The sequence below is a fragment of the Salminus brasiliensis genome, chromosome 1, assembly GCF_030463535.1.
Source record: "Salminus brasiliensis chromosome 1, fSalBra1.hap2, whole genome shotgun sequence".
Lineage (NCBI taxonomy): Eukaryota > Metazoa > Chordata > Actinopteri > Characiformes > Bryconidae > Salminus > Salminus brasiliensis.
Window position 1 is genome coordinate 27912738 of NC_132878.1, and position 123023 is coordinate 28035760.

General features: G+C 40.7%; 2 protein-coding genes across 4 annotated transcripts in view; one reads left to right on the forward strand and one right to left on the reverse strand.

Annotated features, from left to right (window-relative positions):
- The first annotated feature begins 494 nt into the window (after positions 1-494).
- stard8 (StAR related lipid transfer domain containing 8) lies at positions 495-86128 on the forward strand. 3 transcript variants are annotated; one of them, XM_072676632.1, is made up of 15 exons: positions 495-609; positions 4725-4758; positions 37880-37951; positions 46974-47055; positions 61442-61505; positions 61856-63132; positions 66118-66291; positions 69741-69900; positions 70032-70230; positions 70480-70690; positions 74645-74756; positions 75047-75268; positions 79130-79347; positions 80577-80753; positions 82379-86128. In XM_072676632.1, exons 1-15 carry the CDS (start codon positions 565-567, stop codon positions 82494-82496), a joined length of 3165 nt encoding a protein of 1054 aa, XP_072532733.1. In that variant the 5' UTR covers positions 495-564; the 3' UTR covers positions 82497-86128. The 3 variants fall into 3 exon arrangements, with proteins under 3 accessions (XP_072532733.1, XP_072532732.1, XP_072532731.1); XM_072676631.1 differs by lacking the exons at positions 495-609; positions 4725-4758 and adding an exon at positions 9131-9341; XM_072676630.1 differs by lacking the exons at positions 495-609; positions 4725-4758 and adding an exon at positions 22363-22713.
- Positions 86129-96462: 10334 nt separating this feature from the next.
- The window catches only part of rxfp2l (relaxin family peptide receptor 2, like), an 81173-nt gene continuing 54612 nt past the window's right edge, over positions 96463-123023 (reverse strand). Inside the window, exons 14-18 of the mRNA XM_072694429.1 lie at positions 120774-120845; positions 117995-118224; positions 110618-111028; positions 108983-109195; positions 96463-98057 (exon numbers count right to left, since the gene is read on the reverse strand). Coding sequence (XP_072550530.1) covers positions 97918-98057; positions 108983-109195; positions 110618-111028; positions 117995-118224; positions 120774-120845 — 1066 coding nt within the window. The 3' untranslated portion in view covers positions 96463-97917. The remainder of the gene's footprint in view (positions 98058-108982; positions 109196-110617; positions 111029-117994; positions 118225-120773; positions 120846-123023) is intronic.

Here is a 123023-nt window from a genome sequence, read left to right on the forward strand (position 1 = left end):
CGCAGCCTAATATGCGTACCCTTAACAGATGCTACTGTAACCAGATAATCAATGCTACTCACTTCACCAGTTTTAATTTAATGGCTGATTATGTATTTTCAATTAAGCAGTTCATAAAACTAACACGTGGTGGTCCATGGACTTGTCCCCCACAGAAAGGGGTCCCTTTCTGCAGAAGGTTTGCGTCACAGAGCTAAAGGTTAAGCACAGAAGTAGCATCTTCAGAGCAAGCCTTAGATTTTAATTGCAGTTTTATGAAACAGCATGTCTACAATTTGTGAGTTCACTTCAGCTTATCTATCAACAGAGTGTGTGTGAGTTTGTGTGTGTGTTTGGTATGCAGTGAGCTCCGGCCCCCTTGGCTGCTGCCCCAGGCTGGAATAAGGCCTGGTCTGCTCCTACAGCTCCACCTCCTTTTCTAGCAAAGGAGCGCAGCTTTCAAACACACGCGCACTTCACTTATTCAGCAGCTCAGAAACACACACAAACACACACACGCACACACCTTCATGACCCTTGGATATGACCTTGTGACCCCTGGCCGTGACCAGGGCACTGTTGGAGATGGGACTGTTCGGCTGTCTGAGTGGATTTTTCAGAAGAGCAAAGGTAAACGAGAGAGCGAGACAGAGTTAGAGAGAACCCAGTGGTGCCTCGGCAGCATTTTTATTCTCTGAGCTTGTGTGTGTGTGTGTGTGCTTAAGAAGAGAAGTGAGTGACAGGTGGATAAGCAATTGTTTTGAAATGGTGTTTCTGTGACTGACACTTTAAAAATGCACAGGGTGAGAGAGAGGCTATACTGAACTATAACTATACCTACCGTGTGTGTGTGTGAGAGAGAGACTTGTATATTGTATTGACACGGTCATGCTGATAAAGCTTAATTGGAATTGAATTGTGTGTGTGTGTGAGAGAGAGAGAACGACCGTTATTTTTCTGACTCTGTCTGTGAGGTGTGTGACAGCCTGAGTGTGTGTGTATAAGTGTATATGTGCTTATGTGTAAGGCTTGCTGTGTGTGTGTGTTAGAGAATCTGTGGGAAAGTTTGTGTGTGTGTGTGTGTGTGAGTGAAGCGGACATTCCTCTGGCCTGCAGTGGGTGTAGGAATGGTTTGAATGTCATCCCGCTCGGGCCAAAACTCTGTTACCACGACAACCCCCTTTTTAAAAGTTGCTTTGGACCGAGCTTCCTGTGCCTCAGCCAATCAGCTGCTCCGGAAAAGTCATGATGTCATAAATTGCATAGAGAGAGCGTTCATTCAGAGGCCAGAATGATGGAAACACACAGTTGAGTGTCTCCACAGCTTCAAAAGTCACAGCTAAAATATTCGGGAGAATGCTAACAGGGGATCCTGAGCTCCCTGTGAATATCGGGACAGAGTGGGGTTTGGTGTGAAATGGCAAATATTGGCATTTTGTTTACTATCCAAAACCACCAGTGAACTTAGTGTCTACACATGTCTTCTATTGAGATTCATGTGTGATGACAATGATGGTAGAATAGCAGTAATTCATTAAAAAAATGTTCTTTTTGGGGACTATCTTTTTGGGGGGTATTTTTGTACCCCCTGCATGTATCCCTCCACCATGTGAATGATAGGCAAGTTTGGGAGGATTACTTTCAAATGGAATCACCTGTGTGTAACTGTGACATAGTCCAAAGGATTACTTTATCAAAGTAATGTATAATGTAATCTGTAATGTAATTACTTTCTGTACTTTTTGGATTACTTGTCTTTTAAAAGCCACATTTTCACATAAAGGCAAAAAAAGTATGTATAAATTGACATGAATCCTTCCTGTGTGTCTACACCACGTCCCAAACCATCTCAATATAATCTTGTATGCTCATGAAGCAAGTCTACTATATGGCATTACTGCAGGAGTAAACAAACAAACAAACAAATAAATATTAAATTGTGAAAGTTAACATAAAAAGATTGTAAAAAGTGAAAACTACATTTTGGATTCTTCATATTGGTCCATTCATCATGAAATGTTCAACCATCCGACTGAAACTAACAGCCTAGACCAGCATGAATTTCACATTCATTGAAAATGGTCTGAACTGGTTTATACTGGTCTTTTGCTGGTCTGGTTTGTTGGTGCGTGCTTGTTTTTCTAGCAGGGCTGGGTAAAGGCCTGCTTGCTTTTTTTAGATTATGTAAGAAACTAAGAAATGTTAAAAAGGAGTGTTTGAGAAGGTTTAATTATGTCAGTAAGGATATGTAAAAATGAGCTTCCAGGTTATTGTGATTAATACTATTAGTGCACTGTTAAAAGTACTTTAAAAGGACGTTTGGAGATTCTCCAGTTTAAAGCTCTGGAGGAACCCTTGAAGGAACTTTTTTCTTCAAAAATACATTTTCTAGAAGATCCCATAATGCACCTTAGGAGGTTCCTCCTCAGTTTCAAATGGAAGACATTTACATTTACATTTACATTTATGGCATTTAGCAGACGCTCTTATCCAGAGCGACTTACAAAGTGCTTTGCTATTTACCCAAGAAAACCTCAGCTAGTTAGAATAGACTAATACAAAAGATACCTCCAAGCTTAGACATTACTAAACACAATACAATAAGGCAACCATAGAACTATTCGTCCAAGTACTCTCTGAAGAGGTGGGTCTTCAGTCTGCGTTTGAAGACAGCGAGCGACTCGGCCGTTCGGACATCCAGGGGCAGCTCGTTCCACCACTTTGGTGCCAGGACAGAAAAAAGCCTGGACGCTTGTCTTCCGCGGATTTTGAGGGATGGTGGGTCGAGCCGAGCCGTACTTGAAGCTCGAAGGGCTCTTGGTGCGGATCGGCTTTTGACCATTGCCATCAGATACGGAGGGGCTGGTCCGTTCTTGGCTTTGTAGGCCAGCGTCAGGGTTTTAAATCTGATGCGGGCAGCTACAGGAAGCCAGTGGAGAGAACGCAGCAGTGGAGTGACATGGCTGAATTTAGGGACATTGAAGACGACCCGTGCCGCTGCATTCTGGATGAGTTGCAGGGGCCTGATGGTGCGCAGAGGGAGACCAGCCAGAAGAGAGTTGCAGTAGTCAAGTCTGGAAGTGACGAGAGACTGAACAAGCACCTGGGTGGAAGACTCTCCAAAGGTTCCTCAGAGCCTTTCGCAGGCATAAGAGCTTTCTTCCAGATGATTTTCTTGTGCTGCCGGTCAGCTGTGAAGAAGATAAACATTTGCTCTGAGTGAATAAAAGTAATCTTTTGTTGTTGTTGTTTGAAATATACAACACAAACAAACAGGCCGAACCCCCTGCTGGGCTCAGGCCACGCTTTCTACATCATAAACACTTTCATATCTTCTTTCTGAACTTTCCTCTGTCTTATCTCCTCTCTCTCCCTCCATCTCTTACTCTCTCTCGCGCTCTCTCTACACACACACACACACACTTCTCTTTATTGCCTTCCCTTTATCTCTTCCTCTTCTCTTTTGACTTCCTCTGCTTCTATCTCTCTTCTGTCTTGTTTCAGGTTTTTGTCATATCATGATAATCAAGACATTAATATTCAGTATATGCACCCATTCAGCCTACAGCAGTTTATCCTCTACTATTCAGCCTACAGCAATTTAGCCTCTACTATTCAGCCTACAGCAGTTTAGCCTCTACTATTCAGCCTACAGCAGTTTAACCTCTACCATTCAGCCTACAGCAGTTTAACCCCACCTCTACCATTCAGCCTACAGCAGTTTAGCCTCTACTATTCAGCCTACAGCAGTTTAACCTCTACCATTCAGCCTACAGCAGTTTAACCTCTACCATTCAGCCTACAGCAGTTTATCCTCTACCATTCAGCCTACAGCAGTTTAACTTCTACCATTCAGTCTACAGCAGTTTAACCTCTACCATTCAGCCTACAGCAGTTTAACTTCTACCATTCAGTCTACAGCAGTTTAACCTCTACCATTCAGCCTACAGCAGTTTAGCCTCTACTATTCAGCCTACAGCAGTTTAACCTCTACCATTCAGCCTACAGCAGTTTAGCCTCTACCATTCAGTCTACAGCAGTTTAGCCTCTACTATTCAGCCTACAGCAGTTTAACCTCTACCATTCAGCCTACAGCAGTTTAACCTCTACCATTCAGCCTACAGCAGTTTAACTTCTACCATTCAGTCTACAGCAGTTTAACCTCTACCATTCAGCCTACAGCAGTTTAACTTCTACCATTGAGCCTACAGCAGTTTAACTTCTACCATTCAGTCTACAGCAGTTTAACCTCTACCATTCAGCCTACAGCAGTTTAACTTCTACTATTCAGTCTACAGCAGTTTAACCTCTACCATTCAGCCTACAGCAGTTTAACTTCTACTATTCAGTATACAACAGTTTATCCTCTACTATTCAGCCTACAGCTGTTTAGCCTCCACCTTTTCAGTCTACAACAGTTAAGTCATGCCAGTTTAGCCTACATCAAATCAGCTCCATTTGTTTAGCTTGCAGTGCAAGGTAGCCAATCAAATCTGAGCTCATTTCCATATTTCTTTAGTGCATGATAACAGTTGTTTTCAGTTGTCAAAGACAAAGAGTTAATCCCAGCCTGGTGAGCGGATGCTGATGCTGATCATTAATGCAGGCCTAAAGACTGGAAGGCTGTTAAAGAGCGACCAAGGGACAGAAACAGAGCAACTCCTCCACTGCTGTTCATAATTAATCTAAATAAATAAATAAATGAAGCTGAACGTTAATAATCTGATGTCATTTTCCGCTTTTAGACGCTGACCGTGACCTGTAGGTCCAGGCGCCCAGGTAGGACCAACTATGTCTCACACATTATGCTTATTAATGAGTCATTAATCCTGATAAACACAGCAGGCTGTTAAAGTATGATTTTTAATAAGACTCATAATATCCTGAAACATTAGAGCACTCCTGTATACACACACAATATACTCCCTTCTGGTCCATCCTAAAACATGAATGGCAGTTATTGCAACCATGTGTTGTTATTAATTATTATAATTATTATTGTTATTATCATTATTATTGTTATTATTTTTATACAATGAATACTAAAAGGTATCCATCCAGTTTCTACACTTCTACAAACTGTGTATTTGGAAGGCTGCTGGTGTCTCTTTTCTGTGCTGAAAAGTAACTACACCCACTTTTAGGGTGGTAAACCCACAGCTTATCAATGTTGTCCGTCAGAGCTGGCTAGCTGTCAGTTGGATATGTTGTGGTTATGCTGATCCTCTGAATCAAAGAGCCGTAGCTACTCTCTCATCCATGTTTACACACCATTACTGAAGCCCTGCCTTTAGATTCATCTGCTAAAAACTCCCAGAATGGAGGAACTGAGACGACTTCATCGCTTTGAGTAAAACTTTAAAAAAATACATATAAAAAACGCTGCCACCAAAGGCATAAACCTCATGGGCATTTGTGCTCAAAACAACAAGCTAAACGTGCCGCTCCCACAAAAAACATCTGGATCAGCACATTCTATTATGTGGTATCGGTGGCCCTGATACTGGCAACAAACCTGATAATAATGTACAGCAAAAGTACCATCTATAACCAAAAGTTATAACCAAAAGAGTTAACAACCCCACCTAAAGCCCAGTCTTCTTCATTTTCTTCTCATTTGAATTTACTACTGCAGCTTCAGAGGCCACCAATTAAGGTGGAAGAGAAAATTCATATGCGAGGTCTTATAAGCCTGCAGGATCTTAGAAGACTGTGAGATTTCTTTTTTTCTGGAGTCCACATGTTAAAGGTATTTACCTTAATGAATGTTATAGTGATTGTGAATATTGTTGGTGAAATGCAAAAACTGTATCTCCATTTTTGATTTTGACTTTGTGAATCTGACAGTTTACACTGTATCAATTTCATGGCGAATGCACCAATACAAATGCTCCAAAATGACGTGTAAATTTGATGCTTTGGAGATACAAGGTTTTGTGTGACAGCAGCAATATATTTTTCTACCCCAACATTTAACACAATGCAAGAGTGTTAAAAAGAACGCAACAGCCCAGACCTCGCCACTGGTATCTGTGTAAATACAGCTAAGCCAGCTATCCCATTGGCTGGAACTTCACAGGTGTACCTGAAGACCTACCCCAACACAATAAGAAGCTAAATCAGCCAACCGCATTTCCAGTGTGTGGGACCAGGTGTGTCTGAAAAGGGTCACTATTTCTTCAGGAGGTTCTAGATAACCCCTGCTGAGAGTGCACTACAACCTCCCAGTCCACATTGAGTGGGTTCTACAACCTTCCAGCCTCTACTGAGAGTGCACTACAACCTCACAATGCTCACCGAGAGTGCACTACAACCTCACAGACTCCACTGAGAGTGCGCTACAACCTCACAACATCCACTGAGAGTGCACTACAACCTCACAACCCTCACTGAGAGTGCACTAGACCCTCACAGCCAGCAGGCAGTGTCTCCATCTTCCGAACAACAAACGGTGCAGTATTCTGAGAGTTAGTTTTACATTATTTCCTATTTTAATTTCATATTTCTGATGGATAATATCTCTGTAAAGCCCTCTGGTCTATCGGGATTATATCTGGTTGAGGCCAAGCCACGTAAAAGAGCAAGTGTGAACACACCCAAGACTCCCAAGATTTAAACCAGATCCAAATCCGATCACTCAAATCACTTCAGGAGGTGGTCTGAGACACACATCTGTCCCAGACAGCAATCAGTAATTCCGAATGGGATGTAAGTCAGATGTGGGAGAAACAGGCAGCATAAAGACCTGAGACACTCTGACAAGGTCCTGATCTTCATGACCAGATCACTAGGTCAGAGCATCTCTGGCTTCTGGCGGTCTCTAGGTCGGCAGTAGTGAGTACCTACCGATCAGACGAGAAGGGGCAGACCGCTAACCAGTGATGGGCCTGAAGCCTAAGGTTCATTGATCTTGTCTTGGCTGAACTGACAGAAGGGTTACCGTGGCCCAAGTCTCAAAAATATTTAATGATGGTTATGGAAGGTATGTGTCACAACATATAGTGCAGCTCCCCTGCTGCGTATGGGGCTGAGTAGTTGCAGACCAATCAGAGTGCCTGTTATGACCCCTGTCCACTGTCAAAAGCTTCCACAATAGACGCACAATAGAGTGCCAGAACTGGACCTTAGAGAGATGGAAGAAAGTGGCCTGGTCTGATGAGTCTTGGGGGCGGCTGGATGTATGTGTGTGCGCTCTTTACCTGTGGTAGGCGCTGTGACAGCAGTTTGATCCGGGGTGACTCCACCTCTCCACTTACAGGGCTTAAAAGATCTGCTGGAACATCTTGGTGCCAGAGACCACCTTCAGAGGCCTTGCAGAGGGAGCTGTTTTGGCAGCACTGGGAGGAACAGCATTATGTGATTAGGATATAATAAAAATTGCTGTATATTATCCTCACCTTAAACAGAAAAAACAAATAACAAAGAATAACAGTGTGTGAATTCTCACTGTCAATGTAAGAGGTTTTGCAGAGTGTTTGTGTGTGTGATGGGGGGGTTCGTGGAGTTCACTCCTGCTGCGCTGGGAAGCTGATATCTCAGAGATCACATGACAGGGAAGTGAGGATTTGAGCTATTTTTAATTAACCGTTTTATTTATATCCAGTGTAATTACTCGCTATGGCCTGCAAGAGGCGTCTCCACGCTGCCTGTTAGCCCATCTCTGATTTCCCTTAGTATATGTGTGTGTGTGTGTGTGTGTGTGTGGGTGGGGTGGGGGGGTGGGGGGGTGCTGCTCTGAATAGGAGCGTCTGCCAGACGCCGTGAATGTAAATGTGGTCTCACACTTCACTCCTGAATCTCTCAGGAAATAAGCACACATCATTTTACAGCTGGACGTGTGTGTGTGTGTGTGTGTGTGTGTGTGTGTGTGTGTGTGTGTGTATGTGTGAGGAGCGTGTGCAGAAGCAGGCCGGCTCTGCTGGGTCTTTGACACTGACTTTAACACTGCAGTCATTCTGAGCTTGTTTTGGGGAAAGGCTGAATTTCCAGTCCAGCCCAACTGGAGCTCATATGTTCTTATCAGTCAGTCAGTAGCCTGCACACATCTCTATATTCTCTCCTCACGTCACTTCACTTTCTCTTTCTTTAGTTCCTCTTTTTTTATATTTTTATACCCTTCTTTTTTCTTCCCTTTTTACATTACTTTTTTGCTTTAATTTTCTTCTGTATTTAAAATTTTTTTTATATTTTCTTTTCTTTTCTACCATTTTAACCTTCATTATTATTACTGCATCGTTTCCTTTTCTTTCTTTCTTTCTTTCTTTCTTTCTTTCTTTATTTCTTAAAATTTTCTTGTTTTTTTGTTGTCATTCTTTCTTTCATATTTTTTATATTCTTCATTGCTTTTTTATCCTCCATTCCATTTCTTTGTTTTTTCTTTCTTTCTTATTTTTTATTTTCTATTATTTCCTTTTCCTCTCTATATTTATTTAAATAAAAAATATGTTTATTTATTTCAATGTTTATATTTAGCATCCTTTAATTTTGTTCTTTCTTACATTTTCGTTCTTTATTTTTATGTTTATCTTCTATTTGTTTTCTTTCATTATTTTTTATAAATATTTTTTATGTTTATTTTTTCTTTAATTTCTTTTTTCTTTTTCTTTCTTTATTTTTCATCTTCCCTGATTTTCTTTTGTTTTCTTTTTCAGATTCCTTTCTTTTCCTTTTTCTTTTTTCTTATTTTCTTTTATCTTTTTCTTTTTCATTCTTACACTCTCTATGTTTATTTCGTAGTTTCTTTATTTCCCTCTTTCTATCTACCTAATTTTTACATCCTTTCTTCTTCTTTTCCCCTGTTTTCTAGTCATTGGAACATTGATGTGAGGATTTGATTGTAGTAGTAGTTTGTATGTCTGATCTCTCCGTGTCTGATCTAAAACAAAAACACTTTATGACTACGGTCTGACATAGCCAACTGCTTGAGGAACTGTGCCTGACCCTAGATCAGAGCACCTAATCGTGACCAGCTGTCCGCCTACAAATCCCATACGGCTCTCACTACGTTTCCCATGATGCACAGAGCAGGAGAGCAGCCGGAGCTCAGCGTGTCTCAGGAAGAGCCGAGAAAAGTTGGAGGAGTTTAAAAAATGAGAGACAAGCAGAAGAAAAAGCAGAACTGCAGGTGAAGAAGGGAGAAGGGAGATGAGAGAGGAGTGCAGGCGGAGGGAGGAGAACTGCGGGACCGGAGAGAAGGAGGAGGGAGGAGGAGAGGAGCAGAAAACAGCGGAGGTTTTCATTCAGCGGTGGGGGAAGAATGGAAAAAGCGAGTGAGAGTGAAAAGAGGAGTGTGGTAGCGCAGCTGAGGGCATGCAGAGCTTTAGCAGTGCTGAGGAGAAAACACACGCACAAGCACACTGCAGGTGAGTGGACACGTGGACGCAGCTTTACAGCCAGCTTTTCTGCTGTTATGGGGGGGGCACAAACTTTTTGACACTTACTGTGTTCAAGAATAAAGACACACATCACCGTTTCAGCCTTTTACCCAGACACATGTTCTGTACTGTACTGTAACTGTACTATAGTGAAAGTATGATACTGTATCACAGTCTAACTCAATTAAAAGAGCGGATACTGTACTATAGTGAAAGTATGATACTGTATCACAATCTAACTCAATTAAAAGAGTAGAAACTGTACTATAGTGAAAGTATGATACTGTATCACAATCTAACTCAATTAAAAGAGCGGATACTGTACTATAGTGAAAGTATGAGTATTGTATCACAGTCTAACTCAACTAAAAGCAGAAACTGTACTATAGTGAAAGTATGATACTGTATCACAATCTAACTCAATTAAAAGAGCGGATACTGTACTATAGTGAAAGTATGATACTGTATCACAGTCTAACTCAATTAAAAGAGCAGAAACTACTATAGTGAAAGTATGAATACTGTATCACAGTCTAACTCAATTAAAAGAGCAGAAACTGTACTATAGTAAAAGTATGGATACTGTATCACAGTCTAACTCAATTAAAAGAGCGGATACTGTACTATAGTGAAAGTATGAGTCCTGTATCACAGTCTAACTCAATTAAAAGAGCAGAAACTGTACTATAGTGAAAGTATGGATACTGTATCACAGTCTAACTCAACTAAAAGAGCAGAAACTGTACTATAGTGAAGGTATGATACTGTATCACAGTCTAACTCAACTAAAAGAGCAGACACTGTACTATAGTGAAAGTATGATACTGTATCACAGTCTAACTCAATTAACAGAGCAGAAACTGTACTATAGTGAAAGTATGGATACTGTATCACAGTCTAACTCAACTAAAAGAGCAGAAACTGTACTATAGTGAAAGTATGATACTGTATCACAGTCTAACTCAATTAAAAGAGCAGAAACTGTACTATAGTGAAAGTATGGATACTGTATCTCAGTCTAACTCAATTAAAAGAGCAGATACTGTACTATAGTGAAAGTATGATACTGTATCACAATCTAACTCAATTAAAAGAGCGGATACTGTACTATAGTGAAAGTATGATACTGTATCACAGTCTAACTCAATTAAAAGAGCAGAAACTACTATAGTGAAAGTATGAATACTGTATCACAGTCTAACTCAATTAAAAGAGCGGATACTGTACTATAGTGAAAGTATGAGTCCTGTATCACAGTCTAACTCAATTAAAAGAGCAGAAACTGTACTATAGTGAAAGTATGGATACTGTATCACAGTCTAACTCAACTAAAAGAGCAGAAACTGTACTATAGTGAAGGTATGATACTGTATCACAGTCTAACTCAACTAAAAGAGCAGACACTGTACTATAGTGAAAGTATGATACTGTATCACAGTCTAACTCAATTAACAGAGCAGAAACTGTACTATAGTGAAAGTATGGATACTGTATCACAGTCTAACTCAACTAAAAGAGCAGAAACTGTACTATAGTGAAAGTATGATACTGTATCACAGTCTAACTCAATTAAAAGAGCAGAAACTGTACTATAGTGAAAGTATGGATACTGTATCTCAGTCTAACTCAATTAAAAGAGCAGATACTGTACTATAGTGAAAGTATGATACTGTATCACAGTCTAACTCAATTAAAAGAGCAGAAACTGTACTATAGTGAAAGTATGATACTGTATCACAACCTAACTCAATTAAAAGAGCAGAAACTGAACTATAGTGAAAGTATGATACTGTATCACAATCTAACTCAATTATAAGAGCAGAAACCGTACTATAGTGAAAGTATGAGTACTGTATCACAATCTAACTCAATTAAAAGAGCAGAAACTGAACTATAGTGAAAGTATGATTCTGTATCACAGTCTAACTCCATTAAAAGAGCAGAAACTGTACTATAGTGAAAGTATGAGTACTGTATCACAGTCTAACTCAATTAAAAGAGCAGAAACTGTACTATAGTGAAAGTATGATACTGTATCACAGTCTAACTCAATTAAAAGAGCAGAAACTACTATAGTGAAAGTATGAGCACTATATCACAATCTATCTCAATTAAAAGAGCAGAAACTGTACTATAGTGAAAGTATGAGAACTATACCACAGTCTAACTCAATTAGAGCAGAAACTGTGTACTGTATCATTTTCACAATCTGTATTGAACATGAATGTACTTGAATTGAAGTCAGGAATTATCTATATTTAAATGGTTAATCAGTACCTCTCCCATACCTGACTAATGCGCTTGTGGTGCTGAATATAGTCAAGTCCTTTTCACAGCAATATTCCAATGACTGCGGGTAAAGCCTTCCCAGCTGAGTTGAGGCAGTTACTGCACCCAAAAGGAGTGTTTGTGTGAAACTTTCTAAAGTTTCTAATAAAAAAAAAAAACAAACAAAAAAAGCTTACTAAGTCAAAGTTGTTCACAGTGGTGATGATTGTACCAGATTTCTGTAGAGCTTAATGAATACACTGCATGATGTATCAGACCCTATTTACCTTTTGGGTCTAGGCTTTTGGGTCTAAAATGTATTTCTACAATCACATTTTCATTAAAATGGTTTAAGATATATTCAGGACTTTGTGTGGAAAAATAGTCCAGAAAGAAAACATATTTTATCATTGTCAGATGATAATCAGAGTTGGAAGGTTTCTCTACGCTGAACCACAAATTCTCACCAAACCCTACTCTGAATAGCTTTGCTTGCATGCAGTTCATCTCACGTAAATATTGGTCTGATGTGAGGAACAAATGGGCCGTGCTGTTGGTTTACTTGCTGTTGTTTGTATGGACGACATACTGAACCTCATCCCTTTTCTATGGCAGCTGCACCAGCTGAACTGGTTAATTACGGAGAGTGTGACCTTTTCATGAAAGCTGCAATGTTCTTTCAAGATCTTAAAGCAGTAGTTTAAAACACCAAATCTGGTTTGCCCTACTTTTTCCCCCTTAACTCAGCCAAGAGAGGAAGTTTGCTTCTTTAGGTTTTACACTGGAACTTCAAGGCTAATGTAGCTAACAAGTAATGAAAGCCTATATCAAACCAGTTAGCACTGGTGCTGTGTAACACTGCATAACCAGATTCATATTTGTGTAAAATCCTGTAATCCCCACCATGTCGGTCCCTATGCTTTTTCCACTTTCAGTGGCTTTATCTTTAAGCTTGTCCAGAACTGCATGTGTAAAGTGTGTCCTTTAGATGTGGCTCAGAGTATGAATTACACTTTATGACTTACTGTCTTATTTGCTAGCTTCTTATTTAGATTTTCCATTCCATCTTAATTGGGACTCTAGAATGTAACTGCTGCACCAGTTAAGGTAGAAAGGTAATTCAGGTACTAGAATGCAATGCTGCGTCATTTAAGGTAGAATTTAATGTAGACTTGCTTATGTGGTGTCAGACACTGTATGAAACACTGTTGTTTATAAACATGGACTAAAATATGAATCAGGAGTGTGTAGTACAGTGTCAGAAACCGCATAAGGAAGTCTGTTAGAAATTGTACTGGTCAGCATCACTAGGGATGCACCAATATGGGAATTGTGGACCAATATCCATCTTGTTGATGTGCCTATCCGTAGATGGTGATAGGCAAATCTTTGTAGGAATTGGGACTAAACTGAACGGGTTCAGCATTGCAGAGAAATATAACTATTATACTCTTATTAGAATGGCGTTTCAAGCGCAGTAAAATGAATGAAATGCAGATATTTTAGTGCAGTAGGTCAACGTCACCTAATCATTCTGCTTCAGATATCAGCCAAATCTAAACATCTGTCTAATACTGATAAGATTTCTGATATTGTTGTGCATCCCCAGTGGCTTTCACTCCTGAGTCCATACAGTCAATGTAAAGTAATCTAGAGAAACAGCCCATTATGAATTCGTCGCTGTTGTGCATTTGCATATATCCACCCATTTAGACTACAAAACATTAGCCCTGCCCATTCACACTGAATCTGTAAGACCAGGCTGCGTTTTGAATGAGGCACAATACAGAGCGGCCAATCAGTGCAGAGCTTATTTAAGTATATCAGTATATGTCAGTATAAGTCTTTTCACACTCATTCTTCAAAAATGTAGGTATACAGAAGGCCTGCACCATACAGACACAACAGTGGCAGACAAAGGTACGAAAGGAAGATGATTGTTGTCCCAGCCGAGACAACACATACACACACACACACACACATACCTGGCATTGGGAAGTGTTGTTGCCGTTATGTTTAATTCAGGAGCTGTCAAATTTTCTGCCACGTTTTAGTGTCCAGCTCAACCAGCAGGATCTACTGTCACACACTAAAGGTCAGAAAACACACACTCACACATGCTGTTAGTCAAGGCTGACATGGTACACTCTAGGAAAGAGAGCAAGTAGTGTATGGTGGAGAAAGCCATCATTTTCATTTTTACACAACTATTTTCCAACCTATCTTAGTCCTTTAAATATACATACAGAAGCGTAATGCAGTACCACAGCTGTAGCTGTAGCTGTATTTCCAGATTCAAAACTGGACATAGGCATGGACTTAACCGAGGATTAAAGCAACACTATGTAACATTTTTACCTTAAAATAGCAGCTTTAAAATCATCCTGATGCTCCACTGACCTGTAATAGAATGAATAGCATCACTGTCTGTGCTACGTTTGGCTCGCCACACTGCTGACTGCAGTATGCTGGTCAGACTTGGTTATATACTGGAAAATGGTTGTGGAAAAATGAATTAGGACTGGTTTAGTACATAAAGCCAAGCAATAATTATAATAAGTGGACATCAAGAAAGTTGTTTAAGGAGAATGTCGAGAAAGGAAAACATGCATGATGAACGTTTTAAATGTATGTATTGATATATTTATTGGAGCCCCAGCAGAGATATGCTGCCCTGAGGTCAGAGGGTGGTCTGCATGGGCTAATGGAGTGGGGGGGCTGTGCTAGGAAGTGACAGGGGGACGTTTTAAACATTACACGGCGTGTCTCAGTCAGTAAATATGTGAATTAAAGCTGATGGGTGTGAGTTGTTGGGTGCTTTAGGGTCAGTTTGTGTAGAAATATGGTGTATTAGGTCAGTTGACCTACCTACCGATGACCTACTGTGTCTGATTTATTTATTTATTTTTTTGGGAAACATCCTTTCCAATATTTTATCTGATCTGGTACTCTGGCTTTTACACAACTAGCTATGCACAGTAGCAGATATTTTGGCCAAAGATGACCAAACTTTTGCATGGCACTCCATATGATGCTTCATTTGCAAACATCTGAAACATTGTAAAAGCATCATGTCTTTTATTTATAGATAATAACTAATTAAAATCAAATAAATAGCAATAAAGTAATGTATTTAATCATGAGAAAAACACATGACCAGCTTCAAAAGTGAATAAAAATACACAGACAGCTGTAGGGGAGGGTGTGTCTGGTCAGAATATAATTCTGGCTCCAGCCAACACTGCCCTTCTTGTCCAGCTGCCCATAAGCTGCCCGTCTTGTCACGTCCGTTAATGATATTAATAATAATGTCTGATTGCTGTCTGCAGTGAAAGCTATTTAGAGTCAGACAGACAGACAGGCAGGAAGTGGTCTGCAGATTGCCTTCAATTAGCATAAAAGGCGCATGTTTAATTGGTTGCTCTTCAGATGTCTGGCAGTGACAGTTCCCAGCCGCGTTTGAGTCTTTCTCCTCCGGCCGCGTCACTGGGATTCCGTCTCTGCACTCTGATTAGCCTAATAAGTTTGTCGGTGGGTTTGCATGCTGGCGACTCTAATTAGGGATTTGTTAAAGCTTGGCGCCTGTGTTCTCTGGAACTTGTGAAAATGTCTGAGGACATTTGTGCGCTTTAATTGCTCTGTCTCGGTCTGTCTGTGTGAAACAGTGGTGCTAGCTTTGTGTGTTACATGAAAAAATATATATATACTATATAAAGAGGGGTGTCTTGGCACTAGCAAAGCAAAGCTTGACAAAAAAAGAAAGAAAAAACCTGCAGCAGCCATGTCAGTATTCATAGATAACAGCATGTTAAAGGAACCATTAGACCAAGAAATCGAATGATGCAGCCAGTCAGCCAAGACATGTTTGGTATCTGCTGTGTGCTTTTTTTTTTAGCTTACAACCGGAGATGCTAGGATAATGTTGCTAGGCTTACTTATTTGTTTGTTTTTTTATTTATTTATTTAACATTTTCTCTAATCTAGCCAGTAGCTAGGGCCAATGCTACGAGGTTGAAGGTAAGAATGTGTTTCCTCAAAAATACTTGAGCTCCACATGCTCTCGGAGACGTCTGCTCATGGATGATGGTGGCATCACTGGGGATCGACAGACTGGACGCATAGACGGCTGCGCCAGTCTGGAAGTATTTGTTCTTAAGCATATCAATTTGCCCAGTGTAGATCTTGTAGATGTGTTTTAAGAGAAGAGTTGAAAGTGATTGATTGGTGACAGTCTCAGTCAGTTGTTTGTTAGCAGTCTTAGCCTAGCATCTGGCAGATACCAAACATGTCTTGGCTGATCGATTGCATCTGGGATCTGCAGTTCAGTGATCAGTCATGTTCATTACATTTTTCTCTGAACTGCTTATTTACTGCGTCAGTCTGCGCAGTCATTTCTGTTTGGCTGGTGTTTGACTGGTTTTGCTATTTAAAAATAGGAAAAGATGTTGGAAGGGGTTTGTAAGGCTTTAAAGATCATTTTGTGGTTGAAGGATGGGTGATGACTTTCAGAGGTGGATTTTAAAGGTTGAGCTCAATGGTTTTGTATCGGAACAAGGAAAAAGTTGGCATTTGACATTTAGTGCTGTGTTTATTATTTATAACACCTTTTTTATGTTGAAAAAAAAAAGATTCTGAAAACCCGTATGAAACTGATCAGTATCACAGTATTTTAAACCAAACCTACTTCATATCGTTTAGTCATTTAGTCATGGAGTCATTTGGAACGAATTATACAATTAAGGTTACTATAAAATCCATTTCTAGTTAATATGCTTTTTTTTGCTCGTTGCTGTAGGAAGGAATGGTGAGACGTCTCTGTCCTTGTCTACTGAGAAAAAGACACCAACTTTACTGTACTGTACTGATGTCTCAGCCTTTGCAGCAGAAATCGATTTGAAGAACAGAACATCCAATTTTAGAATTTATCTCAGCTTTGATAAACCCCTGAATCTGTGATTTCTTTTCTTTTTTTTAACATTTGTTTATTAACTTCAGTTAAATTACATAAATTTAGTTTACTATTAATAATGTTGTTCATGAATATGAGCACAAATAAAGAACTGTAATTCCTTTTTCACTCACTGAGCAGTGGGTTCTCAACAGGCTTTTTGAGACAAGATGCTGTCTCATTTTCCATCGGTCTCTCCAGCTTTTGCACTTTTTTTTATAAATGTAATGACAGATCTTCTCGATTTACCCAGAAGTCAGTGTGACATGGCCTGGCGGTCCCCATGGAGACCCAGCAAGGTTTTAGAGCTGTTCTGTTGTGAGCGATCATAAAAAAAAAAAAACGCGTCAGATCCCAGCAGAATCTCACTCTGCAGAAAAGTGCAGAAAGTGCCCAGTGCATCACCTTCCCCATGGAGCGAAATGATGAGAGAAAAAAAGAGAATGGAAGGAAAAGGTATGAGAACACCACTGGGGAATAATGCATATTAAACTAACTTTTATTTACTACATTTCTCTGCGTTCTCATTGGCAGCGAATACGTCCTTCTAGTGCATTTTTACATAATAGGTGTGTGATTTGTTTATATATAAATAAACATCTAGGCCTAATGCCAGGTGTGGACTAGAGGGCTATAAAGCCCCTCTGGCACTGAGCTGTGAAGCAGTGGAACTGTGTTCTCTGGAATGATGGTGCTTCATCCAGTACTAATGGGATGAGACGGGATGAATTAGGGTGGTGATCATTCAACATCCTGACATCGCTAATACTCTTTTTGCTGAATGCAATTAAATCCTCCCAGCATTGCTCTAAAATCTAGTATCTCAAGCTTGGCATTCATGTGGAGTTGGTCCCCCTTTTGCAACTATCAGAGTTTCCAAGCCTTTTTACAAGTTATACTATAGAATATATCTGATCTGATTCCGTTATTGAATTCATTAACCACATACCTGACCATCTGGCCTCGGGATTGACATAATCATTACTTTACTAAGGTTTAGGTGTAGGTTAGTAAGATATAGGATTAAGGCTACTGTTGGGTTTAGGTGTAGGTTAGTAAGATTTAGGATTAAGGCTACTGTTGGGTTTAGGTGTAGGTTAGTAAGATTTAGGATTAAGGTTACTGTTGGGTTTAGGTATAGGTTAGTAAGATTTAGGATTTAAGGTTACTGTTAGATTTAGGTGTAGGTTAGTAAGATTTAGGATTAAGGTTACTGTTAGATTTAGGTGTAGGTTTGTAAATTTTAGGATTAAGGCTACTGTTAGATTTAGGTGTAGGTTAGTAAGATTTAGGATTAAGGTTACTGTTGGGTTTAGGTATAGGTTAGTAAGATTTAGGATTAAGGTTACTGTTAGATTTAGGTGTAGGTTAGTAAGATTTAGGATTAAGGCTACTGTTAGATTTAGGTGTAGGTTTGTAAAATATAGGATTAAGGCTACTGTTAGATTTAGGTGTAGGTTTGTAAACTTTAGGATTAAGGTTACTGTTAGGTTTAGGTGTAGGTTTGTAAACTTTAGGATTAAGGTTACTGTTAGGTTTAGGTGTAGGTTAGTAAGATTTAGGATTAAGACTACTGTTGGGTTTTGTATAGGTTAGTAAGATTTAGGATTAAGGTTACTGTTGGGTTTAGGTGTAGGTTAGTACACTTTAGGATTATGGCTATTTTTAAGGTTTAGTTGTAGATGTGTAAACTTTAGGATTTAGGCTATTGTTAAGGTGTGGGTTTGTAAACTTTAGGATAAAGGCTACTGTTATGGTTTAGGCTGAGGTTTAGGTTTAGATATAACAAAAGCATGTGTGTGCGCCTGTTTTCGTGTTGTTTGATAAGAGCATGTTTGAACTTGTTAATGCTGAATATGAAACGCAATCACAGACTCCATTTTCGAAACAGCTGTGTGTGTGTGTGTGTGTGTGTGTGTGTGTGTGTGTGTTTCAGACATTAAACTAACAGCTGTTCTTGTAACTCTGGCTCTGTTTTTAGGGCTGTGTCGAGGCAGGCTTGGCGGGTGAGGAGGTGTTGTGTCTTTGTGTGTGTGTGGGTGCGCAAGTGTGTGTATGTTTGCGAGCCAGACGGTCAGGTGTGTGTTTTGTTTTTGTTCTCAGAGGAAATTCCACAGTGAGAGTGATGAAGAGAAGCGTTATCTAGAGAGTGAGAGAGAGAGAGAGAGAGAGAGAGATAGTTGGAGAAAAACAGAGAAAAAGAAGAGAAAAATTGCAAGTAAGGCCACTATGGTTTCCCACTCAAACCAGTTGTGGTCAGTAAGTGGTCAGCAGGTTGTGTGTGTGTATGTGTGAATATGGGAGTGTGTCTCAGGCAGAGTGTTCTGATTGGCTGAGAGTTGTGCTTCCCTAGAGGTCACGTCTCTCGCTCTCTCATCTCTCGTTGTTTCTGATGTCTATATAGAAGGTATGCTCAGATGTGGCCCGTTTGCAGCTCTGCTCTGATTGGCTAGGTTATAGTGAGGCACCCCAACAGCTCACACTGTATTAACATGTTTAGCCTCGAAGTTTAGCCTCGACGTTAGCATAGCCATCACCTGTTGTTGTTAGCATTGTAACAGTAACATTGTAATTTAAGGTTTGTAATTATTCGCAACGCAGGTATTACATGATGGTGCTGCTATCCGAGCGGTTGGCTTGGTTAGCACAATAGCCTCATCTGGAATGCTGTTAGGCTAGGGTTAGCTTTTAGCCTTGCACGGATACCAAAACACTTCCCACACTTTTGCTTCCTCAGAAAACAGCATCATATTTACAAAAAAGGACTGGTGCATTGTTACTGCGCCACCATCTTCACCAAGGGCAGTAACAGAATAAATAGTCAAGAGTCAAAACTGTTAGGTAATAGAGTTGGGGTTTTGGAATTGGCCCGTTTGTGAGATTTTCTTTTCGAGGAGGAAGAGCGTGGTTGAGATTGATGGTTTCTTGGTTCCAGGTACACTGAACTCTCATTAATCACCTATGCCAAAGAAAATACAGTTGTACATTCTAGGGAAGCTTTAAGATGTGTATATGTACACACACACACACACACACATCACAGAATTGTAAATGGGTGTGTAAAGCCACATCAGAGACGTTTTCCCCTCAACCAAAGTCAAACACCTTCTATGTAGACATCAGAGACAACGAGAGACCAAGAGGAAGCGGTTCTGAGAGTGAGTGTGCACAACTCTCAGCCAATCAGGACATTCTGTCTGAGACACGCTACCATATCCCCCCACACACACACATGCACACATATATGTGTATCTATGCGTCTGTCTGTGTTTAGCAGAACCTGGAGAGAGAACCAGACATCATAGCTGCTGATCAGTAGGAAGTGATGCGAGAGGCTACGCCCCTGCAGCCGTTTCTCTGATCTGTCGTTTCCTGCGGTGTCCCACTCGTCCGCTCCACTCCTTTCCTCCTTGTCTCTCTCTCCTACTCTGGGGGGAATACCCACAATCCCTCTCAAATTCTTGGGAAACAGGAAGTGACTAAACACAGCCTGAACTCTGATCCAATCGGAATAAGACAAACTGTCAGAGACAGGAAATACCACGTCTCTCTCTGTCTCTCACATTTATCTTCTCTTTTTCTCCTCCTTTTCTCTTATTTCTCTCATTTCTCTTCTTAATATTGTCCATTTATTTATCTCTCTCCTTTTCCCCTCTTCTATTTTTCTCTCTCCCATTTATCCTTTCTAACTTTCTCCTCTCTCTCTCTCTCTCTCTCTTTCTCTCTCTCTCTCTCTATCTCTTTCTCTCTCTCTCTCTCTCTCTCTCTATCTCTTTCTCTATCTCTCTATCTCTTTCTCTCTCTCTCTCTCTCTCTCTCTCTATCTCTTTCTATCTCTCTCTCTCTCTCTATCTCTTTCTCTCTCTCTCTCTCTATCTCTTTCTCTCTCTCTCTCTCTCTATCTCTTTCTCTCTCTCTCTCTCTATCTCTTTCTCTCTCTCTCTCTCTCTCTATCTCTTTCTCTCTCTCTCTCTCTCTTTCTCTCTCTCTCTCTATCTCTCTCTCTCTCTATCTCTTTCTCTCTCTCTCTCTCTCTCTATCTCTTTCTCTCTCTCTCTCTCTTATCTCTCTCTCTCTATCTCTTTCTCTCTCTCTCTCTCTCTCTCTTATCTCTCTCTCTCTATCTCTTTCTATCTCTCTCTCTCTCTTATCTCTCTCTCTCTCTCTTTATATCTCTCTCTGTCTCTCTCTCTCTATCTCTTTCTCTCTCTCTCTCTCTCTCTCTCTCTCTTATCTCTCTCTCTCTCTCTTTATATCTCTCTCTGTCTCTCTCTCTCTGCTTGTGTATGTGACTTACTCAGACAGATGAAAAGATTACTTGACTCTCCTCTAGAATAACTGATATCGTCTTATTTGGTCACGTAGTTCAGGAAAATAAAGCCTCCTTACCCCAAATGTAGCCGATCAGCCGAGACGCGTTTGGTGTCTGAAGTTTTGCCTCTTTGCTTTGAGCACTGGAGAGACTTCGCTGTATAGAAATTTCCCCAGCAGTGTTGAATAAACCTTTAAGCCCCGCACAGGTTATTTTTGGCCACGCTGGGCTGTTATTTGCAGTTCCTCTCATATTATTTGGAGCTTCGCACAAACCGAGATGCAAGCCACCTCACACTCTGTACACTCTGTGTAGAAAGTCGGCAAGAGCTAATTGACAGTGTGAAAAGCAGTGTAATGATGGCGGCTCTGCCTCCCCTCAGTAATGTAATCACATTTTTGGACGGCCAGCCAAACACGGTATTATTAATCCCAGCACTCCTGTTAGCAGATGTCCTGCAGAGTGGACAGTGGCCAATTTTCAATGACCAGACTCATGTCGCTCATCAGCTGGGATGGCGGCGTTGTGTGTACTGGGACCGGGCTGGTGTTCAGCTCCAGTGCTACCGACCACAGGCACTATACAGCTAACGCTAACGCCCAACACATCTCATTAAAGTGATGCACTGATACACTGCAAGTAATTAGCATCGCCATTTAGCATGGTGCTAACAACATGCTTAAATCATTAGTGTCCTCAAAGCGTGCGGAGTTCTTCAGTAGTCTTTAATAGATGTGCTTATGGGCTTTCTCGCACTGTATGACCTATTGTTGTCTATGAACACGGCCTAAAGTGTAGACCAGGCCTACCAGTGCTACTTTAGTTTTTGCGCTAGCTCTATGAAGCTAATGTCGCTAATAAATAAAAAGCATGCCAACTAAAACACTAGCAGCCATCTTAAAGGCTGGGTGCTGTGTTTGGGTTCATGTTTACAGATAAATGTGTCAAATAGTGACAGAAACCAAACACTGTCGCGCTGTTTTGAGCAATGCCGTTACCGCCATGCTAATTGGTGATGCTATTCACTATTCAGAAGCTTCAGTTACTTGTTAGCTACATTGGCCTTGTAGCTGTAGTGACCGAATGCTAATGGTGGCAGTTAGCCTGCTGACACGGCGACGGTCAGCTCACTTTAGCTTGACTGTATTTGAGTAGAATAGTCTCAACTCATTTAAACAATGACCAAAATAATAGTAGCTGATAATAATGATTAGTTATTATTAATACTAACAATTTTAACAAATCAGTCTCTTTTTGTTTCTTTCTCCTCTGTCTCTCACACACTTGTGGTTGGAGTGGTATGTGCTTCCTGGGGGTGGGGTCAGTGTGAAGTGGGTCATTTACTCTGAGGGGCCGAATGGGACGGGTGGGGGCAGGCAGGAAGGGTGAGATTTGCGCCCCCCCCCCCCCCCACCCCCCCGTTCCTTCAGGATAAGGCTGCTTCTGCTGTTCTGCTCCCACACCCAGTTATTAGCAAAAAAGCTTCTTTAGCACGGCTTTAGCCCTCTAATTGGTGCTGGGGGATCTATGCCCGTTTCTTCTGGACTTGTGGACTGTAGACGTGTGTGTGTGTGTGTAAATGTGTAATATTGTCTACTAAAGGGCTCCGGTTGGACCGAAGAAGATTCTGGTACAGTTGGATGAAGTTTGAGACTGTTGTGGACGTTGGAATTCAGTTTTCTCATGTGGGAATTTTGGGACACTTGGACTTTTAATGAGTGAGATGGAAACCTCATCTCCAAGGTGGCGGCGTGGTTACCGTGGCACTTCTGTACCACAGCGTCAGCATGGTATCTGTAAGGGCTCTTCACCACGGCAGTGTCGAGGTTTCGGTGAGTTTGAAGGATCTGACAACTTCTCTAACACTGAATTCTGGTGAGATGCTCGAGGGGGACAGCTGATCGTTGATCGTTTCTAACTTTTGTCTTTCTGTTGCCCTTTTTAATTTTTTTTTGTCTTTGAAAAGTTTCCAAAAATGACTCATTGAAAGGTTCTTTGGGGAACCGAAAGAGTTTTGTCACCTTTCACTGACAGAAAGGATGAATTGAAAGGTTGTTTAGAGATCCAAATATGGTCCCTCACATTTAATTTACAGAATTTGCCCATTGTAATAAAAAAAATGGCTCATTGAAAGGTTCTTTAGGAACCCAAAGTGGTTCTTCACATCTCATATGGGAGGAAAAACGGCTCATTAGAAGGTTAATAGCTAATTTATAGCTCAACACCACCACCATACATCCATCCAAGCCAAGAACCATTTAGGAGCCTGTCGTTTTATAAGTGTACAGTATATAAATTATGATGCTGATACCAATTTGGGGTTACTTTGAGCTGTACTGTGCCGGTATAAATAACTGAGTTCTGAAGGGGAGGATGCTCTTGCGTAGTCTCTAATTATTTAGCCTGTTTGGTGTTTCAGCAAAACTGTAATACAAGCAGAGCAGAGGTTTTGTAGGTGATTAGTTTGTTTATACAATGAGATCTTAACCAGCTTTTTGTAAATTCCCATGACTGAGTGGATTTGTTGTTTTTTAGGGCTGAAAACACACACGCACACACTGTTTAAATTTGTACAGGCATTAGCAACCTTACATCAGTGTGTTTGGGGTACCGTATTTGTAATGGGGCTTGCAGTGTTGGTGTTTTGGAGACTGTATGCTGGTTATGGTATTGCATTTAAGGCTGGAAATGTCTGTGCTTGGGGTAATGCATTTGGAAATATATTTGGAACGGGAGTGGACGTTTTGGTATTTGGAATGGTATTTGGGTTGGGACTGGAACTTGTATTGCGAATGGGACAAGAAATGATGGTGGTTAGGGTACTGTATTGTGGAAATGGTGGTGTTTGGAGTGCTGTATTTGGAATGGGGCTGAAAGTGGTGGTGAATGAGATTGTTGGAGGTGATGTTGGTGGTGGTGGTGGTGGTGCTGCTTTGCGGCAAGAGCAGAAACAATAGCAGCTTAAGATCCAGAATGAACAATGAGCTGTATTCAAAACACACACACACACACACACGTACACATGGAGAGATCGTTTTAGCAGTCAGAGTAGTGATTTCCTCTCTCACATTCAAAATCTGACAAAATCTCGAGTGCCGGTGAAATCGGTTCCCTGAAACTCCAAAATGTGAAAACTTGACATCAGTCTTTGGCAGAATTTCTTTTTGTTTTCATGTGACTCTGCACCCTCCAGACGTTTAAAAAAAGAAAGAGTGTATCTCACACACACAAGAACAATTTCTTAAACCCGAATTAAGCCTAGAATAAAAAGTATTTCCTGTAGCGATGCAGTTTTTCTTACCCCCTTATTGAAAGTGCGATAATGCTGAGTATCATCAACAATACGGGATCGGAAATGGTGGTATTTGGACTGCGACTGGAAATGGAGGTGGTTTAGGGTACTGTTTTTGTACTAGTACTGGAAGTACTGGTGATTGGGGTACTGAATTTGGACTAGGACTGGAAGGTATAGTGGTGTAGGGTACTATGTTTGGACTACGACTGAAAATGATGGTGCCTGAGATACTATCATTGGACTAAGACTGGAATGTATTTGGGGAACTGTTTTTGGACTAGAACTGGACGTAGTGGTAGTTGGGATGCTGTTTTTGGAGTAGGACTGGAAGTTGAGGTAGTTGGGGTACTGTTTTTGGAGTAGGACTGGAAGTTGAGGTAGTTGGGGTACTGTTTTTAGACCAGGACTGGAATCTGTGGTAGTTGGGGTACTGTTTTTGGAGTAGGACTGGAAATCGTGGTAGTTGGGGTACTGTTTTTGGAGTAGGTTTGAAAATCGTGGTAGTTGGGGTACTTTTTTTGGAGTAGGATTGAAAATTGAGGTAGTTTGGGTACTGTTTTTGGAGTAGGATTGAACATCGAGGTAGTTTGGGTACTGTTTTTGGAGTAGGACTGGAAATCGTGGTAGTTGTGGTACTGTTTTTGGTCCAGGACTGGAAGTCATGATAGTTGGGGAACTGTTTTTGGACTGGAACTGGACGTAGTGGTAGTTGGGATGCTGTTTTTGGAGTAGGACTTGAAGTTGAGGTAGTTGGAGTACTGTTTTTGGAGTAGGACTGGAATCTGTGGTAGTTGGGGTACTGTTTTTGGACCAGCACCGGAATCTGTGGTAGATGGGGTACTGTTTTTGGACCAGGACTGGAATCTGTGGTAGTTGGGGTACTGTTTTTGGACCAGGACTGGAATCTGTGGTAGATGGGGTACTGTTTTTGGACCAGGACTGGAATCTGTGGTAGTTGGGGTACTGTTTTTGGACCAGGACTGGAATCTGTGGTAGTTGGGGTACTGTTTTTGGACCAGGACTGGAATCTGTGGTAGATGGGGTACTGTTTTTGGACTAGAACTGGAAACTGTGGTAGTTGGGGAACTGTTTTTGGACTCGATCTCGAAGTCGTGGTGGTTGAGGTACTTGTGTGTAGGTCAGAAAATGGTCGTTTGTTGGGGTATAGTATTTAAAATGTTTTTTCTTTTGGTTGTTTTTGGTGTGTGTGGTTGCTATAGTATCCAAACATGGGAGGGTGTGGGTAGGTTATGGTGTAAGACCAAACTGCTGAATGACAAACTACTTCAGAGTGACGGAGTGGGGTCAGGGAGGGTGGGAAAAGGACATGGCCAATGCCGTCCATTTGTCTCTTCCTTTTTCCCTTTTCCTCTTGTTTTTCTGTTTCGCTCTGGTTCTTTCAGTTTAGTGACATTAGCCCATTTCACGATACACACACACACACACACACACGGCTCTACTCTAATGATGCAACACCTCCTACACACAGGCCTATACGAGAATGTTCTTTATGTATGTGTGCACATTACTATCTGCTAACAGCAGCCACCATTGACAGTGTTTCTCTGTGTGTGAGTGTGTGTCAGAGGTCCAGCAGCTGTGATGCAGTATAGTGTGTGTGTGTGTGTGTGTGTGTGTGTGTGTGTGTGTGTGTGTGTGTGTGTGTGTGTGTTGCTAATGTTAATGCATGTCTGTAAAAGTGGATGTTTGTTTAAATGGCAGTATCGGTAGTAGCAGGCTGTCTGGAACCTAATACGGTAATATAGTAGGTTTGGAAAGCCGACAGTTGTGTTTGTGTTGATAAGGTCTTACACTTGTAGTGTGTGTGTGTGTGAGTGAGACCAGTAAATTGCTCTGATATACAGTGCTGTAATCTACAACAGGACTGCACTGTTCTTTATGTAAATGGGAATTGAGAATGGAGATCATGACACTTTCAGTTCAACACTGCCGTTTTCTGCACAATGCAACCAACTAGCCAAAACATTATGACCACTCGCAGATGAGCATGAGGTTAACTATGTCATAACAGCGGTAGTAAGGGTCTGGAATATCGGTTAGATCGTTACTGAACAGTCGGATCTTGTAGTTGGCTTGTTGGATGTGGGAGAAATGTGAGCAGCATGATCTGAGCTACTTTGAGTTTGGGGTGTAATCCAATATTGACATCCGAGTATTGGGATATTATAGTTTTTAATACTGTATTGATAAAATATTGATTTTCCACTAATAGTTTACATGGGAAGATGGGTGTCGGACTGTGTGTTGTGTTTAATCTTCCACCAATAGAGAGCAGTGTCTTACTCTTATTCAGATCTCACTGTTGTGACTGCATACAAAGTTAACAGCGGTAGTACTGTATACCACTGTATACGGCCAAATAAGCCCAGGATGGGGGCGCTGTGGGAGCTCACTGATTGGTGATGTCACACTCTGAAAAACCAAGATCACCAGAGTTGCGAGTTTAGCCGGGTGTGGGTTCGATTGAACAGGAAAGCGAGCAAACCTGGATAAACCATTTTGCTCAGTGTGTCTGAAAACAGTGGACCATTCATTCAACTTTGCGCTCTCCGGTATGAGGCTTTATCCTCATGTGTGATTTTAACCCTGAGTTAGCTGGAGCATGGTTTGTGTGGTGGTGTTTAGCCTGCTAGCAAGCTTTTCTAAGCCTACATAGCCGGCTATGGGTCCAAACACTCTAGAACCTCTTATTTAGCTGGAACAGGGTCTGTGCTATGTCGCCCCCACCTGGCGATATTATTATTTACCATAGAAATGCTTTGATATTGTTTTGGCGGCATGAAAAAAGTGGATACCACCCACAGTATATCATATTATATTGAATCATAAGGCCTGTATCGTATCACCAAGTCCTTGCCAATACACAGCCCCTGCTTTAGTGAGTACCTACCGACAGCAATATGAGAAGAGCTAGACCTAGATCAGTAACAGGGTTTCAGGCGCCCAAGGTTCACTGATGTTCGTGAGTGATGAAGTCTATCCCGTCCGGGTCGAACCAACAGGAAGGGAACTGTGGCACAAGAGCGGAAGTGTTTTTAATGAAGGTTACAGGAGAAATGTCTCCCAACACATCGTGCAGCACCCCCTGCTGCGTGTGGTGCTGCATAGCCAGAGACTGGTCAGAGGACTCATGCTGATGGCGCCTATAGTAGACATGAAGGTGGCCTGGTCCGATGAGTCAGTAAACTGACCACCGTCTTTGCTGGGCAGCACCACAAACTGCCATGGTCGATTCCCACAAAAACCATCCCACAAATATAACGTTCTGGAAGTTTTAGCCTGTCTCTCTCTTTCTATTCTCTTTTCCCTTGCGTTCTTGTCACTTTCTCTCTCTTCTGTCTCTCTTTGCTCTTTCTTTGTCGTCTGTGTCTCTTCTGTGTTTCTTCTTCTGTCTCTCTCTGGCTGTTCAGGTCTGTGAAGCTGGTGAGTGGTGTGTGCGTATGTGTGCAAAGCCCATGCAGTGTGTGTCAGGGTCATGCTGGGACTGGAAATGAGATCATGAGAGAAAGGTAGAGATAAGAGGGGGAAAAAAAGGAAAAGAAACGAGAGACAGTTAAGAAGAGAGAAAAGGAGTAGAAGTGAGATGAGAGAATACAGAGGAAAGAAAGGGGGATTGGGACAGTTTTTAATCTGCAGTATTATGAACACCGCTCCAGACATGACCTCCAGATTCACTAGTGTGTATGTGTCCGAATACTTTACTGACCCTTCCCTTCTGCTGATCTAAAGTTCATGCTTTCAGTAAATCTACTTGCAGAGCTGACTAGCTCATGGTTCCACATGAGTACCAGTGCAGACAGAATCTTGGAGAGGACGTTTCAGTAAAGTATTCAGACGCACATAATATGGCCCATGCATGCGACGCTGGATGACCTACTGTATGTATCTGCACTACATATGTCCAAAAATATTCTGACGGCCCTTCTGAGCTACAATAGGGTGCACCCATTGCTGCACAGGCGGTAAACAGCATAAACCCTTACAAAAAAAGCACTGATCAATAGGACGAGACACTGACCAATAGGACGAGAGCAGTGGAAAGGATGGCGCTCCATCCTGTACCTTTATGAGATGGTGTGGCAAAACTAATCTGACCTCACTGAAGCTCTCAGGTCCTGAATGTAATAGAATCCCCCTTAAAGCTTCCCTAGAAGACTAGAAGCTTTTACTGCAGCAAAGGGGCAGGAGCTGCCTATTAACGCCCCTGAAACACTGGTGGAGCAGGCGTCCGTATACTTTCGGACAGCAATGTTACAGTTACAGTGTGTGGCAGTGTAATTGCAGTGCTCGTATTTCATCTGCATTGTTCAGCTCTATTTAGGTTTTGTGTGTGTGTGTGTGTGTGTGTGTGTGTGTGTGTGTGTGTGTGTGTGTGTGTGTGTGTGTGTGTGTGTCCTGCCATCTGGGTGGGAAATCCCACAGTGCCGCTGGGAGTTTTAGAATGCAGTGAAGGGGCGGAGCTTGGAAACAGGAAGTAAAGGAACCAGATTAGATCATTTGAAGTCAAACCACAGCTGGAAGTCTGTGTGTGTCTCTGTGTGTGTGTGGTTACACTCTTTTCCTCTAATCCTTTAACAGATCCCCTACACCGTGCATTTTTTCATTTTTTGGTACTTGGTTTTTGAATTCAGTGCTGTTCTGTTGATGCGACTGTGTTTGCAGTAGCTATGGGTTTAAATCTGAACCTGAGAAAAAGAGGAAGAGAAATTCTGCACTGGAATGAAGAGCTAATAATCAGTCTGGTACCATTTCCATTATCCCACCAGGGCCAGACATCAAAACGTAGTGGCGATTTTGGAGTGGACAGCAACCTCTCAGTCTTTAACAACTCAAAACTTGCTTTACTGTGGACAGTGTGTTCCAGCAGCCTCCAGTCCATGACAGGCCTGTGTCTTGGTGCTTCCTGGGTTCTCCCTGACCATCTGAATCAATTTTTTCTTAGTTCAGGGTGACCGTTTGAGTCTTCTTCCAGAACTTGGCAAAGTAGTTACACTTCTCTGTAACTTGTAGTTATTTACAGATGTTTGAAATGATGATCTTGGAATCTGAAGTTATTTAGGAATGGCTCTAAGACATCCTTTCTTAGATCTGCCTTGAGCTTCTCTGACTTTTATCACTGTGCTCTGCATTGGTCAATCTGACGAGTGCTGTCAAAATAACCCTTTTTATGTGAGCACAGAGAAGCTACCAGCTGTAGTCAATCATGATCACTAACAGGAAGTTGAAAAGCCTCTGCAAGTTAAGACATTTTAGATTTTTTAGCACCACTGAATTAATCATGTAAGTGCCTGCATGCATACATACATATATTTTTCATAGCGATGTACCGATCAGGTTATTTTGCGCCCTCATCTGAGTCTTTTAACGTGGAGTATCAGCTGATTCTGGTCTGTTCTACATGTACAAAATAATTTAAATACCCCGTATGCGGCCACACAGTTTGGATAAGATGAGCTGCTGATTAATATAGAAATAAAATCCCATTTTTTAAGTTGTGGTTTCTATAAAGAGACATTTTGGACTTGATTGAGTTTAGTAGAGACTTTTTCAGGTCTGATACCGATACATAAACTTTGCATATCTGTCTATATTCAATACCAGTCCGATACCATTGCTAAATTAATAAACCATACACCTCACCATGTAGGAGAGACTTAAGACATCAGCATTGACTTAAACATTACTTTATATAATAGAACAAATTAACACATAGATATAAATGTACTGAATTGCCATTTGTCGTTTATTTATTTGCACATTTAGTGGAGTCTCACGCCATCATATTAAAGTGAAAGGATCGGTTCCATGGATCGGCATAATTATCCAATACCCTATATATAATATTGGGACGGATATCCATTCCTAATATCTGATCGGTGCATCCCTAGTTTCTATACCGGGTGTGTATTCACATTAGCGTTATCCTTCACTGACCGACTCCGAGAAAGGCGTGCGGTTCTCCCGCTGGTAAAGCAGAGAGTTTCTGCCAAAGTTTTATATATTATGGTGTGTTATGTTCCAGTGTAAAATCGTTCCACACTGCAGACTCTAAGCTCTTTTCTTTACCTACTGAGAATGTCCTCCCTGCTACCAACTAGACAGTTATATCCGTTATATCTGTTATATCCAGTTATATCCAGTTATATCCGCCTTGAGGACACCAGATAGTGTGGCACCAAATTGTTGTTGGTTTTCTATTAAATATGTTGACATTCATGTCTATGATGCGTGTATGTAAACTTCTGACCAATAATATAGGCACCCGATTCATTTAAAGATGCCTGAATCCAGTGGATCAATAAAATGTTTATTTCTGCCAGTATCTCTCACTGGGCTTTTTTTTTTAGGAGGTCTTGTACAACTGTTTATGTGGCTAATAGCAGGAAACCTCGTTCTGTCTTCTCCAGTATTGTCCTCTTGTCATATAGAAGCTGTGATTGGTGTCTTCAAATGCAGACTGAAAGCCCATCTCGTTCAAGAGCACTAAAACTTGGCAACATTACAGGAGAAGGAAAAAACCTTATTAACTTTCAGTAGAAGTCAGTGTAGAAAGATTTTATTCCAAGTCATTTTCGAGCATTTCTATTGGTTCATCCATTGTGAAACTGTGACACAATATAAAGAGCTGTTGCCAGATTCAGGTGATATAAAAGTGCAAAACAGCAAAAATGAAGATACAAGATTTTTGCTTGAACATGACTATATACAATATGCCCCTGCAGATGTAGCTCTGGAGCCTGCGCACGCAGTCTGCTAAATGCCTTAAATGTAAATTGGCAGGACTATTCTCATTAAAAAGAATGCGTCTGATTGGCTGTGCAGCAGGGTGACCTTGCCGTTGCTTTTGCACTCTTAGCATTTGCTGTGATGCTGCTGTCTCAGGGAAAAGTTTCGCTGAAATCTCACTCATGTGTTGGACACTTTGAATAATATTCAGGCAGCATGTTCTCCATCTGCACACTGTCCTACACTACAGCACATTCTCCATATTTCTCATTCAGGTAAACCGTCCCTTATGCTTTATATGCAAAGGAGCATTTCTATAGTTCTTCATTTATTCATTTATTTATTTATGCAGAAACGCCCGGGGCAGAGTGGACAGAGTGATTCTGCAGTTCCACGCCTTGCAGCCTAATCTCAGACTGAAAAATGAGATTAACCTGTCTTGACTGCTACGGCCAGTTTCTTCTTTTAGCCGAAATGTAGTCTGCTATGTTGTCTGATGGTCTGTCTGTCTAGCTAGCTGTCTTTCTAACTACCTAGCAGTCTATCTGTATGTCCCTTCACCTGCTCTCGCTCGCCATGCCCATCTTCATCCATCCATTTGTGCATTAGGGCTGGGGGGGGGATAAATTCCTAGATGCATCCAGAAGCCGACAGGGACACTTCTGAATCGATTCACAAATGTCACAAATTGATGCTCTGAATGTTAATTGAGAACGTAATGTTGACAAAACGCAAAAGGGGATACTCAGAAGTGCAGTGCCGGACAGTCTGTGGCGTGTGCATATAACAGAGACCTAAGAGACCTCCGCATTACAAGCTAGAGCATGGAAGCAGTTCGGCTCTGGATTACAGCAACTACAACCGTGCATTTTTCATTGCTGCCAACCAGTGCACCATCGAGCGAGGGATGTCGCCCAACTCTGAAAGGAAGATTACAGACTTGATTACATGGATGACGTGGATTCGCGTCCCTTTTCAGTTTAGCGATCCCCCGACTCGGACTTCGGTTTTGGTCTGGTTGTAGTCATGGAATCAGATCTGGCTGAGCTGTTAGAGTGTAGCAAAGCGACAGCAGTTCACTAAGACTGATTAAGTGTTCGTTACTGATGACACTCCAACATGGCGGCTGCTGCTGAAATGCTATGCCCACCGCAGCCACACTGCAAAATCTTCCAGTAAATTAACTATGCATCATTACAAATACTTCATTTGAAAAGGTACTAAGTACAACACCCTGAAGAGAAAAGGATGCCTTAAGTTGCATTGATAATCGTTTTAGAATTGCATTGCAGCCTTTTAAATTATAATCGAGTTAAATCAGGAGGTTCCTAGAGATTCCCACCCCTACTGTGCATCTATCATACCCGTCCATCTTTCTGTCTGTTAGTCTGCTCATTTTTCTCTGCCTTCTGTTCATCCATATCTCGCTGTCTCACTCTCTCTCTCTCTCTCTCTCTCTCTCTCTCTCTCTCTCTCTCTCTCGGTCTGTCTGCTTGACCAACTACCTACCTGCCTGCCTGCTGTCTGTCTGATCAGCTTTTTAGACAGATTAAAATGAGCTTCTCTGTGCAGTGTGTGTGTGTGTGTATGTTTTAGTCAGGTGGGAGATGGCAGGTGGGAGACAGTTAAGTGATTTAAGTGAGTGTTCATTAAGTTCTTTGAAGTGTGTAATCTCTGGCGCTTTCGCGCTAATGTGATATAAATCTGGTCCTGAGCGGATGGAGACTGATGTAATTCAGAAATCATACCCCTCTCTGAAATGTAAATCATCCTGGCAGCCTGTCAGTCTCAGCTGGTTAGTGTTACCAGAACACGGTATCTCACTGGGGAAAGGGCCAATCCGCCCAAAAAAATGTTTGGGGATGCTGCTAGCTTTTCATTATTAATCTTTTTTAATAAACATGGAATCCAGTTATGTTAATTCCACTAATTCATCAAATGTGCCTTCTAATTAGTCTACTAACATACAGCGCATCCCTTTAATGCAGGGATTTTCCGCTCCATCTTAATTGGTGGTGAAGTTACAGGAAAGAAACTATAAGAAAGTGGAATATTGCAGGAAGCCACAACATGCTTGTGAAAGGGTTAAAGGGAATTTCTGTACTGTGAATGTAGTTGCACTAATAATGCATATTGAATTGCATAATAAATTTCTCATTATGCCATTTTGTTTTTGTTTTGGAATATAACCTGAATCTGGCAGTTGTTGTTTATACTATGTTAAGTTTCCACAGCCAATAGAAATGCTCCAAAATGACTTAGAATTTTTTTTTTGACAAAGGCTTCCATTGAAAGTAAAAGTTTTTTTACTTCCCCTGTAAAGTTGCCATGTTGGAGATTGCAAAACTAGGCTGTACATGTCTATAAAACAAGGCTGTACATGCCTCCATGATCCACACACTTTCTCCACTAATTTAAATGAGCTGCAAGTCAGAAATAATTGATTTAAACGCAGCACGCAGTTCTTTTCATCAGAGACGCAGGTTTTTTTTTTTTTTTGGCATATTACAATTTTAATTAAGGGAAAACACTACCAAGGGGTTGACAGATGAACAAAAAACAGGTGACCACAGTAACGAGAGGTCAGTTATTCAGTCATTAATAACATCATTGCATGTGCAAATGTACAGTTTTATAGATGGAATTAGTTTTTAATTGAATGAGGTTTCTCCATTGCAGTAGGCCTGCACATAATGTGTCTCTTAATCAGAAATGAACGTGAACCGTCTTGACGGTTTCCTGATGGTGAATAACCCGATAGGATTCATGCTGTTTAAAGCGGCGTGTATGCTAATTCGCAGGCCTCAATGCTAATTCACCAGGGTTTTCTGACGTGTTCACCATATGCGCCTGTCCATCAGATCCGCTAGCCGTCGGCAGTAATATTCTCTGCTCGGGTCCTTCGTTACTGCGTGCTTTAATGAGCTTTCTGGATGGTGAATAATTCTGTATCGTTATGTGTGCAAATGACCGGCGCTGTGCGTTAACGAGGACTCTGTGAGGTGATGGTGGGCGGCGTCTTTTTGCGTAGGTTTACGGGAGCGTGAATGCTGGAGGTTTGCTGCCTGATGTCTTTTACTTCTACACAATCCATCCAAATGTGCAAATGTACATATACGACTCGAATAAATACAAATCAAATTAAAATCATCTGTGGAATGAATACATTTATATGCTTCCGTTGGTACATGTCTCAGCCATAACATAAGCCAGGTCCAGAGTGGCTTAGCGGTCTAATGCACTGCTGCTATGGCCTAGGGGTCAGTAGTTCAAATCCTGAGCCATGCCGCTTTGCCATCAGCATCCGGAGGCTGATGGAGCACAATTGGCTGTGCTCTCTCCAGGTGGGTAGATGGGTCCCCTCATCACTCTAAAAGTGATGGCACAGGCATCTGTTAGCTGGTGTGGCAGAGCTATGGACCCAGTTCCTTCCTTCAAGCATGTCTGCTGCCTGGCAGTGCTGCAGCGTTGGAAAAGAGGTGGTGGCTGGCTGGCTTTGGATGTTATCCGAGGAGCTTTTTTCTTTTTACCCTCATAGTGATGAGAATATTGCTAGTGCTGGGGAAGTTATGAAGGAGAAACGTGCGGCAAATACATTTGTAGGTACTGACCACTGCGTACCAGGAACACGCCACAAGACCCGTCTGATTGTCACCTTGTGAGAGTGGCTTCCAACACATTAACTTTAAGAACTGACTGTTCACTTTACTTGTACTTTCAGTGGTTTAAATGTTGAGGCTGATTTGTGTATATAGCACATTTCTCACACTCAAGGTCACTTTTACAATGAATAAGAAAACAAACCGCCACGGTGAATGTCAGAGAGAACATTTTGTAATTGATGTGGGATGAGACGGGCAGCCGGTGTAGTTGATGAAGAATGGGAGTGATGTGTTTTAACAGCCTGGTCTAGGGTCAAAGCGCTACAGAACGGTGAGGTGAGACAACAATTATTTTACTCTGATTCGCTTTTTATTTGTTTGTTTGTTTGTTTATAACGTAGAGTACGAAGGTCAAAATAACAAACATACAACCATGTAGCTACAGGGAGGGAGAGTCTACATTACCTCAGCCAATCCAACGTGAGTTGAAAGACGTAGAGCCTTCCTAACGTTCTGTACGAAAGCACACCAGCATGACCGATCACTGACCGCACATGCAGTCCATCCACCAAGACATGTTTGGTATCCAACGTGTGCATCAGTAGTTTACAATGGGAGATGCAAGGCTAACGTGGCTGACAAACACTGGATAATATGGATAATAAAATAATTCGTCTCTCTGCCTTTTCTTTGGCAAATCGATGCGGTTTACAATGCAGTGTGACTTTTGTGTGATGACTTGGAAACAAAAACAAGCTTCTCCACACAGCCATTTTGAGTAAATTTTAGCCTAAATGTTTAAACAAGATCTATCCAGTCTTGCTATATCAGATTACTGCAGGAAATAAAGGAAGATTTAAGATGCATCACTTTGAGCGTGCTCTGTTTGCAGGATATTTACAGTAGGTCCGCGTAGTCCATAAGTCAAGACTGGCGAAAGGTCAGGTGCACTAATAACGATCATTACGTAAAGATTTCTAGTCAAGGAGAAGGAGAAAGGAAGGACAAAGCAGGCTGTAGGCCGGAGTGTAGGAACCAGCAAGTGAGGAACAAGGGGTGGGACCAATCAGTCAGGGCAGCATATTGACGGACACACGGAAAGACAGACACAGCAGATCTGTCGAACAATGCCTGAGGGTCGTAACAAATGTGCACATGTGTGTGTGTGTGTGTGTGTGTGTGTGTGTGTGCGTGCGTGTGCGTGTGCGTGTGTGCGTGCGTGTGTGCGTGCGTGTGCGCGTGTGTGTGAATGTACTGAAGTTCAGAAGGAAGTCTGATAAACTGGGAATTGCAGTAATTGATATGCACACCGATGAAGGCATGCACTAGAGTTTTAGCTCAGTTCAGAAATGGGTGAAGATGGGAGATGCCGCGGAGGCAAAGGAAAGAAGATTTGGAGAGAGATGAGATGTGTAATGAGGTTGTTAGAGGCTGAGGTTTCTACCAACCTGAACCAAAAAAAAAACTGGACGGTTTGGAGATTAGGAATTCCTCACTCGGTCAGATCTTGAGATCGGACATGCATGTCGTCAGCACCTCTGCCAAGGGAGAGTCAGTGGAGGCGTCATTAATTAACAAGGCCTGACACAAATATTCAAATTAGAGGGTTTATCAGGGTGTTTACAAGGGTGTGTATTGGAATGCCTTATCAGTCCCCTTTTTTATTGGGGGGTTTATGGGGGTGCGTATTGGAGTGTTTAATCAGGCTGTTTACCAGGGCTGTTCGTTAGGCCGTTCATCCGGGTGCTTACCAAGATTGTGTGTGTCTCAGACCGTTAACCGGGTCTGTTTATAAGGATCTTTTTGTCTAGCTGTTAAGCGTCCGAAAGAAGACCCTTTTATAAATTGATAAGATTGTAAGATTGTATGTAACCACATAGCAAGAACCTGGGATGCCAGAGCAACAGTGGTGGCTCAGTGGTCACTGTTGAGCCCTTGAGCAAGGCCCTTTACCCTCTCTGCTCCCTGGGCACTGGGGTTGTGTGTGTGTGTGTGTGTGTGTGTGTGTGTGTGTGTGTGTGTGTGTGTGTGTGTGTGTGTGTGTGTGTGTGTACGTGTACAGTGACAAATACTTGCACTTTTACCTTTTTTGCAAGCACTAGTAACCGTAATTGCCATTACTAAGCAACCACCTAAGACACCATATACCGCCTATCAACCGTATAGCAGCCTTATATGATACCATAGAAAATGCTCAGATCAGCCACATTAAACAGCATAGCAAAAGCACAGCAACCACCTAGGAAACAATGTGGCAACTACTTGGAACAGTACAACACCCTACCAACCACCTAGGGACTTCAATTGGTTTACAGAGTAATATGTGCAGTGATGTCATGTCTCATGTTTCTTTTGGCTCATGTTAAGGTATACATTGGTCTCTGAAACATCTGGCTATGTGTGAGGGATGCTTAACAGAAAAATGCATTTACAGATCAAAATGAAAATGTGTGGGTTTTTTTTTTCCTTTGGGAATTGTAATTGAGTATTCCTTTGAGTAATTTGTAATTGAGTATTTCAGTAAAACTTGAGTATAGAGCTATAGATAATGCATATTAGTATACATCTTGCAGAAGAACACCAAGTACACCAAGAGTACAGTAGCAAAAAAAACACAGTCATTGAAAGACTTCCCACCCCTGGCGGTACTCCAGTGGGATTCTAGCTGGAATTGAGGCTTTCTGATCCGCTTAATTGAAACAGATCCTCAGCCTGCTTTCATTTTTTTTCATTTTTTTAACGAATGAGGCATTGCTTTATCCTGTTACATAAGACATGCAGAAGCAATTAGCATGCATAGTTAATGGCCAGCACATGCAATTTTACCAGTGAGTGATCCTACTGATAACTCAATTATTTTATTACTGTTTTACACTGTAGTGTAGAAGCTCTATATCCACACACGCTACACACCGCTATCAGTTAACCTCAATTACGTCCCATTTTCCTGCCTTAATAATGTTAATTAACATTCCATGCAAGGAGAAGAGTTAACAAGCCCTTTAACCTGATGGCAGAGCCGTTAATAACCTCCTGATTCAGGCCTGGGTTGCGTTACTGTGTAAAAGCTCACAAATCCACCACTTTATTAAGGATATTAAACCAGTGTCTTATGATTAATTACCCTGTTTATTAAACCTCATTAGAAGAATAAAAAGCCAGATGCTGCTGATATTGGCAAATTAAAAGCTGGCTGATTAACATCATGTTGCTATTTATGGTGCGTGTGTGTGTGTTTTGTTGGAGCCTAATAACTTTTATTCACATCTTTTAATTAATGCAGTTGTGGCCCTGAAAAGAAGGCCCTGTCTGTCTGTGTCTCCGCCTTAATCTGTGTTTTTCTGTGTCTTCCAGAGGTGGAGGCGAAGGAGGCATGTGATTGGCTGAGAGCAGCGGGGTTTCCCCAGTATGTGCAGCTTTATGAAGGTAATCAATAATTTGAATCGATCACATGATTCCTCACTAATGAGCACGCCATAATTAACTGATCACTCACCGACCCTCAGCAGCTACCCCCCCCCCTTTACTCTCCTCAGCATTCTTACTGCCCTTTCACTGTCCTTTCATCTCTTGCTCGCTCGCTTACTCTATAACTGCCTTGCTCTCTCTCCCTCTGGGTCTACTTCTCTTTGTCCAGCTTTCAGTTCCTACCTCTCTGTCTGTGTCTTTGTCTCTCTCTGTCTTTCTGCATCTTTCTCTTTTACTTGCACTCTCTAATTTCTTGTCTCACTCACACTCCGATCATTTCTTTCTCTCTCTCTCTCTCTCTCCCTCTCTCTCTCTCTCTCTCTCTCTCTCTCTCTCTCTCTCTCTCTCTCTCTCCCTCTTTTGCACTCGGTCCGTCTCTCTCTCTCCCTCTTGCCCTCTCTCCCTCTCTCTTTCCCTTTTGGCCTCTCACTCTCCTTCTTGTCCTCTGTCTATCTCTCTCTCCCTCTTGCCCTCTCTCCATCTCTCTCCTGCCCCTCTCTCTCTCTCTCTCTCTCTCTCCCTCCCTCTCTCTCTCTGCTGTCGAGTTAATCTGCTGTTGCAGTGTTGTAGGCTTAGTGGGTTGGGAAATGGATAAACTCACTGCTTTGTGTTTGTGTGTGTGTCTGTGTATCTCTGTGTGTGTGTGTGTGTCTGTATGTGTGTAAGCTCATCTCTCTGACCGCTCTTAAAAGTGAAAAACCAAAAGATGTGGGGCTGATTTTATTTCTTTTTTTTAGTTCAGGTTGTTTAAGGTTTTGGAATTTGGCCCCCTGCGGTCCCCGAGCCGACCCCCCACAATAACAGCCTGCACAACTCATCACCCACTTGTCTCACTACTGCAACTGCAGGCTTTTTTTGTTTCTTGTTGTTTTGATATATAAAGACATGTGTTTAAAAAAAGGTGAGAAGACCGTAAAGTTCAGGAATGATGGTCTAAATGTGTCCTTTCATATATGGGCTTTGATATTTAGATAATATAAAGCTTTAGTTTATTTATAGCTGCACTCACCAAGCGCTTTATTAGGAACACTATACTGATACGGGGCAGATTGTCCTTTTGCCTCCGGAAAGCCTCAATTCTTTCACAAGATGTTGGAAACATTCCTTTAAGGTTTTGCTCCATGTTAACATAATTGCACCACACAGTTGCTGCTGAACATTGAAGAACACTGAACTCATTGTCATGTTCATGAAACCAGTTTAAGAGCCTTTTGCTTTGTAACATGGTGCATCATCATGCTGGAAGTAGCTGTTAGAAGGTGGGTAAACTGCGGACATGAAGGGATGAACATGGTCAGCAACAGTTCTCAAAAAGCCAGTGGCATTTAAGCAATGATTGTGCCCAAAGCCCAAAGTGTGACAAGAAAGCATTCCCCACCATTACCCCACCTCCACCTGCCTGGACTGTTGACACAAGGAAGGTTGGATCCATTTGTTGGTTGGTGCCATCTGTGTCTCAGCAGAAATGGAGGTTCATTAGACCAAGCAGCATTTTCCAGAGATTTTTCCCCATTCTGATGGTTGGTGGATGTTACCTGAAGTTGCCGGCCCATATCGTTTTCCTCATTTAGCCTGTTCTGTCCATTTTTCAGTGAACTTTCATAAGACCTCTGCAGCAGACGTCAACTATTAACAAGTCTCCGGTGGTCTCATATGTTCCATTCTTCTCTGTAAAGCAAAACTGGTTCATGCTGCAACGTCTGTTGATTTAGCTGATGTCCAGTGATCACTTAAAATACTCAGGTAATTACTTGGAGTTATATTTTGTATGTCTACAGCAGGGGTCAGTACAGAGTGACCCAGACACACCCACTAAACCTACAAATGAGCCAAATCAGATGTCTCTGAACAGAAAAAACTCCCCAAACTATGCTGAACTGAGGTCTTCCCGGACCAGAGTTAGACATTGGCTGTTTTTGCTCCTAGGTCTGCATAGATAATATGGCCCAGCCTTAGTTGTAGTATGAGGTAGTGCTTTATATTTTCATTATAATTCATTCTGCACTGTTTTTTACTTTCATTCCTGAAGGGCAGGGTGTAATAATATATGATCTGATATCTATCGATAACAGAACAGAGAACAGAGGCAGCAGACCGGGCGTCTCTCAGCTATTTTTAGTTATTTTAGGTGCTTTCACAGTTTATGTTACTTCTGTTTCTTTTCCTTTCTCGCAGCAGCTTCCCTCAGGGGACATTATGGACGTTGGTTGGAGCTCTGGTCAGTCTGAGCTCCAGCCGTGATCTTGTCTCTGTAATGTGCGCTGCTGTTCCTGAACAGCTCCTCTGAGAACTTTATAAGCGTTGCTGACTCACCGCCAGCCTCCTGCAGCTTTATTCTGTGCCATACCTGGGCTTTGTTTTGGAAAGGGGGCTCTAGGGGTCTAGGTATTACATTAAAGCTATAGTTTGGTGAAAATCATGTTTTCTACCCTTTAAACATGTCATATTGTGTCAGAAATCTCATAAGCAAGATTACAGAACAACAGCTCGTGATTTGAGGCAAGGTGGGACTTGCGTTCCACCCTGAACAATGCAGCAGTCACATTCGGGCACCTGAATGATTTGTCTTTTCCACCTTAAACGGTACAGCACCTAAATTTAGGCTACCTGAATAATTTTCCATTCCACCTAAAGTAGTGCAGCAGGTACGTTCTGGTACTTGGATATTTTTCCTTTCCACCATAGATGCTGCGGCATTTACATTCTTGGCCCTCTTAAATTGTGCACCAGTTATATTCAGGCAGCTGCATGAGTTTTTTCTTTCCACCTTAAATTTTGAATCATTCAGCCACCTGAATGATTTCTTTCCACCTTAAGTGGTGCAGCAGGTACATTCTGGAACTGTTTGTTTTTCATTTTTACATTTACATTTAAGGCATTTAGCAGACTCTCTTATCCAGAGCGACTTACAAAAGTGCTTTGCTATTAACCCAAGAAAAACCTCAGCTAGTTAGAATAGGCTAATAGTTCAAAGATAACCGTTTTACCGTTCCACCTTAAATTGCGCAGCAATTACTATCAGGCAGTTGCGTGATTTTTCTTTTCCAATGGCGAATGTGGCTTTAGGTACATTGTGTCACCTGATTGTTTTTTCTTATGCACTTTAAGTGCTGCAGCAGTTATATTATTATATTATATTATTATATATTGGGCCAATCAACCAGAATCATTTTCCATTCCATCTTAAATAGTAAGAACCAGAATGTAACTGCCTTAAGGTGGAACAGGAAATTTGAAAAAGAAGCTGACAAGTAGGAGAAGTTTTAATGCATGATTTAGGCTTGCAGTTAGCACTGTGCTAATAGGTGAAGTATACGCTTTAAACAAGTATAATCACTTGTTCCCCATCGTAGCACCAGTGCTCAAACTAAGAAAGCAAACTTCATATACCCAAATATGTTTGGGCTGATTGACTACATTTGGGGTACATTTTATTTATTTATTTTTTATTGTTTTTGTCAAGCTTTCACTTTGAATAATTGCTTTCTGTTCTGTCGCTGTCGTGAATAGCCTCAATCAGTGTTATTGATGTTAAGGACTCGTTTAGACCTCCCAGATGAACCAGTCTTGATTAGACTGCATAAATTAGAATATGAAATAACACAGTATGGCCAAAGGCATCGTTTGATGTGTTTTTTTCCCTTCTTCTTCTTCTCTTCTTTTAAGCACTTTGTAATAAGAGCATTAGTCTATTGCACAGATGAACAGAGCTCTGTTGTGATTCATGCAGCAGTGAGAAAGGGAAAAGTAGTCTGGTGAAGAGAACATGTAACACAATGCAGAATCAGCTGGAAACATCAGTGGGCACAAAGGCGAGGTCCACTATTGTTAAGTTTTGCAAGAACACTTGAGTGACATCCCATTCTTAATCCATTCACTCACTTATCCAAATCATTGAATTCAGGTGTTCCAATTAATTCCATGGCCACAGGTGTATAAAAGCGAGCACCTAGGCATGCAGATTGCTTCTACAAACATTTGTGAAAGAATGGGTCGTTCTCAGGAGCTCAGTGAATTCCAGTGTGGTACTGTGATGAGATGCCACCTGTGCAACAAGTCCAGCCGTGAAATTCCTACTACTAATTGCTACTAAATATTCCACAGTCAACTGTCAGTGGTATTATAACAAAGTGGAAGTGATTGGGAACGTCAGCCACTCAGTGGTAGACCACGTAAAATGAGTGGAGTCCGCGGATGCTGAGGCACATTGTCTGCAGAGTCAATTGCTGCAGACCTCCAAACTTCATGTGGCCTTCAGATTAGCTCAAGAACAGTGCATATAGAGCTTTGTGGAATGGGTTTCCATGGCCGAGCACCTGCATCCAAGCCTTACATCACCAAGCCCAATGCAAAGCGTTGGATGCAGTGATGTACAGCACGCCACCACTGGACTCTAGAGCCGGGGAGACGTGTTCTCTGGAGTGACTAATCACACTCCTCCGTCTGACAGTCTGGATTTGCAGTTTCCGGGAGAACAGTAATTGTCTGACTGCATTGTGCCAAGTGTAAAGTTTGGTGGAGGGGGGATTATGGTGCACAAGTGTACAAAGCAAGGTCCATAAAGATCTGGATGAGCAAGTTTCGTGCAGAAGTACTTGACTAGCCTGCGCAGCCTCCTGACCTCAATTCAATAGAACACCTTTGGGATGGATTAGAGGAGAGACTGCGATCCAGGCCTTCTCGTCCAACATCAGTGTCTGACCTTACAAATGCGCTTTTGGAAGAATGGTCAAAAATTCCCTTAAACACACTGCTAAACCTTGTGGAAAGCTTTCCCAGAAGAGTCGAAGCAGTTATAGCTGTAAAAGGTGGCCTGACATATTAACCCTTGCTGACTGGCTTTCACCATTTCTTCTCATTCTTTCTCAAAAAACAAAACAGGACTAGCTTGGACTTGGGCAAACCACACATCATAAGGGCAAGTTAAAGGTAGAGTGGGCATATTCGATGCTACACTGTGTGGCTTCATTGATGCCATCAACAGCCCACAATAAAGGTACATCTGAGCATTTTAAGCCCCAACAAGTCATAGTCAAGAGTCACTTTTTTTTTAAATTAATTAATTTATTTTTTTAAACAACATACTCTATGCAGCGCTGTTTACCTCCGCATTTCCAAAGAGATGATTCACTTGCCCTTTCGAGTTCTGCTGTAACAGCTATTTAAAATGATTTGTAGGGTGTTTATGACCTAATTGTTGGCCACTAAGAAACTAATATTAAACCATTCATAAACCTTTATAAGCAATGTTTTGTATTTGTACCATAGATTTAAATTCTTTCTGCCTTTAAATGGTGCATTTGTGGTTTGCAGTATTTAATTAGTATGATATTGCAGATTTTTTTTAAATGTTCATTATACTGAAGTAATGTGATTAAAGTACTTTTAAAAAGTAAATATTTCTATAGTTAAATTAGGAAATGCGAAGAAAAACTTTTAGTAGAACATCCAGTTGCACTGTGCAGTTCTGACCTGGAAATCACACAGTGCCGCTGCTGTAAAAGAGGGAAGAGGCTTTTGCTCTTGTTGGATGCGCTGTGTGTTTTTCTTTCTTTTTTCCCCTCCTCAATGAATGTGTGGATATTGGAGAAAACTGACATTTCTGTATAATTTTTTTCTACAAAATATATTGTGATATACAGGACATTTCACCAGATTTTGCCAGAAGTCAATGATCCGTCCAGTCTGTATCCAGGATTGGAGTGAAATAAATATAATCTATCTCTGGTCATGGAAAATAAGAACTGTACGAATTTTTTTTTGTATCAAGCAGCAAATAGCCTGAAGTCCTGTGTTGTGACTATTGCGCATGCCCACATTGCAGTGATGATGCTGAAACGATCCTTATCGTTAAGCGCTTACTGTTGTTTTTATATTCAAGCAAAGAAATGGTTAACTGTGAATGATATGGTGTATATTCCTATTCATGTAGTTTCTGACTCTAATTAACATCTATGACTGGTGAGCTTTGTTAGATCTTAATTACACATCACGTAAATTCAGCAACATTGGGGAGAATTGCAAATTTAGAATACAAAAACAAAAGAACAGTGATCCTTAATATAGAAAGGCTTGGGCTACATATCTGCTATGCATGCTTATAAACAGTTCAGCCAGAAGTGGAGTGTGTGCTGACCTTTTGACCTACCCCACAAGTGACAAAGTGTAGACCTGTCAATATAATTACACAATATATGAACATGACCTCAATCATTTTTGCTGACCTCCATATTGCCCGTTGTTTACCTAACAAGGAGAGCCCATTAACATGAACAAGCCGGTATGTTTTTTTTTGTTTTGTTTTTTTTTTTCCTCTCCATTTAGGATATTATACCTTTTTTTTTATATTCAATTTCAATGTCTGAATATACTGAAAAATCAGAAGTGCATTGCTATTTAAAAGGGTATAATTGCAGCTTCATTTGTCACAATTATCTCTGGGACAATATACAATAAAAAAAAAATAGTTGTGACCGACCTAGTTAACTGTAAAAGGCTGAGGGCTTTAATGAGGAGAAACCTGTAATGGGGTTCAGATGTTGAGAGAAAGTAGTTGGACCTAAAGGCTCTATGAAGGCTGTGTTCTCTGCTTCTCTGTTGGAGGTTCAGCAGTTGGACGTTAGGGCTCCATGAAGGCTGCAGGATGTAGAGGTGCTTCTCTTTCTGGTGCTTCATTAGTTGGACCTTTTTGATCGGAAGGGGTCCGTGGTTGGACCTTTGTGCTTGGAGGGGAAGGAGATAGAAACAAAGGCGGGAAATAGAACACCTCAGGAATGTCTAGAGGCAGTCGACCTCCACCTACACACACACACACACACACACACACACACACACACACACACACACACACACACACACACACACACATAGTGATGTAAGTATCTGAAATAGCAGTTTGACACCCCTGTTGGCTTTCGTACTGGAGATGATTGATGACATTACATGAGGTCCCTGTCGTCTTCTCCTCTAAATCAGCTGTCGAAAGCAAAATCTAATCACTGTTTATGGTAATTTGAGTGTGTGTGTGTGTGTGTGTGTGTGCGCGTGTATGTACGCAGGTGTTCTTGTACTACTATCTTTGTGAGTACCCAGTGTCCTCACATCGACAGGACATGAATTAATGATCTTAAGTAAAAATTAAAGCCCTATTCAGGTCAGATTATCTTTCCATGCCGAGGTGGGATTATGTAAATAGTACCGGTGTATTAGTGGTTTTAGTCCTGTCCGAATCCCCCATGTGAAGTCATTTTTACGGACCACACACTTCTCATTTCAGTAATGATTCCGGTACCTTTTCGCCCAGGTTAAATTAATCCTGTGTGAATTGACATGTTGCTAATTAATCCATCACATCCTGTGGAGAAGGAGTTCTCCGCTGCTTTTCTCAAGTATAGAGGTGCTAGAGTGTCAAAGTGAACGCCAGTGAAACCTGCAACATTGGGCACAAATCCAGCAGGTCGTGGGTGGGTGGGTGCTGCAACATTTAAAATCTTGAAGATTTTTCCAAACAACTTCTGAGCGGATCTGCTTTTTGCTGCTTTAGAGGGGGAGTTTAGTCTTTGGGCTTTCAGAAACTAAGTTACTTAACTGTCATATGGCTTATTTTCTATGTAATTGTGAAGCGAAAATTGAGGAGCCCTTCCCATTCATGTCATTTACACCGAGATTTCTTGTTTTGTGCTAATCAGTTCTTAACAATACTAACGTCTTGTGGTGAAATGAGGTTAAGGTTATGGTTTCAGGTTAAGGTTGGGTTCAGTATGGTTAAAGTTCGGGTTAGGATTAGGTTTAGGTGTCAATTACTGATGTTAAGGTTAGGGTTAGTGTTCAGGTTTGGGATTAGGGTAAAGTTTAGATGTAGGATACTGAGGTTACGTTTAAACTTCGATTTAGTTGTTTATTGGTGAGGTTAGTGTTAGTTTTTGGTGTTGATTTAGATTAGTGTTGAGGTTTTGTTTAGGATTAAGGTTGGGATTTGGGTTAGGTTTAGGTGTAGGATACTGATGTTGAGGTTGGATTTAGTATAGTTAGGATTAAGGTTGGGATTAGGGTTAGGTTTAGGTGTAGGATACTGATGTTGAGGTTGGATTTAGTATAGTTAGGATTAAGGTTGGGATTAGGGTTAGGTTTAGGTGTAGTTTGCTAATGTAAAAGTCGGGTTTAGTATGGTTAGGATTAAGGTTGGGATTAGGGTTAGGTTTGGGTGAAGGGTACTGAAGTTGATCTTGGGTTCAGTGTGGTTGGGATAAGGGGTAGATTTAGGTGTAGTGTACTGATGTTATGTTTAGTATGGTTAGGATTAAGGTTGGGATTAGGGTTAGATTTAGGTGTAGTTTACTGATGTGTTTAGTATGGTTAGGATTAAGGCTGGGATTAGGGTTAAGTTTAGGTGTAGTTTACTGATGTGTTTAGTATGGTTAGGATTAAGGTTGGGATTAGGGTTAAGTTTAGGTGTAGGATACTGATGTTGAGGTTGGATTTAGTGGGTTGGGGTTGAGTGTAGGTGTTGGTAACTGAGTTTTTTTTAGTTAGGTTAAGAATAGAGTTAAGATTAGGGTTAGTAGGGTTAAGCTTTAAATTGAACAGACTGAAATACATTACAACAACATTAAGACTAAAATCAGCGGTGGTCCTCATTACTATATAGTAAAACAAAAGTGTGTGTGTGTGTGTGTGTTGTCTATTTAAATGACCTCTGTTTTGCTTGGTTTCATTTTGAGTATGGTCAGTGTCACATGACCTGTTCCACGGGAACAATATCACACTTCTGCTCCCAGCTGTGTGTGTGTGTGTGTGTGTGTGTATTCAACAGCTGTCACAGGGTGTTTTTTACACAGGACACTGATGTTTGTCCTCCTATGTGTAAAAATACCTGCTTTACTCTGTGTAAGCAAACTGTTCTGCTGTCTTATTCCAGTAACTGTCAGTTGATCAATATGTTCAGCGGCTCACATGTTTTGGTTCTCTCCCTTTCTTTCAGCTGGTTTGTTTCCGATCGAGATCGCCTCAGTCAGAAGAGATCATGAATTTCTGGACCACGACTCCGTCCGAGCGCTATGCAGGTAGGAACGATCAGTGTTGCTCAAACTTTCTGCAGCTCACTGCACAAAACATTACATACACTTATAATTAATGAATTAAGTTGAAAACTCCGTCCAGATCATTTAATAGGTAGTTATAACACAAAAAAGGGCATTACACAGTTAGGAAATTACAACTAGACCTACATATTACTAGCGTATTACTGAACTCACATGCTCTCGTCCCTCCGCGATTGGCATGATTGATGAGTTTTGTGATTTATGAATATTTAACATTAGAAAGTCTGTAATTCCGTCATGTCTAGAATGGTCATTGCAGTCATTTTGACTGTTTGAAGGTTGTCACATCACCTTCACACAGGTATAATAGTGCATAGTGCCCCATGGTAGTGAAAACACAAGCACAAATATAGAATATATACACATTAACATATAGTATACACACATTATACATACAGTATCACACTGCTGAAAATGTGAGGGTTAAATATATAATCTGAAATATTTACATTACTATTTACATGTAGACCCTAGATAAGATGTGAATTCAAGTGTAGTGTGAGTTTAGAGAAGTCTTTGGTGGATGCGGTGTGACTAAGCAGAGGTCACCGTTTCAGAAAGTAAGTTTAAGGTGTCGAGAGTGTGTGTGTGTGTGGAGTGGAGGTGTGATGAGATGTTTTGTATATTGAGACTGGTAAGAGAGTTTTGGGACAGACTGGACTGTTTGTAGAATAGCAGACAAATAAATCCCTTTCTTATGGATAATTATGTGGTAATAAATGTGTGCAAGTATTGTTTTGTTGTATTTATTTATTGCACATAGGTAGAGAGGATGTGTGGCCAGGCTGCTTGAAGTCAGTGTGTGTGTGTGTGACTTTGGCCATCAGCATAGAGCGCCCCCCCCACACACACACACACAACAGTAGAACAAATAAGCATTAACTTGTGGATTACAGTGAAAGCGGTGCAGTCCTACGATAGATATTTGGGAGTTATTATCCCAAGATACTGTGGTGGGGGACCCTGCTGAGACTGGCTCAGCGGTCTAATGCACCGGCACTATGGCCTAGGGGCATGTTCGAATCCCGAGCTATGTCACTTTTCATCATCGGCCTTAGGCCGTGCTCTTTCCGGGTGGCTAGATGGCTCTCTCTCCCCTCATCACTCTTGAAGCGAAGTTTGCTGGCACAGGCGTCTGTTAGCTGGTTCAGTGGAGCTGGGGACCTGGCGCTTTTTTCTGAGCGACCAAGTGAAGTTGGCTGCCTGGTGATAGTGCAGGCAGTGGATGGCTTCAAATGTAACGGAAGAGAGGCGATAAGCCCTTACCCTCCTAGTGTCCAGAGCTAGGGGGATCTGTGAGTGGGTTAATTGGCAGGATCAAATTAGGAGGGGTAAAAAAGGAACAGTTTGACACAAAAAAAAGAAGCAAATGTAAACCTGGTGCTTTACTTCCCTCATTGTTCAGTTCTGCTGACATTCTGCTGCTTTTGGAAGCTTGGAAACAGGAAAAGGGGTCTATGCCTGCATTACAGCCACAAACATGGCAAGATTTAACCATGTCAGGTTATGTTATGTGATATTTGTTGCCATACGTATGAAGCATTGCAGTGAGGCACAGGTTTTACTTCTAAGCTTTGGCTGTACTCCTGAAAGTGCTAGCGCTCTCTACTGGGCTTAACAGAGATCTGAATAAGACAGTGAAAGTTCAGTCTGTTTGGTTCATATTTGCCTCTGCATAAACCAAGCTGCCTTTCCGCTGAGCTATCCACCGTGAAGCACCACCAGCCTGTATGTTTACGAGCATTCGGATTTGGTGTGCATCAGCTGTCTGAGTCTGATGCCTTTTTGCTTCAGTCAGTTCGAGCCTCATCAGGCCTCTGCGGTGTTGCTAGAACCTTTTTTTTCTCTCTGTCTCTTTCGTGACCACCTTTTCTGTTCCCGTCTGATCTTGTTGCTGCTGGTAAATCGGAAACTATTGGTCAGTTTTTACCTCAGCTATTTTCTTCGGGAAAATAGTTGCAACCTGCATTGCCAAGGTAACGACAAACTTCAAGCTTCTATAATGTCTGAATACTGTCTGAATGACCGCTGTGACCTTTTGAGGTAGAAATACTTGAGGTAGAACTTTCTTTTTGCTTGGTAATATTAGTCTAATAATGTCAGACTGAAAAATGCTCTGATGTAGTAAAAGTCAGAGATTGGGAAGACTGGGTATCTTGTCAAAGCAGTTACATTCCAAAAAACACATACACCTAGGAAATATACCTACAGGCATATTTTAATTGAACAGGTAACTGCTATTTTGAGCCTGATCCTTTTCAGATTTTTTTTATTTGTACCACTGTGTTCTAGCACCTACCATTCAGTATTCTTTAGGTGACATTAACACACATAATTCCTAGCCCTTAGCTTTGAGGTGTATTCCTAGAAGTTAACAGTGTTGAACTGTTTTTAGTCTTTAGTGGAACAAGAAAGTATCTGATGTGATTGTAGTGTTTTGCTTGCGCTTAAGCTGCTGCTCCTCTAGATGTTTGTCTACTTTCTGCTGTTTTTTTGTCCATGCCATCAAAACCATATGCGGAAATACACTCCTGCCATGTCTTAATACCCGATTTACAGCTGGTTAGACACAACACTATGACTATGAAACACTTACATTTTGTATCTGGATAGAATTTGGATTCTGGATTCTGTTTACACTTGTTATAAAAATGTGTTCCCAGTGTGACAAGATGAGACCTGATTTCACTTTCCCATAAGGTTGATTTCAATTTCACATAAAAAAGCTCACCAACACGTACATCTCTTCAGTTTTACTTCCTGTACACAACCATTTCTTATAAAAGTTGTTCTGCTCCGGGAGACTGTGAACAGTTGGTGGGGGTTTGGTTTACAGCGCAGTGGAACAATAGATGGACAAACCCGGCTCATCTACCGGCAAATTAGGGGGAGTGCCTGAGAGAGAGTTTGAGCAAGAGGGTGAAAGAAACCAAGATCCACTGTAATAAATACCTGTATTAATGTGTTTTTGACAGCCGTATTTCTGCTTGCCTGGCAGAATCCAATCATAGAAAACACATTCCGAACATGGTCCGATCAACAATGCGTGTAAACAGACCCTTAGTTTTAACAATGGGAATACAGCACAACTAAACTAAATAAATGAGTCCAAAATGTCTCCGCACATCTTTACCAAACCACACCTAAACTGTGTGTCTGTATATATCTAAAAAAAAAAACAACAACACAAGGATCGGACCAGAGATCGGTGGCCTTAATGTATCATCATTAGTTCAGGAGTTACCTGTTAACACCAACAGTGCTGGAAATGTGCTGGTAAACAACACTGCTTAGAGCTCACAGTGTGCATGTAGTCGCTTTATAGGTTAATGTAGGTCTAATGATCCTTTCTGACTAATAGTAAGTTATGAACAGATCTCCACTGAAGCTGACATGTAGAACACTGACTGATGGAGAACCCACAGTATGATCTAAGCTTTAACAGTGTGGCTGTATATGGGCTCACTATTTGGAAGGCAGCATGATATGAGCCCTTTAATGGTTATGTTGTTATTAATGGTTTAATGGTTGTATAGTGAAGATGAAAGTTACTGAAGCACAAACAGGCTAATTCCTCATACTGGAGAGCCTGAAAGTAAGCGTCCTTCAAATATGTGCGTGTTTGTGTGACGTGTTTGTTGTACACACTCCCGGAACCCTCCTGTGACTCGTAGGCTGGGTGTGTGTGTATTGATGTCCGAATGCTGACAGAATGCATCACCGTTGCTGTTCACTGGAGCTGAAGGAAAAATACGAGGCCGGTTTCTGTAATGTCACACCTGAGCGGCGTGTTGACTAAAGACCATGTGTTCAGCGTTTGTTCCCTCAACCTCTTTACTGGCCTGGCGTAATGGCTGAAGCTAATCAATCGAGTGCTACAAAAATAATAATTGGAAGAAGAGTAATGGGACATTTGTTTAGCGCTTTCATGGCTGCATGAAAACTACAACTACAAAAGGGCAGAACCCAGTTGTGCACTACATAATGAATAGGGGCTCAGTTTTGGACACAGATATAGTGTTTCAAAGAAGGCAAAAGCGTTAAAAAATATATATAGAGTAAATAAATACATAATGATACACTTTAAAAAGAATATAATTATAATTCAAAGAAAGTGGCCCATCCGAAGGAATGCTAAGTTAATGAATTTACTTAATAAAAGCATGTACAAAAGGTTTTTGTTGCATTAGGTGTCTGCAACAGGAGATTTGAAATAATGGCCATGTGGATCATATAAACATTATAGAGCACCCCCTACACTTCCTTTAGTGTATTACAGTCTGTCAGAATAAGTGTGTGGATCATATGAACATTATAGAGCATTATGGAGCACCTCCTACACTTCCTGTAGAGTATTACAGTCTGTCAGAATGAGTGTGTGGCTCATATGAACATTATAGAGCATTATAGAGCTCCCCCTACACTTCCTGTAGTGTATTACAGTCTGTCAGAATGAGTGTGTGGATCATGTGAACATTATAGAGCATTATAGAGCACCTCCTACACTTCCTGTAGTGCATTACAGTCTGTCAGAATGAGTGTGAGGATCATATGAACATTATAGAGCATTATAGAGCACCTCCTACACTTCCTGTAGTGCATTACAGTCTGTCAGAATGAGTGTGGATCATATGAACATTATAGTTTATAGGGACTTCCCTGGTAATTAAATTCATAATCATGTTAATATAAATAGCTGAACAGAAAACAAAAATATTTGTAGACATCTAAGGATTAATGACTAATCAAGCACCTCTTTAGATCTGCTATGACCTGTGTGTGTCCGTACACCTACACCCCCCCCCCCCTTATCAATAATCACCATGGCGACGCTCTAATTGCGCCCTGAGGATGCAACAAGCGTCACTGGCCCTTTTTCTTGTTCCAGTCTGGCATAACGAACGCAGAGTCAAACACACACCTGCTGTGATGGAGGGATAAACCTTGGAGAAGATAGATGGAATAATGAATGAATGAAGAAAATTACGACCCCTCCTTCCTGCCTCCCCTGAGAACACCTGGAAAACCTCAGGGAAGAGAAGAGAGAGAGAAATGCAGAATAGATGTGACGGGGAGATAAAAGAAAAGAAGAGGGAAGTGAGGAAGAAGAAAAAAGATGGAGGGAAGTAAGCGGAGAGACATTAGCGATGGAGAAAGAGGAGAAATCATTTTTGAACGGCGGTCACTAACTACACTCCACACATCCAAAGTGAATTGCATTCAGTGTACAGCACAATAACGTCCCTAAAGAGGAAAAGGGTGTGTGTGTGTGTGTGTGTGTGTGTGTGTGTGTGTGTGTGTGTGTGTGTGTGTGTCATTGTACTAATGTGTCAGGTCTATAATGAAACCCAATTAAGATAAATGAGAAGTGTGTATGTTTACCTCGGTCAGCGGTTATTTCTTTTTGTTCTCTTATTGAAAGCAAGACAGTTATTTGCTAATTACTAACACACACACACACACACACACACACACACACACACTCTGTGTAACAGCAGTTAGTTCACACTCTTTTGCCAATATAGCTGTGCTAACCGTTATAATAGTCAGTCATAATCATAATAAAAGCATCTTACTTCTAATACATACACTTCTTAAAAAAAACACACACACGTATAGCATATGAAATTGCTCATTAAGCTTTTCTGATTTTCCAGATATTGAGCAACTGTGAGATTCCACTTTGATTTAATAGTTGTTTAAATGTTTCAGTGCTTTTACTGTCAATAAAAATATGAACCTTGTCATAATATTACCTGACTTTAGGCAGTCCTTTGGTCCAAATGTCAAGTCAAGTCAAGTCAGATTTATTTGTATGGCGCTTTTTACAACTGTTGTCGTCACAAAGCAGCTTTACATAATTATTAATTAATAAAGAACAGAGACAGAGAAGAAAGAAGAAATAACATGAAGCGCCAAATGTGTGCTTTCAGCAGTGGTGAGTGTCCGGTTTCAAGAAATCATCTGGACATATGCTGTACATGTGATGGAGAAATGAACAGTGCATACAGGGGCTGTGGTCTCAATAGCTATTTAGTGTGTAAGGTGCCATGTGCCTGGGATTGAGGAGCAGCTTTGCTATTCAACTGTTTTGGGATCATATCTAATTATTTTAGCTAAGACTATGCTGCCATATACTTTTGTGTATGTAAGTTTCTCACCTTTTAGCTTTTAGCTAGAATATTCCCGTTTTATTCCCAATAATTCCTAGAAGGGTGGGTGTCTTAACACACACTCCCACTGATAGTGTGCACTGCCTATTTATGAGAAAGAAGTACAGTGTTTTTAATATGCACTCAAGGACTCTTTAAGAAGTATTGATTCAAATACACGATCACTCTCACTCTCACGCTCACGCACACACACACATACCCTGCTCTAGCATTTTAACCCCCCATCCATCCCAACCGCCTCTGACAGGCGACTCGACGAGCATCAAATATTTGTAAGCTGTGTGGTTCTGTTCAAGAGATGCTGCATAAAATATTCTGACAGGTCTGGAAGAAATACTAGGGCTGTCCCAATTTGAGCCAGAGGATTGCAATCGTGGCTAATCAAGGCAATTTAGAAATGCCAATTGCCCAACCCACTCATTAGGACTCATTCCATCACCTGCGATGCTCCCAGCACTAGAAGGATGAAGACTAGTACATGCTTCTTCCGATACGTGTCCGGTCAGCCCCCCCGGCTCATTTTTGTGAATTGCTGTTGATCACAGCAGCATCACTGGGCTGGCCCCCCAGCTCTAAAACATCAGCCAACAGCTAACTGTACTGGCACAGTATCGCACTAATAGTGATATGGGGAGAGGGCGACATTTACCCACCCAGAAAGAGCATGCCCAATTACGCTCGGTCAGGCTCCAGCTGCTGATGGCAAACAGCATGATCCGGGATTCGAACTGGCGAACCTCAAAGCCCAGTCCCATTCCGATCCTTTGTGTTTACTGTTGTTTTCTAGCAGAGCGCCCTCTGGTGTCTTCTAGGTGCCATTAATGAATATTATTCACAGTCTGTAGTGTTGAGGAGCATGTAACTTTTCTACTGTGGGACACGAGCACAAACGTCAGGTAATAACTGTGGTTCTAGAGCTTTGACTGGACTGCCCTTCAGCCACTTTGCCTCTAGATGTTTGTTTACTTTCTGCCATTGTTATTTACTTTGGTGAAGTGATCAGTGGCACTCTGTGCCTAAACTATGTGGCTGTATTACTTATAGAAAGTTTGGATTGAATCAGTATTGACTGACATTCAACATTAAGGTACTTCGATTGAGTGGAGCAGACAAACTGGACTGGGACGTCCCTAAGAAACAGCTCCGTGTGGGGGCGGTGTTTTTTTATTTCCCAGCGGTCACTGTGGTTTTATGACCGCAGCCTGTAGACGCTAGCGTGTGCGTCGAAACCCCCTCCTCCCCACCTAAGACAAGACAAGCCTCTGAAGTTTGCTTCTTTATTTTTAGCTGCGAGTCTAATGTCACTAACAAACTATGGAAGCTTATTGGCGGAGTCAGTTAGCTTGGTGGTAACGGCATGGCTGAATCATCCCACACACTCATATACATAAGCAGGAACTGTAAATCTCTCCATGGTTGCTAAATGTGCCAACTACCCTGCTAAAAAAAAACAGCTCCAAAATGACCTGGAATTTGATCTTTTTGCACTGACTGGCTTTTTCCTTCTCCTGTACACAAGGTTTTTGATGGTGTCCATGTTGTTGTTTTTTTGGCACATAGGACTGGAGCATTTCCCCTAGCTGCCATGCTAAATACTGATATGCTGGCATCACAATCAACCAACACAACATAAATAACACAAAATAACCAGCGTCAGACCAGCAAGAGGTCCATGCTGTGTTTTTCACCAGGATAAGCTAGCAATAGGCTAGCACCTTTTTGCTGACCGGGATAGTAGAGAGCCGATAGCGGCGCTAATGCTAGTTTAGGTCATAGGCTAAGAGCCTCTACATAGTCGAGGCTGACTGTTATTCCAACGCTCTACAACAAGTCTCTCATTCGGATTCTAGTTTTTCTTGTGTTAGTATTTGTGTGTAGTTTGTGTGTGTGTGTGTGTGGTCTGTTAGCCTGTGAGCTAATGACTAGCATAAGCACAACATCTCACTTCATACTACTGTCCCACTTTGTGCTCGTGCTAGCTTGACCTTGCCATTAGATTATTGAAGCACAGTGACCTCAGACCATCTTTTGCTGAAAACTGGTTTTGGATGGTCCAAGCTGGTCTTTAATGGTTAACGTGGTTGAAAATGGTCATCCAGACAAAAATATATCATGTACTGGTAAGCTAGCTGGTTAATCGGCTCTTGACTAGCATAATTTTGCTAGATTCTGGTCATGCTGGTCAACCGGCATGGTCAAGCTTGGTCGGACTAGTGGTTTAGCCTGATCAGGTTGATCATACTTGTGGACCAGATAAACCATCTAGCTCGAACGAAAACATACCCTATGCTGGTCTGTTAGGGCTAAGCTGATCAATCAGCAATCTGTGGAGTAGGTAAAGGGCCCACATAATGAAAACTGCATTTCTTTCACTTATTAAATAAAAAAAAAGTTTAAAGTAACTTTGATAACTTCAAATAATAATTTTGAAGTATTCAGCCTACCACAGTTTAGCCACACCCACCCATATTGCAGTTCTCTGTAGTATTTCAGCTGATGGTGCTTTTTCAGACAAGACACAAAAAAGGGGAAAAATGTAGGACATGGGGCCTTGAATGTTCACCATGGACCTGTGAAGTTTAAGAGAGGTCTGGGTAGTTGGATTAACTCAGGGTCTGGGCTGGATTTGTCTCTAGTAGAGCTGAATGACTTTTGGAAAATCTCCACTGTCTCACCCTGAGGTAAACCTACATGTTCCAAACCTCATGTTTAGTCCTACTTACATTCCCCCATCCAACCCCCCACCCCCCACCTAATGTCTCTGGCTCCTCTGAACTGCGAGCTTGTTAGGAAGGTGAGATATACATGATGGTCCAATCCGTGCTACAACCTGCACTTAAAATAGATCAGCTGTGCGTTTCTGGGTCACTGTTGCTCATTTGGTGAAGAGGATCTCCTTGTTTCTTAAAGACCTTCGGCCCATTTGTTCATATGCATTTATTTCACACACTTTCTCGGCATCACCTCCCCGCTACGACACTGCACCTCTCTTTATGGAAGCTTCAGTTCTTTGCTTTCTGTAGTGTGTGTGTGTGTGTGTGTGTGTGTGTGTGTGTGTGTGTGTGTGTGTGTGTGTGTGTGTGTGTGTGTGTAATTTACAATTAAAGATTAAAACCATGAAAATAATCCAATACAAATGTTTTCTCAGAAGCTGGACACACACACACACGCACACAGTCAGTCAAGGGTTGAGTCACACCGTAACAATCTCCAAGTAAACCTGATTAAACTAGAAATGGGCTATTTATGAACCCCTCTCTCTCTCTCATTAACTGTGCAGTGTATGGAGCTCGATCACTCCTATTACCCCTGCTGTTTGAGACATAAGCCTGTGTTTGATGTTAAATGTGAGTAATGTGTTTGTGTTCCTGATCGTTTACTGTTAATTAATCACAAACAGCATCAAAGAAGGCAGCCATGGTTACGGCCTTTTATGGTGTCGTATCTCGTATCTATATGTGCTTCTTTCTGCATACATCAGAGCAGCTGCTCTGTGTGCTATAGGCTGAGCTCCGTGTGTCCTTTCCCTTTCGCTCATCTTTTCTATCTGCTCCTCTTACCTCCCCTGTTGTTCACTCTCATTGACACTGACAGTCAAAAAGATCTAGATATGTAGATAACAATGTTTCTAAGGTCATAGAAAGCAAAAATACAAAGTTGTCCAATAATTTATATTGTCAATGTCACACAAAAAACACTAATGTGACTCTGGCAGATATTTTGTGAAAATGTCCTGATGAATGGACTAAAAATGGATGGCATAAAAAAAATCCAAATTTGCATGACGGCAACAATATGTAATATTTTTTTTCATACACAGACATACACACACAAGCATATATGTATAAACCCTCTAAACCTTCAATGGATGTCTGTGTAAAAGGATTTTGAGCCATTTCAGCCATTTCTATTGGTCCATTCATCATGAAATTGATGCATCATATTGAGGGATGTATTATTATATATGCTCATGTATTACTAATATTCTACACTCACCGGACTCCAGGAAGTAGCCTACTGTCGTTTGCTGCACAGTTGGAGGTCAGTGCAATGTGGCTCCGGGCAGAAAAAATAGCTGCATATATGTACATTTACATAAGCTTTTCCCTATTGTAAGAAATCCACGAGGAAAAGAGAGAAAAATGAAAAGGATGAAAATAATAAAGATGGGTCTGTCAGATCTGTGTAGCTGTCTGTATATTTGCATCAATTAAGGCTTAATCCCAGGACCAGCTGAAGCCTCCGACTGATGATCCGATGTTCTGTATTTAACGCCCCTTTATTTAATACCCCGACGCTCAAACAAGTTCTAATACCCGGCTTTCGCTTACACACCCAGATCTTTGATCGGTCACAGATCAGTGTTGTCATTACATACGCAGAGTAATCTAGATAGAGAGAGATAAAGAGGGAGAGAAAGAACTTAATAAATGGGATGCATTTATATTGAGACTAAACACATTAATTTAACGATCAATCGAACAACGGAGCTCAGTACTAGTCCAAACCCAGACACGTAGCAGACCTAGATAGACACACACATGCTAAACTAGTTAGCTTGTTGTCTCTTACAAACTAGGCCACAGCGGTGGAGTCGTTTTATTGATCCATTACAATATGTAACAATATGTAATATATATTTTTTTCATACACAGACATGCACACACAACAATATATGTATAAACCCTCTAATCCTTCAATGGATGTCTGTGTAAAAGGATTTTGAGCCATTTCAGCCATTTCTATTGGTCCATTCATCATGAAATTGATGCATCATATTAAGAGATGTATTATTATATATGCTCATGTATTACTATAAACAGTTCATGGGCTCAGTGTTAAAGGGAAGTTTAAAGGGTAGAGTTTAGAGGTTTAAGGTTGGTGGAAGTTTAAAGGGTAGAGTTTAGAGGTGGCATGGCTCGGGATTCGAACCCTGGGCCATAGTGGCAGTGCAATAGACACCCCCCCCCCATTCTAATTATTCAGCAGCGTTCACTATATTGATGCAAATGTTTTCTGTCCTTTCAGTGGCGAAGGTAGAAGAGATCAGACCCCAAACAGATTTTTGAAATATTTCTATATTTATTCTTCATTATTCAAGAAACTCTTTGATATTGTACTCAAACCTTTTTGATATTCTAATATTCTACACTCACCGGACTCCAGGAAGTAGCCTACTGTTGTTTGCTGCACAGTTGGAGGTCAGTGCAATGTGGCTCCGGGCAGAAAAAATAGCTGCATATATGTACATTTACATAAGCTTTTCCCTATTGTAAGAAATCCACGAGGAAAAGAGAGAAAAATGAAAAGGATGAAAATAATAAAGATGGGTCTGTCAGATCTGTGTAGCTGTCTGTATATTTGCATCAATTAAGGCTTAATCCCAGGACCAGCTGAAGCCTCCGACTGATGATCCGATGTTCTGTATTTAACGCCCCTTTATTTAATACCCCGACGCTCAAACAAGTTCTAATACCCGGCTTTCGCTTACACACCCAGATCTTTGATCGGTCACAGATCAGTGTTGTCATTACATACGCAGAGTAATCTAGATAGAGAGAGATAAAGAGGGAGAGAAAGAACTTTAATAAATGGGATGCATTTATATTGAGACTAAACACATTATTTTAACGATCAATCGAACAACGGAGCTCAGTACTAGTCCAAAACCAGACACGCAGCAGACCTAGATAGACACACACATGCACATTTAGACATAAAAGCTTTTTTTTCAGTTAGGTTTTTAGGCTGTAAATAAATCTGCTACACATGCTAAACTAGTTAGCTTGTTGTCTCTTACAAACTAGGCCACAGCTTACAAGCAGTCTAAATCCAGTGTTTAAATCCAGCCCTGAAGGTGGTAGCAAGCTGGCAGTGTGTTAAATTTCCACATGAAGTCACTGTAAACTTTCTAGCGAGTTCTGAATATTAGCAAAAAGTAGAGCTGCCTCAGGAAGAATGCTGACTGCAAGGACTGCGTTTCCCATGAGCCTTTTGTGGGCAGGGGCGTAAACAGGAGGGATTAAACACAATAATGTCTGACCTAATATCCTCACAACCGCAAGTCTAGAGGTTGAAAGGGGGACACGTCTTCTCCAACCCATTTCAATCGACGTCTGTGTCTAAAAAGTGTGCAAAGCCTTAATTCCAATGGTGGAGTCGTTTCATTGATCCATTACAATATGTAATATTTTTTTTTTCATACACAGACATACACACACAAGCATATATGTATAAACCCTCTAATCCTTCAATGGATGTCTGTGTAAAAGGATTTTGAGCCATTTCAGCCATTTCTATTGGTCCATTCCTCATGAAATTGATGCATCATATTGAGAGATGTATTACTATATATACTCATGTATTACTATAAACAGTTCATGGGCTCAGTGTTAAAGGGAAGTTTAAAGGGTAGAGTTTAGAGGTTTAAGGTTGGTGGAGGTTTAAAGTGAATCTTATAGAAATTGAGTTGAATGTAAATTAAGCTTAGTTTTTTTTTTTTTTTTGGGGGGGGTAACATTTTAGTTGTAGATGCCTCATAGATGCTCACCTTACATTTAACTAAATGGCTATTAAATGCAACTGCACTCCATGTTGAATGTTATTGACTGTTGAATGGAACCCTGAATCTACTCCTTATCCTAACTATAACCTTGCTCTTTTAGGGTTCGGTTTAGGCTTATATTCAAGGGTTAGGTTAGGGTTAGGATTTAGGGTAGTTCAAGGTTAGGGTTGGATGCAGGGTTACATTTAATAGACGTCCAACTTGGAGTTCAGTTGCATTTAGTAGATATTTAGTTGAATGTTAAATGTCAGGTGAGCATCTTCCAGGCATCTGCAATAGACCATCCAAGGGTAAGAACATGGCACGTGTGTCCTCTGATATATGTAAAGCCAGCCTCCGCCTCTTTTCAAACTTCCACTGGTGCGGCCTGCCAGGAAAGCACTCGGTCCTCAGCTCTTCTACACCAGCTAACAGATGCCTGTGCCGACCAACATCGATTTGAGGGTGTTTGAGGGAGAGAATGTGATGTACCAACTCACAGACTTCGGCTGTTGATGGCATGGCAAGTGGCATGGCTCGGGATTCGAACTCTGGGCCATAGTGGCAGTGCAATAGACACCCCCCCCCCCCCCCCCATTCTAATTATTCAGCAGCGTTCACTATATTGATGCAAATGTTTTCTGTCCTTTCAGTGGCGAAGGTAGAAGAGATCAGACCCCAAACAGATTTTTAAAATATTTCTATATTTAATCTTCATTATTCAAGAAACTCTTTGATATTATACTAAAACCTTTTTGATATTCTAATATTCTACACTCACCGGACTCCAGGAAGTAGCCTACTGTCGTTTGCTGCACAGTTGGAGGTCAGTGCAATGTGCCTCCGGGCAGAAAAAATAGCTGCATATATGTACATTTACATAAGCTTTTCCCTATTGTAAGAAATCCACGAGGAAAAGAGAGAAAAATGAAAAGGATGAAAATAATAAAGATGGGTCTGTCAGATCTGTGTAGCTGTCTGTATATTTGCATCAATTAAGGCTTAATCCCAGGACCAGCTGAAGCCTCCGACTGATGATCCGATGTTCTGTATTTAACGCCCCTTTATTTAATACCCCGACGCTCAAACAAGTTCTAATACCCGGCTTTCGCTTACACACCCAGATCTTTGATCGGTCACAGATCAGTGTTGTCATTACATACGCAGAGTAATCTAGATAGAGAGAGATAAAGAGGGAGAGAAAGAACTTAATAAATGGGATGCATTTATATTGAGACTAAACACATTATTTTAACAATCAATCGAACAACGGAGCTCAGTACTAGTCCAAAACCAGACACGCAGCAGACCTAGATAGACACACACATGCTAAACTAGTTAGCTTGTTGTCTCTTACAAACTAGGCCACAGCTTACACGTCTTCTCCAACCCATTTCAATCGACGTCTGTGTCTAAAAAGCGTGCAAAGCCTTAATTCCAATGGTGGAGTCGTTTCATTGATCCATTAATCATAGATAGAATTTGCAAATAATGTAAAAAATAATAATAATTAAAAAACAATTGGAAAAAACAACAGATGTGAGGTTTTTCCCCAGCCACAGCAGCATGTTTGGTAATAAATGCAAAAATAATTTAGATTTGTGTGTGTGTTTGTCTGTGTGCATTTCAGGAGGTTGACGACCTTGAACAAATGTGCTGCTATGAGCCTGGAGGTTCACTTTCGGTGCAAACAGGTTGGTGAATAGTGATTGGATGAGGCCTCTGTCAGTCACTCTTGTGGCGTGCCATCATTGAACTACTTTCATCTCTTGCTTTCTGTCTGCTTTATAGTCTCTTTGAATCTTTGTGCTTCACAAAAATAAATAAATAAACTTTGACTTTGACTAACTTTGCTTAATTTATTAGAAGTTTTATGATGAATTGTGTTGGTATTATTTCGTGTGGAGGGATTTCGGATCACATTTCTTTGCTCACTGACCTGCTTTATGTACTTCAAAGGAAACTGGGTAATCTATTCCAAAAAGTAATGATGTTGTAATTAGATTGGACTCTGTGTGTGTGTGTGCGTGTGTTTATCTACCAGAGCGAGGACTCTGAGGAGGATGATGCATGTGCCCTGAGTTCCCGTTGGGCTTTCCAGCGAGAGAGTAAAACCTGGTCCCGCCTTTGCACCGTTTCCCCCAGTGACGGAGTGGTGACCTTGCGGCCTTCGGCGAGCAGTGACAGTGTCCTTAGCGACTTCAGCCACCTGGACGTGACCTCACTGACCTCTGATCTCAGCCTCAGCAGCTTGAGCTTGGACAGCACCCGGGAGACCACCTCACCAGGGGTCGCTTCGGGCGAAAGCTCGGATTTGCCACAGGTTTCGTCCAGCCGCGATGGGAAAGATGACTGCGACAACTCGTCCTCATCTCCGCCTGTCAGGGAAAAGCCCAGACGTACCTCCAGACTCTTCCTACGGAGGATGGAGTCTCTACGACGGCGGAATCGCGAGAAAGAGGTGATCACTACAGGCGTTTCCACTGAAATGGACTTTCGAGACAGATCTGGGTTAGGTCTGCACTGCACTCCAGATGCTAGTTTGCCGGGACTGACGGCAAACAAGCGTGGCCTCACTAAGGATACCGCCTGGAAGACGCATACGATATGCCGCACCAACGTGAGCCAATCAGACGCACCGGTCAAACCTCAGAGGGCGTGTCTTTATCTGGAGGACTACCAGCTGGAGTGGGAAAAAACAAAACTGACCAATTACAGCAGTCTTCACGGGAAGGAAAGGCGGGTTGTCCACCTTCCCTCAGACCACAAACCTGGAACCTTCCCCAAGTCTCTGTCAATTGAAAGTCTTTGCCCCGCCCCCCTCTCTGAGTGCAGTGACCGGATCGACTGGCAGGTAGAGGACGGCGAGTTCTCGTTGGGCGGCGGCAGTAGCAGCCGTAGCGGATCGCAGGACTTTCTTTCCACTGGTTTCGGGAAGAGGCGAAATTCTGTGGGATCGATCGGGAGCGTTTACGACAACGTTCCGGAGGTTTCCAGCGAGGAGGCGTCTACCTTTGAGGAAGAAAGTGCATTCCAGCATCTGGATGCTATCCTACAGCAGGTCCATGGGCTCCAGCTCAATATTGACGAGTGGTCGCAATCGCTCGACCAGCAGGTACAAGATCCGTCCAACTCCGAGAGCGAGTCCACAGCTGAGACCACATTACCCAGCAGCCTCCAGTACGAGGATCGGTCAGTGTCCGACATGGGCACGACAGTTAGTGATTACGAGAGCGCGGGAAATTCGCTGAATGATGGAGATGGCGAAATGAGAGAAAGGAGAGATTCTGGAGTCGGAGCGTCTCTAACACGGCCTAGCAGGTGTGTATTTTGTCGCTGTTATGGCAAAACCATTCACAGGTGATTGAGATGTCTTTGTGCGCCACTGATATTACATTTACACACAAAATACATTTGAAACAAGGGTAAACTGTCCTTTACAGCAACTTTACAATAAAGATAACATCAGTATACATTAATAAAACCTACGGCAGCCCACTGTAGCTAAACTTTACCCTAATATATGTATAATCATTAAAATACCCAACAAATATTAGAAAGGCCCATATTCTATTTTCTGATGTCATAAGATGCAACTCATTTATGTCCGCCTGCTCAACCTACTCCAGTTTAACTTATTTACATATATCCGTCTTAAAGGCACAGGAACAGAAACAGACTGTTTCATTGGAAGGCATAAACAGTGTTGGAAAGTGGGTGTGTAAAAAATAATTATAATTGTTTTTGGGGCAAAAAACACATAAAACCCACAGAAATGTAAGATCTGCAATTTTACATTTATAAAAGTGAACCTATTTATAGAACTCATGCCTAAAATATCGCTTTTAATGACTCTTCCATTGTTAAGTTATGAAAATTTGCTCAATCTTTCATGTATTTGCAATCTTCCACAAATCACTTGTTCAACAGGAAGTTACAGTTTAAACATTACACACAATGTAATATTTATATATTTATTATAATATTTCATATTAAATTAACATTTATTATATATAATATTCTTTTAAGGGTTGATGCCTTAATTTAGTTGAAGCGAAGGTTGAAGCTGATATTTGGAAGGTTTTGCATCTTGCAGTGTGAAAAGGTACAGAAGAATGCTTGTGCAGGCTTGTAAAACTGACTGGAGTTTATTATTACTGGCTTATCTTGCTGTACTACAGCCTACACTCGCACACCATGGAACGGCTGCATGAGATGATAATTGATTGATTAATTCATTCATTAATTTTATCTTTTGTGTTCTGGAATGGCAGTTATTAGAGTTGGCAATAATGCAAGCTAAACAGCAATATTGCAAGAGCAACAATTTAGTCTGGAAGCATGTTTTCCATTTGTAAACGGGTTAGCTTATCTTTCTGACACAATTTAGCTTAGGGGTCTAACGCTCGAGTGAATGAACTTGACCAAATCAAATTAACTCAGTTCTTACTGTACAGAATGCTGGAGGGTGTTCTGTGGTTGGATTTGCTCAGTGGGCACCATTCAAGCACCATCCAGGCATTCTCTAGGCGTTCAAGTTATTTCTGCAAAAACATACAGATCTTTAGTTCATTGATATTCAATACAATGATTTGTATTTAAATTCTAGTAGTATTACAGTACTGGCCTATGTTTTAATGGCTACTAAAGGTTTAGACTTCATAGATTAGATTTTTTTTTGTGTGTTTTAGATTTTTTTTGTGTGTTATCTGGATAGATTCAGTTAAATGAGCTCTCCCATTGGTTTGGACTTCGCTGGTAGAACTGTCGGCATAACCACAAAACACAATTAGGAACTAAATCAGACAGTCGCTTTCTGATTTCCAGTGAGTGGCCAGTTTTATCTTAAAAAAAAAAAAAAGGTAGGCTGTGAATGTCTGCAGTTAGTTGTTAAATTGGAGAACAGTGGCAGTGGCTCAGTGGCAGAATTCTTTACTAAAAGAAAGCTGTTTCACTGCAACAGACAAGGTAAAATACATGATTATGTCTGTTAAAAGCAGCAGATCAAGCACTGAAAGTCTGTGTTTAATCTAGAATGGAGCATGTAGCTGTTTGCTTTGAGCGTACACAATAATTGAATCCCATAGAATGGTTAGCAGAAATAACTATATATTACAGATCTAAATCAATTTAATGAAATTTGACTTTGTGGTCTAAATTAAAGAACAAGCTTCAGTAGTCATGGTTTGCCACTGGTTTGCAGTAAGAATAAAAAAGACCCAATACCAAGCCCTGGGGTACACCACCAATCATTCTATCTAGCTTTGGGAAGAGTTTTAAGTGCTGTGCTCGCTCTTTGTGTAAGCCTCAGTGTTTTGTTTAAGTTTTTTCTACAAGTATTGTAGTTAAAATCTCCTCCTAGTCTCATTATTTCTCCTAGACACGCTCACGTCCTGTTTGAGACCAGTGTAAGCAATTTTCTCCTGTTTCTGAAATTTAGCTCCTGAGAAACAACTCTTGGGTTTTCTCACTGTGATCAAACTGAAGTCTCGCAGCTGGCTGAATCTCTTTCTGCTCAGACTGATCTCTCCTCAGTCTCAGCTGAATAAGACTCATATAAGACAAGAGTGTGACCTTCCTCATTTCTTCTAAAGTTCTCTTCTACATCTCCGAGATCTTTCAGCAGAGCAGAAGGAGATCTCATGCTTCTTTCATTTGTGTCCAAAACCCCTTACTGGTAAGCACTGATGTTGATCTCCTCTTTTCTCCCCACCCTCAAAGGTGAATGTGAAATTGTATGAGCTGAGAGATGCAAAATCACCTTTCTGAAAGCGAAAGAAGTATGTGGACGGTTGTGGTAGAGTAATGTTACAGGTTTTTGCACAAATATGACTCAGTTCTCGTGAGAGTTGTCTTGTCCTTCACCAAAATTACATAGTGTAGCGTGCGGAGCTCGAAGCTCATTAAGCTATTCTTCCTAATTTTAAGCCAGTGGAGCATCACAATGACTTTTAGTGTAAAACGTTACGGGGAAAAACTATATAAGAAAGCAGTAATGCAATATCCTCAATATCCATTTTTGTATTTTGGTCACACGGAATGGTTTCAGACACACAGTTTTACAGCACATATATGACCTTTGGACAAGTCATCCCCATTAAACGAAATGCAACATTTGCATTACAAAAATGGATATTGAGGATATTGCATTACTGCTTTCTTATATAGTTTTTCCCCCTCCACCTCTGCCCTTCCATTTATTCATTTAAGGTTCTGTTCTGTTCTCTCTCTCTCTGTCTCTCTCTCTCTCTCTCTCTCTCTCTCTCTTTGTCTCTCTCTCTCTCTCTCTCTCTCTCTCTCTGTCAGGAAGTTGCGATGGCACAGCTTTCAGAACTCCCACCGTCCAAGTGTTTCCTCAGCGTCTCAGGAGATTAACCGTCAGTCTGCAGCTCAACTGAACCTGCTCCAGAAGTACAGCCTGCTGAGGCTGACCGCTATACTGGAGAAACACTGCGACATGGGCAAGCATGGCTGGAGCTGGTAAGAACACATATGCACACCCATACACACCAGGTTCTCATCATCATCCGGCTATATGTCCAAATGTTTGTGGATACCCTTCTAATGAAAGTTTTCAGCTGCTTTAAAAGATGCACCTATTATTGATACAGATGTGCAAATGCACACACACACAGCTTGCCTAGTCCCTGTAGAGAAGTACTGCCAATAGAATTGGATTATCTGGAACCTATTAGCACCATACGTAATACCAGGCATTGGCTAGTGGGGTATAAAGCCCCCCCAGCATTGAGCTGTGGAGCAGTGGAACTGTGTTCTCTGGTTCTTTTGGGAGGAGTTGAGGAGTTGAGGGAAGAGGTGTTGATCATCCAACATCCTGACGGCTAATCCGTTTGTCGCTAAATACCATCAAATCCTCACAGCAGTGCTCCAAAATGTATTAGAAAGTCTTCCTAGCACAATAGAGATAGTAACTCTACCAATGTAGATTTTAATACCCTTGATATAAACCACTACCACTATATGGACAAAAGTATTGGGGCAATAAATGCACGTGTCCCAGTATTTTTGACCATATTGTGCTTATTTATCTTAATTGCTAAAGCATCACTGAAATATAGTGTCTTGCAGATGTTTGGGTACCTCTAGAAATTTTTGTTACTGTGAATAGTTCAGGGAGAAGGTGAACTGATTTCCATGATGTTGAGGATGAAACCTATGAGCCCCATGCAAAAGTTTGGGCATGCCCCATTTCTCTATACAAGGTGGGCCAAGCTCGGACTAGTGTACTTGGTAGTACAGACTTGGCAAGTTGACTTGCAAGTACAGTCTCCAGAGGATGAGCGGATGCTGCATGCTCGTTCCGCAATTTAGAACAGCAGCGTAGTACGAAATGCTTTCTGGCATATTTGGCTGTCCCAAGTCCACACAAGTCATCTCCTGATACATCCCTGATGACATGGCCAGAGCAAGAATGCAGATTGAGAATCGGCTAAGGTCTCAGGCCTTAATTAGCTTGTTATGGCTATGGTTCGGAAAGGCCAGGAGATGCACATTCCAAAGCTTCATAAGTACTCTCACTCCCCAAACCTTGTCCCAACAATAAGCAGCCATGGGCTCCTCTGCTGTCTGACCCTATTTGAAAATTCAAATAATTGATGTCTACTAAGCAGGAGAAGGCTAGAAGAAGATAGCAGAAGTGCTGTGTCAGGTAGACATTTCCATTAGTTTGTAATGTGGTTAAGAAATGGCTGTTAACAGGAACAGAGATGGTCAAGTTGATGTCTGGATGTGTGTGTCTGTGTGTAGGCATGTGTGTAGTGGCCAGGGTTGTAATAGATTCACTTCATTCAGTATCACTCACAAAGAATCCATTATCTCTTCTGTCAGTTCCTTCAGGAACACACACACGCACACACACACTCACTCAAAAGGATCGCACCAAACATGTCTTGACAGAAAATAGATTCAATTTCCATTTTTAACCTGCTTTCCTTTCTTACCCCTCCTGATCCTCCTCCTCTTATCTCTCTCTCTACCCTTTTTGTTCTCTCTCTCCCTCTCGTACCTGATTTGCTCTCTCTGCTTTAACTGCGAGCTTTGATTCGCTTCGTTTGAGGGTAATTTTGAGGCTTTTATTCAATTACAAATGAAAATAACAGTTTTTTTTTTTCAACTCTCTGATATCAAACTCTGTTTGTTGAGTAGTTTGGTTTTTCAGCTTCTCTCTCAGCTGTTTCTGCACTACAGACAACACATTTTTATAAAAACAATAAATAAATAAATAATAAATAAACCTGATTTTCTTCCCTAAATAAAGCTTGCATTTAATAGCATATTTTTTTGTTTAATTAGTTATTGGGCCTTTATATGTATACACAATATGAATACGCAATAACCATTGAGAGGAATCATGACTCAGAAATCACTCTAAAAACATAAGATAGAACCACTGAGACAGCCCAGCACTCCAAAACTGCCCAAGAGAATGAGGATAAAATGCTGAGTAGAACCAAGGCTCAGAAAGGCCTTAAGAGCATGAGAAAGAACCATTAAGAAGAACCAAGAAGAATAATAGTCCTGAGGGCATGAGGGAGAATCACTGAGAGGAAGCACAGCGCAGATCTGAAAATGAATTTTGAGGCCACGCCCACTTCTTAAAGCCTCTGCATCGTAAAACGCTGAGGATACAAACTTAAAATTCTGCACAGTGTCCTCTGAGCAGTGTTGTTGTTTCCTAAACTTTAAAGTGATTTTTGAAATGGTCAGAAAGGACTGTTTTGGTGATTTCACCCAGATTGACCCAGCACTGACAGCAGGAAGTAGCTGTCTTGTTTATTGTGGCTAAAAGTAGGATGTGTCCTCTGCTGCCGGACCTCCATTACTTCTTTACTGATAGCTTTTGTTTTTCACTGACCAGGTCATGTTTGATGGTTAGTACCTGTTCCTGAAAGAAAGTGTGTGTGTCTGTGTTTCTCAATTGGATTCTTTGCAGCTTCTATCAATTGAAAAACGATGGATGGGTAGGGTTTGTGGGTGGATAAGTAGGGTTTGTGGGTGGATGGATGGGTAGGGTTTGTGGATGGATGGATGGATGGATGGGGTAGGTGTAAGGTTGGGTAGGGTTCGTGAGTGGATGGATGGGTAGGGTTCGTGAGTGGATGGATGGGTAGGGTTCGTGGGTGGATGGATGGGTAGGGTTTGTGGGTGGATGGATGGGTAGGATGTGTTGGTGGATGGATGGTAGGATGTGTGGGTTAATGGGTGGGTAATGTTTGTGGGTGGATGGATGGGTAGGGTTTGTGGATGGATGAGTAGGAGTTTGTAGGTGGATGGGTAGGGTTTGTGGATGGATGGATGGATGGGGGTAGGGTTAGTGGATGGATGAGGAGGGGGTTGTAAGGTGGATGGGTAGGGTTTGTGGATGGATGGATGGGGGTAGGGTTTGTGGATGGATGAGGAGGGGGTTGTAAGGTGGATGGGTAGGGTTTGTGGATGGATGGATGGATGGGGGTAGGGTTTGTGGATGGATGAGGAGGGGGTTGTAAGGTGGATGGGTAGGGTTTGGGCAGGTGAGGTTTGTTGGTGACTAATTAGAGTACAACACTTCATTAACACCTATAATCACATTACACTACTGTGAATAAGTTCTGAAACTGAACAACTGAAGTTATTGTCACTGAACACTGGGCCACACAGAACAACAATCCTGACTGGCTTAAGTACATTTGAGATTATTATAGGAACAAATCTGCTTATTTGAAGTGGATTTGTCTTTAGGTCTGTGATTAAAAAATATCAGTCAATAAATGTGGAGCGTTTCTGGATGGCAAACTGACTGAATTATAAAGGATTTTAAAGCTCTGAAATGTCACTGTGTACTTCTGTGCTTTTTGCTCGTAGTATAGCTGTGCGGTGATCAGTTGAAACTGTCTGTATTAGTGACTATACTCTGCTTTGTGATTGGATAGGGCGGTGCCAAAGTTTATGAAGCGCTCCAAAGGTCCAGACTACAAAGACAAGCATGTGTTTGGGGTCCCGCCATTCATGAACGTCCAGCGCACGGGCCAGCCCCTTCCACAGAGCATTCAGCAGGCCATGAGGTACCTGCGCAGCCAGTGTCTGGAGAAGGTACAGTCACTCACACACACACACACACACACACACACACACACACACACACACACACACTCACCCCATCACCCAGTCTCAGAGTATGCATCTGATTAGACATGTTCCTCTCCCTCTCTGTCTCTTTGTAGGTGGGAATATTCCGGAAGTCTGGAGTTAAATCCCGTATCCAGGCCCTCAGGCAGCTCAATGAGAACTCCCCTGATCATGTGACCTATCAGGGCCAGTCAGCTTATGACGTGGCTGACCTGCTAAAGCAGTATTTCAGAGATCTACCTGAACCCGTACTGACGTCCAAACTCACAGAGACCTTTCTGCATATTTACCAGTGTGAGTAAACACACACACACACACACACACACACACACACACACACACACACACACACAGGGAATCTCTCTTGCTCTCTCTGTCTCTCTCTTTCTCTCTCTTTCTCTCTCTCTCTCTCTCTCTCTCTCTGTCTCTGTCTCTGTCTCTCTGTCTCTTTGTCTCTCTCTCTCTGTCTCTTTGTCTCTCTCTCTCTGTCTCTCTGTCTGTCTGTGTGTCTCACTCTCGCATGCTTTCTCTTTCTCTGTCTAGTTGTTCCTGAGTGTCAGAGGCTGCAGGCGGTTCAGGCGGCCGTGGTTATTCTGCCCGATGAGAACAGGGAGGTTCTGCAGACTCTGCTGTACTTCCTTAGCGACATTGCATCTGCACAGGAGAACCAGATGACTGCAGAAAATCTGGCTGTGTGTCTGGCTCCATCAATCCTGCATCTGAACACATCCAAACGAGACGGAACCTCGCCCAGGTGTGTGTGCACAAACTATTTATTATTTATTTATTTATTATTTAATTATTTAGCCATTTGAAAATGCCATCTGCTGTTTATATGCAACAAAACAGCAGAACAAAGCCTCATTACTCCGAAATGATAACTTTCAAGAAGACGAGGAAAAAATACACTTTCAGTGTAAGTCAAAGTGTGCGAAGTCATTGCATCATTTGGAGCATTTCTGTTGGTCTATTCATCTTGAAATTTGGACATTATGTAAAGAGTGTCTGGCATCTGGCAAGTATTTCAGCATAAAGACCTGAGCTACTAAGAAACTGAGGTCCAAATTGTTACAGTGAGACGACTGTGTTGGTGCATCTCTCAGACTGCACCGTTTCTGGGGATCTCTCGGCCTCTGTGTTCCTCGTAATGACTTTGTTCACACTCTTCAGAGTCATATCCAGCTTTGTGTTGTTGGTCTTAGCTGGGGCACAATAAAGGACTGAATGGTAGCTAACTTTGAGACCGTCTAAAATATTAGATCATTCTCAAGGTGACCACTATTATGATAACCTGAGCTGTGTTGTGCTAATTCAGCTAGATTAGCAGAACAAATGAACAGACCCTTGGAACAAGCACTGTTAGAAAAAGCAAAGCTAGTTACAAGTAATATCATAACATACAGTAACTCAGGAACAAACCATTCTCTGAAGATCTGTTCCCTGTGATTCTCCTGTTCAGGAGAAAAAAAAGAGAAAACAGCAGGGACAGTTCCCTGTGATCGCTGTGATACAGACTCTCCATGGTACTTTTTATGTTACTTCAGCATCACTGTCAACACCATATCCAGGCTACTTCATTGTTGGTAACCATAACCTTCACAGATGTCCACCTCTCAGTGGAAACAAGGGAAAATGAGCACTGGTGAAACTGAGCACTATAAGATGAGAAATGAGCAATATGAAAGCACGCTTGCTAACAAGCTAACCAGCCATGGGTCTACTGTTTATACATGTATTCTGCAAAACTGTGTACTGACATGAAAGACTAAAATGGTGATCAGACATGATTTCAGGTGAACTTGCCCTTTAAAGGATCTACTGGAACTTCTTGTTGCCAGAAACCACAGATACCACCTTCAGAGGTCTTGTAGAGGGAGCATTTTTGGCAGTGCAAGGAGGACCACCAGCATATTAGGCAGATGGTCATAATTGTTTGGCTCATCAGATTGTATATAGGGTGAGATGTCACTGCTCTTATTTTCCCTCTTGACCAAAAGATGGGGCCAGAATCTCATATTGTGACATTTAACTAAATATCTGTTGTCCAATTGAGTATCCAATACATATATATATATATATATATATATATATATATATATATATATACGGGTTTATATATATATATGTATGTTATCAGTAGGGTCGGTGCAGCCCCACCCTAGTTCTGGTAATGGACTATTCCATGTTGTTATGTAGGAACACAAATGTGTGTATTCAGACCTGTGTGTATTCTGTATGACTGTGTTATTGTTAACATGACACGATCTCAATTACCAATGCAGTTCAATCCAAAAAACTTATCTGGAAAGACAAAGCTTGCATGGTTAAATTCTAGTTAATGAGGTCATCTACACTGGGCCTCTTGCTCTGTGAGCGTAAAGCCAAACGATTAAAGAGTCAGATTTGTGAGACATGTTATGAGAATCCCTGAATAGAGCATCCATGGGCCTTGTTCCTGCCCCCAAATCACTAAACCCACTCTTAGATTGTTTGTTTGTTTTTTTGAAGTGGACATGTAAAATTAGGCCTTTGAGGTAAGGCGTCTCCCCCGGTACTCAGTTTTTATCAGTTAGACTCAAAGTTGTTCACTGGTTCCTTGATCATTCTTCATCAAAGAACCTTAAGCGGTTCCTCCAAAGTTTCAAACTGACAAACCTCTAATAGTTCCTCAAGGATCCTATACATTAAACAGTGTATGATAAGCATCTGCACTCACCAGTCAATGCTATTCATACTGGTTGGTATTGTTTAGTTTGCACTGATTGTAATAATAATAATAATGATAATAGATACAAATGAATGCATATCATTGTATGTGATTATTATAATGTGATTATACATGTTTTTATTTTACTATTACTTCTAGTATCTTAAGAGGTGTCAGTTTAATTTTAAAGTCTGATATTTTAGCTTTGTATTTTAATAAAAAACATGTATTAATTTTCATTAATACAGCATTGTATAGATTCCCAACTGATGCCAGATTTATTATGGGGGCTTCTTGCCCTTGGTGGAAACCCACTGTTGAGTTCAGGTTCTCTGTTATAAGATTAGTGCTGTAAAATCAGGGTTCTCACAGTGTGCAGGTTTACCATCGCCATAATAGTCATAATCGGTACTCTGCCTCACTCACAGTTTTACAGTTTATCTTCACTCTAAATAGATGCTCTTCTAAAGGGGGGCATTTTCTCCCTATTTCTGTGTGTGTGTGATGTGTGAAAGAAAAACTTTTTCAAAAGTAGCACTCCTGAGAGATGGATTGGGATGAGGGGAGAGAGAGTGTAAAGTCTGTGTGTGTGTGTGTGTGTGTGTGTGTGTGTGTGTGTGTGTGTGTGTGTGTGTGTGTGTGTGTGTGTGTGTGTGTGTGTGTGTGTGTGCGCGTGTGATTCATTGTGAAGCGATGTCTCTCTGGCTCAGAGGTCGTCTGTATTCATTAGCTTACAGTTTACCCACGAGACCATCCATCTGTATTTGCAGACCAAATACACACACTAACACACACACACACACTTATATGTGTAAACAGTTGTTTACTTGTTGACTGTGTTGTTTGGGAGCATGGAGAGAGGTGTTTGTTTGATGGATAATTCCTCCAAATCCAACTCAAATTTGAATAATTCTTGTTGGCAGCCTTGGAAACAGATTGTGTGCATAATCCACCACCAGTAATAGTGTATATTGTGGTGAAAACTTGTTTGCTGTGTGTGTTTAATGTATCTATAGTGAAATACATATTTATGGTACATTTTCTGTGTTTGCTCAGCTCAGAGTTTATAGCTCTTTATCCCAGCCCCACATAAACTCCTCAACGCTGCTCCTACAGTTCAGACACTCCTCAACGCTGCTCCTACAGTTCAGACACTCCTCAACGCTGCTCCTACAGTTCAGACACTCCTCAACGCTGCTCCTACAGTTTATAAACTCCTCAACGCTGCTCCTGCAGTTTATAAACTCCTCAACGCTGCTCCTGCAGTTTATAAACTCCTCAACGCTGCTCCTACAGTTCAGACCCTCCTCGACGCTGCTCCTACAGTTCAGACCCTCCTCGACGCTGCTCCTACAGTTCAGACCCTCCTCGACGCTGCTCCTACAGTTCAGACCCTCCTCGACGCTGCTCCTACAGTTTATAAACTCCTCGATGCTGCTCCTACAGTTCAGACACTCCTCAACGCTGCTCCTACAGTTCAGACACTCCTCAACGCTGCTCCTGCAGTTTATAAACTCCTTGACGCTGCTCCTACAGTTCAGACCCTCCTCGACGCTGCTCCTACAGTTCAGACCCTCCTCGACGCTGCTCCTACAGTTCAGACACTCCTCGACGCTGCTCCTACAGTTCAGACACTCCTCGACGCTGCTCCTACAGTTTAGACACTCGACGCTGCTCCTACAGTTCAGACACTCCTCAACGCTGCTCCTACAGTTCAGACACTCCTCAACGCTGCTCCTACAGTTCAGACACTCCTCAACGCTGCTCCTACAGTTCAGACACTCCTCGACGCTGCTCCTGCAGTTTAGAAACTCCTCAACGCTGCTCCTGCAGTTTAGAAACTCCTCAACGCTGCTCCTACAGTTTAGAAACTCCTCAACGCTGCTCCTACAGTTAAACTCTTCATCCCAATACTTGTAGTTTTTGCTACTTGTGTACTTGTTTTGCTGCTTTTGTTTTTTGTTTATTTACTTATTTGCTTTTGTTGTTTTATGCTCCTAGGTTAATCAACAGGAAGGGAGGAGCCAAACCTGACCACAAGGACCTGAGTGAGAACATGGCTGCCACACAGTGCCTCAGTCACATGATCACTGAGTGCAAGAAACTATTTCAGGTGCACACATTTAATATTTAGTATTTAAACACACAGTTAGTATTTAAACCAGCATGACTTTATAGCGAACATGTTTTTGGGTTATGTTTTGTGTATGTAGTAAAACCCGCGCACACCGCTCTCTCGCTCTCTCTTTCTCTCTCTCTCTCTCTCTCTCTCTCTCTCTCTCTCTCTCTCTCTCTCTCTCTCTCTCTCTCTCTCTCTCTGTGTGTGTGTGTGTGTGTGTGTGTGTGTGTGTGTGTGTGTGTGTGTGTGTGTGTGTGTGTGTGTGTGTGTGTGTGTGTGTGTAGATTCCTCATGAGATGATGCTGCAGTCACGTAACTCCTATGTTGCGGCGGATGCCCAGCCCCTCCCGCTGCACGGGTTCGGGGTGAATGCTCGAGGCGAGCGAGTGGATTATCGCGCATATCTGCAGGATAACGTTCAGTGTTTAATCAGAGAGGCAGCAGAGAAGAACAAAGGCTGGCACAATTTGAACGGCCCAGATAACACTGAGCTTTCTTATAAAAAGGTAAACACACATTCTCGGAGCTTGACAAGACAATATTGAACTCTGCAAGGTCATCCTTTCACAGATCCACACACCTGGTCTAATACATATATATGAGCAGTTTTTGTTATGCACTACGTGTCCGAAAGTATCCCTTTCAAAGGAGTTAATTCAGCTACCTTAAGGTGCCCTCATTGCTAACACAGACTTTTAGTCACACACAGCTGCTGTGGTGTTCATAGAAAAGCACTGAACAATAGAATGAGACATTCTGGAGTGGCTGAGAGCAAATGTGCGGAAGGTCGGTGTGTCTAAAAATGAAAGTGTGCTAATGCCGAACTAATGATCCAACAGCAGTACCTGACCATACTGATGTTCTCTGGGCTGAATGCTATCAAATCCTTCTCATAGCAAAGTTCCAACATCTAGTGTAAAACATTCCCAGTATAGTTGAGGCTTTTAGGACAAACTCCCTCTTAATGTCTTCAGTTTGGTCTATGGACATACGTGATAGTGACGTATGTCCATGATGGTGAGTATGTGTCTATATATATATATGTGTGTGTGTGTGTGTGTGTGTGTGAATTTATTTTTTAAATTTCTTGCAGCTGGTTTTTGATCTCAGAGATTTCACCTACGAATGTTCATTGCTTATGCAAAGCCTCATCACGCACCAGAAAACGTGGGGTTTTTTTTTTGGCATTTAACGCTAATTAAAGATCCATAAATATAAAGTGTGTCTCCACATGGAAACATCTCTTATCTAAAGTAACTCATGTTTAGGTTAATGATTCTGTTTTATGTGTGGTTATTAGCCTACTTTTAAATCCTGCAACATCTTTCTCCTGAAATAACCCAGCTCAAGTGCCCCAGCCTGGCATCCACCTGCCAACAGCCGCAGCAGGTGGCATTTCTGACCACTAACAGGTGACTGCGTGGCATTGGCAAACTGCCCAAAACCTGGTGGGGAAAACGGGAGGGCTGGACCGGTGGGGTGCCAATTTTCCAGTGCAAGCTGGGTCATGGCACAGATTGGGTCTGATTTTGTGGAGCTTCAGCGAGTCACCATCAGGCACTGTAGAACAGCCTGCAGCAAAACCGCTCATGCCATTGATGTTTAGCATGTAAATTAAAGCCATAGTTCAGCCAGAAATCCAATTTACCCCACCAAAATGTAGTCGATCAGGCGGGACATGTTTGGTGTCCTCAAACCACTGGGGTCTTATGTTCCGGTGAATGAAGTTGGCCCTCAACTGAAAGCCTTACTGAACTGGTTTGGGGGAATTCTATATGTAGGATTTTAATGTTTGGGATTTAAATCAAACCAGCTTGAATGCTTTAGTGTAGTGCCATGACACACAGACACATACTCCTCCCTGTGGTTGGGTTTGCAGTAAAGATCAAAGGACCTTTTACTGAGCCTTGGGGTACACCACCCATCGTTCTTCACTTAGAGACTAAACTGTAAGACACTGGCTGTCTATTGGAAGAGCTTTCAGGCAGTGGCCTTGTACTTCATGGAAAAGTCAATAAGTTTCTCTAGCAGGAAGCCTTCAAATATAATTTTAAAGGTGTAGTCTGGTGGGGGGAAAAATCCATCTAGTGCCCAAATGTAGCTGATCAGCCAAAACTGAAGTCTGTGTCTTTAGTTTTGCACTAAATCTTTAAGACAAATGTTGCTAATGGGTAGTGGAAACTTGTGCTCCATCTGTTAATCAGCCTTTGAGACAGTTGGATGTAAAATCCCACATTTCATTTTTTTTTTTTGTCCAGACTATACAAACCATTGCATATTTGTCTATATATTGTTTTTTTTTTTTTGCACAATAAGAATTTTCTATATTCTTTAGTTGTTAAATATTCCTCTTAAAAGTAAAAGCATAATTGTTTTTTTTTATATTTTTAAATGAGTCTTACATAAATTGTTGAATTTCAAATGATGATTGATTGGTACTAACAAAGATTGGTGTGCCAAAAAGAATTTAAAAATCCCCACACCACTACACCAAGTCCATCAGCCTGAACTGTTGACACAAGGCAGGTTGCGTCCGTAAATTCATGCTGTTGCCACCAGATTCCGCGGAAATCAAGAATCATCAGACCAAGCTATGTTTTTCCTGTCTTCAGCTGTCTAGTTTTGGTGAGCCCGCTGCAGCCTCAGCTTTTTGTTCTTGGCTGACAAAAGTGGAACCGTTGGTGTTGTCCAATCGCCTCACCAGTTGTACAGAGTGGTTATCTGCGTTTGAGCCTTTCTGTCAGCTTTCTGACTGCAGTCTCTGATCAACATTCTGAATATGCTCTAGAGACTGCTGCTAATGAACATGTAAAAGTGGGTTTCTGTCAGGCTGACCAAATTCAATACACAGAAGTGAATACACCAGTAAAAAGCACAACATAATAACGGAACTGCCACAGTCCTGATAATTGTGGTCAGCCTTGTGTATAGTCGATATCAGGTGTACATCTGTGGGTAGAGCGTCTGATCCTGAGAGACCAGAAACTTAAAAATCAATTGCCTGGTCTCATCTGTTAGCTTTGGAAAGTTCATTTAAAATCTCTTAATTGCCTTTTCTGTGGAGAAGCACAAAGAAAAGTGGAGAGGGGAGTCTCAGTTCAGTTCATTTGACTTTAATTTGTGTGTTCTTGTCCTACAAACTGGGGCAAACAAGCAAATAACGAATGTTGTGTGGCCTGATGTTGGAGGCTTGTTTTACTGTTGCAAATTTCTGTAATAAGATGCAGTCAGTGGCATTATTGTATGTGTGTGTGTGGTGAGTAACAGCATGCTGTCAGTGTGCTTTATAGAGATTTGCTTCATAAATCCGCAACATGCTGACTTGAATTCGGTTTGAATGCTCCAGCTAACTTAATAGTGATATTCATGAATCATGTTTATTTGTTATGTTACTTGGCAACCATAGCCCACTGTTTCCATCTGAAGTAAGGAGTCTGAAGTTTTCTACTGTTTAAGGGACTTTGATCGTTAGGCTGTCGTCATCAGAGGGCGGAAACAGTGGTTGACTGATTTGCATAATCAGATGAAGCAGACTGTTAGATCGTGCGTACCTATAGCAGAGTTAAACCAGAGGAGGGCGCTGAAGATGCTGAATGGATGGAGCAAGATGCTTGACCGTCTGAAGGAAAAACAGTTGACAATTTCCAACAAGACTAATGTTAACCATCACAAAGAAAATTGTCATTTTTAATGCAGGGTGATGTGATTCATTATTTACTAACCCTTTAAGGTCTAAAACCTTGAAGTAGTTGCCTTTATGTTGTTCGATTCAGCACAAAAGCACCTTTTCAGTGATACCAGTTACTCAACTCCAGTGTTGAAGATGAGTAAAGTGGGATACAACAAAAAAAGACAGAAAATCCCAATGATCACAATGCAGTCATTTATCAGCTTGTTCACAAGCTGGAAACCTGTTTAACTCTGAACAAGGTCAAGAACTTTACACTCCTACTTCTGCCCTTGTGTGAGAGCTCTTACTAGAGAATTGCTAGGATTAAGCAGCTTTCAGCAAATAAATAAATCTGTGTAGCTTTTATCCAAATGTTTGTGGACCCTTCCTGTAGCTATTTTAAGTATTTTAAGCACCCGTTGCTGACACAGATGTGCAAATGCACACGAACACACACACACCTTGTCTAGTCCATGTAAAGAAGTAGTGCCAATAGAATAGGACTCTCTGGAGCAGATAAACATGAATCTATTGGCACTATGCCTAATCCCAGGTGTGGGCTAGAGGGCTATAAAGCCCCCCAGCATTGCGCTGTGGAACAGTTGTTTTTAGTGAGGAGGCCTTGTCGCTAGGTATGTCGCTAAATATGTACACATCTTTTGTGTTGCCCTGACTGCTGTGATTGGCTGTTTTGCAGGTTGGGGATGGGCACCCGATTCGCCTGTGGCGTGTTTCTGCAGAGATGGAGGCTCCGCCCCCCGTGGTGCTGCAGCGTGTGCTGCGAGAGCGCCACCTGTGGGATGAGGATTTACTACACAGTCGCGTGATCGAGACCCTGGAGAACAACACTGAAGTTTTTCACTACATTACCGACAGCATGGCGCCTCACCCACGCAGAGACTTTGTAGTGCTGCGGTACGTACACTACTTTATTCAGTTTCACAAAGACATTTGAATACTACAGAGCACTGGTGCAATTCACTGGTCCACCTCTACTGTTTTTCATGAGAAGTTTTGTAAAGGTTGGGAAATCAGTGGTCAGTTGGTGTGTTTACTGTAAAACTCTATATAACATTAGAATAAACCCTAATAAACATAGTCAGTGGTCAGTGAGTGTGTTTAGTGTAAAACTCTATATAACATTAGAATAAACCCTAATAAACATAAAGTCAGTGTGTGTGTGTATGTGTGTGTGTGTGTGTGTATATATATATATATATATATATATATATATATATATATATATATATATATATATATATATATATATATAAACATTAAAAGTCAGTAGTCTGAATGTGTTGCTGGTCAGCAAAATAGGGTTTTGTTCATTTTCACGAGCAGCACACTTTATTTACTTCAATGAAAGACATTAAATAAACTAGTCGTTGGATAGAATACTGGCTCTCCTCGGGAAGACTGATTATTTTTATTGATTCTAAGAAATGCCTCATATGTTCTAATAAATTCCCTGATAAACACAATATTGCACAGTATTGTGTATTTACATATGTTTGGTAAATTGTCAATATAATGTTTCAAACTGCCTCATTACAAATTGTCATCACACACAGCGCCACATTGTTTTTGGTTGTTTTTTTTTTCATATTTTGTGGATTTAAGGAAATACATATACCTAATCGTGAGAAAGATGAAGACGGGCTGCATTTTGTTCTAAATGAATAATCACAGCACCTGACCCTTTTTTTTCTAAAGTGTGTGTTTGATCCAGATACAAATCCAAAACACATCTTATTAAGGCTTTCCTTTGATTCCTACATGACACAGCAGAGGCAGGTGTGTTTGTTTTATTGGAGAAAACATCTGATCTCTGATATGATGAGAAAACCACTCAGCATGGACTGGACAATGTCTGAAGTTTTTTTTTTTTTTTTTCAGGTTGCGCGCGCACACACACACACACACACACACACACACACAATCTCATACAAGTGATGCCTGTCGTTGGGCAGAAATAAATCTTGTATCACTGTTTTTGTCTTTCTTTTTTTTTTTTTTGCATAAACATTTTGTTTCCAGCTTTCCTACTTTACAGTGTGTGACAATTTCATGCCAAAGAAATAAACACACATGGGCCGAAATCTTTCTTTCTCCTGAGTAATTGGTGTGTTTGTTTGTTCCAGACGTTGGAGCACTGATCTGCAGCGAGGTGTGTGTATTCTTGTGGCCTCTTCTGTGGAGCATGACAACGTGCAATTGGAGGCAGGACTACGGGCAGTGCTTCTGACCTCACGCATCCTGATTGAGCCATGTGGAATGGGTCGGAGCCGGCTAACACACTACTGCCGAGCGGACCTACGGTAAAACATGCACCAACACCACCACCTCCCTCCACTACAGCTTGCACAATTACACCCACACACTAGCAGACCTACAGTAACACACACACACACACACACACACACACACACACTCATCCACGGTTTCTGTCTGCTTTTCTCAGTGTGTTTCTATCTAGCACCCATTCTTCCTTGCTGAAGGCTTTAAGATTCTTGGACCATCTTGCATGCATTACTCTTTTGAGGTCTATACTAGTTTTGTGGTGAGGTTTTCTGCTGAAGATTCTTCCGTTAGAGTCACATTTTTGCAAGTGTTTCTGTACAGTAGTCCAGTCCACCACCACTCCGGAGTCTGCTAAATCACTGACCTAAAAGTCATCTTTAAGACTTCTCCTGCGGTCATCAATTATTTGGATTTTCAGAGTGCATGGCAGCTGCTTAGAGGAGCCTGTGGCTGCTGATTGTTGGGAGAAAGTTTGGGGAATTAGAGTATTTTTTAAAGTTATTATTTACATCACCTAGCCTTTCCTATTGGTGACTGTGAACAAGCCACAGTCCGAACAAGCTAATTAAGGTTGTCTAAAGTTCTCTATAGATCCTACATGTATTTTTGAAATCTACAGTGGACTACCTCAAGAGACACAAGCTAAAGGCCACAGCCCTCACGGTCTCCCCTAAACATGACCGAAAATCTGTGAACAGACCTCAAAAGAGCAGTGCAGAAAAACTACACAAGACTCTCAGAAGCCTTTTGCAAGGAAGAATGGGCAAAAATCCCCCAAACAAGAACTGAAAAGTCTGGCTTCACAAGCTGCACGGCTTGCCAGAGGGGTGTTATTGAGCATTGACCATGTAGAGTGCCTGAACTTTTGCTTCAGGCTCTTTTTTTATTATTTATTTTAAAACTGTAAAAGGTAGAAAAAGTGGTATTGCTTTAAAATATTAAAGAAATGTTACATTTTTAACTTGGAAATCTTAAGTCTGTATATCTGTATGTATATTCTTTCAGTCTGTCGCCCTATATACACAGTCATATGAGTATATTATGACCATCCCTGGTTTGGAATGAGCTCAACACATTCTTTTAGCTCCCCTTACTGTGTAACAGTGTCCAAACACTGTGTAGTTCTGTCTTTCCAGACTGTAGTCTATCTGTTCTGTCCATTTACATTGTTCTTTATTGGTCAGTACCGCACAGGCCCAGGATCATTTGTATAGAGTGTCTAATAGAGTGAAGAGTGAATGAGCACAGTGTTTAAAAACTCCAGCAGCACTACTGTGTCTGATCCACTCAAACCAGCGCAACACACACTAACACACCACCACCATGTCAGTGTCACTGCAGTGCTAAGAATGACCCACCACCCAAATAATACCTGCTCTGTGGTCCTGTGGGTTCTTGCCCATTTAAAGAACATGGTGAAAGGAGGCTAACAAAGCATTCAGAGAAACAGATGGACTACTGTCAGTAATTAAAGAACTACACAGTGCTCCTGTCTGGTAAGAGGAGCTGATAGAATAGGCCAAATTCATTCCAAACCAGGGGTGGTCACAATACTCTGATATGACAGTGTATAATACACTGTAATTATGGACTATTGCAGATTTAGACCAAGCTTTTCTTGTGTTTTGTTTGTGTCCTACAGGGGGCGCTCTCCTGACTGGTATAATAAAGTGTTTGGTCACCTGTGTGCGGCTGAGGTTGCTCGGATACGCGGATCATTCCCTGTACTGTCAGCCCGGGGACCTGAGACAAAAATCTGAGACAGCGGAAAAACAAGAGGAACTGCAGTTTACAACTGGAGTAAATGTTACACAGCAGTATTACCCACCCGAAATTATCCATTACGTTTGACGTGATTGTTGACAAATGAAATTTACTGATCCAGAACATCTGGGCTAAGGGGCAAGTTGCGTAAATGAGATTTTCTGCCGATTGAGGCTGGTGCAATAGACCATTGATCATTCAGTAGTCAGCGCTGTCTAGCCTAGAGTTTAATCATGCATACCTTTTTGCGTCCTGAATGTCTCTGCATCTTCTGAATTATGATCTCATTAAAGAGGTGAAATATGGATGTTGCTACATACTATGCAGCGTGCTGAACTGGCATTGTAAACCTGACCTTACCAGCATACACCAGACAAACCAAAGAGCTCTATCTAATGAGATTAGTTAAGTGTCCTATGCTGCAGTTGAGTGTAGTGTAAATAGATGGTGGTGTGTTATTACAGTGTTCAGTAGCCAAATCAGTGTGCGTAAGGGTTAGCTTAGCTTGTAGCATGGATATAGCATTGTCCATATTTCACTTCCTTAAATAGCTGGTAGTTTAAAGGATCCGGAGATATTTAGGCGGGGGGTGTAAGTAAGACTAAACATAGGATTTTAATCAAAGTGTTTACCTCAGGGTGAGATGGCGGAGATTTTAGAGAGAAATCCCAATATGGACAGGACTACAGCGGTCGGTTGTGATGTCACAAGTGAGGATGACGCAGTGACGTCACTGTTGAGGATGGTGTCATATGATATGATGATGTCACAGCGGGCTAGTTGTGGCGTGATGATGTGACAATTGCGGAAATCCTGCGGCACTTGAGATTGCTGAGACTCCTGCCTCAACCAGCCACTCAGCATGCCCCTTTTAATATATGTATGAATATGTTAATGCTCAGAACAGTTGGAGTTCTAATGCATACAAAATATACATAAGGAGACACCTGGGACTGGCGCTGTCTTGCCAATTAACACAGGCTGTGTGTGTTTGTTCTTTCATTGGTTTCTGTTCTAGCACAGTTATGAGTCCAGCAATGAAACATCCGGAATATGCCTCAGACGCTTAGGTGTGTTTGAGGATGGATTGATGCAGTGAATCTGGCTTTATCTGCAGAGGGGAAATGTGCTGACATTGCAGCAGGTTCATTCATACACACACACCTGCTTCAGCACTGTGACTGCAGCAGATGTTCTGAGCGAGCGAGCGTGGGTTTGGGTTTGGGTGTGGGTGTGTCTGAGTGCTTGAACAGCGTGTTTAGACTACAGCATAGCTCAAACATACATGCTAATTTTGCTGGTAATGACTGTACAGTATTAGCCACCAATTAGTTTCTGATTAGTTGCTGACCATTCACTTCCATGTGTCATCAGCAACTTTGGCATGTTTGGCTCGTTCAAGGACATTGTGGGACGTCCGTCACTTTGAAAGGGAATCCATTGCACAGTTACCTCTCAATGCGCTCTCCTCTCTATGTGTGTGTGTGTTGCCATTTGGCCTTACAACTCAGGCGCTAGGTGCTATCTTAATAGAACTAATGAGTCCTTCTATAGAAACTGTTGCTCAGTTGGACAAGCTTTACAGAGTACTGGTAATAAATAATCTCCTCCAACCCTAATGAGAGACTGTATCAGTCTGGTTTGTGTTAGAGTCTCTCACTAGGGTTGAATATTAATAACACTCTAAATGTAGGTATTGTGATATAAACTGAGGTGTGTGTTACAGTCTCTCATTAGGGTTGAATATTAATAACAGTCTAAATGTAGGTATTGTGATATAAACTGAGGTGTGTGTTACAGTCTCTCATTAGTGTTGAATATTAATAACACTCTAAATGTAGGTATTGTGATATAAACTGAGGTGTGAGTTACAGTCTCTCATTAGGGTTGAATATTAATAACACTAAATGTAGGTATTGTGATATAAACTGAGGTGTGAGTTACAGTCTCTCATTAGGGTTGAATATTAATAACACTAAATGTAGGTATTGTGATATAAACTGAGGTGTGTGTTACGGTCTCTCATTAGGGTTGAATATTAATAACACTCTAAATGTAGGTATTGTGATATAAACTGAGGTGTGAGTTACAGTCTCTCATTAGGGTTGAATATTAATAACACTAAATGTAGGTATTGTGATATAAACTGAGGTGTGAGTTACAGTCTCTCATTAGGGTTGAATATTAATAACACTAAATGTAGGTATTGTGATATAAACTGAGGTGTGTGTTACGGTCTCTCATTAGGGTTGAATATTAATAACACTCTAAATGTAGGTATTGTGATATAAACTGAGGTGTGTGTTACGATCTCTATGGTATTTATTTGTTTATTTACTTATTTATTTTTTATCAGTGTCCTGTAAAGCTTGTCCAACCTAGTAACAGTAGCTATTCTCATTCTGATTATAAATGTGTTTCGATGGATCTGAAGCACACTTTTTTTTGTTTTTGTTTTGTTTTTTTAATATGCATGTGATATGCTTGATTGTGAAATACGCAAACCTGGCTTGTTAGTGTTCATTCCCAGGAGTTATTCTGTAAAATCCTCATCTGTTAATGTCGTATTTATCTGTGTTCTAATGTGTACAGTTTTACAGCTCAGTTAACTAGTGTTTTCTAGAAGAGCAGCAAATCAGTCGTTTCTCTGCACATTACAGGTTTTCTCCTCTCTTTTTTTCTCTTTTGTCTTTTTCTGCTTTCTCGTGTCTTCCTCCTTTCCTTCTCTCTCTCCTCTCTGTATCTGTCCTTTGTCCTTTCTCTACTTTTCTCTAGGCAGGTCTTTCCACTATTTCCTCCTATAGTTTCCTATAGTTATCTTTTTTTATTTAAATTTTTTTCCCTTTAAAACCCCTCCGCCCTCTCCCTCCCCCTGTTGTGCTCTGTATTACTCATGTGACATCATAGACTTCCTCTGTGCTCTTCAGGGCTTAAAGTGTGTGTGTGTGTGTGTGTGTGTGTGTGTGTGTGTGTGTGTGTGTTCTGTATTGTATGTGGGCATTATGTCTTATCAGTGTTTTGTATTATAAATGTGTAAAATACGGAGAAGCTTTAACAGAAGTTGTTTTTTTCCAATGTGATCCAATCTGTCAGTTGTGTGTGTTCTTTGTGCCTTTATATACGTATAATGTGTGTGTGTGTATGTTTGTGCGCGCGTCACTTTTGTATTTTTGTGCCTTTACACACATGTGCCTTAAATTGATGAATTGAATCTCGATGCAGTTTGTGTTTCTGTGCTGATCTGAATTCAGTTCTCCTGTCCAAACCTCTCAGCTCAGAAACACTGCTCTTCATGTTTCTGTGCTCCAGCCTTGACGTCTCACTTTAATTTATTTCTGTCATTGCTCCTCCCAGATATTAATTTCCCAGTTTCACAAAGTAATAAATGCTTAATGTATGAAATTCTATATGAAGTTGCTTAAAAAATAGCAAGGAAGTAATGTGTTGTGTGGTTAATCCCTGCTGAACAGTTTAACTGTTGTGAAGTTTCTTTCGCAAAGTAAGAGGTTTGTCTCTTTGTGTGTATCTTATTCCGTCTTGTCGCTGTTTGTTTTGGATCACCTCAGCGATGTGTGTGTGTGTGTGTGCTGAGGAAATGAATAAATCCCTTTTTCAGCAAAATCCAAAACAGAGGTGTTTTTTTCTGTCACCTTTACTTCACAGAATTCTTCCTGCTTTGTATTTCTCCCTCCTCCCCTGAGAAAATTACAGGCCACCTGCTGTGGGCCCAGTTTCTCAAAAGCTTGTTATTGCTAAGACCGTCTTAACCACTTTATTAGAAACACCTACCTTGTGACTCCACTCACTGGCCACTTTATCAGAAACACCTACCTTGTGCCTCCACTGACTGGCCACTTTATTAGAAACACCTACCTTGTGCTTCCACTCATTGGCCACTTTATTAGAAACACCTACCTTGTGCTTCCACTCACTGGCCACTTTATTAGAAACGCCTACCTTGTGCTTCCACTCATTGGCCACTTTATTAGAAACACCTACCTTGTGCTTTCACTCACTGGCCACATTATTAGAAACACCTACCTTGTGCTTCTACTCACTGGCCACTTTATTAGAAACGCCTACCTTGTGCTTCCACTCATTGGCCACATTATTAGAAACACCTAGCTTGTGCTTCTACTAACTGGCCTCATTATAAGAAACACCTAGCTTGTGCTTCCACTCACTGGCCACTTTATTAGAAACACCTACCTTGTGACTCCACTGACTGGCCACTTTATTAGAAACACCTAGCTTGTGCTTCCACTTACTGGCCACTTTATTAGAAACACCTACCTTGTGCTTCCACTCATTGGCCACTTTATTAGAAACACCTAGCTTGTGACTCCACTGACTGGCCACTTTATTAGAAACACCTAGCTTGTGACTCCACTGACTGGCCACTCTATTAGAAACACCTTGCTTGTGATTCCACTCACTGGTCACTTTATTAGAAACACCTAGCTTGTGCTTCCACTGACTGGCCACTTTATTAGAAACACCTACCTTGTGCTTCCACTCACTGGCCAAATTTATTAGAAACACCTACCTTGTGCTTCCACTCACTGGCCACTTTATTACAAATACCTAGCTTGTGCTTCCACTTATTGGCCACTTTATTAGAAACACCTACCTTGTGCTTCTACTCACTGGCCACATTATTAGAAACACCTACCTTGTGCTTCTACTCACCGGCCACATTATTAGAAACACCTAGCTTGTGCTTCTACTAACTGACAAAATTTATTAGAAACACATAGCTTGTGCTTCCACTCACTGGCCACATTATTAGAAACACCTACCTTGTGACTCCACTCACTGGCCACTTTAATAGAAACACCTAGCTTGTGATTCCACTTGCTGGCCACTTTATTAGAAACACCTAGCTTGTGATTCCACTTGCTGGCCACTTTATTAGAAACACCTACCTTGTACTTCTACTCACTGGCCACATTATTAGAAACAACTACCTTGTGCTTCTACTCACTGGCCACATTATTAGAAACACCTAGCTTGTGCTTCTACTAACTGACCAAATTTATTAGAAACACCTACCTTGTGCTTCCACTCACTGGCCACTTTATTAGAAACACCTACCTTGTGACTCCACTCACTGGCCACTTTATTAGAAACACCTAGCTTGTGATTCCACTCACTGGCCAAATTTATTAGAAACCACTACCTTGTGATTCCACTCACTGGCCACTTTATTAGAAACACCTAGCTTGTGATTCCACTCTGGCCAAATTTATTAGAAACACCTACCTTGTGCTTCCACTCACTGGCCACTTTATTAGAAACACCTAGCTTGTGCTTCCACTCACTGGCCTTCTCCACTCCTCCCCTGGGGAACTCTAAGTGCTCTGCGCCCAGTTTTGCAAAAGCTAGAGTGTTTAATGTAATGCTTGCTGGGAAAAAAAAAATAAAAAGTGATCTTTGTGCAGAGGACTTCTACACTTTTTAGTTTTAGTGTTGACTTTCTCTTTATATCCATTATAGAGAAAAACACCTTCACCAGGTAAAGAACAGATGGAGCATTTGTGTGGGTGTTGGAGATGTCATGGTTTATTAAGGAAGTCTTGAAGAAACCTGGTTTTAATATAGAACAAACAGTGTTTCTACATAAATACAACCATTGATTTTGTTCATATTCCATTAAGATTCTGGCAGGTTTAAGTCCATTGTCTATCAGAAAATGGCACAAATAAGAGTAAATGGATCGAAAACTCCTATCAAATTCAGATCATAAAATCTCTTATATGAACAGACGCTGTTGTGGGGTGGAGGGACAGTTTACAGTCTACTTTCCACACAGTTTCTCCACTCGTAAGTTAATCTCCCCATCAGAAATAACTCAATAAAATGATGGCATGATTTTATTGCTGGTGAAATGTCTAAGGGTTAATAATTATTCAGTGCATATATGGCAGTATTGTCCCTTGTAACTCCAGCTGCTTAGCCAGTAAAATACATTCTTTTATGCTTTAAATTGTTTGAGTGTTATCACTGAATGTCTTTTTAGAGTTAAGCCCTAAAAAACAGATCTGGATGGTTGCATTACTGTAATCTTGAGCTTTTCTTGAATTTTGGGTTCGAAAGCCTCTTAAAGCACTTTTGAAGTTAATTCAAAAATAGTTTTAAGTGACAGAGCAACCTCGAGCTAAGTGCTTGGCCCTGCAGACCTCACTGACCCTTGTTCGGAGGTGGATTGACTGCAGGACGGCTTTTTCCAAGGTTATTTTCAGGCACTTTGACCACCCGATCACATTTCAATTCCTGAAAGAGCCGAGGAAATGGCTTTGGGCTTTGAGGATTTATTTCAGTTCGAAAACCTCTTCCTTTCTCTTGAGGACGGCTGCTGTTGGAAAATGAGGCCACATGGAGAGAATAGCACTATTTTTATCATGCTAAGATCACTCTCAATTTCAGAAAAGCTGTCTTGAATATATTGTCCCTAAATGAAATCATCTAAATATCAATGTTTCATTTTTATTCAGTGCTGATTTCCTCAGGAGAAATCCCACTATTTAATCAAAACACTACAGTTATTCCTGTCATGTCCTGTGCTTCCCTTAAATAGGCAGTTTGATTATCAAACACATGAACACAGTATTCATGTGTCAGCTGATAAGGGTTTAAGTGTATTTGATCATTTTGCACATTTGCAGCTCCTTTATTACAACCCACAACTTGTGCTTCCCTGACTGGCCTATTTATTAGAAACACCTACCTCATGCTTCCACTGACTGGCCAGTTTATTAGAAACCCCCTACCTTCAGTCACTGACCATTTATCAGAAAACCCTGCCTTGTGTTTCCACTCATTGACCACTTTATTATAGAGGTGTTTTATTCCTGGCCACTTTATTAGAAAAACTTACCTTGTGCTTCCAATCACTGGCCACTTTATTAGAAACACTTCCCTTGTGCTTCCACTTGCTGTCCACTTTATTAGAAACACCTAACGTGCTTCCACTCACTGGCCACTTTATTAGAAACACTTACCTTGTGCTTCCACTTGCTGGCCACTTTATTAGAAACACCTAACTTGTGCTTCCACTCACTGGCCACATCATTAGAAACACCTACCTTGTGCTTCCACTCACTGGCCACTTTATTAGAAACACTTACCTTGTGCTTCCACTTGCTGGCCACTTTATTAGAAACACCTAACTTGTGCTTCCACTCACTGGCCACATTATTAGAAACACCTACCTTGTGCTTCCACTCACTGGCCACTTTATTAGAAACATCTACCTGGGCACGCACTCCTCACAAGCAGAGACTGGATTTATGACCAAACACACAATCCCAGACTCCTGGAGCTGTGTGGCACACACATTTTGACCAGTGAAAAATAAATAAATGGACTGGTGCCCTGTCCAGGGGATATTCAACCTTGCGCCCAATGATTCCAGATTGGCTCTGGACCTGGACCCACCACGACCCTGACTAGTGGATAAGAAGAAGGATAGATGGAACTGTACAGTCTGATGACTGTGGGGGGAAATGACCTACGGAAAGTGTACGGAGAGAGTGCAACCTGGAAAGAACTAAGTCTGCTGCTAAGTGTTTTTGGAAGCGTTTGCATGTTTGGAAGTACATGCATTTGTAAAGTCCCATTTTTTCATATGAACATAAAGAAGTCAAAACTAGGTTATTGCCAGACACTTAAATTACAGCATGGAGGTTATCCTTACTCTATTTTTCACTCCTGACAATGCAGAACTGGTTAAGTCCAGAAGATCCCATGTATCAGGAGGTTCTAAGAAGTAGAGTATTTTAAACTCTCACATTATTTGACCGCATGTTCATTGTCAACATAAGGTTCTAGATATTTGTTTATTCATAAGTTACAGAATTAATATCAACAAATGTGAACTAGAAACTATGTATCAGCAGTTACAGGCTGCAGGCCTGCACCAGCAATGTTTATATCATATCAAATCAAATCGAATCAATCACGTTTATTGTCATGTCACATAACACAGCTGTAAAGGTGAGTGAAAAACCTAGGTGCATTATGGTAGAAGAAAAGTACACAGATTAGAGAATTTCTAATACTAGTATTTACTTATTATACTATATATATATATATATATATATATATATATATATATATATATAGAGTCACCAATTGTGCAAGTTCTCCCACTTAAAAATATGAGAGAGGCCTGTAAAGGTGGACCTCAACTATGAGAGACAACATGAGAAAAATAAATACAGAAAATCACATTGTCTGATTTTTAAATCGCAAATAATTAAGCCAAACAGTTGTACCAAACAGTTCTACTTTGGTTTCATCTGACCATAAGACATTCTCCCAATACTCTTCCAGAACATCCAAATGCTCTCTAGCAAACTTCAGACATGCCAGGATATGTACTGGCTTAATTTTTATTTGCAAATAATGGTGGAAAATAAGTATTTGGTCAATAACAAAAGCTCATCTTAATGCTTTGTTATATATCCTTTGTTGGCAATGACAGAGGTCAAACGTTTTCTGTCAGTCTTCACAAGGTTGGCACACACTGTTGCTGGTATGTTGGCCCATTCCTCCATGCAGATCTCCTCTAGAGCAGTGATGTTTTGGGGCTGTCGGCGGACAACACAGACTTTCAACTCCCTCCAAAGGTTTTCTATGGGGTTGAGATCTGGAGACTGGCTAGTCCACTCCAGGACCTTGAAATGCTTCTTATGAAGCCACTCCTTTGTTGCCCAGGCAATGTGCTTGGGATCATTGTCATGCTGAAAGACCCAGCCACGTTTCATCTTCAATGCCCTTGCTGATGGAAGGAGGTTTGCACTCAAAATCTTACAATACATGGTCCCATTCATTCTTTCATGTACACGGACGAGTCGTCCTAGTCCCTTTGCAGAGAAACAGCCCCAAAGCATGATGTTGCCACCCCCATGCTTCACAGTTAGTATGGTGTTCTTTGGATGCAACTCAGTATTCACTCTCCAGTACCAAAGTACTTTGGTTTCATCTGACCATAAGACATTCTCCCAATACTCTTCCGGAACATCCCAATGCTCTCTAGCAAACTTCAGACGCGCCGGATATGTACTGGCTTAAGCAGGGGAACACATCTGGCACTGCAAGATCTGAGTCCCTGGCGGCGTAGTGTGTTACTGATGGTAGCCTTTGTAACGTTGGTCCCAGCTTTCTGCAGGTCATTCACTAGATCCCCCCGTGTGGTTCTGGGATTTTTGCTCACCGTTCTTGTGATCATTTTGACCCCACGGGCTGAGATCTTGCGTGGAGCCCCTGATCGAGGGAGATTAGCAGTGGTCTTGTAGGTCTCCCATTTTCTGATTATTGCTCCCACAGTAGATTTCTTTACACCAAGCTGTTTGCCTATTGCAGATTCAGTCTTCCCAGCCTGGTGCAGGTCTACAATTTTGTTTCTGGTGTCCTTCGACAGCTCTTTGGTCTTCACCATAGTGGAGTTTGGAGTGTGACTGTTTGAGGTTGTGGGCAGGTGTCTTTTATACTGTTAACGAGTTCAAACAGGTGCCATTAATACAGGTAATGAGTGAAGGACAGAGAAGCCATCTTAAAGAAGAAGTTACAGGTCTGTGACAGCCAGAAATCTTGCTTGTTTGTAGGTGACCAAATACTTATTTTCCACCATTATTTGCAAATAAATTCTTTAGAAATCAGACAATGTGATTTTCAGAATTTTCTTTTCTCATTTTGTCTCTTATAGTTGAGGTCTACCTATGATGTCAATTACAGGCCTCTCTCATTTTTTTAAGTGGGAAAACTTGCACAATTGGTGACTGACTAAATACTTTTTTCCCCACTGTATGTATATATATATATATATATATATATATATATATATATATATATATATATATACACTATACATTTTCCAAATATTTTCCAACATTTCCAATATTGCACTTTTTACACAATTTAAATGGACAGGTTTGATATAATCTGAAATAGTGAAGTGTCTAGGAAGTGTTCATGTACAATAAATAAGTACAAACAAGCCATTTAATAACTAGTGTTTCCTCTTTCTCTTGTCCTTCTGTTTGTGCTAGATAAAACATAAAAGAATCTCAGAACCTCAAATAACTTTGGTTTGTCCAAACTCTAGTATAGAATGCATTAAGGTTTTTAAGGGTGTGATGGTGCACAGTTTACAGAGGCGAGCAGTAGAGTGTATAGTTGAGGATTTGATGGTATTACATCCATGCAGTTTTATCCAGCATGCCTGACCTTGGCCTTCAAGTGTGTGTGTGTGTGTGTGGACAGCTTGAGGCAATTAAGGCTTGAGTACCTGCTAGGTCCTCGCAGGTTTTTGAAAAGGCAGTTAATTTTTCTGCTCTTCCTTTCCCCAGATGTGTAAAGTGCATCATAGGTCATCTCCATCAGCACTACACGGAGACTATAGTGACTCACCTGCAGGCTAAGATCCTCAGGGCCATACCGTAACTGTTCAAATCACATATACTTTATGACACACATTACAGTAGACCCATGTGGGCAGCAGATATGGTGGGTCAGAGACAAGGCTAGAAGTCTTGGACCCCTTCAGAAAAACTGATAAAGTAGCATAGTAATATTTCTCAAAATGACACCTACTATCCCTGCTGTGTTCCCGGGTTCTAGTTCTGGGCTATTAAATCATTTAAGGCTCTTTCTGCCCTTTAAAACTAATGATAAGGAGAGGGAGCTCCAGACACTGGAAACCATCATTTTCTTTCATGATCTTCATGAACTAGCATGAACTTCATGAAATGCATTTGGTAGTATGTAATGACGCTTTAGGAGGGAAATTCAACCAATAGTGCTTTAAAACTCATTTAGAACTCCACCTTGCTTTACAACGTAGAGTGTCTTCTAGCCTTAAACAGCCTTTTAGGGGTTAATGTTCTAAAACTGCAGTTCTAAAATACTTTGGGACTCCAGAATGAACTTTGGGGTATGGGTTCTAGATTGAAGCAGTCCTTTGAATTGGATTTCTATAAAGAACCATAATAAACCAATAGAAACATTCTATATCATTTTTATAGGCTTCTATAAAATTTGATCTGCATAAAATTGTAGAGTTTTTTAATAAGCTAAATGGTTCTCTGCATTGGTGGTAAGGTTGATTCATACCTACTGCGGACACACAATAGTGACATAATTGTGGGCCATTCAACAATTGAATCAACATGGCCAGTCCACGTGGTGACACCTTGATGCCTTGATGGCTACATTCCAAGCATGCATCCTACATTCCACTGCATACCCAAGTTGGCGTTTTATATATATATGCTGTGTTGATTTCAGAAACCTCTGCACCAGGTTCTTGTTTCTTTTTCTTTTAAAAAGTGTTGTCGCTTATTCTGTCCCAGAAAAATCAGTTCAGAGAAATCACCAAAAGCCCAATTTTTCAATGATATTTATTTCCATAATGAGTGTATGTGAACCACTGACCACAGCTGTAGTACCAAAAAGAGTTGCACTGTTTTGCACCATGAGTGAGTGAGTCCTTTTTAGTCCTATATCAAACTCGCTTTGCTGAGAGTGTAGAGTGAAACAGTTCTGTAGAAATAATAATAAAGAATAAAGAATAAAGAAGTTCTAGTGACATTCCACACTTTACAAACATGGGTTCTGCAATGGTTATTTACCAAAGGCAGTGTTTCTATATAGAACCATGAAAACTAAAAGATCCATTTGGATGCATAAATGATTTGTATTGTATTGGTTGAAAACTTTTTGTAAATGGTTCTGTATAGAACATTTTAAAGAATGGGCACAGCATTTCTTTAGGGCTCTGGCATGAAGCTGTCAGCGGTAATGTTGTAGACTGCGTCCTTTTTGTTCTAGGAGGGTAAAATCTATTACAGGCCACTGCCATCTGCTCCATGTTGGCTTAGACCCTCCAGCAGTGCAAGGGCCCTCCGTGTAATTGCAATATTGTAGAATTATGTGTGAAAAAATAATTACATTGATCGGGAAAGTGAAGGAAAGAGTAAGACTTCAGGTAATTATGACTCAAGTGCTTGTCTTGGTTCCCTTACAGGTCTTTGTGAACAAATTTTTTTCTGCTCTTACTTCCCTAGTGGGTGAATTTCATGACAGGCCATCTTCATCTGCCTTGCACTCAGCTCGTTCTGACCTGCTTGCAGGTTTGGAGCCTCTGGGCTGAACTGAAACTGCTAAAATAACTATAACATCAGATAGCTAATTACTGTAGACTGAAATACTGTAACTAGAAATCCTGAGACAGCTTATAGGTGTACGAAGTAGAATACAAAAATTGTTATTGATTAATGGCACCTCTAATCCCTGCCATATTCCAGGGATCTGTGGGCCCTTTAATTTAATGCCACTTCTATTCTAATGGTGGACCAGTGAAATATATTAAATAAAAAACAAAACAAATAAAACCCCTAAACCTAGAGCTCCAGTTTCAATGAAACTAAACCTTCTCTTCTTCTTAAGTTTCTTGAATGCACACTCATGAATCTCTTTGGCCTTTAGAACTCTATGATGACACATCCCTTTGATTTTGGAGAGATCTATAATGAAGACATCCTTATGTGGACTTTAGGACAGCTTTTTTGAGTTATGAAACTCAAAAAAGGGCTGAGGGTTCAATAACAAAATAGTCATTTCACTGCAGAAAGCTGCTCTTTAAAAAGAAAAAAGCTGTTTCTTTGAAGTTTTTTTAAGGGGTGTTTTGGAAAGTTCACAGAATGGGTTATTGCAGAATGATGTAGCAGTCTGTTATGGTGGAGGGCTCTAGAATGAACCAGATCTTTGAGATTGATCTAGACTGAATCAGACCATCAGTTGGGGAATTTCTACGGCCAAGGTCTCTAGAATTATGTAATCTGTTGGAGTGGAGGGCTTGAGAAAGACGCAATCCAAAAAAGAGCTCTACTTTGAAGCATGAAGGTGGAGTACTCTACCACAAAGGACTGTTGAGGTGGAGGACTCTAGAATAAAGCAATCTTCTTTGTGATAGAGGACTTTGGAATAAAGCAGTCCTTTGTGACGGAGGACTCTGGAATGAACTGTCCTTTGTGATGAAGGACTCTGGAATGAAGCAGTCCTTTGGGATGGAGGACTCTAGAATGAACTGTCCTTTGTGATAGAGGACTCTAGAATGAACTGTCCATTGTGATGGAGGACTCTGGAATGAAGCAGTCCTTTGTGACGGAGGACTCTGGGATGAAGCAGTCCTTTGTGATTGAGGACTCTAGAATAAAAGAAGTCCTTTGTGATTGAGGACTCTAGAATAAAGGAGTCCTTTGTGATGGAGGACTCTAGAATAAAGGAGTCCTTTGTGATGGAGGACTCTAGAATAAAGGAGTCCTTTGTGATTGAGGACTCTAGAATAAAGGAGTCCTTTGTGATTGAGGACTCTAGAATAAAGCAGTCATTTGTGGGGAGGTACTTTAGAATGATGCATACCTTTGGGAGGTATGGTGTTCTAAAACTATTCTATTGGTGTTCATGGTGGGTTCTAGAGAAAATCAGTTCTTTGGGGTGAAACACTCTGGAATTGAAGGTTTTTGTAGCGACGGACTCTAGAACGAAGCAGTTATTTGAGGTGGGGAAAGTTCTTTAATAAAAGAGCCCTTTTTGGAGGAGAGTTCAAGAATGAAGCATGTTCAGGGGATGCAGTCCTGGCCCAGAAATTAAGATTTCAGTAGATTTCTCAGTGGTACCTTCTGCCTGCTACATACATAAATTGTGATGCTCTAAAAGAGATCTGACCCACTGCTCATCCCTTCTCAAAGGAAATTTAAATCTAAGCCATGGAATAAGCGCATTAGGTTTTCTGCCTGTGCTGCGTGGAAACATATCAAACACAAGACACCGCTTTTAATGAAATAATAATTATACTTTAATTACATGGCTCATGTACATTTTTACATTCATATTGCATATTCACAACTGACAAAAAGGAACAGCATGAGAACATCAAATTTCATACATTAGTGACCACACTTCCACATCGGAACCCTCTGTGGTGTCTTACATGTACAAAGCAATACAGTTATACATGTCATTAAAGGAATACTCCAATCTCACTTATAACAGAAGCCAGTGGGTAGGTGCTGAAACTGAACTGGCTGAAACTCATTGGCTTCAGTTTTGAGTAAACAGGTTTTTTTTTTTTATTGGCCTCATTCGCCAACCATAGCTTACAGTTTTTACAAATATTCTGACATTCACTATTGTTTTCTTATTTGGGATTTGTTCAGTTTACAAGGACAATAGGATGCATCATTATAAAAGCATGGATGTGAACAATTCTGTGGTTAAAATATGAATCTGACCTAGACTTTTTGTTAGGACCTTTTTTTAAGAACAAAAAAATATATTTATTTTGGAAGATATTGGTGAATGAGGCCTATTGTTGTTATTATTATTATTATTGTTATTATTATTGTTGTTGTTGTTGTTGTTGTTGATGGTGGTGGTGTTATTACAGATGCAGCAGATAGGGTTTAGGTGGAGTATTTCTGTAACAGTTAAACGGTTAAAGAAAACATTCACTCTGTCACACAAACACGCATTCTTTGTATTCTGAGTTCATTGAGTTTATGGCTATGGTTGTTTCTGTGTGTGTGTGTGTGTGTGTGTAATTGCTTTGGACATGTTTGCAAGCATTGTTTTTTTTGTTTTTTTACACCATCATTCGTTTGATGCAAATCCCAGAGAATCCTGCAGTTGTAGATCAATTCAGGTTCTGTTACCTCCAGTAGGGGTCCGCATCATCAAAATGTTCTGTGTGTGTGTGGTTTGTTTTGTTTTCATTTAAGGCATAATAATAATGTGACTGCATAAGCCAACAATACACTGTAGCTGCTCAGGTGCTGGGTGTGTATATACGTGTGTGTGTGTGTGTGTTTCGGCCATTTAGGTGTTCTCTGAGTGATTAGTCACACTGTGTGAGTGCGGAGGGTGTGGGGGGAGGACTTGAGTGGTAATGTCCAGGTGTAAGTAAATCACATTGTTTATTAGGGTGTGTGTGTGTGTAGTTTTGGCCACTGACGTGTTATTACAATAGCATAGTGTAAAATGTTATTGTACAGGAAGTGTTCAGGTCATGACGTCCACCCACATGTGGTGCATGTTTTATGTTAACAAGTACACACAGTGCACATACCTACACTTTTTACCAGTACCGCACACTCTACCATGGCAGTGTCATGGCAGTGCTGAGAACGGTCCACCATCCAAACAATATCTGGTCAGCAGTGGTCCAGTGGTGGTCCTTTCCACTGATGAATGGAGTAGAGTGGGGCTGATGACCACTGTACCTGTGTGGTATGTGTTTCTAATAAAATGTCCTTTTTAGTTTAGCTACAGTTTAATGGTACCTAATAAAAAGGACATTCAGTGCATGAATGTGTGCAAATATATGTTGTATGTGTGTGTGTTGGTGTACGTGTGTCAGTTGTTGTCTGTGCATCGGAAGCGCAGGCACACTTTGATCTTTTCCTGGAAGGTGCTGGTGGTAATGGTGTAGAGGATGGGGTTCAGAGCACTGTTTATAGGCAAGATGAAGATCACCACCCACAGGATTATAGTACCTACAGACACACACAGACAGAGGAGAATTCAGCCCAAATAAACATAAAGTCAGTGGTCAGATTGCATTAGTTGAAATTAAAATAATTTCATGCTGACAGGCAGCACCTTGTGTCCAGTGGTCAGTGTGCTGGTTTACTCACAGTGTATGCACTGCAGATTGCTGGAAATAATTGAAATAATTTCCATTTCATTCCATTTTTTGTTGGTGTGTGTCATTGTGCCATTTATTTCTTTATAGGAGTTCTCAGAGCACTCAGGTTGTTCTCATTGTGGGAAACACTTTGTGAATAAACTGGAAAAGCTGGATCTATATTTTATTGACCAAAGGTCAGTTTCAGGACTACGTGCAACCATTTTTTGCCAGAGTGTAGCCAAACCCAAATAGACATTTTCATGATATTTCTTTAGTATTAATATGAATATTAACCATAACAAGGCCATGGGCAATCTTCTTAAACACTGGAAGCATTGAGTAATGATACAAGCTATTCATTTGTAATCTGCTGTAGGCCAACAATATTACATTTTACAATTCCTAATCTGATATGAAGGTGAAGATTTTTATTTGAGATAACACACACTTTCTCACACATTCACAGTTTGCAGCTGTAATCTGAAAATGTTAGCTGAAATGTCTTTACCTTGATAAACTTTTAGATATTGTTTTCTGAATATGTATGTGTTTTTATTTGTGGATTTGTGCTTTAACAGATATATCTGTTAAGCTGCTGTAACTATAGAGAAAGTATTCTTACTGTAAATGTTACAGATGAAAACATCCTCAAAATATTTGATAGATCATTTTTAGATTTTGTATATAAGTTAGGTACCGCAGTGTATCAATGTAGAAATGCAGAATGATTTACTGAATGAGATATTTGACAAAACAACAACAGTAGCATCACTACCTGTACAGTTGTATGCAGACTGTTCTATTTTGTTGCTGTTTGGTTTTTATTGAGCTACATTTGCACTGGACTGCTCTACTACTGAAGCCCATCAGCTCTGCGCCACTTACTTAATTTCAACAATCGATCGTCATCACAACACATCTACAATCTTCTGAAATCATCTTAATCATTAAGAACAGATATTATACTGTGAGGGGGTGATAGGGACTGAGTGCACTCAGCTAAAGGGAGCACCTTCAGATTTGATGATGATGATTATTAATATTGTATTTGTTGTTGTTTCTTTTTTATATAGTTTTTTAATTTATCAATCTTTTGACTTGTTTGAATGACTAATAGTTTTAGCTGTGTTATATGTTATTGGTGATTTCAGATATTGTTAAATATTTTTGTAATTGACCTGGATTAATCAAAACTGCATTATAATTTGAAGTGGAAATATGTAAATATATATATATATATATATATATATATATATATATACACACTTAAACAAACATTTATCGAATGTCTAAAAGATTATTGTTGTGTGTCATCTTTGGGGTGGAAATGAGCTGTTTCTTACAGGCAAGTTTAATTAACCAGCCTGTTTCCTTAAAAGATCTATACTAGATATAATAGATTTTTGGACTCACTCTGTGCTTTTGTCCACTGAGCGCACTGGGTTACACTCTGCTGGACAGCTTCAAGTTAAAAGTCGTTAGTGTTATGGATAAGATTGCATCAGTTGAAGTTAAAGCCATGTCTTGCTGACAGGCAGCACCATGGAAAATTGCAACAGCAGTTCAGCTCCAAAAGAGAATGTAGGAAGACCAAGCTTCAGATTTACAAAGAGATCCTTAAAGATAGGCTGTGTGATTACAATGAAATAAAATGCAGCAAATCTAGCCAGTCATTTCCTCTGGCATCATTATTTAACAACGACAATAACAGTGGCAAAATACTCCAAAGAATTTGCCATGGGGGACAAAAGTACAAGCCCACCTTCACCTATGGCCTCTGAATTAGTATCAACTGAATGATATAATAAGTTTGCATCCTTTTTAACACTAACATCCATAATGTCAGAGCTCCAGACCCACAGGTCTTTCTCAGCGTACTTATAAAAAATGCTTACATACCTTCTAAATAATCCTGGTTATTTTACAACCCCATCCACTTATGACATCATCGTTGCTGACCAGTTATATATATAATATATCTAATAAAAAGTTAAATTCTACATTTGATATTAATCTTAAAAACTCATTCAGATCCAAAAAAATATACTCCTCATATAAGTAAAAGGTAAAGGAGGTATATTCCTCATTTATACCATTTGGTATTACTGTATTTAAAGTAAAGATATGCAAGAGATGCCTGCAAGAGATGCCTTTCACACGTTGGCAGCTGATACACAATTTCTAATGCAATGATATATAGAGAGATTGCAGCATGACCTGCTTTATTCAAACATCTAGCCACTTGAAGTTATCATTTTGTGCCTAATTGCACATTTATTTCAAGTTTTTATATATGTCTATTTTTCCAAATGTAGCCAAGGCCTCATTGTCCAGTCAAAAACTGCACCACAAAAGTCAACAAGCATGTGATCCTGCCCCACATTTCAGAGAAAGAGGATGTAAAAAACACTTCTTTCTCTCTCTTTTCAAAAAGATCTCTGTGTGAATGTCCATGCCTTCAGTCTAAACCAATATAGCCTTCCCGACAGAGTCTGGATTAAACCTTAATGAGAACTTGATGGATAGTAAACAAGTTTTTATATAATCAGGAGAGATAAATCTTCTTCTACCCCAGACCACACAGAAACTATCAATACAAGAAAAAGAGAGCATCATTAGGCTAAAACACCCCAAAACTAATTCATCAGAAAAAGAACACTTGACAGCAGAAACTTTTAGGAACTGTTGATTCACCCTCTCCTGGTGTCCTTGGGTAAACATCTTACATGGATGATTACAGAATTCTTTCTATGATACAGAAAAAAAAAACATGAACACCATCTTGTCAAGTCAAAAAGACTCTCAATGAAGTAACCAAGATTCATGTTTAGGGGTTCATTTTTAAGGTCACTGGTTTTCACAGAGTCACTGGTTTTCACTGATAACAGGACTGCAGATACAAGCAGCAGGATGAATTTTAATTCTACAGAGCTATACTTTCTACTCAGATTTAGTCAGATGCTACAAAACAGATAGCAAAATGGCAGTTGATAGTACAGATGAATAATGACCATTATCAAACAGCAGTCAAGCACCTGACCTCAACCCAATTGATTAGTTTTTCGCTTACTGAAGACAAAACTGAAGTTAGGAAGAAACACAAACAAGCAGTAACTGAAGAAAGCTACAGTAAAGGGGAAGTAAACAATATGTCAGTGGGTTCCAGACTTCAGTCAGTAATTGACTGCAAAGGATTAAAGTATTAAAACAATCTAAATATTTAGAAGTATGTTATTTTGTTCAATTACTTTTGAGCCTGTGATGAAAAGACGCTGTAAATTTAGCTAAACCTCTCGAAATACAGCAAAAAGTCTACACTTTGATCACATCTTGATTACCCTATTAAGATCCACTGAGGTGGTGTAAAGATGCAAAAATACAAGTTGTGTCACTGTCCACATACTTATGGACCTGACTGTATAAAGATGTGTTCAAATTTTTCCATAAAAAAAGATAAACATAATTAGGTGCACGGTTGGGAGGGTTACTGAAAATGTATTCCATTATGGATTACTGATTAAATGTTCTAAAAATGTAATGTAATCAAAGAATTTCTTATATTAAAGTACTTTTAACCTTTGGATCTTTTTAAAGCCATATATTCAAATTCCAATGAAAAAACTAACACATAAGGTCACATCAAACAGTCCCGTGTGTGTACACCTAACAATTTCATGCCCACGTAAAAAAAAACAAAAAACTGTCTAATACAAAATAAGTCCCGGTCATGCTTTCTCCCCACATCACTTGGCTGCCTGATTCGGAAACAGCCTTGAAACCTTCCTGATGACAGATAGTACATAACCTTGACGCAATCATCATGCTTGTTAAATCACTCGTGCCAACCTGACCCAGTGCATTTAATGTTGTCAGCAAATCTGTTGTATCTTTAAAGAAAGAAGGTAATTAATGAACCAGTCAACAAACTGCAAGAGAGGCTCTGTGACAGACAGATGTCATGGGATGTCCAGGAAGATGCTGAAATGCTTATTCATTTTAACTGGATAAGACTGGCACAAAACATACACTCTCATTAATAACGGTATTCTTCAGAGCCTTTTTAAAAAAAGTGATAACAGTGGGATCAGATGGCAATAAAGTATAGGATTTAATATCCGGGCTGTCTCTCTATTTCTTGAACAAATGCTATGTTGTCTTGGACCAAAATGGAATCACTTTGTCTGAGGCTTAATAACAATATCCTCAGCGGGCATCGTTAGTTTTTTAAGGCATCTATTTCAGAGGCCAAGAAATTAGAATAAAAATAAATAATCTGTTTGCAGTGTAAGGCATCTTATTCCACCAGTTGACTGCATTGCAAATAAGAGGGACTGAGTGTTTTTTTGGCTTAAATCCATACTTGCAGTTGAGGACTAATGGGCTTCATCATTTAATCCTGCTGACTGGTCTTTAGTTGCATTCTTAGCATAGAAGGCTTTTAAATGTACAGCTCCAAAGAACATCCATACGTTTATCTTAGGATATTAATGATTACTTAGCTGTGTCTGGGAGATGTTCATTCGATTGTCCTTATGAGCTGGTTTAGTTTTTCCCCTCCTAATGTTGAGCATGGTAATCCCACCTCCAGTCTAAAAGATGTAGTGGGATGATGTGGTCTTGCTCTTGAAAACCGCAAGGAAAATGACTCAGTCTCAATGCCTCAGTGCTCAATTCATCCGAAGACACACTGCTCCATTCCTGGGCAAGATGTGTTAACACACCAGGTTTTCCCATTGAGCCAGGAATGCACATTATTATTGCAGTTCTAGATTATGGTTCCCATATTTCTCCATTTTATGTTTTTACAAATCCTCCCTTAAATGAATCCAATTTCTCTCTCAGCTGTTCCATATAATTTTTTTATTGCTCTCTCTAATGCAGCAATCTCCTCATGCAGTTTCTCCATTTCCACATTCTGGTTCTGTATTACAAGTAACATTACAAGCAAGAAACCAATAGAGAACTTATTTAATAAATCACATCATTTCTTACCAAAATTGGGATAGTCTCACCCCGTTGTGGGTTCTTTTATAATGCACAGTCCACGAGGAATGCTATTATGCCAAGTACAGAGCCATGAAAAATAGTTCTTTCTGTTTCTTACGACAATTGTTCAATGTATCATAGTGAGACTCCAATAAGTTACTTGGATGATCAATTTGTATATAAGGAAGCAACACCCTTTTGGAGTCCATCTCATTATAATTCATGAGACATGACTGGAGGAGCACTGTTTCCAAAAGCACACAAAATGAAAAACAGAGCTTCCCTCTTAAGTCTTGTGTACACTACAGGACTTTTAAATCCGCTGCAGATTATGAAAAGACTCGCATGCATCCCTGATGGACTACGCTTCTCACACTAAACGACTAGGGATCATACACTGCAGGGCTTTATCCAGCTGCTGAACTGAACTAAACACACACAAAAACACACGTGCCTTGTGTTACCTGGGAGATGCAGATTTGTACCGCCATTTGCGTTCCTGTGAAAATGTGAAAATGGCATTTGGTGAGATCATGGGTGGGAAGGCATTCAACATGGTCTGTACAAACTGCAGAGGGGGTTGGAGGAGAGAAGCATAGCACATATTTGAGGCTACCCTGTGTACAAGGTAGATGTTGGCTTCTTATATGACGTGGTTGGTGTGGCGCAACAGATAACACCACTACCTGCCACTGAGCTACCACACCATGTTGGAGATTGGGGTTTGATTCCCGGTCTGGGTGACTATGCTGCGCTACACCAATAAGAGTCCTTGGGCAAGACTCCTAACACTCCATTGGCCCTCCTCTGTAATACGAGTAACCTTGTAAGTCGCTCTGGATAAGAGCGTCAGCTAAATGCCATAAATGTAAATGTAAATATGAATTTCTGTTCCACTTAAAACGGTGCTGCATTATTGAACATAGCTAGTGCCAGAATCTAGCTGCTGCATCATTTAAGGTGGTTGGTGTGGCGCAACAGATAACACCACTACCTGCCAGTAAGCTGCTACACCACATGGGAGACTGGGGTTCAATTCCCTGTCTGGGTGACTGTGCTGTGCTACACCAATAAGAGTCCATGGGCAAGACTCTGAACACTACATTGGCTCACCTCTGTAATACGAGTAACCTTGTAAGTCGCTCTGGATAAGAGCGTCAGCTAAATGCCATAAAAATAAATATAAATAAACATACAATTTAAATAAGAAAGTGCCAAAAACGGCACTTTTAATGATCAGCATTCATTGGCTATAAATGGGACCTGTTCAGTTTGAGTCACTGGCTAGTATACAAAGCACTACTACTACTACTAAAATGAATCATGTCTGATATTCTCCAGTTGGTGTTAAAGGATCTGTTGGTCTGTGCTCAAAACAAGTGTTTGGCCCTTGTCAGCGTTTTGAAGGTAGTTTTAAGTGTTACAATTGCTTTGTCGGTAATTATTTGAATCAATAAGTTGTTTTGAATGTGGGACAGGATCACATGCTTGTCGACTTTTGTGGTGTATATTTTGTGGTGTGATCTCATGCCGACTTACAAGAGGAGTTCAAGTGCTTGTAGGGGGCACCCTTGTTAGTAAAGATTAAAGAAATGGGACACATCTAGTGAGCATGCTCAAAAGGGGGGCATGAGGCAACAAGGGTGGGTAATGGAATAGGGCCTTTGATCTGTATATAAGGCCTTAGCTACACAGGGTAAACCTAACCATCTGCCCCATCTCTTGCAGAGAGAGGTTTGCTATATTTACCTTCAGATATTGTTCTTAACATATTACATATAATCTGTATGTTTTTGAACAAGTTATTGACTGAAGTATTTTAAGTAATATTAAGTGTTGAATTTGACTTGTAGTATATAATTGATTCATCTGATAAATGTGACACATGACTGGGATTACTTAGAGAGTAGCCTTTTTGACATACGTATGCTGAATATAATAACTATTCAGTAATTACATTAATGCTGTCCTACTTTTATCAGGTTATTGACAGAGATAGTTTTCTCGAATCAACCACTTGCAGTCTTGAAATGCTACCAACCAACTTTTTAACCAAGTTTTTAAAAACTCAATAGCATCAGACATACTTTAAATAATAATAAACAGCTCACACATGTCCAGAGCTTTTCCTAACTCCTAACACGCAACATATCATGTCTTTAAACAGCAGTCTAGACAATTTCAGTAAAATTTTGGCATAAACAACCTACTAAGATTTACTTAAGTTATTAAGAGCTGCTTTGGTTGAACTCTGGGGAACAGTGAATGGTTCAGTTCATACCTACAAGGCAGGCATTGCTTTTTTAAAAAAGAAAGTAATGAGAGTGTAACATTGACCTGTGGTGCCCCCAGGGTTTGATTCTTGGGCCACTCTTAATTACTTTACAGATGCTTCCTTCATGTCAGATCCTGCCTTTAGATCTAAAGAACGAGCATGTAACCTTGAGGTACTAATGGACTCTGATCTCCCTTTAGGCAGCCAAGGTAAAGCAGTTACTAAGCATTTTATCACCTTAAGAACATCAACAAGATTAAAATGCAGCTATCAGAGTTTTCACTAGGAGCAAAAGAAGAGATCACATTACCCATATTCCTTCCAGTATGCTGCCTAATAGACTTTAAGACACTATTACTGGTCTGTAAATGGATTTATGGTGCGGGTCCAGTGTATTTATCAGACGCTGCAGCAATATGAACTGAGAACTGAGTACTCTCAGACTTCCATAGACTAAGACCCCCCCACCACACACACATACACGCACCCAGGTTCCTGGCGTCAGGTGAAGATGACGGGATAGAATGCCAGAAGGACACTCAAGGCAAATTGCAGCTTGACTGACAGGTGAGCACTGCAGGACACTTAGCCTTCCTTTGACTTTCTGAATATGTGTGTGAGAGAGATAGTGTACCTGTCGATCTGCATCGCAGAGTGTGTGTGTTGTGCTTGTAAACGCTGTCTAACTAAACTGATCATTCTTTAAATACACAGCTTCTGTGGACAGCCTGTTTACATAGTTAAAAAAAAGAGGATCCATGCTGGCAAACAAAACCAATCCCTGCTGTCTGCTGCTGTTTGGAGATGTTGCTCTGAGCTGTTTAGGCTTTATTCTTTAACAGTCAGATTTTGACTTCTGGGTTGAAAAATTTGAGTTTATGAATAACAAACTAAAACGCATAAAAAACGAGCATCCAGGAGGACTGGAATGGAGGAATTGGGTGGATCTGAAAAGAGCTGCAATAAAGCGCTGCAGAAGACTCAGCAGGAACTCAACACTCAATTACTGTGCACGCTATTCCTGCACCCGTTAAGAAACAATCACTGGGTTAGTTACTGCCTGCTGTCAACTGATAGTGTAGCTTCCAAAATTGTGATCCTAGCACTGACTGGCACAAAATACAAAACTGCAAAATGTCACAATATCTATCTACATTTAATAATACAGGGGTTTCTGGGTCATGTGCTGTGAGTCGAAGGCCATCGAATTGAAATAACTGGCAGTCTAGCGCACAGCTGCAAAGCTAACCCGCACCTGCCCGCAGCCACACTTTAATCTCCATAATAATGTGACCAGCAGGAGAGTATTACATTAATGGAGCTTTGTTTGAGGCATCCTTGTCAATGCTGAACGGAATCCTCCAGGCTTTTGATGCTGCAGAATTTTATTAGCGCAGATTAGCGAGGCCTATCCAGTCCTCTACAGCACTTTTTAAATGAAACACTAGAAGCAACATCATTCCCTCTGGGTTTCATGTAGCGTATTACAGTCAGTCAGAATGTCTCTGTAGATCATGCGTCATGAAAGAAGGCGACACACACTGTATGTCCAAATGCTAGTGGACACCCCTTCTAATGAATGCATTCAGCTGTGGAGCAGCTGTGACCTGTGGAACAGTGGAACTGTGTTCTCTGAAATGATGGGGCCCCATCCAATACTTTTGGAAAGAGCTAGGGAGCTTGGGATGAGGTGGGGTGGTGATCACCCAACATTCTGACCTCACTAATACTCTTGTTGCAGAAATTCTCACAGCAATTCTCCAAAATAGCTGGTATTGCCCCTCTGCCTGAAATAACTTCAGTTAAATGTTTCCTATGATGATCTACAATATAATGATGTCTGACATAAACTGGCAGAAGATTTTTCCCACTCCTCCATGCAGAATTCCTTCAGCTGTGTGATGTTTTAGCTTTAGTCTTTAGACAAACAGTCTCACATTTTCCTCAAGCGTCCTCTGATACAGTAAAGAATTCCTAGCGAAGTCTATGTTGAAGAATTCTCTAGCCCCTACTGCAGAAAAGCAGCCCCAAACCATGACACTTCCACCTCCATGCTTTATAGCTGATCTGGCTTATTGTGCTCAAATGCTGCTTTATGCCAAAAATGTTCTCTGTTACTGTGTTTAAAGAATTCAACACATTCCAAAGCACATTGTTTCAGATGTCCTGGTCTTGGGACAGGTGTTTTCTGGAAAACCTTAATTTTACTCTGATGGCTTTTGTGATAGCAAGAATTTCCTCCCTGCACAACTTCAGCTGTGGCAACCTGCTGAAGATCCTCTGATGACATTTTAGGATTGTTGGAGACTTCTTTACGCATTTTGTGGTTTTCTGTTGGACTGAATTTGCTAGGGCAGCCTGATCTGGCCATGTTGGGAGATGTTGCACTTGTAAATTGTTTTGCGGACAGTGGAAAGGCTGATTTCTACGCAGACACACATCACTCGCTATGTTTAAATCCATTAAGCATTCAAGTTTATCCAGCTTGGAGTTAAAAAATATTCCTAAGAATGATAATATGGTCAGAATACTGCCTAATAATTGTGCACACCGTACATGTATGTATATATATATATATATATATATATATATATCTGCATGCACTATGTGGATAATATAATCCATAGAGCACTTTTTTAATGAAACATTAGAAGCCATATTGCACCCTGTCAGGATGACCTATGGACCATGAGTGCTTTTCAGTCAATTCCTTTTATCGATTTTCTGGTTGATGTGTACTTGCACAATCAATATGTGTAGTGTGTTGGTTACATGGCAAAATGTGCTTTGCAAAACTGCTAAACATTATCAGAAGATGTAGCTATTGTTTGTGTTCGGACATAATGTTTTACAGTGAATCAATTCTTGGCCAGTGGTCAGCACCCTTTTGTCTTTAGTTTAAAGTCCCAGCTTGAAACAAGCTTACCTAATCCAAGTGATCAAGGTCTTCTGAAAACACTGATTATCAGGATCACTGCTGGAAACTATACTCTGTGGAAAGTTAAATCTCTAGAAATAGAAGCAGAGCTGAACTCTGCAGGGCAGGAGATGTCCAGGAGGGTTGATAACTTTTGGTTTAATGGAGAAAAGCTCATATGCTTTTTCATTCATCCTCAAACACCGAGAGTGCAGTTCTCTCAGCTAAGCTGTGAAAGGAATAGTCTGTTAAACATAAGCAAACCAACAGTTCTGCTCTGACTACAAATAGTATCATTTAGTCAAGATGTTTAGTTCCAAATTTAATTTTCTTACGGTTTGCACTTAAGCTATTAGGCTAATTACAATGAACATTGTGTAAAATGAATAAATAGACTATTTTTCCAGTTTTCAAGTTAACAGTGAGTCATACAGCTAACTGGTCAGGTATAAGCTTCTATTATTAGCTAGCTGCATTACTCTCGTAGCTCCAGTTTAAAAATACAGAAGTACCAAACATGCCCTGGCTACATTTCCCACATAGCATAATGGAAAATGCTAAACACTGTTAAACTCCAATGTTAACACCAGATGTGCCAGACATACACACTCACCGGCAATCTGCACTCGGAGGAGAGAGAGGAGTTTAAGGAGGAAGATAGGTATCCAACACATGGCATCAGTGAACACGATAAAGAAGAAGCGCTTGGCGATGGAGACCTCATGGTCAAAGGCCATTTGCCTGGCTGATTTGGCTGTTTTCTGTACAGAGTAGAACATGCTGGAGTAGGAGAAAACGATCAGCACGAAGGCAAAGAGATTCAGACCTGAAGAAAATGCAGAAAAAAAACAAGGCAATCAAAACCAACAGCAAACATTTTTTTAAAAAAGCATATTTTATATATTTTAATGAAAAAGCAGCAATGCTCAATCTATCTTCTTTTTGATCAGCCAAAACATGTTTGGAGTCGGAAGTCTAGGTGGTGTATCTACATCATAGACTAAAGTATGGACACAATTCAAGCTGCTACTGTTTTTAGCTCTCCATACTAGTCCAGGTTTATAGATTACAGTAAATCAAACAGTATTAGAAACCACATAAGCTGCTCTGTTCGGGATCACTGGACAATTTCAGCTGACCGTGTAGTGACCTAGACATGCAGTGAGCACAATGCTAACTGAAGCGCACAAGCTTCCATTGCTAAGTCTAAAGAAACAAATATTAGACACTAATCTTGTCTTGTCTACATTTGGGGTTGGGGGAACAAAACCCAAATGTCAGGTTGTAGCAAAACCTCTCTCTCTGATGAGGGTGTTGATTGCATTCTCTCTGCAGGGTTGCAGGTAAAGTAGAGCTGTAATTGGCAGCTTGTTTGTTTGATAATGGACTCAGCTCTCTCTAACAGAATAATGAAAAGCTTTCTGATACTCCACAGGGCGTCAGGAAAAAACCCACCAGCGCTGCAGCAGATTCCATAACACTAAAGACATATTTTTTCAAGCATTGCTAACTTTGTGGGCATATGTGGTAGCTAGTGAAAACATTTGGAGCCTGAAGTGTTCATACTAACACTTACTTGTTAATGTCACTCTATTGTTAGATTAGTATGATGAATAGTGTAGTATAGCCATGACTTTTTGGATATTTTGGATATAGCACTAATTGCTGACACACGTGATTAATGTGTGCAAATGGGAAATTTCAATGGAAAAGAAAAGGCCCAATAGAATGGCATACTCTGGAGCCTAGGGTTCGCCATACCCAATGCCAAGCATGGGCTAGAGTGGTATAAAGTGGATAAAGCTACTACTTGAGTTCATTCTCTCGAGTGATGAAGCTCAACTAAACAGCTTTGGAATGAGTTGGAAAGAAAGTGGTTAACCAAACATTTCTGAGATGAGCTGGGATGATAGAGCTCCACTGAAAAACGTTGATGGATTGTAATGATTGAGCTTCACTTCACAACGTTGGGATGAGTTGGAATGTCATTGTTTATGATCAGCAATTAATAGGTCAACAAGAGTTTTCATTATTTAGCTATGCACTGTATAAAATACATTTTGAAATGGTAAAAATATTAGAAAATTATTTAAAATTACTAGTCTGCATTTCCCATCCCTTATGTGTGATATTCCTTAATGGACAGTCTTTAAATTTGAGTAAGGTAACCAAACCTAATAGGCAATCCTTCATAAACAAGCATCCTCAGTAAACAAGCAACTCTTTACCATTTTCCATTCACTCTTACCCAGGAATATCCCTGTAGAGTAGCACTGTGCTCCAGGTTTTTCTGCCTGGTCCGAGTGCAGGGGAAAACACACTCCATTTCGGCCATAGAAGTTTCCAAACGTCTGTTTGTCGCAGAAGGGAACAAGTGCCAGGATAAAGCCCAGGGCCCAGATGGAGGTCAGGGAACAGAGGGTGCGCTTTCGGCCAGGCCGGTAATGCTGGAAGGGGAACACGATGCACAGGTATTTTTCCAGTGTCATGTACGTCAGCATCATCACCGAAACCTCTGTGGACAGCATGGCCAGAGAGCCAATCAGCTGGCAGGAAAGGCTCTCCATCCAAATCTGGGCGTGGCGGTTGTACTCTCCACAGTACTTGATGTCAAAGGCGCCGATGAAGAAGAGATACACACCCATCAAACAGTCTGCACCTGTCAGAGGGAAGCAATACAGGTTCATTCATGCCTTTAGGAAAGTCTGAACCAATTACAGAAAATATCTGCAGTGTTAGATAGGAAAGGTTCAGTCAATGATACCAATCTTCATTCAGTGTGTATCCATACGTTGCCTCGTTTCTGCGGGCCCCTTAGTGGCATTTCTGTATTTTCCCCAAAACACTGTTACCAGATGATTAAGGACATAGTTGACTCTCTCTGTGACATGTTTCTGTATTGGGATATAAACTGTGTGTGTTACAGTCTCTCATTAGGGTTGAATATTAATAACACTCTAAATGTAGGTATTGTGATATAAACTGAGGTGTGTGTTACAGTCTCTCATTAGGGTTGAATATTAATAACACTAAATGTAGGTATTGTGATATAAACTGAGGTGTGTGTTACGGTCTCTCATTAGGGTTGAATATTAATAACACTCTAAATGTAGGTATTGGGATATAAACTGAGGTGTGTATTACAGTCTCTCATTAGGGTTGAATATTAATAACACTCTAAATGTAGGTATTGTGATATAAACTGAGGTGTGTGTTACAGTCTCTCATTAGGGTTGAATATTAATAACAGTCTAAATGTAGGTATTGTGATATAAACTGAGGTGTGAGTTACAGTCTCTCATTAGGGTTGAATATTAATAACACTCTAAATGTAGGTATTGTGATATAAACTGAGGTGTGAGTTACAGTCTCTCATTAGTGTTGAATATTAGGGATTATTTTTACCAGTGTGCACTAAATCTTGTATAATCCACCTTGAGCAACAGTAGTTATGGATGAATACGTCTGAAGGAGGAGCCTAAGTACAACGGCAGTCTGTGATTGGCCAGGGCAAAGAACAGAAATATCTGTTATTGGTTCTCTGATTGCTTGCTTAATCATTGGTGCTGTGTACACATGATTGCAATGTAGTAGAGGTGTGCTTACAGAGGATATGCCTCTGTGACCTTTAATAATTAGCTACTAATTGTCCAGCTCCATTTAGCTTAATTAAAATTCCATAAAGAGGAAATGGCCCGAAGTCTTTCGCCTGCCTACTTTAGATTCAGACCGTAATCTCTCTGGTTGCTGACCCAGTGTCTGCCCTTGATTCTGCTCTGTCTGCCAGACTTAAGAGATAAACACACACACACACACACACACACACACACACACACACACAATATTTTATAACTGAAGCATTATGGAATTAAATATCTCTTAATTATTCTATATATATATTTAAGTGCCTAAGTACCTGTATGTAATAGCTGCCCTTTTATTAATATATTTTTCTATTTTGAGGTAGTTTATTGTGGATTTTAAGGTGTGTTTATGATTGTTTCCAGAATTTGCTTTTCTGAATTTAATTATTCTGCTCTTCCTTTACCATTAAAATGTTGCCTGTGCCACTGGCTGCAACACAAGCCCAAAGCATGATCAATCCACACTGAGTTTAACAGCTGGAGAAGGAGATACGTTATGAAATTCTGCAGCCTTTCTTTATTACAAAATCCATTTGTTACACCATTATCTGAGACTTTAGATCTCTTGGGTTGGCCTTTTATATGTAAAAAGTATGAAAACAAACAAACACACACACTCGAATAGTGTAGATTTGCTTTTAGAGCCTGTGGAATCTGATGCCTGTCTGGCAGTGTTAAGATAGGAGCGCGGATGTGACCTGAGTACCACCTCAGTAAAGAGCTTTCTGGGTGTGTGCATGTATGTGTGTATATAACAGTGATAGAGCAAAAGAGAAAATTAGAATGACAATCAGGTGTAATGTCTGTGTGTGCGTGCATGCATGTGTGTGTGTGTGTGAGAGAGAGAGAAAGAGAGATTCACTTTATTCATTTCTCCCCCAGCAGATGGGCTAGTTGTTTCTTTTGTGTTGTTTAATAGGAGTTAGATGATGACAGATAGATGTATAATTTATTAAGTGTTCATAAAAGCTGGGGAAAGTGTGATTGTATGTGTGTGTGTGTGTGTGTTGTAGGTGCAGGTGCTGCAATCAGATGGATTTAGGACTTCATTACCCATGTGTTTGTGTGTATGTATGTGTGTGTGTCTATCTGAGTGACAGACAGATACATACATTCAGGATGAAAATAAAATACCCATAATTATAAGCATTTTCTTCACCTTTCATGCATTATTACATAAACATTGTGCTGTTTATAATGCCAATCAAGCATGCATCTTTGGGCAACTCTGGCAGCCTGAAGGCTTTTTCACACTTTGAGTGTTTTTTTCAGATGACAGTAATTAATGTTACTAATGTTACCGGTGATACCTTGCTCACAAAATAGGATTTTTAAGGGTAAAAGTATTTTGTCACAGTATTATGTATAGCAAAATGTGTTGTGCACATCTGACCCATTCGCAGTGGTGAACACACACTATTGAACTAGGGGCAGTGAGCACACACACAACCGGAGTAGTTTGCAGCCAACTCCAGCGCTGAGGGAGCAGAGAGGTTGAAGGGCCTTGCTCAAGGGCCCAACAGTGGCAGCTTGCCAAGCCCAGGTATCGAACCAACAACCCTGTCATCAATAGCCTGGAGCTCTAACTGCTGAGCCACCACTGCCCTGTCATACGTTGAATTTGAGAAGTTTTTTTTAGACATTATTTTATTTTTATAGTTTGATTTTGGAACCATCATTGTTGTCCTAGGTGTTGGCAGGGCTGATGGCAGAGGATAATGCCTCTACTAGAACTTTCAAACAGATGTCAGAAAGATTAGTTCTGCTGGTTGAAGTGTGGTGCTGCATTTCCTAAATCAGCTCAAATAGAGATACTTAAGTTTCAGCTCCTGAGCGAGTGGGTTGAAAAATCCTGCCCACCAACTGAAGTTCAAAGTCAAAAGGCTTTTCTTGTTGTTTCAACTGTATATAAGAACATAGTAAAGCTCTGAAAAAAGTCTAGAAAAAGTTCAAGACCATGGTGCAACATAACATGACACCACACTGAATGCTAAACTGAGTGTGTGAGGGATGGGGAGAGTTCAGTCTCTAAGTGTTAAGGAGTCTAAGGATGTAAATAGGGCTGTAAGGGCCCAGTGACAACCAAGTCCCATAATGCCAGTTTGATGATACTATCAGAATGCATGAGTCACAGAATTGGTTTGCTCATACAAAGATATACACATGACACTTCATTGTTTTTCCGAACTGCCGCAGATGCAACATCACTGGGCAACCAACACACTTACAGGAGCAGCTGTACCTGGCTCTGATGCAGAGCTGGCCAGCAGTGCACTGCAGTGACGTTGGGAGAATCTACCTACCCTGGAGAGAGCAAAGCCAATCCTCTGGTCATAGTGACAGCGCCCTTTTTCTCTGAACCATTTCGGGCCCATTTATCAAAATGTTCAACAGCAATACGGTCGACTCAGGTGGAACGTCAATATCAGCTCCGAAATTCATCTTCCGAGGTAAATGAAACACAGCATTACTGCTCACTCTCTGCTAATATGACCCCATCTAGTCTGCGACAAGGAAGCAACATGGAGAAGACCTCTGAGCAACTGAGCAATTCGATCAGCTTGTCTTACGTTCATTAATTCATTAATGTTCAATTAATCTTGATGATGATTTGTGATATTTGCTGTAGGGTCTTGCCATCAGAGATGTTGCAGTTCTAAACCAGGCAGAAACACAGCTGCTCAGGACGACCTCTACAGTCCCTCTGTAAGAACATAGTGCAGATAAGAGGGGCAGAAGAGCTCTCCTCAGACTCTGGAAGAAGTAGATTCGCTGCTGGACTTTCTTGGCTATGAATTTGGTGTTAAGGGACCAGGTGAGGTTCTCTGTAATGTGAACAATGAAAACTTGGTGCTCCTATCAATTGTTATAGCAGAGATATTGATGTTCAGTAAGGGTGGTCATCTTGTACTCAACATTTTGTCTACAATTAGAGACAGGTTGTAGGTTCTGCACCTGTCTGTTATTCACCGCACCTTCTGTCTGTATGCTGACTCATCGTTCCTGCTGATGAAATCCACCATGGGTGTGTCAACAGCAGACATAACGATGTATTTAATCTTTATTTTGCAGCAGTGAGTCAGCAGAGTGAACAGCAGTGGACTGAGCACACAACCCTGGAGGGCCCCGGTGCTCAGCGTGGTGGTGCTGGAAATGCTGTTATCAATCCTGGCTGATTGAAGTCTCCAGGTCAGGAAGTCCAGGATGCACTTACAGAGGGAGGTGTCCTGGCTCAGCAGGCTCAGTTTTTTCAGATGGTGCTGAATGCTGGACTGAAGTCTATGAACAGCATTCTGATCTAAGTGTCTTTTTTCATCCGGGCGGATGAGGGCCAGGTGGAGTGTGGCGGAAACGCTGCTGTCCGTTGGACGGGTGGTCACAAAACGCAGTAAGTTCAGTGAGGGGGCAGCTGGTTCTTAATGTGCCTCATAAAAGTCATGAAGCGCATCTGGAAGAAAGGCATCACTGTCACAAGCAGGTGAAGGTGTCTTGTAGTTGGTGATGGCCTGGATGCCCTTAGCAAGGTTCTGGAAGAGTTCACTGATTTTCTGTGCATAGGCACGCTTTGCCCCGCTGATGGTCTGGGAAAGGCTGACCCTTGCTGGTCTCAGGTCTGCCTTATGCCCTGACTTGAATTTAGAAAGCAAGTCCTCATGGCTGCTGGAACCATGCACAGAGACCATGCCACACCACTTTCTAGAGGACCTTTTGGTATTTTCCCCCAAATACTTACTACATTTTAGTTTAGTCGTTTCCAGCTTTCCTCCACTAGCTAGGTCTACACTGGTCACATGATTCTACCAGTGCTGGGAAGGTGAATGACTAGCATGTGTTCCTCCCAAACACGTGTAGGTCCAACACTTGCTTTTAAACTGCTGGAAACACCATGGCTCTGGATGCAAATGGCTTCTTCTGTTACATCAGCTAAAAGACACATATACTGGCTAGCATTGTGCTGAGCAATGAGCTAGAGGGAGGGCCAGCCTACTCACCAAATGAGTAGGGGCCAGTTATGCTTTATGGGACTCCCAGTAAGGGGACCTCCCCACTGTACAGACCACTGACCGCTGAAGACAGACAGACAGACAATCAAACAGATTAAACCAATCAAAATTGGTTTAAGCCTAAGTGAGGTGAAGCAGGTGGTATTTGCCTACAGTTTTTATTGGCATCAACCAATACTTCCACTTATGTGGGAACAGGTATTGGGTCACAACACAGACAGGTATGTACATTGTAGGCAACTCCTTAAAACAGTCATAACCAGTAAACAACAAAACAAAAGGGCCATGACTCAGACACAAGCAAGAACCACCATGGGTGACTACAACAGAGTCTTCTAAGGCAGAGACCCTAAGGCAGAGCGAAACTAAGGAGTATAAATAGGTGCGGTAATGAGCCCAGACATAAGTTGCAGCTGGGACTCCTGATCAAAATCAGTTGCTTAGATGGGCTTGGCAGTGACATGACATCTACATGTTAACAATGAAGCACATGTCCATGGTCCCTGTGCAGTACTGGAATATATAATGACTGTTTTGTTTTGTTCTCTGTTGTCCTATAGTCCTCACAGCCTCCACACTACAAGTTTTACCCATATAGATACACCACGCATGTTCATACTATGCTCACCAGCCGGCGGTCTGTAGGAACCTGAAATCTGGCAAAATTAATTAATAAAAAATGGGAAAAATTGCAAAAGACAGCAAGGCATTAATACGTGTTGGTGGTTGGTGTGGCGCAACAGAGAACACCGCTATCTGCCAGTGAGCTACCACACCATGTGGGAGACTGGGGTTCGATTCCCGGTCTGGGTGACTATGCTGCGCTACACCAATAAGAGTCCTTGGGCAAGACTCCTAACACTGCATTGGCCCACCTCTGTAACATGAGTAACCTTGTAAGTCGCTCTGGATAAGAGCGTCAGCTAAATGCCATAAATGTGAATGTGTGCTAGTTATTTATGGTGTTAATAGAGGAAATTATCATCCAATTTGTACAAATAGTCAATTAGGTTAAATCAATATTATTGTCTTGGCTTCAGCTCAGTTTTCAATGGTTAATGGTCACCAAAGTCTAAGTTTAACATAATAGTAGTTTTTTTTTGCCCGTCCACTGGAAGCACTGTTGAGCAAAACACACACAACACTCACACAGCCTGTCTTGTACTTGAAGAAGAATTGAAAAAATAATACAGGTTAATATTAGGTTTAGGTGTAGATTAAGGTGTAGGTTAGGATTAGGTTTAGGCATAGATTAAGTTAATCTAATTGCATTTTAGTTTTTCTTTGGTTAACCTAACATTGGGTCTGATGAGTCGACTCTCAATTGTGAGTCAATTCTGAACTCATCTCCTGTACTTATTTCTTTACCACCAGACACCACCTTTCTTCTAAATGTAGCAATGGAGAATTTTATGTACACATTTCCTTAGACAAGCTGGGTCAGTTAGCTGTTTCATTTTGAGCTGCCATCCTCCTAACACCACAGGATGTTCAGATTAGGAAAGCCATGACTGGGCTGAGAGCAGATTAGAGGGGCTTATTCTAATCTGTTTTGATTGAACATTATGGCGAACAGCTGTAGGTGTGAAGAACCTGACTTTCTTGAGAGCGTTAATACAAAACGGATTTGAACAAGGCTCGATTAGATTAAACACAGATTGAGGAGAGATCATTTTGCATTTCTATCAGGGTTTAAAGGAATTCAAGTCAACTCAGAGCAAACGTGCAGTTTATGTCAATCACTTGGACTCATTATATTTGGATATAATAACTGTTCCCCTTTTTTTTTTTACGATGGATGGAAGTTATCTTTGTTCTCACACATTTCTCTGAATGTCAGATGCTTGGACCTTCTGGGTGGCATATTCATTTCAAACTAAAAGTAAACAAATGTGTTGGGTTGTGCAATTTTGTGCATACTGCAGAAGGGAAAAGGAACTGTAAATCAGTACTTCCACTATACTGAATAATACTCACAGCAGAGTGATTTGATGGCCATTGTGTGATGCTGGTTCTCAGAGGCAATGCAGGAGCGCAGGCAGATCACAAAGACGTTACCGAAGCAGATGATGAATGCCACGACCCAGACAAACACCCGCAGAATGATGTTGGCCAGCAAGTTCTCGAAGGAGGAGATGCCATCAGTGTTGGGCTTGCAGCTCCGTACATTTGGGGAGTAGCCGCAGTACTCAAAACGCTTAAAATAACTGAAAGGAATTTGGAATATTTTATCAGTGCTTATTTACTGAATTTGACATATTAAAAAATGATAATATTTTTTTTTAAATATGTAAACATAGTTCAGCTGATTTCCTGGAGAAAAGTAAAAACACAAAAAACTATGTACAGTGCCAGTCAAATGTTTGGACACACCTGGTTGAGAGTGCTAATCATCATCCTTTTTTTTATCACATTTGATCCAAATGCTGGGGTGACCATATTTTTGTAAGTTGTAGGCCCATTCCTCTCAAAGCAAGCAACTACAGTGTTAATGTACATTAACATATAGGCATCAACGTATGACTTAGACTTACTTGAAATCCCTCAGCCATGAGATCCTAACTATGATATATATATATATATATATATATATATATATATATATATATATATATATATATATATAATGAATTACAGAGGATAAAATAATGTTAAAAACGTTTACATATATTGAAATTACACACTGTAAGTCTGAGCATGAAAAAATTAAACATTAAACAAAGTCCCAGATGTTGATTAGCAAATCAGGAGTGGCATGTCATTGATTGTAATTGTAATTGTAAATTTTTGCTGAATTTCCAAAGTTTAGAAATTCTCACCAAAGTCAGATGAGCATTGGAAACAAGTGTTATGGACTGATGAAGGCAAAACAATACTCCTGCCCTGTTTTAAAACAACTTGTCAACTGTGAAGCATGGGGGTGGATTAGTCATGTTTTGGAGTTGCATTGCCAGTGGCACTGGCATAACAAAAGACTAGATTATCAACACATCTTGAGTAAAAATCCTGATGGAAATGTTAAATCATCTGTTAAAGGTGAAAAGAGGATGGCTTCTACAAAACAATAATGATCCAAAATATACCTCACAAGCACCGCTGACTACATGAAGTGAACACAGTTGGAATGGCTCTCACAATCATTGAAAATCTGTTGATAAAACTAAAAACAAACCCTCAGAACCAGAGGCCTGCTACAAAGAGGGAGGAATAAAAAGAACTGAAAGACGTTTCACTTAAAAAAAGGGTTTGCAAGCTGTGGTTTCTGCCAAGGGGGGAATTCCTATTTCCTGACTCTGATATACTAAAACTTTAAATGCTCAATATATTCAGCAAAAGTGAGAAAACATTAGCAGTAAATGACTAATTCATGTCCATAACAATAAATGGCTGTAAATGGCTAAATCCAGGTGCAGAACAGTATGGTACAGGAATGATAAGAATGCAAAAAGATCTAAAAGAGGGTCGAATTGAGTTTGAGCTTTTGCCGCCGATACAGCAATGATCTGCCTTTTCTCTGTCTGAAGCTTTCTTCCAGCAGAAATGTCGAGAAACGTTATTGTCTCAGATAATGGAGGAGAGTTGTTCTGTCCTTGCGTAGGTGGCAGGTTTTCATTTAAAAATCTCTCTGAAGACTGATGACCTTTTCTTTTTGGTTTCACTTCATTTTTTCCCCCTGCAGGTGAACTTATCAGTCCTACTGCTATTAAATCTGACAGAGAGGAGGGAGACAGATGGAGAGAAAAAGAGAGAGGCGGTAGAGATGGACGTTGCGTTTAGAGCGAGTAAATCTAGCGCGATCGCCTGTAGACAGCTGATCAGTAATGTGCTCACTGTGGGCTCAGCTTTTATACTAAAACAATCACTTACTGTCTGAACTGCATCCAAACACATTGTACTGTTTTGACACCATGTACGCTTTTCTGGGGCAATAGTTGAAGCCTGGCCAAACAGCTCGGCCTTAATGTTTCCCTTGGCCTGGCAAACATTGCGGCCTGTTTATGCCTTTTGCTGATAACTCTCTGGGAGATGTGTGGCTGCATGTGAAATTAAACTGAAATTAAAATGAAACTGTTTCCAATTTACAGATGCACAACATTTCTCCAATTCCCCTGGGAAAGCACACCTTAAAGAAGTTGCATTTAGTTTTTTTTTTCATAGCTGAAGCCGCGAGGCTGTTGAGCGGAAATATTTGTCACTCTCACTGAAAGGAAACTTTATGAGCAGCGAAGAAGTCGGACTCAAAATAGCTCAATTTACAATGTGAGAACCATCTAAACCAACTAAAAGTTTTCGGGTCTGCAAACTCACAAGCACTTAGCAACATATCAGACAGACTGGCTGGCAATGCTAATATTCTCAGTTCTTGCCCAAAAATGAAAAATTGTGAAATGTAAAATGGCTAGATTTGATGAGCCACTAGTGGAATCTCATTATCTCTAATTACAGATAACGATCAAACTCCAGTTGCAGATACAGACAGAGCTGCAAATCCAAATTCCAAATCCTACGGCATTTTAATGTGGCCTGTTTTTCAAATTATGCACAGTGTCAGGAAATATTGTCACTTCATTGGTAAGGTTGGTGTTGGGAAGTTTAAATCTGAGATTTATGCTGCCACTGTATCCAAATCTAACTCAATTAAAAGAGCAGAAATTGAGTATTTTAAATGATATGATAAATCATGATTAATATGATGTTAGGTTAACGTTAATATACCAATGATTAGATAAACTGAGAAAACTACCAGATTACTCACATGTGGGAGAGATTGCTGAGGGAACGGAACATTCGAATGCTGATGTTTGGAATCTCCACCTCCTCCATGCTCCTGCACAAAACACCATTTCATTATTCCAGATTCAAACAGTAAAATAAAGTGTAGCACAGGTTAAAGGGCCTACAGTAGGAAACCAAACGAATAATAATAATAATATTAATAATAATGATTAATAATTAATAATAATAACAATGTAGAAATGTTAGTCCAGAATGATGAACAGAGCCGGCTAAAAACATTAATATCCAGAATGAAGTTCTAATCACATTAAGATCCAGAATGAAGCTCTAATATCATTAATATCCAGAATGAGGTTCTAATCACATTAATATCCAGAATGAAGTTCTAATATCATTAATATCCAGAATGAAGCTCTAATATCATTAATATCCAGAATGAAGTTCTAATAACATTAATATCCAGAACGAAGTTCTAATAACATTAATATCCAGAATGAAGCTCTAATAACATTAATATCCAGAATGAAGTTCTAATAACATTAATATCCAGAACGAAGTTCTAATAACATTAATATCCAGAATGAAGCTCTAATAACATTAATATCCAGAATAAATATCTAATAACATTAATATCCAGAACGAAGTTCTAATAACATTAATATCCAGAATGAAGCTCTAATAACATTAATATCCAGAATAAATATCTAATAACATTAATATCCAATTTATATTATATATAATTTATATTAAGCATAAAGGTTTAATACAGTTCATATCCAGAATTTAATATATATTCAAAGTCGGGATCTAAAGGCAGGTATGTTGCCAAAACATATTTGAAAAATATAATAACAAAATATCACTTGTCATTGTTTTCACTTCTTGCTCTTTGCAGTGTTCAAATATTAAATAAAGCATCCAATATTAGTCATGCCTGCCCCTAATGTCATGTCTGCCTTTGTTTTGTTTTGCCATGTGCTCCCAAACACATGGCTCTTTTTGTGTAAAAAATGTAAGCTAACTCTTATTGAAAGCAGCATTGACCTTTATGTTGATTCTTGTCATCTTATCATCTTATCATCTTATCATGCATTGTTGTGCATTCGTTTGACCAAAACCTATTGCACAAATCAGTCACCTCCTATGTTGTATTCAGTGCTATGTTAAAGCACTGAGTTCAGAGTCGAGTTAAAATGCTTTCCCGTCCTGCCATGCCGCTCTGAGGAGGTAATATAATAAAAATTCAGGAGGTTTTGGCAGCAGCCGTTCAGACAGAATTAGGATGCAGCAAATTACTTTTGCATATTCTTTTTCCAAGCGAGTGTGGAAAGCGATATCTTAATTTGACTTATAAATTCATGCTTGTAAGTACAAGTACCTGTAAATTAAATACATTTGCATAAATATGTATCTTGAAAACACCTTAAACGTTTTGAATAGAAAATAAATGTTTTTATGCATTTGGGAAAAGGTCATTAGAAACTCCTCCTAGCTCCCACACATATGCTCAGATCTGACATTTAGCTCCAGTTAAAAGCTTGGATACAAGTGCATTTGTCTGTATTGTCACTATTTTCCTGATTTTCAAATAATGGTGAAGTAATTTAAAAAAGGTTCACCCATCTCTATTACAAAACACATCTATAACAAAATTGGTTCTTTATGAAACCAGAAATGGTTCTACTATGGTATTGCTTTAAGAATTATTTTATATATTGAAATATTCAACTAAGACCATTACTCTTAGTTGGACATCACGTTTTAAAACCATGGACATTAATATGGAGTTGCCTTCATACACTGCCCCTGGATACAACAGTCACATCATACAACCCAGTCCTGACTTTACTTCCCACAGTTTCTGGTTGCAGTTTTCACAGTGTGGGAGGGAGCTCAAAAGCATAGGTAAATATATGTGCCTGACTAAACCATGCAAATATTTTGAGCTTGAAGTCCACTTTAGCCTAGCATACTACCTTACTAAGGCTGTATGAATGGGCTAACACTAGCCAACATGTTGAACTCTGGCCTGGCTAACAGGTTAACTTAGGTTAAGACAGGCTTACTCGAGCTAACAGGTTCATTTCTGGCTAACTTTTCAAGCTAATGGCATAATGCTTGATTGTGCTGCAGGGTTTGCAATACCTGCCCAATGTTCCTTAGAGAGTGAAATCAGTACACGCTTCACACCTCCCTTTTCTGAGAAGACATTTTATACATTGTTGTAGTGTTTGTGGGAATCTGTGTCTGTGAGACTTTATTGCCGTTT

What these genes read in the sequence shown, in the direction of transcription:
- stard8 (XM_072676630.1), top strand. Translation starts at nt 22,596, where the DNA reads ATGAGTGAGATGGAAACCTCATCTCCAAGGTGGCGGCGTGGTTACCGT. An exon ending in ACGGCAGTGTCGAGGTTTCG is followed by an intron (nt 22,714 to 37,879) that starts GTGAGTTTGAAG and finishes TGTGTCTTCCAG; the next exon opens with AGGTGGAGGCGAAGGAGGCA. An exon ending in AGAGACTTTGTAGTGCTGCG is followed by an intron (nt 79,348 to 80,576) that starts GTACGTACACTA and finishes TGTTTGTTCCAG; the next exon opens with ACGTTGGAGCACTGATCTGC.